Here is a 144,179-nt window from a genome sequence, read left to right as displayed (position 1 = left end):
ATACGCCTTCTGTTGAAGGCAATGAAATAATCTTTTCTCCAGTCACCACAGAGGCTGGAGAAAATGCTCAGATCCATGAAGTTTAAACAATGCTTTTGGGTCTGGGTATAGTTTGCCATGAAGTAGAGACCCCATTGTTACCAATTCTGAGCATTGCCACACTAGCAAGTTGAGTGGTCCCTGGAAGTTTAATTCCCAGACTGTTCAGTGTCACCTCCTGGGAGAGGCTTGTTCCCTGCCTAATAAAACCCTGTAGTCAGTCCCATTGCATGTCCCTGTCCTACTTTCTTCGCAGCGTAGGATCCTTGCTGAGGTTACCCTATTTGCCCTTTTCTTTTTTCTGTGCCTGTGGGGCTGGGGAAAGAACCCAGGGTCTTTGCACATGCTAGGCAAGGGCTCTACCACTGAGCCACATTCCAGCCAGGATTACCTTGTTGATTTGGGGACATGGCAGGTATCTCCCCACAGGAATGTGAGTTCCATGGTCTGTTTCATTCACTGACACTTCTCCAGCCCCTGAGACTCAGATGTTCAGCACTCTTTGTCACATACCATATCATGAATATATAGGTATAGTGGGTCTTTGTCCTGGACCTACTGAGCTACACCTGCGAGTTGGCTGCCCTATGCCTCAGCCATAGGAGTGGCAGCCTAACCTGAGCTCCTGGCCTGTCCATCCCTCCCTTTTGGGAGGCTGACCTGAGACACAGGGAAAGGCTGTTACGGATTACCTTGCAGGAGACCTGGATGAGCCAATTCCGGGGAGCATGAACTAGGAGCAGACAGAGGAACCTTGTTCCTGCCTGGGCTGAGAAGTGTCAGTGAATAAAACAGACCATGGAGCTCAGGGAGATAGATGCTCTTGAAGGGTCAGCTCTGGGCTGTTAGAAACACAGAAGGGCAACTGCTCTTTCCCTCTGGGGGCAGCCAGGGAAGGCTTTCAGAGGAGCGGATGCAGAACGCAAACTTAGGGTGAGTAGGAGTTTGCAAAGACAAGGGCACTCATGCAACGGGAACTGGGTTCCAGTTCCATCACTGATGCTGTATGAGATGCTCCCCGCCCCCAGCCTTGGATCCTTCTTCTATGGAAATGCCTTACACACTCCAGGCGTGTGCGATTCACATGGTGGAAGCTCATCACCTGCTCCTGGCCTTCTTTAGAGGAAGCACATGCTTCCCTCTCCCCCAGCTTCTCCACTCCCTTTCTTGCCTTTATCACCTGGATCTGAACCCCAGGGAACTTGCTGTGACCCCGCCTGAAGCTCTGTTCTTCCTGTGGCTGCCCTACCCTTTGTGGCTGCACACCCCAGCGCCTCACCAGGTGGGGCATAAGGAACAGGGTGGAGGGGCAGATAGAAGGGATCATTTGGATACTGGGCATTTGACAGGCATACTTGCTCCTGTCTCCAGGGGACAGTCTCTGCTGCACTGGCGAGGTCACCAGGCTCTGTACCTCCCCTCCCCCACCTCCCTTCTTCCCTATATTTCTCTCAGGGATCTGGAAGAAGGATTCATGAGCTCATGTCTCAGAAATGCTTTGAAGATGAGAATCACTGAGCATTTTCCCAACAGCCCTCAATTTACTTTTTCAGCATTCTCCCTGGGTTGTCAAGCCTTTGTAGTTATTTTTATAAATAGCAATTGCTGGCTGTTTCCATTTTTACCCAAGAGAACTCCACCTCTGGCTGGAATGGGCTATCACTCTACAGTAGACCAACCATGGGACTAGGTTTGCCCCTGTTTCTCCTGACCACCCCTTTTGGCACCTCCCTCCCTCTACTGCAGAACCTACCCTCACCATTACGGGGTGCTTCTAAAGTCACCTTGTCTCCCTGTTGCCAAGCCTCTGATCTGTCCAGTTGCTCCTTTCTTCACACAAAGCCAAGTTCTCTAACATGGCACACAAGACTCTCCATGATTCAGGGGGTACTTACCTGCTCAGTCACACATTCCTTGCCTTGTCACCTACCACACCTGGGCTTAGAAATCCTGAACTACTTACTAGTCCCCAAAGTGCCCAACTAGGTCATGCCTACAGGCCAGGAGGGAATCCAGATCATAGAAAATAGAGAGTCAGTCTAATGGGGGGGGGGGCTGCCCCAGTATGCATGGGAGAGCAAGTGCCTTGGCTGATTGATGCACATTTAAAAAAAATAAAATATTTAAAACATAAGAAAGTGTACAGGGAATAATATAATGACTATAGTATATGAACCACCTGGCTTAAGAAGTAGAATGTTACCTTAAAATCTATGGATCTCTCTTCTTTTTTTCCCCTCCAACTCTCCCAACCAGAGAAAAAACATTGTCTTAAATTTATTATCCAGTATTTCTAGGAAAGTCTTTGTACTTTGGTTAATGTGTCTATATACCTAAATAATATCTAATGCTGTTTTGTGAGTTTTTAGAATACATAAATGCTGACTCATTATGAGATCTACCCACTGGTGTTTCACCACATATTCTACAGACTAACCCTTGTTTTCTTGCTGATGCCTGCAGTAATCTTTTCTTTCCTGAGATGGGGGTCTCACTCTGTTGCCCAGGCTGTTCTGGAACTCCTAGGTTCAAGCCATCCTCCTGCTTCAGCTTCCTGAGTAGCTGGGTGACAGTGTGTACCATAATGTCCAGATAATACTCTCTGTTTTTTTTTTTTCTGTGCTGGGAATTGAACCCAGGACCTTGAACATGCAAAGCAGGTGCTCCCACCACTGAGCTATCCCTTCAGCTCCAAATGGTCTTACCCATAGTCATGTCAACAAGTGATGTAGCAAGAACGGGAGTGATGGGAGTGGTCTGGGCTGCAGAAAGTAGTACTTTATTACTGGGATTGTTTAAAATAACTGGAGGATGCTGATAATAAAAAGCACATCCATGCCTGTCTTAGCTTGGGCTGCTATGACAAAACAGCAAATACCGGATGACTTAGGCAATATATATTTATTTTTTACAGTTCTGGAGGCTGGGTGGTCCAAGATCAAGGTGTTGGCAAATTCGGTTTCTGGTAAGGGCAATCTTCCTGGCTTGCAGATGGCTGCCTTCTTGCTGTGTCCTCACATGGCAGAGATCATCTCACTTCTGTCTCTGTGTAAGGACTGTAATCCTCTCAGGTCAGGCTCTTGCTCTTCTAACCCCATCTACCTCCATAAAGCTCCTATCTCCAAATACAGTCCATTTGGAGGTTGGGTGACTCAACTTATGAATTTTGGAGGAACACAATTCAATCTGTGCCAAGTAATTTTATTATTATTATTTTTAAAATCTACAGACAATGCACCTCTTATGGCCTGCAGAGAGGTAAAGACCCCTTGGCCTACCACTGATGCAAACATACTCTTTTGAAAGAAGTATAGCAAAGATTCACTTACATGGCTGGAGGTGTAGCTCAGCGGCAGAGCATGGGTCTAACATGTGCAAGGCGTTGGGTCCCATCCCGAGCACTCAAAGAGAGAGAGAGAGAGAGAGAGAGAGAGAGAGAGAGAGAGAGAAAGAAAGAAAAGAGAAGAAAAAGATGGGCACATGCCTGTAATCCCAGGGGCTTGGGAGGCTGAGGCAGGAGGATCGCAAATTCAAAGCCAGCCTCAGCAATGGTGAGGCACTAAGCAACTCAGTGAGACCTTGTCTCTAAATAAAATACAAAATAGGGCTGGGAATGTGGCTCAGTGGTTGAGTACCCCTGGGTTCAATCCCTGGTGCACACCCCACCCCACCCCCCAAAAAAAAAGAGAAGAAAAGAAGACACTTGCACAGAAAATGCTCAGAGAACCTGCCACAGCCCTAGCTCTGCCCTCCCTTCCCGCCCCTGTGGGATTCCTTCCAGGTTCCCTCCTCTTTGAATGCCCTTCTGTTTTCCTCCTTCCTCCTCGGGACCTAATGAGTACCCATTTGTCTTTCAAGGCCTGGCTCCAGCTCCCCGTTCTGTGCAACACCTTTCAGGGTGTCTCATCACACTCTCGTTTTATCGTCTCCCAGCAGCGTGACCTGGATCCCATTTTCAGGAGGCAGCTTTGGAAGGAGTACAGCAGCCTCATTCCCAGAGTTGGCTGGCTTGGCTGCCAAACCCAGCTCTGCTGCTTCTTAGCAAATCATTTCTCTGATCCTCAGATTCCTCATCTGTAAAATGGAAGAATAATACCCATCTCATAGTGTAGCGGTGGGGGTTCAGTGAAATAAGCTGCAATGTTTTTCAGTACCAAAATGGAGAAGCAGGGAAAGAAAAAGGGAAAAGAGAATAAACACATCAAAGCCCTACTTGTAATTAATGTAGGTCCTAAGAATGTCAAGTTTGATAAAACTAGGCTATGAATTGGCTGGTAGATAGAAAGTAAAATTTACAAGAGTAAATTTACAAGAGACCAGTGAGGGAACAGACTCCTTCCAGGATTTAGGTCACACCCATGGCATAGATGACATTTTGATAACACTCAACTTTGATGGCTGTTAGCCAATTATTTATATTTGTTTGCAGAGACTCATTTGAAACAATTTACTTAATAGTTTGAACTCCATGGGGCACAAACGTGAAATTATTCTGTTTAGTCTATATGTATTTTGTAGATAGATATCAAATCTTGTTTTCATAATCTGTAGCAAAACCTTGGCTGGTCCCAAGCTCTTTGGTTGTTTCTAGGTATTAAAAAACAAAACAACAGCAACAAAAACCAAGCCCTCCAGTGCAGTCTAAGCTTCATGCTTTGAACCCGATGTAATGTCCACTTCTTTGGCATTCTGTGCACCAGTCTGCCTCTAAAGAGGCCTGGGATGAGGCAGAGTGTGGCTGTTCTTCATCTGTCTCACTCTTATTTATTTATTTATGGTACTGGGGATCAAACTCAGGGCTGTGTGCATGCTAGGCAAATACCCTGCCTCTGATCTACATCCCCAGCCCTGATACCTCTGAGCTATGCATATTTTTATTTGTTTATTTTTTAATATTTATTTTTTAGTTTTTGGTGGATACAACATCTTTGTTTGTATGTGGTGCTGAGGATCGAACCTGGGCCGCATGCATGCCAGGTGAGCGCACTACCGCTTGAGCCACATCCCCAGCCCCCTATGCATATTTTTAGATGGGGTCCTCCTGTGTTGCCCAGGCTGGGCTCCAAAGGAGATCCTCCCCTGCTCCTGCCTTGGTCTCCCTGGTATCTGGGATCATAGGCACACACCACCGTACCCAGCTTCTCTCACCTTTTGGCCCCTTTCTACTGGAGGATTTGGAGAAGGATGGGGGAGGGATGAGAATCTTTGTGCTTCACTGGGCTGTTTGATTGCAGCCTCTTCTGTGGGTTTTGTGGGTTCTTGATGGCTGTTCTCGGGATGGCAGGTGTCCAATGCCATCTCCCGAGGGGGCACCCGGGCCCCACCCTTTGCCTCCTCTCAGTTCCCACTGACAGCTGGAGTCCCTGTGCCTAGGGTTGGCTCTCCTGTGGGGAAGTGCTGGGAGGACAGCTCAGGACACATACTATCCCCCAAAACTTGGGGATACCTCTTAGGCATGTGGGCTGCTTGCTTGTCATCTTCATCCCGCCACAGCCTCTCCTCATCCCAGCAGCATGCCTCTGACAGGAGCCCATCATCTGGAAGGGCGATTCTCCCGCAGGGCTGTCCTTGACTAATACTCCCCTACATAGTGCTCCCCCAACTCTGTTGAACTTATGTAGTCTGAGATGGTGGCAAGGCTGGGTGTGCTGGGTTTAGCAGAGCCGAGTTGGGACACTGAAACTGGTTAAGCACAGGATATCTATTTTTATTGGGGTGAAATCCACATAACATAAAATTAACCATTTGAAAGTGAACAATCCAGTGTCATTTAGGAGGTTCCCAGTGTTGTGTAACCACCATCTCTGTCTGGTCCCCACACATCTGCATCACCCCCATTTCATCACGGTACCCATTCACCAGTGACTCCTCCTTACTCTGGCCCCCAGGCATGGCCACCACCAATCTGCTTTCTGTCAGGATGGTTTTAAAAGTGTAGTGCATTTTGACATTTTCTTGTTTTTCCTAAGAATATCTGGGTGACTCTATTAGTCAAAGGCTTATTTCCCCCCAAATTCAAAGGGATTGGAGTATAGAGTAGGATTTTTAGCCAGAAACCACCAATTGTCAGCTTTCAATAACTACCTCTGCACAGCCACAGTTGCCCAGGGCCGTATATAACTGTTAGGGACAGGCACTTACGCAGTTTTTACATCTGATAACACAGGACCAGGTGCCATGGGAAGATGGGAAGAGAGAGGGGCATGGTCCAAGGGGAAGCCCACCTGCCATGGTGCCTGCTGTGCACCCTTGATCAAATTGTTTTGCTTCTCTGGGCCTCTCTTCTCATCTGTACTATGGGCAGTGATATACCACTTATGCAAGTTGTAAAACCATAAAAAAGAAAAAGCAAAGTTTAGAGTAGACAATCTTTAAGGTCCTTTGAGATTGAGACTCGTTAAAAAGCTTCGTTCTTTTTTTCAAAACTTTTTTTAAGAATATTTTTTTAGTTGTAGTTGGACCCACTATTTTATTTATTTATTTTTATGTGGTGCTGAGGATTGAACCCAGCGCCTTACATGTGCTAGGTGAGCGCTCTACCACTAAGCCACAACCCCAGCCCCTTTTTAAAACATCTTTTAAATAACTTTATTTATTTATTTATTTTTATATGGTGCTGAAGATCAAACCTACTGACTCCCCCGCGCAAAGCTCTACCACTGAGCTACAGCCCCAGCCACACAGGCTTAATTCTTATCTCCATGTGGGTCCATAAAATATTAGGGAAAATCTAAACAAAGGTCGACAAAATAAAAGTTGGCACCAAGCTGTGGTGCAATGGCTTGGAGGTTTTTTGTTTTTATTTTTAATTTTTTTGGTACTAGGAATCGAACCTAGGGGCGCTTAACCACTGAATCACATCCCAGCACCCCCACCTTTTTTTTTTTTAAAGAGAGAGTGAGAGAGGAGAGAGAGAGAATTTTTAATATTTATTTTTTAGTTTTCGGCGGACACAACATCTTTGTTTGTATGTGGTGCTGAGGATCGAACCGGGGTCGCACGCATGCCAGGCGAGCGCGCTACCGCTGAGCCACATCCCCAGCCCCAACCCCCACCTTTTTTAAAACAACATCTTTAATTATTTTTATGTGGTGCTGAGGATGGAACCCAGTGCCTCACACTTACAAGGCAAGTGCTTCACCACTGAGCTATAGCCCCAGCCCAGTCTCAGCCCTTTTTAATATTTTATTTAGGGAAAGGGTCTTGCTGAGTTGCTTGGACCTCGCTAAGTTGCTGAGACTGGCTTTGACCTCACTGTCCTCTTGCCTCAGCCTTCAGAGCCACTGGGATTTCAGGCGTGCAGTAGCATCAGCTTCAAGTTTCCAGAGATCTGGAAAAGGGAGGGCTGGGTCTGTCCCCTGTGAGAGGGATGCTGTGGAAACATTTGTTTAAGGGACTCTGTGAGAAATAGTAGGAACAGGAGCAGCCCAAGTCTAGGATCCAGATCTCAGTGTGCCAGCAAAGCCATGCTCTGTGTGTGTGTGTGTGTGTGTGTGTGTGTGAGAGAGAGAGAGAGAGACACACACACACACACACACATACACACACACACACACACACACACACACACACACCTTCTAATGGGAGGACTGTTGGAAATTAAAAGATGCTCAAGATATGTATCTACCAGATGCAATGTGTGGACCTTGCTTAAATCCCCATTTAAACCATCCAACTGTAAAATAGACATCTCTGGGACATTTGGGAGCACTGGAATATGGATTTGGAATTAGATAGCTATACAGAACTTTAGATAATTTTGTTGGGGATGTTAATATGTAAACGCATGTGTGTGAACGATTTAATGTGCTTGTTATGTAAGAAACTGTCCCTATTTTTTAGAGACCCAGGATGAAATCATTCAGCAACATTGTGATGCCTGGGACTTTTTTTTTTCCCCACAAATGTAAAAATAGATGAAGCAAGTGTGGCAGAATGTAATCATTGTTAAAGCTAAGTGATGGGTGTTTGAGTGTTTATGGTGCTGTCTGTATGAGTCAGGATCTAACCAGGACTCCAAAACCGCTGGAGTGTATTTAAAGCAGAAGGGCGCTGAGGCGGAACTTGGTTACCCAGTAGATGGAGACTGAGGAGCCCAACAAAGAAGCCAGAGATCCATGTCAGTCACCACCAGCCCTGGGCTGCAGGGCCAGAGAAAAGGTGCTGTCCCTGGGGCCCAGGGTCGCCTGGCTAAGTTAAAACCACAGCAGATTTTTGGACAGGAGCTGGAGTCTCAATGGGGCTGTAGTGGGGACATGACCAAACAGAGAAAGGGGGAGAGAAACCCTGGATTCTCCCTTCCTCTCATTCCCAGTCTCCTGCCAGTGCTGTCCCTGGGCCAAGTGGGAGAGAGGCGTGGAGGGAAGGTGGACAGGTCCTGCCCCTGCACACCATCCTCTCTCTGTTTGCACACACTTTTTATGAAAGCTCTCTACCCTACAGCCTAGTTTGCAATTAACATCTCATTGCATCTGGCGTGGCTTGGAGATCCCTTGCCATCTACCAGAGAGCTCCGGAAGGAAAGGCCGATGGGCAGAGCTGCCGTCAGTTCCATTTTAGAGCAGCTAACTTTTTTAGATAACATCTTTCTGGAAAAATAGACCAAGAGCACTCTCGCATCGGCATAGCCTGTCAACGAGGACCCAGAAAGCATCAAATGCCATCACCGCAGAGCCATCAGCCTTCAGAGACCATGGAGATTTGGCCTGATTTTTCACAGTGGTCCTGCTGGTGACCTACCCCAAATCTACTCCCCCGTCTTCCTACTAATAGAAACTTGACTTTGTTCAGGCTGACGATGTGCCCAACTTTAAAAAAAAAAAATTGCTTCCCCAGTGTTCTTGGAGTTACTGGTGACCTTGTGATCAAGTTCTTGGCTAAATCTGATGTAGATGAAAGTCCATGGGGAGGGCAAAGGCAAGTCTCTTTGCTTTTCCTATTCTTCCTGTGTGAAATGTGGATGTAATGCCTGGTGAGGCAGCAGCAGTCTTGTGACCATGAGGACTAAAGTTAGGTGCCGGAGCAAGGAGGAGCTTGGAACAATGGCACCTCCCCTGCCCATGGCTGCCTACTCAGAAATTTCTTTTTAGGTGACTAAAATAAGTCATTTATACATTTAATCCACTGTTGGGTTCTATGTTGTTTGCTGTTGAGTACATACCCTGACTCAAAAACAACATTTTTCTTTTTTACTCAACAAAAAGGGGGGGGGGAAGAAGAAGTAAATCAGTGGGTAACCAAGGAAAAGATCCATAGCATTATCTGTATGGCACAGTGCTAAGCACCCAGCAGAGGAAAGACATACAATGAATGAATGAATGGACACGCCCAGCAAGTGGCCGGTTGAGTAGTGCATCTGAAGGGTGTGAAGGCTTCTAGTAGCGACACCACCTTCCACGCCTCCAAAGGAGACCAGCAAAAAACACTGTGAAGATACCTGATGTCATCAAATATCTGGGGTTAAGAAATGATTTCCTGAATGGAATGGTAAAAACTCAAATAGCTCCCTTTGGAGGAAAATATCTGTTTGTTCTTCATCCAGCAGATGGCAGGACTCCAAGGGGACAGGTGTGGAGGGCACACCCTAACGAGACCCCCACTGTGTTATGCCCTGTGGAGCTCCCACCCTCTGTACTTGGGTTGGGAGGAACCTGGGGCTTGCTTCTAACCAACAGGATATGGCAAAGGCGATGGACTGTCAACCCTGGGTTAGACTGTGTCGTATGGCAAAATTGATTTTACACACACACACACACACACACACACACACACGGCTCTAAGCCAACTTGAGTGAGCAAGAGACTCTTTTGTGCTGACTTTGAAGAAGCGGCTATGTTGAGAGAGGACTTTGTGGCAGGAAACCAGAGAGGAGCACCAGCTGACAGCCAGCAAGAAAGCATGGCTCTTGGTCCTGCACGTGCAAGGCCATGCATTCTTCCAACAACTTGAATCTGGGAGACTCTGGGGCCAAACGCAGGTGTGCGCTGAGGCACTGAGACACCCGGTCCAGCCTCTGCTGAGACTGCAGCCTGGTGGGTCCCCAACCAGAAAGGACCCAGGAGCTGGGAGGTAATTAATGTGTGCTATTGTAAGCTATCAAATCCACAGAAATTTCATACATCGTAGTAAAAAAAACGAACCAGAGGAGATAGAGAATAAAGATACTTTTGAGAAAGGGAAGAGGCTAAGAAGAGTCAGCTAGGTCCTGGCCTGGGCGGTAACTCTGGGCAGAAGATTCATTTGTTCATTCATGGATTTGTCTGCTGCTTGTGAAAGGCCACAGGTAAGCCAGCCCTGGGTCACCAGATGAAGCTTCTGTCTCACCCCCTCCTTTCTCCTTTGCCATGCAGCCAGAGCAGTGGTGTTCCCACCTGGATGTGGTAGAAGGGGCAGGAAGGGAGATTCACATTTCCTGGGTCCCCACGGTGACGTCTCTGTAGGGCTGGACGCTTCATGTACCCACTGATTTCCATCATGCTGCACAGCGACCCACGTATAACCATTTTACAGATTAGAAAACTGAGGCCATTCAGCGGGAGAGCAGGGATTCTGAGAAGTCAGCTCCTCCCACTCTGAGTTGGGTAGGAATTTGGCTTAGGGGAAAACCAGGTCATCTGAGCTCATGTGGCCTACTTTACCAAGCTGCCTGCCTCCCCCACCTGTCCCTCCACCACCACCTCCTCGTCCTCGTTTAATCAGAAGCACATTTATAAAAGGTGAAGGTATTATGAATTTTAAAAAGTACAACGCTGTAGTAACTTATGGTAATTTTTAAATTGAATAAATGTCTAGGGTGCCTTCTCCCTTGTCCTTTATCAGTATATTCTTTGCCTTCTACAGAGACATTATTAGACTATTCTTCAAACGCTTTCTAAATTTGAATCTGGTATCAACGTTGCTTTTGGCTGCATTTCTCTGCATTGCTGTGAGGGTTCAGTGGAATAATACAGATAAAGCATCAGGCCTTTTTTTCTGAAAAAAATGCTTCTGTATTCTTTTCTTTTTGCTTAACATGTGAGCTGGTCCGAGTCCTGGCAGGAGACAAGATTCATACTGATGTCCAAATGAAGAGCCATTTAGTGAAGCATGGTTTTCAGATACGTGGGCAAGTTTCAGAAGAGTAACCAAGGGTGCTGAGGCATCCAGGAGCTGGCAAGAGCAGGAAGCTGTCATCAGCCATAGGACCCAAGGAGTAAGGGCAAAAAAGGTGGCACCAGAATCCAGATGGGGCTGCCTAGTGGGAGCTCAGAGCTGGAGGCTCTGAGACAGGTAGAGACAGGAGCAGACATACCCCAGCCCAGCTCTCCCCCCACCCTTCCAGTTCCCACCAGTGTCTCCCATTGGCTGAGCCCAGTTTGCAATCACAGGGCCAAGTTAGGGTGATATAGACTACTGGGGTCAACCTCCAGGGCAGGGCAGAGCATAATTCTGGAAAGCCAAATGGAGAACTAGCACAAGTTCCCTTGTCATTACTATTCCTTGAAGACGGGGTTCTTCATGGCTAAATAACACTTCAGTATATGGCGGGTCTGCAATTTATTATTAGTAGTAGTAATATTAGATGACATTTGGATTGATCTCTGTTCAATTAATACAATAGTCATCTTTGCCTTTAATTATTTGTTGACATCTGCCATTTTATGTGACTGAGATATTGGAGATCTTCCCTTAGCTCACAGGCCTGGAAAGTTCCACAGGCTCAGAGGCCAGGCCCACTACCCAGTCATCCCAAGGTGCTCTGGAAACTGTGGCGGGCCATCAGCCCCTACCTGTCTGCCCAGTTACATGGGCAGAAGGCTTGGGAAGCACCTGGAAGAACTGTCTCGAGGCTGGACCCAGGGCGGAGGGATGGAGGGCGAACACCCAGGAGTTGGTCTAATGCTCACAAAGGTGCCCACTCCCTAGATGGCTAATAAATTCCAGCAGTCTCTCAGCCCTCTGGGCTTCCTTCTGCCTTTCATCCTGGGGCTCCAGCAAAGCCCACTGTACACTGGGCCATGGTGAGCTTCCTCCCCCTGCTGGCCAGACAGGGCATCTGCAGAAAACAACGTCCAGCCAGCTCCTGCAGGTGGCAAGGGAATTGCTACCTTGACACAGTTAATCCTCAGCATCCAGGCTCTGAGAAGCCCCCTGAGAAGTTTGCACAGGACTTTGAGTATCCAAGACATGTTTGGCTTCACCTCTCTGGCACAGAGATGTGTCTTAGAACAACAACATCTGACACTAGTGGAAATTTTAATTGGCATACATGCCAAGAACCGAGGTCACCTCCTCCAGGAAGCCTTTGTTAATCATATCCCCCAAATACCCAGTGCAATCTCTGTGACCCTTTTCCCTGCTTCCATACTATTTTTGTCTGTCTCTGACTCAGGTGAACAAGCAAAATAACTTTATTTGCTCTAATTTTTACATTTTTATCTGGAACTCCAATTCCACCAAGAAATTGCAAGCAACTTGATTTTAATCATTTCAGGGTCTTCCCCTGTCTTTCTTTAATTATTTTAAAATATATATGTTTATTTCAATTGCCACATAGTAATCGTACATATTTGTGAGTTACAGTGTGACATTTTAATACATGTATACGAAGTGTAATGATCAGATCAGGTAATTGGCGTATCCATCACCTCAAACAGTTGTCATTTCTTTGTGATGGGAACATTCCATTGTGTCTGAGAGGGAGGTAGAGGGGAAAGGAACTCCTACCCAGTGCCCAGACCCAGGCATGTACAGCTACCAGTCCTCCTTATCTGTGTTTGCCGCTGTCTGTGGAGCGGTTCCTGGGCAGCAGCCAGGGAGTCCCCAGGAGAGGCCCCATGTTCCCAATGGTGGAACCCTGGCACTTATAAGATTTGGATTCATGGGACTCTCTGTGGACTTACTTTACCCTGAATGATTTTGGAGTGAAGGAGAGCTCTATTCACCTTGGCCTACATCTGCCCCTCAACTTGGTGCCTCCCAGGGAAACATGACCAGGCTCCCTCTTCTCACATCCCATCACCCACTGGGATCTTGCCACATCCCAGGGGCTCAGTTTGGAAATAGAGTCCTGAGCTGACCTTTCACCTCTTCCTTCCATCAGCCTAAAGGACCTTAGCCTGGTTTCCTCCAGATCTCTCATCCAAGCCCAAGAGACTGTCTGTTCTCCTGAAGGTCTAAGAGGGCCTTGGAAAATAAAAACATTGAAGAAATTATTTTAAAATATATATGTTTATCTTAATTGTCCCATAATAATTGTACATATTTGGGAGGTACAGTGCGACATTTTAATACATGTATTCAAAGTGTAATGATCAGATCACAGTAATTAGCATATCCATCATCTGAAACAGTTGTCATTTCTTTGTGTTGGGAACATTCAAACTCCTCTCAACTTGCAATCTTGAAATATGTAATTAATTGCTGTCATCCATAGTTACCCGCTGTGCTAGAGTCCTCCTCTCCATTTGTACCCCTGCACCTGTTAACTGCTCATCCTCCTCGGCCCCCACCCTTCTAGGCCTCTGGTAAGGAGACCAGTCTACCACATTTAGGTGAGAAGGGGAGAAGAAAAGAGGAAGAAAGGGAAAAAAGTGGGGGGGAGTGTGTATGTGTGTGGGGAGGAATCACCTCATTTTCTGAATAAGCCGCCACACAGTCCTGCCTGCATCTCTGTCCTGGCCCCTGCTGTCCCTGGGAGCCACTCAGGTATGTGGTTGCTGTTAGAGACCACAAAGAGGCCTTGAGCCCCTCAGGGGCAGGGTCCTCCCTGTAACCCCGGCCTCTAGCACAGGCCTGGCCTGGAGAACTGTAAAGGTGTGGACTTTAGTAAAGATCTTGAAACAACCAGGAAGAGCAAAAGCTCAAGAAAGGGAGCTGCAAGGACCAGTAGAAGAACCCACAAGCAAAGGCACACAGGCTCCTGGGAGAGAAATCTGCTAGGAGGAACAGCCTGTAGTGAAATGAGCATCCAACCAGAAGCCAAGAACTCAAAAGTAAACTAGAGGCCAAAAGTAAACTTTTTTTTTTTTTTTTTTTTTTTTAATGTGGGCCAGGTCTTATCAAGTGTGGAAGGCAGAAGTAGAAGAGATGGTCTTTGCAGTTGATGCTGCTCTGTCCAGCAGTGGGTGTGACTGTGGGCAAGGACTTGACCTTCGTTTTTCATTTTTCTCCTCTGTAAAGTGAGAATAAGAATCTCCCTTTTGTTGGGCTGCGGGTGTAGCTCGGTGGCAGAGCGCTTCACATGCTTTAGGCCCTGCATTTGATTCCCAGCACCAAAACCCAAGAAAAACCAAAACAGAATCTTCCCATGATAGTATTGTTATGAGAACTGAATGACCATAGGTGTAAAAAGACCCAACTGAGGACCAGAGATGTGTCATTCTCCCTAAGTGGAGGAACCACACTTCAACCATCAGGAATGTCAAGGACGAAGCAGTGGCAGCTCTCAGGCTCCCAATTAAACAGCAAGACAGTGAGGTTGGCTTCACCTTGCAAGTCACTGGCCTGTGGACTCCTGCAGTGCCAGCTTCCAGCTTGTTCCCTCTGAGTGCCCACCTCCTGCCCTCATCTCCTGTTCCACTTCCCTCCGCGGTTCCTCTCTGCCCTTAAATTTGATCCTAGAATCAGTGAACCAGCAACCTGCCTCCTTTCCTCCAGATGTTCAACCAAATGTTCAATGATGCCAGACGCTTGTGTGCAAAGGAAGGAAATAGACCCCTGCTCTTGGGAGGTTGCTATCCTTGAGAGGAGGGAGCCAGAGACAGGGAATCGCTGATAAGGAAGCAGAGGGAGCCGCAGGGCACAGACAGGGCAGGAGGGACAGATGAGGAATGGGTCCCTTTTGCCTTGTCTCCCAGGGAAGGGAAGCAGACAGTTCTTCTGGCAGAGGGAACAGCATGTGCAAAAATATGGAGGTGACAGAGTAGCCTGTAGATCGATAGAGCTGGATTCCTAAAGTGAGGCATGTGGGAAGAGACAGGCAGAGACAGAGGCCATCTTGGACCCCTCAATCCCATTAAGAAGTTTGGTTCTATATTTTGTTGTAGAGTCATTCAAAGACAAGCTGGGTGTGACCTCACCTCTGGGAGCTGTGTCTTTGGGTTTTTCCAGAGAAACCAATGCATGAACTGTCAGCACCAGCCTAGTGAGGTCTGGGTTTGGCTAAAGGCAACCATGAGCTGTCTCCTTCAAGGTGGCTTCTCCTGGAAACAGGAGAATTTCCAAACAGAATTTCCAAAACAGAGTGATGTGACTCCTCCACTTCTCCATTCCCTTTCCTTCCCCCTTTTCCTTTCACCTGGGCCTTTTGCCCTTAAGTGCTCTTTCCCTGAATTTCCACTTGGCCCACTCCATCTTTGCTCCAATGTCATCTCCTCAATATCAGCCATCTTTTATCACCCTATTTAGGTGCTTCCTATCCCTTGTCTCAAAGCAGCCCTGCTTTTCATCCTATGTGCTCTTTAATAATTTATTCCTTGTTAATTGTCTGTGTCCTTCACTAGAACACAAATATAAAGGCAGGGATTTCTATCCAATGCGGTTTCTCCAGAGCTTAGAATGGAGCCTGGTGCATAGTAGGTATTCAATGAATGTGTGCTGTTGACTGAAGACAGGGCAGGTTTGTGTCAAGTGCCCTCTTGTCCTGTGGTTACTGTGAGGTCAGGGACAGAGTGAAAACACCAGCGATAGATATTCTTCTCAGGCCAAGTCCTACAGTGCTCTCAGTAACGATCTTAGCTGCTGTCCACACAGCTATCCCCTTTCCGTGGCTCAGACTTAATCCTTAAGCACTGACCTCAGCCCACAGGCTCTTGAGCACTTGGGATTTCTGGACACTGGGCTCATGCAGGCTGCCCATCCTTTGCTCCTGAATGTACCTACTGCATGTCTTTGAGGTGGGCCTGGAGGACATCCTCTGTGGACACAGATGAGGCAGCCCTGGTCTCTGCACTGTTCCCTGGTCCAGCTTATCCCCCAGGCCTGAGACTGCCCTCAGACCTGGGGCAGCTGCTCACCTCTTATTGAGTGAATGAAGCAGCCCAGGAGAGGACACTGCCATAATTGTGCAGTTACAGAGCGGCCCCCTCCTTTTATAAAGCAGGATGCTGAGGCTTCCAAAGCCTGCACAGCTGGCTGGGGGAAGAGCCAGGACTCCGAGCAGTTCAAGGCCGCTGCCGTTTTTACCACCTCACATAAACTTTGTACATCCACTCTCAAAACAGGATAATTTCCGTACAGTTGACTTACACCCGGGTACTGAGTAGTTTCCAAAACAACGTATATCAAGGTGTTTGTAAACTGGTAAGTACATTTTGTGAGTCTAGACTTTCCCCCAGAGCTTCGATTGTGACTTGTATATAGTGGGTGTTGAGAAATGCTTTCCTATGGTGTCACTCTCAAGCCCCCAGGTTTCTCCTCCCAGGCGCCCTCCCCACCTCTCTGCTCTGGCTCTGTCTTTCCACACATGCACCTGCCCACCCACCAGCCACTGAGCACCTACAGGCGGGCCAGGTGCTGAGCCAGGTGCCCAGGATGCAAGAAGGAAGGGCGGGGGGCCTGCCGGTGAGCCATTCACGGCCCAGTTGGGAGAGCCAGACAAGGAGCCAGACAGAGCGCAGCGCGAAGAGTGCGCGCCGAGTGCGCCGGCTGCCATGGGAACAGAGGGGCGGGGCTGTAACCACGCGGAGGAAAACAGCTCCTTACATCTGTGCGTTGCTTTCAGCTTTTCAAAGAGATGGGTGTGAAAAGTGGAGGGAGGGCTAAAAATCAAGAAATGGAGTGTTCTCAGTCCCAGTCCCATTTGTTCACGTTTGGGAGCGATCACCTTCACTGAGCCTGTGCTCCTTCCAAGGGGGGGTGGGGGGGTGGGGAGTAGGGAGCAGGGAGAAAGATACAAAGGCACTCCTGTCACTCACAAGCGAAGCATTTTTACAGCTCGATGTTGTGTTGTTTTTTGATATTTGTTTTTCAGCAAGGCTTTGCAGCATCAGTGGGCACTGGGCTGAAAGGATTCTCAGAAGCAGCAGAATCCTCACCTCTTACTAAAGAGCCTCTCCACCCCCCGCCCCCCCCCCCAAATTACACGACTTGTCAAGGCACAGAGAATTTAACCTTTGCGGTGGTTTGGCTTTTAGGTGTAGTATAGCAGCGGGATAGGGTAGATAATGCTGTGGTGACAAATGACCCCCAAATCTGTGCCTGGAAACCTCCAAGGTTTATTTTTGGCTCCCCCCCCCCAGGGGTTCACCCGGTGTGGGCTTTGCTCATGCCTTCCTCATTCAGGGATCTGATTTCTGGATTCCTGTTAGGGGTTGCGAGGTGGCGAATGATGCTTCGCATAGACGTGGCCCTTCACTTACTAAATTCAGGGGTGGAGTCACTTTCGCTGCCTACCTTCCAAGGGAAGTGGGTGGCACCATCAGTGGCCAGACAGGAGAGTTACAAGGGCAGAGGAGCAGGCTCTGAAGGCCCCTCACCTTTTTCAGACCCTGCTGAGACCTGACCAGCTCTCCCTGCTGCTCTGCTTAAGCACCTCAGAATGTGATGGGGCCAGTGAATTAAGAGCACCCCTATTTGGGCTGGACTTACTCATGTAATCTGGGGGTGTGTGTGTAGGATATGTGTGGACGGGTGGTAGGATGTGTGTAGTATGACGTGAATGTGTTTGTGGGTGTATGTGTGATGTGTGTGTGGTGTGTGTGTTGTGTGAGTGGGGTGTGTGTGCATTGTGTGGTTTGCATGTAGTATGTAAACACGGTAGTGTGTGTGTGGTGTTTGAGTTGTGTTGTTGGTGTGTGAAGGGGTGGTATGTATGGGGTGTGTGTGTGTGTGGTTGTAGATGTGGTGCGAGTGTCTTCTGTGGCTCCAGCTTGTGGGCAGGGGCCATGTGAGCAGGCCTCCTGGTGCCTGCAGGAGACTCTGCCTCTGGTGTGGTGAAGCTCTTCTCTTGGAAGGAGCTGATGGATTGACTCCTCGATCAGTTAAAGAACATTACCTTAGGGTCAGCTCATCTAAAAGCAGTGACCTCAACTTTGGGGTTCACATGAATCACCTCAGGGAGAAACTGGTGACAACAGCAGTTTCCTGGGTCTCAGGAGAGCCTGGGGATTGGCATCCCACAAGTGCCCCAGGTGCTTCAGAGTTTCCTTTGCCAAAGAGATCTCATTGTACTCTCCATCTTCCTCTCTTGCAGGAAGGTTTAGAAGTGAGATGTTGGACCAGCGTCATATGGGGACAAAGCTGTGACTGAAATGCCCATTTGGGGTTCCTGGGTGGCCCACATGTTCCATATGTACTTCCTAAGAGCACTCCAGGACACACGGGGTTTGCCACAGTCTCCAGGGGCTCTGCCTCTCTAAAAAAGGGTGCTGCCGTGATCCCTCCATCCCACTGAGGCCACAGCCTTGATGAAGACAGCAAACGATGCACTTGTCCCCACCCTGTGCCAAAGGTCCCCATCCTGGCCCCAACCCAGCAGCTTGGTGACCATGGAGAGTTACCCTCACTGGAGCTGCCACTTCCCATCTGGACCCAGGACTAATTCCTGCCTTGCTTTGAGGGGTTTTGGTGGCAATTAAATGAGATAATGTAAGGACGTAGCCTGACTCCTTACATGGGAGCTGTAGTATTGTCTCGAGGAAAAAGTTCCAGTGTGGGGCTGAGGGGAAGAGTCACCTCAATGGACCACCTCTGCCACCTCTGCTGAGGGCCACCCCAGCTTTGGTGTCATCAGGGAAGCGGGCCTGGTGCTCTCTCAGGCACTGCATCCTGGGGCCACAATACAACTCCTCCTCCTCAGGCCCAGGCCTGCTTGTCTCTAAGCCTTTCCCTGTTGCTTCCCCTGGGCTGTCAGGTCCGCCTTCCTCAGGTCAACTAACCTCTCAATAATTTAGCATATCTCCCCTTGCTCAACTGAAGATATTATCACGAGGCAAAACAACATCAATTCATATGTATGCAAGCATGTCCCCAGCAGCTGACACCAGCTCAGGCAGCAGATGGCTCCTGACACGCTTTTGGCTGGCAGGGAGAGCTCTGAGGGCCAGATTCAAGATGCCTGGAGTAGAAGTTGGGGGTGGGGGGAGCTGCGCTTCTCCTGTGTTAGGAGAGGAAGCCCCACAGGCTGGGGTCAGGCAGCTGGAGCCCAAATTCCTGGTGGGCTCTGTGCCCTTGAGCTCTCTGCTACCCAGGACGCCTGCACATGCTTCCTCTGTGGACCTCAATGCTGGGCAGACTTTGCTCCCCAGGAGTCAGTGCGGGTAATCAGTGTGCCAGGCACTGAGGAGCAATGACAGGGTGGCCTCTAGCAGTGGCTAGGAGCAAAGTTGAAAGGTGCTGGGGCCCTAGCGGTGCCTTATCCAGAAGGAACGAGTCAGGTTGAGAGGCTTGGCCACAGCAGCCTCTCTGATGGGAGGTTCTCTGAGAAAGGGACACTGAGCTGACCTTACAGCAAATACAGTCTTGTCTTCAGCAAACACTTCCCGAACACCAACTCCCGTCAGCTTCCAGGAATAGGAGGTGGTGTTGCCTGTTGCCCTTTTGGGGGTCCCAGGCTGGGGTGGAGTCAGACATAAACAAAACTCTGTTGCGGTTTGAGAAGGCTCTGCAGGGCCTGCTGCCAACTCTGACTCATACCACAGTCACCTGAGACGCTTCCAAAAGTGCCATGCTGGGCTCTGATTCAGTCCCTTCCTGACCACTGTGCCTTGGGCAATGAATGACTAGTAGATAAAAATTTTGCTCAACTTCCTCAAGCTTCAATTCTGGGCCAGGAACTGTTCCAGGTGCTTTGCAAACAATTCATTGGAACAAGTAGGTGGGCACTGTTACTATTCCAACTTGCAAATGGGGAAAACTAAGGCACAGAGAGGGAACGTAACAAGCCCAGAGTATAAAGTTGCAGAGTCAGGTTCTTAATCCAGGTGGTCTGACTCTGAGGCTAAAGGTGGCCTTCAGGTCCTGACCAAGGGCACCCTGGGGTTCCCAGTCTCTTAGGACCCAGATTCCAGTTTTTTCCTGCCTTGGCAATTTGACAAAGACAGGCACATTTCAGGCCCACAGGGCTGCTCACAAGCTGTGAAGGGGCCTCCCAGTTGGCTGAGTGTAGATCTGACCTGATTTGGACCAGATCAGGGAGCTTCGCTCAGGGGTCTGGAAAGTGAGGAAGTCCATGCTGCTGGGCAATAGGGCAAGGGTTGTGGTCTTTTCACATGCAGATGAATTTAGGAAAATTCAACACCCACAGTGACTTGAAGTCTTGGAAAACTGAGCCAGTGAGCAGAAAAAGAGTATGCTCCTGGCTGTTCCAGGTAAGAGTGAGCATAATTACAGCCATGCTGTGAACGGTTAGTGCTTAATTAGCCAGTCAGGGTCCTGCCCTGGCATCCATCTGGGGCTTTGCAGCAGTGAACTCTGGTGAGGCCCCTTCCCTAAAGACAGCTCCCCAGCATCTTTTCTGTGGCTTTATGTCAAGTTCCAACGCACTGCTTCATCTCCTGTGGATGGGTTCTCTATTATCTCAGAGGGTAAATTTCTAGCAAGTTCTGCTGGGGCCATACCTTGGCAACTTGTTTGCATCAGTGAGTGGTGGTCACAGTGAGATCTGGATCTCATCCCTGGCAGGACAGAAGGAGCTGCTCCTTATAGCTACTGTTCATAAACTCTTTAGAGTTCTCAAGAGAACACTTCTTAGAAGTTAGTCCCTCATCATGTCTTATTGAACAACAATTCTTTTTTTCTTTTTTTTGGTACCAGAGATTGAACCCACAGAAGCTGAACCACTAAGTCACATCCCCAGCCCTTTTTGTTTTTTATTTTGAGACAGGGTCTCACTAAGTTGCTTAGGGCCTTGCTAAGTTGCTGAGGCTGGTTTTGAATTTTCGAACCTCCTGCCTCAGCCTCCTAAGCCACTGAGGATTACAGGCCTGTGCCACTGCGCCTAGCAACAATAATTCTTTCTAGAGAACTCTTCCTGTTCAGATTGGCATGTGGTTTCAGTCTCCTGTTTGGACCCAAACTAACACCATGCATTCCTAGCATGCATGAGGAAAGTAGGGAGATCTTTTAGACCACAAGTGGGGAGGAAGGACCTCAGACTTTAGAGAGTTCTAAGAAAGGTTTTGTCCAGGCCAATAAGGAGTCCTTGAGTGGCAGCCACCTGTAGGAGACTGACAGGTTACCTGCAGTGGTACTGCCACCATGCTCAGTCACTGGCTGAAAATAGCCCACGGAGGCCTGGTCTCTGTGCTAACATGGTGGCAGATCTAGAGAAACAACAACTGGGGCTGTCGGTCAAATCTCCTCCTGCAGCAGGTCTGAGCAGCACATTTTCATGACTGCCATAGTTAATGACAGAAAATTGGCCACACCCCAAGAACACAGGCCAAGGCAGGGATGCCAGAATCTGTCACCTTGATGCAGAAATAAGGCATAGGTCCAGGCTCCTCTGAGTAGGACTTCACTTAACACACACACACACACACACACACACACACACACACACATACACACACGATGTAAATACACACACACATATATTTATACATTATATTGTATATATAATATATATACACATAAATACACATTTATTTGCCTCCTACTTTAGTGAATAAAACCATTCAAAATTCCACCTTAATAGGGCTAGAGAGGGATGTAGCTCAGGGATAAAGCACTAGCCTAGCATGCATGAGGCCCTGGGTTTGATCTCCAGCATGGAAAAAAATCCACCATAACAGGATTACTTTTAATTTTGTGAATTTCCTCCCAAGTTACAATGTTTACATTACTATAATCTTCATGCAGGTAATATTTTTTAAAATATTTTAAAAAATGATTTGCTATTTATAATTAACATTTCCCCATGTTCTTACCATAGGTTTTATAATTATCCTTTTCAGTGTCTGAACAATATTCACCATTTTCTAAATTACTGCTGTTCACATTTCCATTGTATCTATTTAAAAATATGGCTAATGCTCTTACGTACATCTTTGGGCATGTACTATTTAATGTCTGTTGGGTTTTTGCCCTAGGATAAATTTCTAGGTTTGACATTACAGGGCTAAAAGATATAGTCTTATGATTTTATCAAGTTTTGCCATACTGCTTTCTAAAAATATTTTATCCGCTAATAACATAATTAACTATTGCTGTATAACAAGTTGCCAAAAACAACATGCAATTGCTGCCTCGCTGTACTTGTGGGTCAGGGTCCAGGCACAACTTAGCTGTGTTCTCTGCCTCAGGGGCTCTTACAGGCTGCAATGTTGACTAGGGCTAGGGTCTCTTCTAAAAGCTGGACTTCAGAAGGATTCTCTTTCAAGCTCACATGGTTGCTGCCAGGTCTCAGTTCCTTGTGGACTGTTGGAATGAGGTCCATAATTCTTAGCTGGCTATTGGTCAAAGGCCACCCTACAATTGTTTCTTGGCATTTGGGTCTCTCCAACATGGCTGCTTGTTTCATTAAGACATGACAACCAAGACAGTAATCAGCTTGCAAGATGGAAGTTACAAACTTTTGTGAACTTAATCATAGCAATGATATATCCTTCCTATTAGTCGGCTACCCAAGATAATAAACTTATTAAGATATAAGTTCTCACAGGGCTCAGTTTGGGAGGTTTCAGTCCACAGTTGGTTGCCTTTTGCTGAGGTGGGCTTTGAACTTGTGATCCTCCTGCCCCAGCCTACTGCTGCATTTAGGCCTGTGGTAAGGTAGCACATCAGGGCCTAAGTGTATGGTAGAATAAAACCACTCACTACAGTAGCTGGGGGCAAAAGATAAAGTGGAAAGAGGCTGGGTCCCACTATCCCTTTGAGGGCACACCCTCTAGGCCCTACCTCCCACCATGGTGGGGATCAAGTAGCATCAAAGTGGGGACAAAGTCTTTAATACTTGGGTCTATGGGGAACATTCCAGACCCAAACTACAGGACCCTCAGTGTTGCTGCATTGCATTGTTTAGAACCAAAGGCAGCAAGACTGCCTGTAGCCAAGAACAGCAGGACCAGGGATCTCTGTGGCCATGGGCTGCGGACTACGAATGTCACCAAGAATGTCTGCTCATGTCATTCTTACCACAACCTAACAATGAACATTCTAGAGTTAAAATATGACTAGTATAGTATGTGTAAAAGACCACCTCCCACTTAAATGCCCTCTCTCCCAGCCTGGAATCTTCCCATAGGGCCACCTGAGTCCTTTGCTCTAAGCAACCATCTTTCAGAAATTACATGGGCAGCAACTTTGTAATTTCCCAAAGGAGCCAATTCATAGCAACCTAAGAAGTGCCCTGACTGGGTCTTTGAAAAGCTATGAAGTAGAGCTGTATTAGGCAGCAAAGTTTCCTGAAGTGGGATGGAGGGTGGGGAGGGATTCTGGTTTCAAGGAATTACTAGCCTTTGGGAAGTAATTTTAAGACCTGAACACCCTAGTACTTGTACCACTTAAAAGCACTAAAATGTAGGGAACCAATCTTATTTTATTTTTTAGTTTTTGGTAATGGGATCCAGGGTCACTTACCACTGACCCACATCCCTAGCCCTTTTTGTATTTTATTTAGAGACAGGGTCTCAATAAGTTGCTTAGTGCCCCACTTTTGCTGAGGTTGACTTTGAACTTACTTGTGATCCTCCTGCCCTAGCCTACTGAGCTGCTGGGATTACAGGGGTGTGCTACCATGTCTAGCTTCAATCTTTTCTTTTCCTTTTTTTGGTATTGTAGCTGGACAGGATGCCTTTACTTTATTTGTTTATTTTTATGCGGTGCTGAGGATCGAACCCTGTGCCTCATGCATGCTAGGCAAGCACTCTGCCACTGAGCTATAGCCCCAGCCCCAGCCCTTCCGGCTCCCATCTTATTGTTTTTTGCCATTCTGGGAACTGAAGTCAGGGCTCTTGCATGTTAGGCAGCGAGGCAGTTTCCCTACCACTGAGCTACATTCCCAGCTTGGGAACCAGTTTTCTACTATATACCCTTCTAGGCTTCATGTGCTGCAATGGCTTCCATGTGTGCTCAGCTTCAAGTTGGGCCCTGCACTGTGGACACCAGAAGGGACAGAGATAGTGGGACCAGCCAGGATCAGGAAGACTCTGGAACTCTGTTTTTTGTATTCTGGCTGTAGCTGGAGAAGTATGTGTGTGTGGCTGTGGGGTGAAAGGACAACATACCCACACACCCACACATGGTGAAGCCTCTGGGAGCCTAGGTTTTGGAAGTAAGTGGCACATTAAGCATGTGTGGGGACTAGGAAGAACAATGAGTGGGGACAAAGACTGACTTGGGAATGGAGGGAAAGAGTAAGCAACAGTTCTGGGGTTTACTCTCCCCCATACTGGGGCTACCTTCCTATATTAGTTTATCTTCTGTTGTTGTAACAAAATACTTGAAACTGGGTAATTTATAAAGAAAACAGGTTTATTTGGCTCATATCGTGGAAGTCCAAGAACATGGGACCAACTTCTCTTCATCTCTGGTGAGGAGCTCATGGCAGATGGCGTCATAATGGTGGGAGTGCACTCAAGAAGGAAAGATCCCATAACCAGACAGGAAGTGTGGGTGGAGTGGCCAGTTTTATTATTATTTTTAAACTACAGCTTGCTCTCATCAGAGTTCACTTCCAGAGATCAGTATTCATCCTTACTGAGGGCAATGCCCCCAGTGACCTAATTATCCCTTACTAGGTCCCACCTATTAAAGGTTCTACGTCTTAACACTGCTGCACAGGGCAACTTCTACCCTATCAACCATTGGTGGACAAATCATAGCACTTGGGCAGATCAGCATGAAGGCCTGATGCTGCCATCTGGGCTCATGCCAACATTAAAAGTAGATGGGTGGGGGCAGAGAGTGGCGAGAAGGTGGAGTCCATCAAATTCAGACTCCATATTTGACCCCCTTGGCATGATGGTCCTTGATGTACAGCAGTAGCTATGGCTAGGTGACATCCCAAGGAGCCCTGTGAAGTGCTATCTGCCAGGGTGGACTCTTATTCACCTAGTTGTACCTCATCTATCTGTCTATGTACTTATCAAGCCCATGCCTTATGTTGTCCTAGGTGCTAGGGATCTGTGAGATGAGCAGGCGTCCCCTGTTCTCAGCCAGCGCAGGTCTGGTGGAGGGACTTGCAGGTTGGCACAGCACACTGAGTTCTAGACCACACTGAAATCCTAGCAGGAAGGTGTACCATGACCACCCTGGCTTACTCTTCTCGCAAGGTCTCCTGCCAGGAACTGTCTGCCACCACCAGTGCCTTCCCTGGGTGTGACCTAATCCCTTTGTCCTGTTTTACTGGCACCATGTCTGAATTCTTCAAAAATCTTCCAGAAAAAACATTATTTCCAATGTAAGGATGACATGAATGGCCTAATTAGTCCTGGTTACAGCTCTCCTCACTTTGCCCTGTTGGATGGAGGTCTCTTGTCCAAAGATCAAAGCTGAGGGGCTGCTTTCTGTACCATCAGAGGGCTAATGGGGAACAAGGATACAGTCCCCATGGATCCTATGACACGTGCCTGGTTCACTGCCTACCTCCACCCTCTGTTGTCCCCAGTGTCCTCACCAAGCAAAGCTGCGCCACTTAACCCCCTCTGCTCTCCAAGCCCTGATCATGCTCTGTACCCCAGGAGGCTGACTGCTTTGGACTCCCCAGCAGAGCCTCAGATTTGCAATGGTTTGTTCTTTCCTCCATCTTTAGGCAGAGCTTCTGCTGTGTTCCAGGAACACCTCCCTTCCTCTTCTGGTCAGGTGCCTTTCCTGGTGCCCCATCACTTCCCTGGTTTCCCTTCTCTGGGTGTACCATTTGCATCCATAGGACTTTATTGGCACACCACTCTAAAAGCCCCACCAAATTCACATTTTAGCCTCTTAAATATTTTTTTAAAATATATATATATATATATATATATATACACATATATATATTAGTTCTTGATGGACCTTTATTTATTTATTTATTTATTTATATGTGGTGTTGAGAACCCAGTGCCTCAGACATGCGAGGCAAGCATTCTGCCACTGAGCCACAACTTCAGCCCCTAGCCTTCTAAATCTTTTAACCTCCACCTCAATGGAGAAAGACTAGAATTTGACCACTGGGCAGACAGAGGAGGGTTCTTCACTGTAGGAAAGGGTTGACTATTACCAGCACCTCTAGTTGGGAAGATGTGGCCTGACTCCTACAACCAATGGAATTCAAAGATAAAGGAGGAGCAATATCCTGTTTTTTCATGGTACTCTTTCTGCCAGGTCCTCTTATTCATGATTTCACATAACTCTATAATCCTGTGAGGTAGTTTATATCCTCTCCACATTATAGTTGAGAAAACCAAGGCTCAGATTCATAAAGGGGGCTTGCCCAAGGTCCCTGAGTTCATAAGTGGTAGGAGAAGATAGAATCTAGGATATTTAACTCCAAAGCCTATAATTTTTCTGACTGTGGTGTGTGGGTCCAGAGGTCCCAAGGGATTCCCCCAGACAATGCCAGAGTGGTATTTGCATGAACTGGAACTGTCCTGGTCATGAGCACCTCAGGAGCGGCCTGGGTTGGGTGCTACCCTCCATATCTGCAGTACAGAGTCCAGGCAGGTTGTGTAGGGTAAATGCTTGATGCGGAACCAGTGTCTGGGGACAATGTTCCCACTGGGTGTATACAGCTTCTCCCCGCGTCTGCCCAAGAGACTGCGCAGGGCCAGGTTGCCTGACAGAACCTTCTCATAGAATTCCACTCCACCTCGGGCATAGGCTGTAGACAGGGAGGCGGTGCGGCGGTCCAGCCAACCTTCCAGGGCATGAGTAAGAGAGTCTGTGGAGAAGGCATAGGCCACGAAGCCTGCCACTGCTGCCACCAAGTTGAAGGCAGCTCGTATGTTCATGGGGCCTCCATAGAGCCCTAGTGCATGCTTGGCACCCACACTCAGTGCCCAGGTTCCTGCCAGGCAAGCTGGGGCTGGCAGGGCCTGCAGGGCAGCTGCACTAGTCTCCAGGTATGCCACCTCTCTGGCCAAGGCAAACTTCTGGGCATCACGGGAGAGGGTCAGGGCATCTCTTAGACGGGTGCCTGCTGGGGTCTGCCAGTCTACTCTTTGCCCATGTACGACCACAGGATGATCAGTGTTGGTTACTGGGCCACCAAGGAAGCTGGCAGGGATGCCTATGACAGCCCCGGCAGGGAGTCTTGGGAAGCCGGCACTCACAGGCTGGAAGGTAAAGGTGGTGAAGGGCTTGTAGCAGTGGCCAGAAGGGACGCCCATATCCTGCAGGACCTCTTGGAAGAGGCTTTGTAGTTCTGAGGAGAGTGGGGCCGGTTGGCCCTGGGGCCAGTACTGGTAAAGCCACTGGACCACCGGATCCGGGAAGAGGTGGTATGAGATTTGAGCTCCAAACAGGCCTGTGCAGGAACCCACCAAAAGGGCTGTCCTGTGTCTCTGTATGAAGGCTGAGACCCGCCACAGGGGACCAGCCATGAGTGCTGCCACTGCTGACAACCTGGCTAAGAAAAAGAGAACAAGAGCAAAATCCTTCTTTAATGAGGCAATTCTGCATTGAGGTTTAAAGCATGGGCTGGCTCTACAGGCAGACCAAATGGGTTCAAAGAATCATTTCTCTACTTGCCAAATAGGCATGCGACAGTGGCCCACCTCAAAGGTGGTTGCAATGAATAAATAAATGAACATACATAAAACAATCAGTGTTTGGCTTAGTAGCAGACATCCCTTGTGAAAACAGCTATAATTCTTATTTTTATTCTTATGGCCATGTACAGTACTAAGTACCCAACTACCTCATTCCACCCACCATTCATTTCATTGTGAAGCCTTATTATCATTAATTTGTAAATGAATCATATGTTCAATTTATTGGGTACTTTATGCTAGGCACAGTTGTAACAGTTTACATATACAGCTGTCCCTAGGTTGATTCTAGGACCTCTGACCCACCCTGCAGATATAAAAATCCAAGGATGCTCAAGTTCTTTATATAAGTTGATATAGTATTTATGTATAACATATGCACATCCTTCTGAATATTTTAAATCATCTCTAGATTACTTATAATAACTAACACAATGTAATTGCTATGTGTATAGCTGTTATATTGTTTAGAGAATAATGGCAAGAAAAAAGTTTGCATGGTCAGTACAGATACAGTTAAAATATATTTTTGATTATTAGTTGAATTCATGGATGCAGAACACACAGATATGGAGGGCTGGCTATATTAGGAAAATATACCTGTACTACTAATAAACTTAAGAGATATTTAAACATATATACACAGAGAATTATTCCTCTGAAACCACAGGGGACTGGTTCCAGTACCCCCCGATACCAAAATTTCTGAATATTCTTCTCTGTATAAAATGGCTTAGTATTTGCATATAGCCTATGCACATCCTCTTACATATTTTAATAATCTCTAATTACTTTTAACACTGAATGTAATGCAAATATCATGTATATAGTTGTTATACTGTATTGCTTAGGGAATAAGCAATAATGTTCATACAGATGAAAAAATTTGTTTCCAAATATTTAAATCTGTGATTGGTTGAATCCCTAGAGGTGAACCCTCTGATAAAAAAGCTAACTGTATGGGCTGGGGTTGTGGCTCAAGTGGTAGTGCGCTTATCTAGCATGCGCAAGGCACTGGGTTGGATCCTTAGCACCACATAAAAATAAAACATTGTGTCCACCTAAAACTAAAAAAAAAAAAAAAAAAAAAAAAGTTGACTGTATGACATACAACTAACTGAATCTTCATAACCCCAAGACTTATGCTATGATTGTCCCTATTTTAAAGTTGTGAGAATTGATGCATGGCTAGGTTAAGAAGACTGGCCAAAATCCCAGGCTAGTGTAGGGTTATGGACTGAATCATGGCCTCTTAGTACACCAGAATATGACTGTATTTGAAGATAGGGTCATACAAAGGAAAGGAAAATGAGATTGTGATGGACTCTAATCCTATCAGACTGGTGTCTTCATAAAAGTGAGATTAGAAAAACACATGTATAGGGGCTGGGGATATGGCTCAAGCAGTAACGTGCTTGCCTGGCATGTGCAGGGTGCTGGGTTCCATCTTCAACACCACATAAAATTAAAAAATAAAAAAAATAAAGACATTGTGTCCACCTAAAACTAAAAAATAAATATTAAAAAAAAAGAAAAATACATGTACAGAGGGAATATCACAAAGACACAGGGAGATCATCTGCAAGTCAAGGCTAAACCAAACCTGATCAAACCTTGGTCTTGGACTTCTAGCCTCCAGAACTGTGAGAAAATAAATTTCTCCCAGTTAGGCCACCCAGTACTGTTATTAGCCCTAACAGTTAATTCAGGCACAATATTTGAGCATGGGCTGTCAGGCACCACAGCAATGTACTCATTTTAGAAAACCTGTTATGCTAAATCATAAACATAAACAAAGGTAGAGACAATAATATATCAAACTCAATCATTATCAACTCAGCCAATACTGTTTCATTTATTCCTACCCCACATCCCTGACTGGTTTATTTTGAAACATTCCAAACACCTTATCATTTCATCTGGGCATGTCACCTAATAATCACAATTATATAACTTTGGTTGAAGCTTATTATTTTCCTGTCTGTGAACAATGTTTAATTAGCAATGACGTTCAGCAAACGAGAACGCGGGGTACTGCTTAGCCTGTTTTAATAAGGAAATCATACTAACGTCATCTCATTTGGGCCTTTCTTTCCAAAGAGGAAACTTAGGCTCGGAAAGGAAGGATCCTGGACGAAGCTCTAACGCACCCAGGGCTGCCGGCGCCAAGGCAGGTTCTGGGGCCTCCCCCGCCGGCGGCTGGGCGAGGAGGGGCGGCAGGACCTTCGCACAGGGGCTCCGCTATGCCTCCACCCTAGGCCCCCGAACACCCTGCGGCAGGGAAGCTAGGGATGAAAGCTCGGCCCGCGAGTCCAGGTACCTTCCGCCTGGCTCGGCGCGCTCACCTGCTCTGCGGCTGCCCAGTACGCGACGACACGCGCGCGGAGCCCGGCGGGGGCGACCGCAAAGCACGCCGGTCCGGGCTTTGGGGGCGGAGTTTTCAGAGGGTGGGGCCCGGTGAGTTGCTCGTTGGTCCGGACTCCGGGGGCGGGGACTCCAGAGGGCGGGGCCGGGTGCGTCACTCGCAGGTCTGCGCTCTGGGGGCGGAGACTCCAGAGGGCGTGTCCAGGCTTTGGGGGCCGGGACTTGAGGGACCCAGTTTCGGCGTCCGGCTCTCTGGCTGGGATCTGAGGGAGAGGACCAGCCGAAGGGCTAGGAGAGGGACTCCTGGAGAAGGCGGCTGGAACTTTTTGGAGCGATCTGCTGGCTGCCGAAAGAGCGGTGCTGGTTCTTTGATCATCTGGTTGAATTCTGGACGGCGTGCGAGCCTCCTCTGCGGCCCATGCCTACCTGATGGTCAGCTCCGTCAGCCCCGGGCATTCCCATCCGGAAGCGCTCTCGAGCTCCTGGCTTTATTTTCATTACCGCGTTCGGTGCCTTCCAGCGGCTCCCACATTGTGTAGTCCGCAGAGAAACAGCATGTCAGTCGCTTCTTCCCAACAGCAGTGGGAGGTAGATCAGGGATCGGTTTGCCGATACGCCAAATCCAGCTCACCACCTGATTTTATAAATAGAGTTTTATGGGAACAAAGCCACGCCATTCCTTTATGCGTCGGTGGCTGCTTTCTTGGTAGAAGGGCAGAGTGGCTAGGACAGAGACAGCCAGGCTCATAGGATTTAACACGTGCCATCGGGTCCATTAAAGAAATAATTTGGGGCTGGGATTGGGGCTCAGTGGTAGGTAGAGCGCTTGCCTAGCACATGTGAGGCACTGGATTCGATCCTCAGCACCCCATAAAAAATAAATAAAATGAAAGGATTGTGTCCATTTAAAAATATTTTTTAAAAGGCTTTGAAAAATAATTTGTGGATCCCTAAAACAGATTACTCCTACTTTTCAGATGAAGAAACTGAGCACAGAACTTGAGCAGGGCACCCAGTTTATATGCAATTAGTATGCACTGGAGCAAGGTTGGGACCCCGATCAGACACTGATTTCTATGTATTTTACATTGCTTTCTTTGCCTTCATAAAAATTCTCTCCGATGGGGCTAGCCAATTCTCTTCCAATATGTCAAGCTTTCACTTCCATTCCAGCCTTCGGGGAAGAAGGGAAAGAGTGCTCACCTCCTGGGCAGAAAGGTAAAGATGTTAGGAGACCTGGAGGCTTATGAGCTTTGGGGTTGGACTTCGGAAGATTAGCAATTTATGGACTGTGAAACTCCAAACCACCAATGCAAACTCTCTCTGCAGTTTCCCTCCCACCAAAGGACAAGTGGTAGTGGTTAACCAAATCAGGCTACCAAGCAGACCATACCTGAGTCCCAGCTGACCCTATAACCCTGAGCATTCTGAAGTCATTATTTCCTGTTTCACAAGTGGCCCAGCAGCCTCTTAGGGAATCATAGGCTGGCCAGGCAGAGAGGATCCTGATGACTCTAGGGGAGACACTGGACTCCTTGTGACTGCCAGCCAGACCTGGTCCAGACTCTCAGCCCAGAATCAGTGCTTAGGGTCACTGTGGCCCAGGGGAAAAAAAACCTGTAAAGTTTGTCACCTTTCTGAACCTCAGTTTCCTCCTCTTTAAAGTGAAGATAATATCTGTCTCAAGGACCCTATTCCACCCTAATCCTAGAAAAATAGCTGCTAAGACACTGCCATTTTATATATCTAGGGGGAGGAGCATTTCAAGTCACTTGTCCTTGAAAAGGAAGATTTGACCTGGAATTGTTCCTTCTATCTTGACCTAGAAAAGCACCCTATCACAAAGTGCTTCAAGACTGGATGTAAATCTGGCAATGATGAAAAACCTGATGCTGAAGCCAATTAAAAATGGTTAAATCCCAACTCCATCCCTACTAGCCGTGTGAGACTTGGCAAATTCCCTCTCTGGGCCTAGTGTTCTCATCTGTAAAATGGGGATGAGAGTACTACCTACTTTCTATTGTCATTGAGAGGGATAAAATAAGTTAATGTTTGTATAATGCCCAGCATTGTTTGCATAATAGCTAACTATGTGCTATTCATGCTAGGCATGTGCTCTGCCCCTGAGCTACACCCCCAGCATATTTTGGTATTAATTTGTAGTGAGGATTGCACAACATTGTGAACATACTAAAATTTAAATTTGCATACTTTAAAATGGTTAAAATGATAAATTTTACATTATATGAATTTTATTTCAATAACCAATGCATATGTTAAAAAAGTAGGTTGGGCTGGGCCCCATAGCACAGGCCTATAATCCCAGCGGCTCAGGAGGCTGAGACAGGAAGATCTCGAGTTCAAAGCCAACCTCAGCAAAAGCCAGGCGCTAAGCAACTCAGTGAGACCCTGTCTCTCTATAAAATACAAAACAGGGCTGGGGAATGTGGCTCAGTGGTCAAGTGCCTCTGAGTTCCATCCCCCATAAAGAAAAGTAGGTTGGCTAACCATACTACAGATCAGAGAGAATACTTATCACTCATTCTTCTGAAGCACCTGGGAAAGTTACTTTTCAGGAAAGAGGAGCAGAGCCCCAGGGGACAGGTGAATGTTTTGCTTGAGGCTGGGCTTCTCAGTAAGAGTGTGTCCTCGTGTTCATCTTGTGCCTGGGACTCCAACTATCTCTGACAATGCCTCCGTGGCCTTTTTGTGGATTTCTCAGATTCTATTTCATTTATTCATTCAACTCCAATCCTGTGCCAAGTGATGGGAGTGAAAGACAGATAAAAATCAGACACAGCCCTTAGCCATTCCCTGGTCAATAAAGCAGAGAAGCAAATTCATGAGAGCAAAGAGCCCTTGTCCCTTTGCTCTGATAGGACCACAAAGGAGAGAGGGAATGAATGCTCCTCCTCAGGAAGGTACCATTGCACCTGAGATTGGGAAGGCTGTGGGAATTGCTGGTGGTCAAGGGGGCAGGGTGGGGTGCTTATCCTGTGGACACTGGGCCCCTTGTTCCAGGAGGGGAGAGGTGGTTTCCTCTCAGCCTGATCTTTTCCCGAGTATGGGAGAGAACAAGACATGAGGGAGGAGCAGTGACCTTGGGTTGAGGGGACAGATTCTCAGACAGACCTGAGGTTTGAAGAGAGCAGATGTAAAGATGTCAAATTTTCATTTGAAGAGGGAGAAAGAGGCCTGGGGATGTAACTCAGTGGCAGAGAGATTGCCTAGCATGCACAAGGCCCTGGGTTCCATCCCAACCCGGAAAAAGAGAAAAATTGTGCTTTAAGAAGAGGGAGAAGCCACCAGGAAAATGTAATGATTGTTGTACAGCCTTGAGTGCTCATTTGAGATCTGAGTCAAAAACACGTTGTGAGCCTATTTAGTGTTGTGTGATTTTCTGCAATAGTGTTTGGGTACTCAAGTACAGGGATGGATGATGGTTAGTAGAGTTTAATCAGAGCTAGGATTTGCCAGTCAATTACTAAGTGGAAAGAAAGGGGCAATGTTGGTGAGGGTATGTATTTGCAGAGAAGTGATTGCCTGAACCATGAACTTTAAGCTAATGAGGAACATAGTGAGGGCCCCGGGGTAGTTTATCTACTTAACACTTAAAAGTGGCATGCCCAGTAGTGTTTTTTAGCACTTTGCAGAAGGAAGATGTGGCAAGATCATAGACCCAGTGAGATGTAAGGATTGTTGGAACAGGGACACCCCAGGTAGAAGTGTAAAAAGGAGGTGATAAGAGGGTGGTATATGTGTGTCTGTGTACTGGGGATTAAACCCAGGGCTTCATACATGCTAGATAAGTGCTTTACCACTGAGTTACATCCCTAGCATGTTGGTGGTGACAGAGTCAAGGCTCTGACTGTGAAAGCAGATGGCCGAGGTGGGGAGGAGGAAGAGATTGCTAGGAGTTGAGGAGGCATGTTAATTATGTTTGCCCCTCTATTTAACATTTGGGGGACCTTGCTAATCCTGCCTCTCCCAGGACTAGATAATTACCAGAGACAGTGATGGCATGACTTCTCTGTGTTGTCACTCCATAATTTCAGGGACAATCAGAACAGCAGGCTCTGTAACAGGTGGCCAGGATGTTGGGTGGATTGTCTCTGAGGAAGTTGCGGTTGGCAAGAATGGTCAAAGGGGGAGTGGTAAAGAATATAGTGGCCCAGGTGCTAAAAAAAAACAAAAAACAAAAAAAACAAAAACAAAAAAACCTCAAGAATGAAAGGAAGTGACCAGGAGGTAGGCACATAATAGCAGCAAGAATGGGCCATGTATGGAAAAGTCTGATAGCATGCACTTCAAAGGAGCTGGGGTCTGTGAAGGAGAAAATGGCTGTGGCAAGAGGAGAGGACACTTATTCTACCTGATTTCCAAGGGAAGGGAAGGGAAAGGGAAGGGAGAGACTAGGGGCAAGTGGAGGAGGGGAGAGTGGAGGAGGGGACGGGGAGGGCATTTTCTGATGATGGACCAAGCATTTGAAAGTTCACAGGGAAGTGACCTTGTGGGGACTGCAAAGGTGTGAGTGATTGAGACCAGATTAGGGGGATGGATAGGAAATAAATGCAAAACAAGTTTCTAGGAAATGGTAGATGACAGTTTCCAAACAAATTTTGTTTTAAAAAAATTTTTTTAAGTTGTTGTTGGATTTTTAATTTATTTATATGCGCTGCTGGGAATCAAACCCAGTGCCTTGCACAGGCTAGGCAAGTGCTCTACCACTGAGCTACAACCCCAGCCCCGGGGGGTTTTGGGGGCCATGAAAGTAATAAGTATTACTAATGTTTTAATTACTATTCAATTGATTAGATTAGTAAGTTTGAATATCTTATGTCTCTTAAGCCTAAAAATCTTGATTTACAAAATATTATCTTATTAATAAGGCCAGAAAGTTTTGTATAAAAATAAAACTTTCTTTTCTTCTTTCATTAACTTTCAGTTAGCTCATTGACTTCACAGATTCCTTATTTAGATTACACAATTTCTCTATTTAATTAATCAGATTTCTGTAGACATTTCAAACCACACTTTCAAATTGAGTTCAGTTGATTTTCTTAAATCCAAGAAACCCTGCATTCATCAGAGTTCTCTAGAGAAAAAGAAACAATACAACAAGAGAGAGAGAGAGAGAGAGTGTGTGTGTGTGTGTGTGTGTGTGTGTGTGTGTGTGTGTGTGTTTAAAGAGAAAGGACCTGACTCATACAGTTATGGAGACTGAAAAGTCTCAAGATCTTCTATCAGCAAGATGAGGACCCAAGAGAGCCTATGATATATAGTTCTAGTCTAATCAGAAGCCCGGAGAAGCAGGAGAGCCTATTGGGTAGGTTTGGATCAAAGTCTGAGTCCAGAGACAAGAGTCAGATGTGCCAGGTTTTTCTGGTTACAGTGTTGGGGATGGCACAGACAAGTGCTCAACCACTGAATGCGTCTCCAGCCCCCTGTCCCCATTTTAAGATATGGAAGGAGGGAGGGAAAGTGAGAGAGAGAAATTCTTTCTTATGTTGCCATTTCTTCTATTTAAACCTTTGATGGATCAGATGAGGCACATCTACATTAGGAAGGGCCATGTGCTTGACTCAGTCTACTGAATCAAATTCCATAAAGACCACCCAGATCTCTTATAGCTTTCAAATCTATTGAGTAAAATCTTCCTAACCTTTTAGCAACTCTTATAAAAAAGTATGACAAGAAATACAACAGATTCTCTTAATTATTTAAAACATCTTAAAACTAAAGTACATATCAAACAGGGGAATGATCACAGAATTCTTATTATAGACAACCTGGCCAGCACCATAGTATGGATCAATACGGCAGAAGATTTCCCACTGGGTTACATGTTCTCTCAGCCCATCATGGTGACCACTTTACACTTCACTGCCATGGGTTGAGGGGGCTTATAATGCCTAGGGCAGGGATTAGGTGAGGATCCCAGGATGATTCATTATGAGTTGGTGTTGATTAGGCTGAGTCTCTGTGGGGGTGATTGAACATTCCAAGTCTCTTTTTTGTTGTTATAGTAAGACTTCCTATAATTTTTTTGTTGTTGCTTGAGTAGAGCTGATGAGATTTCTCACCCCCTACCAAGATTTCAATGAATTTTTTAGCAGCTTGATTTGCATTGATGAAATTGTGATGTGGACCAAAACTTGAATATAGTATGCACATAGTTAATACACTGTAAACATCATTAAAGACTTGTACGTGCCTTTTTTTTCTTTTTAGCATGCCTCATAGGTTCTGCAAAGAAATATTGCTTTTAAAAAAAAATGCCAAAATTGTCGCAATTTGCTCAGTGGGAGCCTCTTAAAACTGTCTTAAAACTGGCTCCCTTTTCCCTTAAGATTGATTGCCCTGGATAGTTTTGGAGGCATTCTTTCTGGCCAAAAATATTTGTTGTTCCAGGCTCATCTTAATTATCCTTGCTTTGAGCTATAAAAGCAGATACTTCTTAAGGACTCCTGCTTTCTTTTACTGGGGAACTGTATTTAAGACCAAAATCTTGGTGCTTTGGGCACATGTTAGATTACTCTACTTGATACTGTAAATGGGTGATATTACAGTGGGCCACATTAGAGGGCGATGCTAAAAAGATACATTTTAAAATGTCATGGGACCATATTGTCTGCAACTAAACTCAGTACTTAAACCTACTCAAATATTGTAGGTTTTCATTTTTTTCTTGTATTCTCTGAGATATTAGCTTCTCTTATTGCCACGAAATGCAATTTGCCAATTTTAACATACCACGTACATTGCACATTTTACTGTCATATATTGACACGAAGAGAACAAATCCAATCTTGGATCCCTGGCTTGGGCTGTGCTGTACTTCCCTTTTCTGTCCATGATCCTAATTTTTCCACTGACTATTATTCCTGGGTATCTTTTTGACATCAGAAGCTGGGATTTTTGGTAATGAATACAGTGTACCTCATTTGATTATTATCTGCTCATGGAGGGATAAATGACTGTGGTTTCCACTAATTGCTACCAACCATGCTCTTCAAACTGTCAGATTTCCTGCTTATTATTATTATATATTATTATGTACTATATTATTATTAATTCTTACCTTTGCTAATAATGCACAGTCTAAATCTGTAGCTTGTCAGTCAATACCAGTTTCTAAGACAGTCTCATTTTGGTTAAGACTAGTCTCATTATCCTTTAAAACTTCATCCCTGGATTTCATACAAAGCTGCCCCTGCCATGCCAGAACCTCACCACTCATGAGACTAGACCCTTTGCTCCAATGGCTCATAAGTGGAGAGGGCTGGTCTGTCCTCTGACCCACAGATCTATTCCTAGGGCTTGTTCTTCTGGTAACTAGGACAGAAAGAGAAACAAAGATGGTTCCTCACATGGGTGCTTGTGGGCGGTCCTCCCCTGTGTGGGTCATCATGTGAAAATCCATGCTGGTGCAGGCTAAGTCACCATGCTTTCTGTTAACCTCTCTACTAATCTGGTTTGATTGCTCCTGATGGTGGAGGTAAATAGGAGTGGGAGGCAAGATGAGGTTAGTCTTGGTAAGTATTTCAGACTTAGAACCCAGAGAAAAGTGGGTGAACAGTTTAGTTAAGTCCAGAGTGATTAAGGGAAGTAACAGGGTCTGGTGGGCATCTGGTCAGGCTTGTGGCTGGAGGTGGGTTATGAATCTGCAGCAGGGGTAAGGACTTCTGGAAGATAGGGGCAAGAGAAGGGATGCAGCAGAACCACTGAAGCCCAAGGTGGCAGCAATGGAGACTCTTATTTATGTATTAACGGGGACCCAAGAGAAGCCTGTACCAAGATTCAGCCTTAAGCCAGGTCCACCTCTACCATCAGGGAGAGGAAGTCCTTACAAAAGAGCCCCACATTTGGTAGGCCTCTAGTTGTTGAGATATTGGCAGCTGAACCTAGGATGGAGTGTGTGTGTGTGTGTGTGTGTGTGTGTGTGTGTATAAAACGTTGTTCATTACTGGGGGCAGTCAGCGTCCGTTGATTACCACCTATATCATTTCAACGTTTGCTTCTTCTAATGTATTCTCGCAGCTTTAACAAACTTCTTGCAAATATCTAAAATGAAACTTTTTGGAGAATATTTCTTCAGACTTCTGCATCCAAGCTTTGACCAATGTCCAAGATCTGTTCAGGCTTTTGGAGGTAAACAATAAACTCCCTTAAGGTTTGTCCAGAAACAAAGGAAATGGTGAGAAGTCCTGGCCCTGCTACCAGTGCTGGCCAGGCATGGGGCAGCTCAAGAATGGACATGCACAGGTTCCCTCCTGACCAGTCTTTTGGTGCAACTGCTGCCTTTTCTGTTTTCCAAACACCATAAATCCATTTCCTCATGGCCTCCTAATTTTGGTTGCTCAAGGCCCACTGTGGTTGCCTTACCCAACTTCCCCATTTCATCTAGCTTCTGTTCCTGTTGCTAACTTGATGTCTCTTTCTACCCGCTTCTCTTGGATTCTCAAGAGAATGATGGGTAGCTCAGCCTATCAGGAAGCCCCGTCTGCGTGCTGACCCGCACTCTTTGGGTAAGGTGCTTGCTCTGCTCTGATAGGATTCTCTGTGCTGAGGAAAGGGAGGGGACCAATGGACTTTGTGTTTTAGTAAGTGGATGCCCCTTTCCTTGGTGCTCCTGGACAGGGGACTTTCTCAGGATGTCCTCTAGGAGAGAATATGATGTCATCTGGAAGGCTGCAAGGGCTGAAGAGAGAGACCTGAGACCCACACCTCCATATCTTTGGGAGAGAACTGAGAGAGAATTGAGCCAATCAGACCATCTTCCTCCCTCTAGAGAGTCCACACTCCCACCATCCACCATCCTGGATCTTTGAACAACGACCCAAACCCATCTCTGGAGCCCTTCTTGAAGAGAGTCTTAGGGCAGTGTTTCATCCCCCTCACCACCTGGAAAGTCCTCTTTTGTACCCAGGCCCCAGTTCAGCTACTGAGAATGAGAGATGGACGGATGGAGGTGGGGAGGACAACAGTGGTTGGTAAGGACTGTTTTACTCCCTCAACAAATAAATACTGTGATCTCAGGAGTGGCTAATAGTTAATGTGTTCTCATTGTGCATCTCACTACCACCATAATCTATTTTTTTTATGGTTTTGCCATAAAGGTTTTATTTTATTAGCGCATATTAATTATACAGAAGAGTGGGTTTCATTGTGGCATATTCACATATGTATATAACTTGATAAATTTGGCTTCCCAGTACTGCCTCTTGCCCCATGCCCCATTCCCTTCTTTACTCCACTGGTGTATCTTCTATTTTCATGATCCTTTCCCTGAGTGCTTTTCCCTCTAGCTTCTGGATATGAGAGGAAATATATGACACTTATTGTTATGGTTTAATATTAGGTGTCCAAAAATCTCGTGTGTGAGACAATGAAAGAGAGTTTAGAAATGATTAGGTTGGGAGAGCTTTAACCTAATCAGTGCATTAATCCACGGATGGGATATGAACTGGGTGGTAACTGCAGGCAGGCAGGTGTGGCTGGAGGAGATGGGCCCCAGGGGCATGGTTTTGGGGTACGTATTTTGTCTTTGGTGAGTGAATTTTCTTGCTCTGCTTCCTGTTGCCACGTCCTGAGCTGCTTTCCTTTCACCTCGATGGACTGCCTCAGGTCAAGCCTCTGGAATGAAGTTGTCCTCTGAAACTGTGAGCCCCAAATAAGCTTTTCCTCCTCTAAGATTGTTCTTGTCATGTCTCTTGGTGATAGAGACAAAAAAGCTGACAGAACACTTTGGGTGTTATAATCCAAGTATGGCTTGTTTTGCTTAACGTGATGCTCTTTCGTTCCACCCATTTTCCTAAAACAACATAATTTCATTCTTCTTTATGGCTGCACAAAACTCAATTGTGAATACATACCAAAATTTATTTATTTATTCACAGTGATCTCAATTAACCTCACAACAAACCTCTGAATCAATGCTGTTATTTCAGCCTACTTGATAAAAGTCAGGGAAACTACTTGAACTTACTAGATTTACAGAGACTATATCTATATTTACCAGGAGAGGCTAGATGACATCCTTCCATCTGAGGTTCTGGTTTCTAAGTTCCTGTTACCATCAAGTTCTATGTTTTCTATAGGTGATATACTCTACAAATTACCTATCCCTGAGAATCTAAGTGGGTAAAAGACACACAGTTTCTATATTTATTTTATGCTCTTTAATTCAACAAAACACCTGATCTCATGTAATGGGTTTCAGTCAGAACACAAGTGCACTAAAACTATTATGAAAAGCTATGAAATTACCTTCAGCTCTGTGTATACAGAATGTAAATGAATTTATGTTTAGACTTGGGTACCATCTCCAAGATATCTCATTATATATATGCAACTATTCCAAAAGAAACAACAGAAAACTCCTGAAATCTAAAACACTTCTAGTCCCCCGTATTTTGGATAAGGGATACTCAACCTGCAGCTATCTTGTGTGTTTAAGAATGCTGGAGGATCACTGAGAAAATTCTTCCCAAACTGAAGATTTTTGAAAAGGTTAAAATTATAATAATTACTTCTAACAAAGAAGAAATTGAATTATCCTGAGGATCTTCGATAATATATTTTCTGAGCCTTAGGGGAAAAAATAATGTGATAATCTGAATGAATGCAAGAAAAAGGGAGCTGGCAGCCTTTAAGGACAGCTATTGAACCCCAAGATACTCATTCACTCAGCCAGCTCTTCATTATATCCACAATCCCTAAGAACCCTGGATATTCAATCCCACAAGAGCCTCCATGCTTCACATGGCCCATAGTTTCACTGAAGGCACTTCTTACATGGGATTGATTGCAGAAAAAAATAAAGCTAAGGTTTCCTTGCCTTTTTCCACTACAGGTGGTCTGAGAAAAGAAAGAACACCAGACACAATTCATATTTGGGAGTTGATTTGGTTCACAGAGGAACTGAGGTTACAATTTGGGAGTCAGGAGAAGCCTTTCCCGTGGCATCCACCAGGTGGCACCAGATTCTCAACACAGTCAACAAGTCCTTTCCAAGGGGCCACAGCCTTAGGATGGCCCTTGAAGATCAGGGAGAGAAATACGATACATTAGCTCTTGTTTATCAGTGGGGAAACTTAGATGGACAGGAATACATGTTTAGTAATACGTGAACAGATTCAAAACCATGAGCCAGAACGTCCACATAAATAATGCAATGCTGGGCACCCAGGAGAAAGGGGGATGGGATGGGTGAAATCGGTCAGGGCCTCAGTAACTGATGGCTGGGTGATGCTGAATAAGCAATATGGACAAAATGGTGTTAAATATGGATGTGGTGGCAGCCATTCCCTGGACAAGCATTGTCTGGGCCTCACCTCTGTGGTGACAGGGACTAGAGAGAGAGAAGTGCAGGGCCCAAGGTACAGAGGGCTGGGAAGCTGGGGCTGGGAATGCACTCAGATGAGAAGATGATGGAGTCTTGGGGAAAAGCATGTGCAAAGGCCCAGGGGTAAGAATGAGGGGCTATGCTTAGGAAATTGTTGGTAGGCTAGGTCTTTGAGAAGGCCAGAGACTGGTGTATATGGTGGTGAAATGCAGAAGGAGAGCATGAGTCTCAGTCCTTGGGAGACTTAAAAATTACCTGTGAAAAGGATAAACCAGAACCTATTCACAGGGGGTGAGTACAAATAGGATGTTAAGATGAGGGTGGGAATGAGGCAGCAAGAATGGCACTTCCCTGATTGTGTGTCTGTGTATGGTTCTGGTTCTTAGAATCAGAGTAATATTACCCTCCACAGCTCTCCTCCCCATCAATAAGCAAGTCACTAGGATGTGGGGGAGCTAAAGATAGAACCCAAACAGTAACAAGTAAACCTAATTAAATTTCAAATAAATAACTCAACCACACTGATGGGAGTGGAGGAAAAAAAAGAAAGAAATCTAAGAGACTTTGGAAAACTGTGTGCTTTAATTGAACCCTATAAAGCTCAAGTAAAAAAAGAACACGTAAATAGTAATTTAATGAGTAAACGTGTTTCTCACAGGGAGACGGGTTAGCAGTTAATGCACTAAGATTTAAGAAATAAGTTAATGTATTATAGATAATGAGAACAGGGTTTATCACTGTAGAAGAAGGAAGGGGGAAGGCCAAAATGAACCTCATGGTGTGGGATTAAGATCGGAAGTATTTACATGCACACATAAGCATAGACGTGTGTGTGTGTGTGTGTGTGTGTGTGTGTGTGTGTGTGTGTTGATTTTCTCAGGTGTTCTGTCACAGTGACAGCTGACTAAATATCCATGTATACATAAACATCTTTGTGTGTGTGTATTATGGTCTGGATGTGATGGGGATTAACTGAGTGGTAACTGATGACAAGAAGGTGTGGCTGGAGGAGGTGGCACTGGGGGTGTGTATCTGGTGAGTGGAGTCTCTCTCTGCTTTCTGGTCAGAAAGGGAGCCTCTTCTCTCTGCCACACTCTTTTGCCACCATGTTCTGCATCACCTCTGTCCCGAGGAATGGAGCCTGATGTCTGTGGGATGCGACCTCTGTCACAGTGAGCCCTCAAATAAACTTTTCCTTCTCTGAAATTGTTCTGGTCGGGTCTTTTAGTTGCAGCAGTAGAAAAGCTGACTCAAACAGTGGAGTGTATGTGGATACAGAATGAGAAAAAAAGTTCATGAGAACAGAAATCTGGGTATCTTAAAGTCTCTCGCCCAAGATTTTTATTAATTACTGTGCTAGGGTTTGGATCTTGAATGCCCTAAAGACTCATGTGCTGGAGCCTTGGTCCCTAGCAGAGGTACTGCTGGGAGGTGGTTGAATATTTAGGAGGTGGGGCCGAATGGAAGTGAAGTGGCGCCCCCTTTCTCGACAGAGGAGTCTTATCTGGGCCTCTCCAGAAATCTTCTCCATGGCTGATTTTAGGACTGTCAGCAAAAGAGTCTCTGCAAAAGAGTTCACTGTAGATAAACTTCCTATTTTCCTGTCACCCTGTTTTACTTGGCCACTGGCCGAGAAGATACCAGCACTCCAGGTGCTGGACACCCCTTACTAGTTTTTCACAAACATATCCAATATAATACTTTGAAGAAATGTGAAAACAAGGCCTCTGGCCTTGAGCTGGGCTTCACAGAGATGTCTACATTTTTAAGGTATGTCACCAACTGGGATCCATGGTAACAACTGGCCTGGGGAGGAAAAATTGAGAAAAGAAGCTCTCCCCTTCTCAGGTGTTGTCCTTGAAGGGTTAACTTGCCCAAAACAGTGAAAGAAAAAGCTGCTTTTATGTGAACTTCTGCAGACTGTGAACTTCTGAGCCCTTCCCCTAACATTCTGGGTATAAAAATCTGAAACTACCTGAACTCGGGGTTCACGGGATTGATTGATTACAGCAAAAGCTGTGTCCTCTGAGCCTGGCTGCAGCCAAAGAAAACTGTTTCCTGCTATCTTCAGTGCCTTGCCTCGTCTGCCCCTACCACAGAAGGAAAGTTAGGTCACTGGGGACAGGCTTGAAGGGGATATGGGCCCCCAGCCCTTTGCTTTTCTTTTTTGCTTCTTGGATGCCATGAGGTGAACAGCTCTGCTTTCCTCCATATTCCCCACCATGATGTTCTGCCTTGCCACAGGCCCAAAGCAATGAGGTCAGCCAACTGTAACCTCTGAGTCAAAATAAATATTTCCTCCTTTTAAGTTGGTTTTCTCAGGCATTTTATCACAGTTACAGAGAACTAACTAATAACCAAGGGACACTACTTTAACCAGGAGATTAAGGTAAACATCACCAGTAATGTCATATTGACATCTCATACCCTATGATAAAGTGCACCAAAAGGGACTTACCACTTCTGTGGAATTCTTTAAAAAATATACAACCTCAATGCAGTCATGAAAAAATTAGCTAAATCCACATGGTGAGGGACATTCTACAAAGCAACTGTCTAAAGTGTCAAGGTAAAGATCAAGGGGGGCTGGTGTGTGGCTCAGTCGTAGAGCATTTGCCTAGCACATGTGAGGCACTGGGTTTGATCCTCAGCACCACATAAAAATAAATAAATAAATAAAATAAAAGGTATTGTGTCTATCTACAACTAAAAAACCCCCCATAGTAATAAAATTAAAAAAATAAAAAAAGGAAAAGTTCAGGGACTGTCACACAATAGGAGAAACCAAGGAGACATAATGACTAAATGCAATGTGGATTTTGATTTCTGGAACAGACAAGGGACTTTAGTAAAAAACACTTTATTGATTTTAATTTCCTGATTTTGGAAAATGCATCATAGTTGCTATCAACATTATAGAAAGCTATAAGAAAATAGCTCTCTGTACCATTTTTGCAAGTTTTCCTTAAGTTTAACATTTTTCCAAAATAAAAGAATTTTGAAAATTAACAGTGCCTTGGTCCTGCCCTGTGAGTTAAGAAGAGCTCATATTTTTAAATCATTCTTTTATGCCAAGCATCTTCGCCCTTTTGCTATTGACCCCTCACAACCCTATGTGAAATGAACACTGAAGCTGGTCTTTGCATGTGGGAAAATTGAAGTTTGAATTAAGAGTGCCACATGATTAGTAAAGGCAGGATTGGGGTTCAATCAGCCAGCCTCCAAAATTGAAAGGCATCTGCCAGATGTGGAGGGGCTGAGGGTGGGGTGGGATTCTGATCAGTTGGCAGCCGGGGACTTGCTGATGCTTGGCTGTGATTGGCTGAAACTTGGCTGCTGTGATTGGCTGAAGTTTGGCTGCTGTGATTGGCTGAAGCTTGGCTGTGATTGGTGGAAGTTTGGCAGCTGTGATTGACTGAGATCCAGTTAGTTGCTAGAAGAACTTGTTCTTCCCTAAGTTGCTGTTTGTTTACATACTAGCTGTTTGCAATGTAGGGATTTGAATCATGGAGGCAACTTTTGACCAAATTGAACTTAACATGAGTGACAACAAGGAAGGAGTCCTTAAGAACCTTTGTCTGTTATGAAAAGCTGCCTGATATGCTACAGATGGCATCCTGTCCCTGGAGTTTAGGTTTCCTGGTGGAAAAACAAGTCCCAGAAAAATGTCAGAATGGATGAGTTAATGGTACGAGCTCTACCTAGCCTCCTGGCTTTGTGTGTAAAGCACCTGGTGGGCAGACTGACGCTGTTTCCTGGAGCATTTGGTGACTAGTGGTGCCAAAGAGTCGGGTCTCAGAGTCTAGTGAACACATGCAGATTTCCCCATGGAGCCTCGGGGTGAGGGCTGTTTTGTCCCTTAGTTCCTGTCACATGATTCTGGTATAAGGAGGTCTCCTCTGCTGTAGGTGGTAGGAGTTAGTTGCTTGGAACTCTGGGGCACACTTGTGAATGTTGGGGTGTGAATGTTCTACTGCAGGGTCTGGTAGGATGGGCGTTAGACAGGAGCCTTTTCCCCATGTTTTGAAAGGTCAGGTCATGGGGTTGCCATCTGGTCATTTCAGGCTACTTCTGGGGGCTGCAATGGGCTTGGAGGTGGGATGCAGTTGCCCTCTTGCCTGGTATTAATTACCAGGCAGCTGAAGGTGATGGAGACTAGGGTGTGTGTGTGTGTGTGTGTGTGTGTGTGTGTGTGTGTGGACTGGCGGGAGTGGAGTGGGAGGAGGTATTTGTAAGGAAGTGTGTTCTCTTGGCAAGAGGAGAGAGAGGTGGCTACTGGTTCTGGGTACAGAGGGTGACAAATGCTGAGGGAATCCACTATTATCAATGGGTTCCCCTGTTCGAGTCTGGTCTCCATCCCCTGAGCTTCAGTGAAAAGAGGAGTCTGGGCCTTTGTGGCTGACCTGGCCTTAGATGTCCTCAGCCCAGAGTCAGTATACCAAGAACTGGCACCATAAGTCTGCACTACTGCAGGCCAGGACCGAACACCAGGCCTTGAGGGCTCTCTGGAGCCTTTTGCTGTTGTAGGGACAAACAAGGCAAGGCACTGAAGATAGCAGGAAGCAGTTTTATTTGGCTGCAGCCAGGCTCAGAGGGCACAGCTTTTGCTGTAATCAGTTAATCCCCTGAACCCCGTGTTCAGGGAGTTTCAGAGCTTTATACCCAGCGTGTAAGGGGGTGGGGCTTGGAAGTTCACAGTCTGTAGAAGTTCACATAAAAGCAGCTTTTTCTTTCACTGTTCTGGGCAAGTTAACCTTTCAAGGACAACACCTGAGAAGGGGAGAGCTTCTTCTCCCCTTTCTTTCCTCCCCCTGCTGCTGTTACCAGGAGCCCAACTGGCAACTTCTCTTATCTTAAAAATGTAGACATCTCTGTGAAGCCCAGCTCAAGTCCAGAGGCCTTGTTTGCACATTTCTACAAACTACTATAGTAGATACACGTTTGTGAAAAACTAGCAAGGGGTGTCCAGCATCTGGAGCACTGGTATCTTCCGGGTCAGTGGCCAAGTAAAACAGGGCAACAGGAAAATAGGAAGTTTATCTACATTGAACTCTTTTGTAGAGACTCTTTTGCTGACAGTCCTAAAAAATTCATGGTGAAGAATTCTGGAGAGGCCCAGTTAAGACTTTTCTGTGGAGAAAGGGGGTGCTACTTCAGTGCTCAGATATGCAAAATGGGCATCTGCCCACTATGGAATCTGCTAGCCCCTCCATGCACCACCTGCTGGTACCAACAGAGTTCCTGACGAGTGGCCATACTCCTGGTGATGCCAGGCCCCAGTTCTCATCTTCTCACCTTTTCCTGCCACTTACACAGGTAACCAGAAGCCAGCCCCACGTCTGTGGGGCAATTCAAAAGGAAAAAGCAGCTCTGGGCATCTAGCACCAGTGTATACAGTAGAAGTTTTCAGTAGGTCCCCTAAGCAGGGTTTCCGAAATCCAGGTGGATCCAGCCACATTGGGCTTGTACAGGATTGTGAAGCCTTTAGCATCCACGTCCTGGGCAATTCCTGTTCTTTGGGAAGGCCCCTGTGGTCCTCAGTGAAGCCCAGTTAAGGGCTTGACTGTCCCACCAGCCCTTTATCCTACTCACACTACCCCTGCAGACAGCAATTCTTCCTTTGTGCAGAAAGACCCTGATGCAAGACAGGATGCAAACACACGTGTTTTTAAAAAGAAGACAACTAGCCTGGTGCAGTGGCACAGGCCTGTAATCCCAGGAGGACCACAAATTCAAGGCCAGCCTGGTCATCTTAAGGAGCCCCTGTTTTAAAATAAAAATAAAAAGGGCTGGGAATGTGGCTCAATGGCAGAGGGCCCTTGGGTTCAATCCCCAGTATGGCAAAAACAAAACCCAGAACAACTTTTTCTGATAACCAGGTTCAAGTGAACACTTCAACTCCCCCCCCATTCCCCGCCAGCCACCTGGTATTATGGTGCTTAGGCTGTACCTGGAAAACAGAGTTGCCCTGGGAATGGCTCTTGGCAGAAGGGATCCTGGACATGGCAGCCATCCATGTTCTCCCGAAAGGGCCAGGTGTGTGGTGGGTTTATAATTACATACACACACATACACATATATGTACTTACACACACATACACATATATGTACTTACACACACATACACATATATGTACGTACATATATATATATATATGTACTTACATATATATATATATATATATGTACTTACATATATATATATATATATATATATATATATATATATATATATATAGCTTATGCATAGAAAAATGAGTGCAAATAGCTGGGTCAAATAGTGGTTCTATTCCCAGTTTTCCAAGGAATCTCCATACTGCTTTCCATATTGGCTGTACCAATTTGGAAAGTCCCACCCACAATGTATGAGTTACCTTTTCCCCAAAGGACTTTAAAACAGCATTCTACAGGGACACAGCCACATCAATGTTTATAGCAGCACAATTCACAATAGCTAAACTGTGGAACCAACCTAGATGCCCCTCAGTAGATGAATGGATTAAAAAATGTGGCATATATACACAATGGAATATTACTCAGCAACAAAAGAGAGTAAAACCTTGGCATTTGCAGGTAAATGGATGGCACTGAGAAAATAATGCTAAGTGAAGTTAGCCAATCCCAAAAAACAAAGGCCGAATGTTTTCTTTGATATAAGTTGACTAACTCATAGTGGGATAGGGAGTGGGAACATGGGAGGAATATACTAACTCTAGATAGGGCAGAGGGTTGGGAGCAGGAGGGAAGGGGCAGGAGGTTAGCAATGATGGTGGAATGTGATGGACATCATTATCCAAAGTACATGTATAAAGACACAAATTGGTGTCAACATAACTTTATATACAACCAGAGATAAGAAAAATTGTGCTCTATATGTATAATGAAAATTGTAATGCATTCCACTGTCATTTATTTAAAAAATCAATAAAAATAAACAAATAAAGAAAGAAAATGAGTGGAAGTCATACACTCAAATATATTTGGATAATTATGTGTTATTACAACACGACTAAAATATTGCCAGCCTCACTGGTCATGTTTACAAACACTATTGAAAGGCCTGGCTCAAGGGCACAGTGCCTGCCTACTTATTTGGTGCCCTTTGCAACAACCTCTTGTCCCAGGGAGTCTCCTCTGGTGACTCCTGGTGATTTTTATTCTAGAATCAGGTATTTGTTGAGAGCTTTGATCTGCAGATTCTTCATCTCCTCAAGGACCTTTGTCTCAGGGGAGTCCCCAGAGGGATGTTTTCCCATTGTTCCCATACCAGTCTGTGAGCTCTAATCATCTCGCAGTGACCCCTCCAGGTCCATTCTCCCCTTGCTGTTGGGGAGCTAGCGTCCATGCCTCCTGGGACTGGCTCCCGAAGCCAAAGTCAGCAATGCTGAATCTGTGCAGAGGTGGGAGAGCAGCCTTCTCCCCAAATCTATCCTGTCTCTGGCTCCTGCCCCCTACCCCTCCAAAAGGCTCCCTCAAATGTTGTCAGCCCCTGGCTCTTGGTCCCTTGGCACCGGGGCTCACGTCTTGCTCAAGAAGGCTCTGTTCCAACATTCCAGCACTAAATCTTGCACCAAGAAGCTTTGAAATTGCCATGATACTAATAACATTTTATTTTTAGAAAGAAAAATTATAATTTAAACATATGTACATCTACATGTCATTTTTTTTTCTCTCTAGGAACTTCCCCAAATGGTCAGACCATAAGTGGACACAAAGGACCACAGTGATCTGCAGAGAGCAAACAAGAGGAACTGACCTCCTGGTGATTTTTATTCTAGAATCAGGTATGCGTTGAGAGCTTTGGCCTGCAGATTCTTCATCTCCTCAAGGACCTTTTCTCCTGCCTTCTCTGCTGCTTGTGCCTGGTCTTTCACCTCTCTGAATATCAGAAAGCACAATAAGGGCATGTTAGGCACTTTGTAAAACATGCAAATCATCTACCAATGCCAGTGAAGGTTGACGTTTTTGTTTTAACACATAAAGATTTTAAGTCATCATCAAAGCCATCCTCAGTAAGGCCCTAAGCAACTTAGTGAGACCCTGTCTCAAAATAAAAAAAAAATACTAAAAAGGGCTGGGGATGTGACTCAGTCAAGAAAGAAGAAAGGTGGATTATGCACCTGATGAGGTGGTTCAGGTGCTCAAGGTGTGCTAGAGGTTGATGGGGGTTTGGCCAAGGGTTGTTGGGTAGAACTTGAACCCAATGTGAGATAAGAAGAGGCTGTCAGTTAAGGGGTATCATAGGGTCTGAGACAAAGGGCTGAGAAATGGGGAGTATCTAGGTTTCCTAGGGGCCACCTTGCTTCTTAGGGGGGAGGCTGGGCCACAGGTGAAGGTGTAGCTGGACATGCAGTGGGAAGGCTGTTGTGGAGTGTCCCACCATTCAGATACCTGGGAGGAGATGCTGAGTGTATTGGTTGAAAGAACAGGTGTCCCTCTAAAGATTGTGAACTCAGCTATATGATCTGCCTAGGAAATGGGGGTACCCAATATAAAATTAAATGATTCTAAGACGCTGTCTAGAGAGAGCGATGTGTCATGCTCTGGCAAATGCCTTACACTTTTGGAGAACTAGAAATCTCTAAAACTGGAGAACTGAAATGTTCCCTAATGCACACAATTAAAGAAAAGAATTTGGCACCATTTTATGGAATCATGTCTAAAATGTAGAGATCATGACTCCTTTTAAAGATATTAATGATTGAGTAACATTGTGATGATCTTAGCAGTGTTGAATGATGTGTCAGCAACTAAAGTCACTTGCTCAGTTTCTGGGACAGTATACAATGATTCTCCTTAATGGGTCTTGAGGGGAAAAAAAGACCATTTTCCAGTGAGCAAAGAATCTGTTCAGGTAATTCCAGCCGTCAAGGGAGAACAGGTGATTCTTTACTTCCATGAAAATACATATGAAAGCAGCACATTGTTTATTCTGTTTTAGTTTTGCTTTTTTTTTGTTTTTGCAGTGCTGGGGATTGAACCTAGGGCCTGGTACATGTTAGACAAGTGCTCAGCCACTGAGCTGCACCCCTGATCCTGCAGAGCAGTTTTGATGGGAAAATGAAACATCATTTATGTGTTCATGTTGTTGTGTCCCATCTGTCTAAGCTCTGGTTGATTGAGGCTGGAGGAGGTGAGGGAGATGTATAGGATAAGATAGAGTAGACAAAATCAAGCACAAAATGATGTTTGATATGAGTTAAAAAGAATTTCGGGACCAAAAAATCTTTGGAAAATAGTCTATGAGATATCATCCTATTAGACTATTATACAGCCAATAAAATGACAACCATGTTGACAATTTTGACATGCACATAAATAATTTTAACTGCAAAAGAGGTGAATTCAAAGTACATTTGGGAATGTTTACTGCAAATGGGTGAAATGCACATATATAAATATTTTAATAAAAATTAAAAGTGAATTTGATGAACAAAAAAATGTTCAGAGTTTATTTTTAGGTTATTTTTTTTTGCAAAGTAGCCAAAATAAAAATAAAAGAAAAAAATGATGCAGTATTTTGGTTTAACAAATAAAGTAATAACTCCTACTTCATTTACTCATTTTATTATCAATTGATATTCAAGTATAAAGGGTGAAAAACCACATTAAAGAGCAATAGAAAAGTATTGACTATTACCTAGGTCATGGACAAAGTCATTCTACATCTATGGATACTTTTTGAAATAGAAGAAAAGTTTTTTATTAAAAACTTTTAGTTGGGCTGGGGTGGTGGCTCAGTGGTAGAATCTTTGCCTAGCATGAGTGACGCACTGGGTTCAATTCTCAGCACCTCATATAAATAAAAAAAAAATAGAGGTTCATTGAAAACTAAAAAAATGTTTAACAACAACAACAACAAAAAAACCCTTTAGTCACCTACTTGAAACAAAATGCAAAATGCCTCTCTTTGTTCAGGTACAAGAGTTTTTATTTTGTGTGTGTGTGTGTGCAGTGTAGTATATTATGATATTATTTTATTGAGTTAATTAACTGATCAAAATAGATGCTCACTGTTAGAAATTTTATTTCTTAAATTTTCTTTTACCACAAACTGCCCATCTATTTTCTGAGAAATGTTGGTTGTTGTGGTGCCTGAAACTATCACAAACAAGCCAGAGAAACCCCAGAGAATACTGCTCTGAGACATGTGAGCATGTCTTTTGGAAAACCCAGAGTCTCTAAAACTCTCTAAAGTTAGAAGACAAACTAAGGAAACAAAATTGCAGCCCATATAAGAAAGAGCAACTGTCCTTAATATGTGGGGGAGTGTTACAAAGAAACACAGGCAAAATAAGCTTGTCATAAACAAGAATAATTGATACAAAAAATAGTTGATAAGCATAAAAAACTTTAAAACAAAGAAATTAAAATTAAAACAATGAAATGGACTTTTTTTTTTGTGTGTGTGGTGCTGGGGATTGAAGAGATGGCCTTTTTAATTAAATTTAAAATTTAAGCCAGGCGTGGTGGTAGTGCATGCCTGTAATCCCAGTGGCTCATGAGGCTAAGGCAGGAGGATTGAAAATTCAAAGCCAGCCTCAGAAATAGTGAGGCTCTAAGCGACTCAGTGAGACACTGTTTCTAAATGAAATACAAAATAGGGCTCAGTGGTTGAGTGCCTCTGAGTCCAATCCTTAGTACTAGCCTTCCATCCCCCCAAAAAGAAAAAATAATTTAATTTTTTTTTTTTTTTTCAGAGTAGAAATTAGAAGTTTATTAAAGGACAGCAGAAAAGACTTCTCCCGGAGAAAGAAGGGGACCCAAGAGGTGGAATCCCATAATTTAAATTAAAAAAAAAATCTATCACATTGATAAAGATGAAAAATAAAAAAAACAAAACAAAAACCACTGCCATCATTAACAGAACCCCAAACAAACCAATCCCCCACCCTTCCCCAAAAGATCCTATTCCATGTTGTCCAGGGCTCTCCGATGTAGGCAGTCCTGACCTCTGCTGGTAGGAGGTATGGATGGCAACTAAGCAATCTATATTAAAACCTTAAAATGTACCTTGATCTAGCATTTATGTTTCTAGGAATTTATCTGAAGGAAAAAAAGTCTGATAAGTTTTCAAGGAATTATGACACCAGAGTATTTGATGCAGCTCTACTGACAACATCGAAACATTGAAAAGAGTTTTCATATTCATTAGTAGAGAGATAGTAAAATAAATTATAGTACATCTATACTCAATGAAATATAATACTGCCTATCTATATTTATAAATATTTTATATATATAGTTAAATAAAAGTACATAAGGTAAAATTATATATATAATATGATTTAATTTTATTAAAACTGTATATATAATTAATATTATAATATATTATTAATATATAATATATTTGGAAGTCCATAAATCAAATTATGCAAATCATTACTTCTGGGTGGTAGAATTATAGTTATTATATTTTTTGTATTATCTGGTTTGGGGATTATGTGGAACTTTAAAACATAAGAGAGTTTAAAAAAGGATATGTGGAATTTTAAACTTATAAACCCCTATGAATTCAAGGTGGTTATTTACAATTACAAAAATATTTTTCCAAACCAGTCTTTAAAAGGATGATTTTAGTTTACCTGGTCCCCTGATAGAGAAGTGAAAGAAAGAATGTTTTTCACATTTGGCATCTCAATCAATCCTCACAACTGCCCTGTGCAAGGGATTGTATTTTTTTTTTTTGCATGTTACAGATGAGGAAACTGAGGCCCAGATAAGTGGCTGGGCTCGAGATCTCCTATGTCATAAATGGTAGAGCTGTGATTCAGCTTCAGGTCTGGTCTGTCCTAAAGCACACTCCCTCATATTCAACGAAACTCCATCAGCTGTTAATAATGAACGCATGTGTCTCTGAAGCCAAATGACAAGCAAATGAAAACACTGGATTCAATTTCTAAAGTTTCACTTGCTTCACCAAATTCAAGAGGCTAATTGTGCATAAAATAAAATAGACATTCAAGTATAGGAAACAACAGAAATGTGTTTCTTTCAAAGCTTGAGATATTCAGAGTCAGATAACATGACAGTTTTGATCTCAGACTACCTCTTGGATCAAAAGGCCCCAGAACCACCACTTACTTCTCCTTCTTGGTGTCCTTAATGTCCAACAGAGGGAATTCCGCTTCAATCATTCTTGGAGTCAATGTAACTTCTATATTATGTTCAAAGAGCTTGCTGAAAAGCAATAAGATGTTTATGGGAACTGATTTTCCTTCCTAACATAAAATAGATGAACTGTTGTATTCACGGAGGAGTTCGGCATTCCTTGTTCTTTCAACATTAGTCCTAAACATCTACTTTTGATGAGTCTATGTTTGGCGAAGCATAAAGCTGCTAAATTGCTTTCTGCCAACAAACAATGGTAGGGAAGAGTTATTTATAACCAGAGAATAAAAAGCAATTTTTAGAAATGGGGTCACAGATTTCATATTCTTTTCAAGTGCACATGGACCATTTACCAAAATGGACTGTATCTTAGACCATAAAGAAAGCCTAAATAACTTCAAAGAGTTGATTCATTTAGGGCTGAGGTTGTAGCTCAGTGGTAGAGTGCTTGTCTAGCGTGTATGAGGCACTGAGTTCAATCATCAGTACTGCATATAAATAAGTGAATAAAAAATAAAGGCCCATTAACAACTAAAATAAATAAATAAATAAATAAAAACAAAACGAGTGAAATCATTCAGACTATTTTCTTTGACCACAATGGAATTAGAATAGAAATCAATTATAAAGGATAACTTTAAAATTCACAATTGCTTTAAAATTAAATAATATATTTCTTCTTTTTGTTCCTTTAAAAAATTCATTGGTGAATTATAATTATGCATTATATGGGATTCATTATGCCATGTTTGCATGCCCATGACATAATTTGATCAGCCTCTTTTCTCAGGACCTTCCCTTCCCCTCCCTTCTTTTCTCCACCTGATCCACTTGCTCTGCTCAACTGGTCTCTCTTCTGTTGTTGTTATTATTATTTCACTTACTGCATTATAATTATATATATAAGCAGGATTCTTTTTGGCATTTTCACCCACAGACATAACGTAATTTGGTAGATTTTAAATAGTCCACAGGGAAAGAAATTCAAGGAATCTAGTTTAATCTTCTAGAACCTTCCCTAGAGTGGCACATTTTTACTCTAAAGACTTTGCAGGTCACATTGTCTCAGTTATAACTACTTAACTCTGCTATTGCAACACAAAAGGAATCATAGATCGTAACTGAGTGGGTGTGGCTGTTTTGGTAAAACTTGATAAGCACAGGTGTCAGGCAGATTTGGCCATGGATTATCATTTGCCAAACTGTGGCCTAGAGCTATGAGGTTTGATGGTTAAAGCTGGATATTATTTGCCGTTTGAATTTCAGCTGGAAAAAGTGGAAAGGAAGAGTGTAGAGGAGACACACTTTGTCCAAGTTTCTCACCTCATCTGCCAATATCTCATCGGCAAAGACCTCATCAAATGTAGTGCTTAACTGCTGGGGAGGCCAAGGAACTTAGCCTCTAGATTCAACATCTCTTTGACTTCAGAAGAAAAAAGCAATGAATGGACAAAGAGCCTTTTCCACCACATTCAGTTAAAGTGAAATGCTTCCAAGATGAACAAAGACTTCAAAGTTCGGGGTTACAAACAGCACCCTTTACCAGCAGTGATACAGAAGCACAGGTGATCAGGGCGGTTTTCTATTAAGGAGAATACCCTAGAAAACTGCAAAAAAAAAAAAAAAAAAAAAAAAAAGTCCTAGTCTCACATGGCTGAAAGCTAATGTTTACTGAGCAGCTGCTATACGTGAATCACTATGTTTGTGCTTGGCAGGCATTATCTTCCCAGAGCAGTTTCCTCATCTCTAAGGTGGGCATAATAATAAGACCTCATCGTGGGGATTACATGGGACTGCTCTCCAAGCACTGCCTGCTACAGATTTTGTGCTCAGTAAATGCCAGTTATTTTAATTACTATTCTCCTCAACAGCATCAATTATCTCCTGTAATTCTGATAACTCCGTATGAAGTAGTATTATTAGGAAACTGAATCACAATAGTGTGCACATCGGAGCTGGATGGAGGAGAGGCTGCCCCTCCTTTAGCCTGCTGATGTCCCCCTAGCGGGCTGGACAGTCAGGATTGTTCTGAACCCGAACCAAGCACAGACCATCATCCTACCTTAGCTGTGGTGCTCTCTAGGAATGCCCCCATGTGGGGCTTTGTTTAGAAACCACTTCAACCTTCCTTTTTAGAGCAGGATTCCAGGCTTAGATGCTCAAGTACTGCCTGGAGCATGTGGGCAGGTCTTAGAAGAACGGGAAATATCGGCTATTTAGAATTTCACTAATTGATTATTTATGTGTAAAACTGAACTGAAACAGTATGCCACAAATAGTTATTTTTTGAGTACATACTGTGTGAAGGACACTGTTGCCTAGCAAGTACCAAACCATTTCCTGTGATCACAGAACAGGCTGGCAGTGGCTGGGACCCTAGTCTAACCACGACAGTGATGAATGGTTATCAATGCTTGAGTTATCAGGATTTCTTTGCTTCATCATAAGGGGTGGTATAGTTTAGAATATGAGAGTTTGAATTTATTAAGAATAAAACCATTTCTCATGAAAATAGAAGGGAGAGCAGTAGAGGAAAGAACCAGGGGGAGGCGGGTGGGAGAGAAAGGGGGAATAATGGGAATCCATGCTGACCACATTATATTGTTATTCTGGGGGCATGGACAAATATATAATGATGAACTCCATTATTATGTATTATTATAATGCACCAGTACAATATGGAAAAAAGACTGAAAACATTTAAAAAGATATTTTAGATTGACACAATAACTTTATTTTGTTTATTTATTTGGTGCTGAGGATTGAACCCAGTGCCTCGCACGTGCTGGGCAAGCGCTCTACCACTGAGCCAAAACCCCAGCCCTGAAAACATTTTTGAATAATGAAGCTAAGGAGTGAAAATCAAAAGGGTACTTATAGGAGGGTAGGTCCCCACAGCCTTGGATGACCCAGATCTTTCCTGTCCTGCTTGCAAGGTTTGGGCCAAAATCCCAGATGTTGAATTCCTAAAGGTCAAAATCCTCAAAGTCTAAAATCCCAAAGATCAAGATCTTAAAATTCTGTAAAAAAATTTAAATATTCTTTAAAAGAAACTTATATACATTCTAAGATGGTATTATTTGAAAAACATACAATATGACAAAACACTTCATAGGCCACTTTACAGTATAAAATGGGAAATAATGATAAACATATATTTTTTTAAACTTTTTTTTAAGGTGTAGATGGATACAACACAATGCCTTTATTTTTATGTGGTGCTGAGGATTGAACCCAGGTCCCACCCATGCTAGGTGAGCGCTCCACTGCTGAGCCACAATCCCAGCCCTGATAAACATATTTTTGCAAGCATACAATACTCAGGCATGCTAATGACAGTTGCTTGGGTTTAAGAGCCAGAAGTAGAAAAATTGTATTTTTAAGAACTAGGTCAAAAGGTGGAATGTATAAATGCACATCACTGTGATTGGTAATTGTGCTAACCTAATTTTAGGACTACAGTCATCTGAAATGCCCAAGTTTTTGGATAAGACTGATCAAAACCATCATGGGTCACTCTGCACATGCAGTTGCCCAAAGAGCCAACTTCTCAAGAAATTTTATCTTTCACAAATGCAGTTGTCCAATTATGGAGGAAGTGCGTACACAATGCATACACATGAAGCCGACACTATGAATAATGTACTTTCATGTCAAAAAATTTCAAATTTGTGGGGCTGGGGTTGTGGCTCAGTGGTGGAGTGCTGGCCTGGCATGTGTGAGGCACTGGGTTCAATTCTCAGCACCACATAAATGTGAAATAAAGATATGTGTCCACCTAAAACTAGAAAATAAATATTTTTTTAAAAAAGTTTCAAATTTGTAAAAAGAAAGAAATGAATCAAACCCTGAAAGCCTCTGCACAATTTATACCTCCATATTGGAAATGATGTGAAGATGAACTACATAGCATAGGGAAATGTAAAAAATAACATTTAATTTAAAATAGTGGGAGCAGCTGGGTGTGGTGGAGCACACCTGTAATCCCAGAGGCTCAGAAAGCTGAGGCAGAAGAATCACAACTTCAAAACCAGCCTCAGCAACTTAGCAAGGCTCTAAGCAACTTAGCGAGACCCTATTTCAAAATAAAAAATAAAAAGCCCTTTTTATTGTGGCTCAGTGGTTAAGCAGCTCTGGGTTCAATCCTTGGAACCATAAATGAATGAATGAATAAATAAAAATTGTGGCGTTAAAAGAGAAAAACTAAAAAAGAAAAGAAACGAACCCTCTCCCCAAAAGAACTAAAAAGGAACATTGACATGTGAAGAAGTGTGTGACTGGGCCAGATGATGGGCAGTTGCACAGAGATAGTGTGTGGCAGCTGACTTACCTTCACAATCATTAACCAGCTTTCGAAGCTTTGCCTCGCAATGAATAGCTGCTTTGTTTTTCTTTAGGTTATGCCTCTCCTCAGAGAATATGTTTACATTCATTTCCTACACGCCACTCTTTTTGAAATTCTTCTGTGATTCAATTCATACTGACATGAGCATCCCCTATTAAATCTTCCCATTGTTTGGCAACGTGGAAATCCATTCTGCATGCACTCATGTACAGACAACAAATTCAGCGGAAATAATACCAGCAATCAAACAGCAGCGCTGTTGTCTAACTTGCCTTCTTATCCCACCATGTACATCATTATTTTTGAACCAGTGAGTAACATCAATGAATTCTCCAGGCAATTGTGATTTTAATTTATTAGAAGCTTCTGGAATTTCACCAGTGGAAGGAATATCAATGCAGACCAATGATGCATTTTTAAACTCAAGTTTTTGTCGTTGCTTTATTGCATGACCAATCCCTTCTCCAGAATTTGGCTTTCTGTCCTTGTTACATAGCTTCTTTTTCATGGGAATTGTGGTTTTCGAGATGTCAGCTTTCAGAATTTTTTTAAACAATTTTTTTTTTGTATTTGTTGATGGACAGAATGCCTTTATTTTATTTGTTTATTTTTATGTGGTCCTGAGGATGGAACCCAGTGTCTCACACATGATAGGCAAGCGCTCTGCTGCTGAGCTACAGCCCCAGCCCCAGCTTTCAGGATTTTAACATTTGGGATTTTAATCTTTCAGGATCGTTTTTTTTTTCAGGAGTGTTGACTTTAGGGATTTTGATTGTTTGAGATTTCAACATTTGGGATAATGACATTTGGGACTGAACTTCTGGATTATGGTCTACACCACTGCTTGCAATTCTTGGACAGAAAATACCGAGGCTGCAACATCCTGAGACAGGAGGAAATGTCCAGAACTGGGCTGTGTCCTTGTTCCTCTCAGAACAGTATTCTCAGCAATGCTTGAGTGACCCATGTGACACTCAGGCATAACAGCAGAGTGGAGTGAGCATTCCCTATCACACTCTCAGGGTCCCTCAGCGGCAATGTATCAATGTGGGGGCATTTGTCCATGTGGCTACCTCCAGCCTGGGCAGCTTTCTACCTTGAGGAGTGGAAGTTATAGTTTGGGTCTGGAATCCACTACCCAGTCTCACATTGAAAGCATGGTCCCCAATGCAGTCAGGTTCAGAGGTGAGGCTTTCCAGAAGTGAGTGCTCTGATCTCATCAGTGAACTCACCCACAGGTAGCTGAATGGACTCCTGGGAGGTAGGACAAGTTGGAGGAAGCAGGTCACTGGGGTGTGTGTCTTGGAAGGGTCTATCTTTTTCCCAGACCCTTTTCTTTCTCTCTCTCTGCTCCTTGGCTGCCTGGCCATTTTCCTTGATGTTCTTTCTCACCTCTGGCCCACAGCGATGGCGTTGTCCAACCACAGACTGAATCTCCGAAACTGTGAGCCCAAAATAAATTTTTCCTCCTCTGAGTTGCTCTTGTTAGGTCTTTAGGTCACGGCGATGAGAAACTAACACAGCTGGCTCACCCTGAATCCTGAGTTTCTGTTTATTCTTGCTGCCTCTCTGTGAGTGAGACCTCCGCTTTGCCTGATTTGTACAAGTGTTCTGCCCCACTGGACTAGACCTAAGAACTTTTGCAGATGCCAAAGAAGCAGAAAAAATGGATTGATAAATGACTTTCTATAATATTTTGAAAAGTGACAGGTGTTAAATGATTTCATTTGTGAAATGAGCAATTCATATAAGGCCCAGAACAAATTTATTCATACATTTCAAACAAAAAATGAAGACATCTGTCTTATTGAAGGAATGAAGTCATACTTCAGAACACTTCCTCTTTCTCACTTCAAGGCACAGTGATCCCGGTGTGTTAGCCCTCCATCACTGCATCGAGACACCCGAGAGAGTCGGCTTCTAAGGAGAGAGGCTTATGGAAGCTCCCAGTCTCAGAGGTTTTGGTCCAGGGTCACTTGGCCCTGCTGCCATGGGACCTGTGGTGGCACAGGACATCCTGGTGGGGAGCGTGTGGCAGAAGAAGCCTATTCACTTCATGTCAGCCAGGAGGCAAAAGAGACAGGAGGGAGCAGACTCCCCAAGTCCCCTGCAGGGACACATGCCCAGTGACTTAACTTCTTTCCACTAAGCCCCAACTCTCAGAGGCTCTACCACCTTCCAGTAGGACCCAGAATTTGACAAGTGGACCCTTGGGGGGCGTGCAGAGCCCATGTGCCTGTCACTGACCCAGGAGCAGCAAACACAGGCACGTCATGTGGCCCAGGATGGACACTAGGCCTGGGCAGTGACCAGGGACCAGACTCCTCATGCTGACGCTTTGCTCTAGTTGAATGAGAGCCTGCAGGACCATACGCCTTGTCACAATGCCTAAGGTGGCAGCGTGTGTCTTCAGCTTTTGACCCCGTGTTTTCCTTGGTCTCTTCCTGGACTAGGTGTTCTCTAGTTCCGCCATCTCTCCTGCCCCTGTTCCTCAAGTCTGTACTTCAAAAAGGCTCTGAGGAACTTACGCGGACGTGCAGGTGAGACTCTCCAGGGCTCCCCGCCCCCCCCCCAGGGGTATCTGTGCTTTAATAGGGACAGAGCCAGAGAGTGGGTCTTCAGTAATATAAGGTCAGGAAATAGAGACCAAAGGAGGAGATTTGGGGCCCTGGGTCTTCCTAATGTGTCATGATCTTGTCATGTAAGGCTAGTGGTCTTCCTTGCGCCCTACCCTAATACTGCCATCACAGATACAGCCACACATCCAAGTGCTCCTTTCTGCCACCTGCAAGGGTATTAAAAACCAAAAGGAAAAAAAAAAAGACAAGGCTATTGAGGCACCGAGGTGAGGTCACCTGCAGTGGCAGAGCCCACAGCCTACACCTTTCTTCTTTTTTTTTTTTTTCCTTTTGTGGTGCTGGGGTTTGAACCCAGGGCCTTGTGCATGCGAGGCAAGCACTCTACCAACTGAGCTATATCCCCAGCTCCCATAGCCTATACCTTCACTGCTATGATATACAATGTCTCAAATGCTCTAGATTGTGATAGAATTTAATTTTAATAAAGATGTTCCTAAGGTTTGGATGTGGTTTGCACTCAAATGGCTTTCATGATGGAAGCTTGGTCCCCAGTGTGGTGACATGTGAGGAGGTGTCTCAGTTTTAGGTTGTGAATTTATTGAGGTATTCCCTTAGAAGGCAGTAAGATAGTTCTTCGGGGACTCTTGAGTTAGTTCTCATGAAAGTGAGTTATTGAAAGTGAGCCTGAGCCCCGAAATGCTCTCCCCTGTATTTCCACCACTGTGATGCCATCTTCCATGAGGTCCTCACCAGAGAGAGCTGGTGCCTTGCCTTTGAACTCCTAGAATTGGAAATTAAATAAAACCTCTTTTCTTTATAAAGTTAACTTGCCATGGGTATTTTGTTATAGTAACAGAAAATGAACTAATATAGATGAGTATGGCTAAAACTTTATGCTTTGTTGGTTAATTAAACTAGAAAACTTAAATGAATTTTATCCCTGCCTGGTAGAAAGTACTTGCTAAAACATGAAATTTCTTATTTTCTCCCTGAAGTTATGTAGCGATGTATCAAGAGCTAAGCATATTTTAAAAAGGAGAAAGCAATGACTGCAATCTAGAGGCATCTGCAAATGGGGCACTGGCAAGCGGTTCAGCTGGGGACATGTGTGCTCTGAGGTGTTCATGATGAGCAGCTGCTCTGAGACAAGCACACGTGCTCTGCTTGGTTCAGATTTGCCATTCTTGGGTCTGTTATCAGGAGACTCAAGGGCATATTTTCACTGGCTGCTGGCTGCTGATCAGTAAAATCAAGTGTAAGCATCTTGCTTCTGGGCTTATTCTTCATGCCTCTCCAAATCCTACCCGTATTTCACGTAGTAACCGAGTCCGCAGGACCACGGCAGCCTCCCCAGCCCATCAGCACCATCTCTGCTCTCCCTTCCCGGAGCTCCCAGATGGAGCAGCCAGCTACCAACATGTTTTACACCTTGTCTATCCTCCAGCGCAAGTTGGGATCTCATTTAGATGGTGGTATGGCTGGACATTGGCCTTATCTGCTCGTTTGAGTTGCAAGCTCAGGGGCTGTGTGCTCTTCTGAAATCCCTCACAGCACCTTGCATATTTTTTGGAAAACAGATCACATTAGAGATTAAATGCAGAAAAATAGAAAAAGAAAAAAAGAAAAAGAAAAAGAAAAATCAGTACCGTTCAATAGTTTCCAGTCTATCTTCTTCCGGTAAGTCCTCAAGAGGAGCAGGAGTGTTGATAGGAAGTATAACCGGATTGTAGGAGTCATAGCTGTAGAAGAAAAACACACACGCAGCCCAGGATAAATGATCACATTAGCAGTTTGGGGGTCTTTATGTGATTTCCTACAGCGTCTCAACTTTACCCCTGGTGAGTCCTCTGCTCCTCTGCTCTCCCTCCCTCTGGAACACCCCCCAATGCTTCTGGAAAAGGCAGAGGCCGCTGAGAGGCCCTGGTCACACCCTGGAGAAGGCTGCCTTCAGGTGTCTCCTGGAGTGTGAGGTCAGGCTCACAGAGGGGCTGGGGAGGGCTCAGTGGTGGAGCGCCTGCCCGGCATGGCATGTGCAAGGCTCATTGAGAGAATTTCCTGGGTGGGGCAGGGAAGGGAGTTAGAGGACCTACTTTTTGTTCTTGCCACTTTGCCCACCTTCATAGCCTTCCTTGGTCATTCTGCCCAATTTCAAACCTTCCTTACCACCCCATGACGTACTGTTTGGCATTATAACTATAGAGGTTTCTATAAAATTTCCTGAGTATTGAGGACATTAAAATAATTGAGATAGGGAGGGAAAATATGTCGTTGTTTAAATGTTGGCAGCAGATTTCTGATTCAAGATGGTGGAATGAGTACTCGCTTTTTGGGGGGTCTCAACTTCTTCCTTAAAACCCTTTTAAATAATGTTGAAGGAATAAAAATGGATCACACAACAGCAAAGAGAACAGGGGAAGGACAGGAGTGGATACAAGTTTTCAACAATTTAGGTGGGAGAAATTTCCAGAAGCCTGAAAGAGTTCTGTGTCATGAAAAAGAGCAAAGAGTGGTACGTGAACACACGTGGAAAGAAAGGGACCTCCTCCCAGCCTGGGAAGAGCTGCGGGCTGAAGATAAGGCAGAGGAGCAGGAGCAGGGTGAATCTGAGGCTCCTTTGTGAATGCACATGCCTTTGGGAGCAGACTCTCACCCTTGTTTTGCCCCTGTGTAAAAATGTACTGGCTGGGGATAGAGCTCAGCTGGTAGAGTGCTTGCCTTGTACGCACAAGGCCCTGGGTTCGATCCTCAGCACCAAAAAAAAAAAAAAAAAAAGGTTATTTATGGGCTGGGGTTGTGGCTCAGTGGTAGAGCACTTGCCTAGTACATGCGAGGATGTGGGCCACGTAAAAATAAATAAAAAAAATAAAGATACTGTGTCCAACTAGAGTTTTAAAAAACTATCTAGAAGTGTTTCTTAATATACATTAAATAAATCACATAAAACCAAAAAAAAAAAAAAATGCACCTGACTGTCAAGTAAGGAGAATGGCTGAAAACCATTATGGTGCTGTGGTTTTTATAGAGGGAAGGTGGGAAAGGTATCTGTGAACTGATATGCTGTGGTTTCTAGGAGTGAAGAAAGCAGCGAATGCAGAAGAGCCTAACTAGAGGGCCACGGTTCACATGAGAAGAGAAAATAAGAAAAATACATACACTTGGAAGGCTTAACACCACAGGGAGAAACAGGAAAGGGGAGGCAGAAGACCAAGTGGGTTCCCTCCCCTGGGCAGGGATGGGCTGGAGGGAGGAGGGAGGAAGGGACACTTCCCGGGATGCCTTTGTGTGCAGTTTTGAGTTTGGAAGACACGGTGATGTTCTACTTAATGAAAACATAAAATCAAGTCAACGAGAAAGGAAATTTTAAAAAACTGAAAGCAAACTGAAACAAGTAATTCATGATCACAACAGAGGGAAAGAAAGAAAAAGAAAAGGGTGAGAGAGAGGAAGAGAGAGAGGGAGGGAGCAGAGAGTGGGGAAGGGAGGGAAAAGAGAAAGAAAGGACTGATATAGTATAGAAAGAAGAGGTGACTTCTCTAGTGTGCGACCACACCCACATACCCCCAGTCCTGGGTGGGATAGGGTAGGGGAAGAACTGCCAATAAATCTGTGCTCTATTTATTATGCTTGTTTTTGAAAGTGTTCATGGAGGAGTCATTTCTGAAACTATTGGATATATTATGAAGTTGAGTAAGTAAATGTGCTAGGGCAGGGTTTTCACAGTGAAAGAAAATGGAAAGCAAGCAATAATGCTTGGATATTGACTGGAATTGTAGGGTTTGGTGTGCATTCATGATTTCTAAAATGTGTGTATGTATGTGTATTTGTATGTAGGTGTGTGTCCTTGTGTGTATGTAAAGTATGTGTCTGTATACCTCTCCTCTGGCTTTGCACACGAGGCCAAGATACAAGCATACTCTAGTAGCAATGTGCATAACTATCACTCAGATTTTTGTCTTTAATTTCATTCCCCTCTAAAAAGACCCTGGGCCCCACCACCTGAGATGAACCCTGTTTACTGACTTCATGACAAAGAATCCAGGTCCTCACTGAAAATTCCATCAAAACTTTTAAACACATGTGTAGTCAGAGGGGAGTCCTGCTGAGAAGAGGGACTGAAAAGAGGGAGCTGGACCACTTCTCAGAGACCAGATTGGTTTGGGGCAATGTAATGACAACAACCAAGAGATTTTCATGAAATAAAATGAGTCCAATTTGTAAATTCTCCAATCATTATGTCCTTTTTTTTTGGGGGGGGGGACTTCCAGGGATTGAGCTCAGGGGCACTCGCCCACTGAGGCACATCCCCTGCCCTATTTTGAATTTGAAATGGTTCAGTGCTTCTCATTTGTTTTGCCTTGTTCTACTTTAGTGTCCTTACTTGACGAAGTAAATCTCTGATAATGCTAACTCAGTTCCCCAAATTTTTCTGAACATTTTACTGCTCTATAAAATCTGAAAGTCTGGGACCTTCTGGATGAGAAAAATTCTTTGATTGCTGCTCACTTCTCAGAGTTTGAGGAAGTCCACAGAGACTTGACAAATTCTCTCTGAATTTACTAAAAAGTACAGAAATCAATGAGCTGCTCTGATTTATATGGATACAAAAATGACTTGGAATAAATAAATGTTAAGCAACTGTATTACCTGATTTAACAAGACGCAGTTAAATCTCAGAGTCAAAAGATACAAGGGAAGCATCATATTACTAGAAGGTAATTTATTCAAGAAAAATGTCCGCAAAAGTTAATTGGATGTCTATGGAGTGTAAACTGAATGTTTGTGTCCTCCCCCAAATCATCTGCTGAAACCTAACTCCTCATGCGAAGGTATTTTGAGATGGAGCTTCTGGGAGGTGGTCAGGTCGTGAGAGTGCACCCCTCATAAATGGGATTAGTGCCCTTGGAAGAGAAGTCCCGGAGGGCTGCCCTGCTCCTCTGTTCACGTGAGCACACAGCGAGAAAGCACCAACTACAAATGGGGAAACAAGCCCTCACCAGACACCATGTCTGCCATGCCAGATCCTCGACTTTCCAGCCTCCAGAACTGTGAGAAATAAATTTCTATTGTTTACAACCTACCCAGCCTATGGTATTTTGTTATAGCAACCTGAATGGATTAAAACAGAACTTAAAAAAAAAAATAAAAGGAATTACTATTACTGTTTTGTAACTACATTTAGAAATAAATCCAGTGGGAATCCATGATAAGGAAATATAGAATCTGCTCTTGATTTTGAACTGTTATTCAATTGCAGCTTATTTTAAAACAAACTGGCCCAACAGAGCATTTGGGCACAGGAGCTGGAAGTAACAAGTCATGGTGGAGAGTTTTCTTTGATTCATGTAGAATTCATGTTTAATTCATGGTTGCTCAAGTCCACGGCCACTGCACACTGACAGCCTCAGGATTTTTTCCAAGGACACTGCTTTGGAAATAATAATTTAAAAATAAATAAGAAGAAGGATGTTTTCTCTTAATTCTCGGGACACGTGTGTGTGAGTGTGGGTGGGAGTCAGGCAGTCCCCTTCCCATCACTCCTCATTTTGCTATTCAGTCTCATGACAGAATCCCAGACAGAGCTCTGTTTGCCTTACTGATTACATGGGTTAATCTTATTTATTTATTTATTTTGTGCCGCAGATTGAACCCAGGGCCTTAGCATGCTAGCCAAGTGCTCTACCCCTGACTTACACCCACCCCTCCCTCCTACAAGGGTCTATTTATTCATCTATGATTTTTCAGTACTAGGGATTGAACCCAGGGGCACCAGCCCTTTTATTTTTTATTTTGAGACAGGGTCTCACTAAGTTGCTTATGGCCTCAATAAGTTGCTGAGGCTGGTCTTGAACTTGAGATCCTTCTACCTCAGCATCCCAAATTGCTGGGAGGACAGACTTGTACTGTCACGCCCCACAATGTGGATCATTTTAATGCGTCCTGGTCCCCCAGCAAAATGTGTGTGCTGAGGTGTTGATGGCACCATCTGGTGGCCACGGAGTGATTGGACAATTTGGAAGATAGAAGAGAGAAGGGTGACCAAAGTGCCCTGGGCAGCATGCTGGATGGCTTCATAGGATCATCAAGATCATTTTATTTCAATCTTTGAAACAGCTCTGTGAGGACAAGACCAGCCTTTAATTTCCTCACTTGCCCCTGCCTCACAGGTGAGGAAATAAAGGACGTCAGTGAAGAGGTGACTCACCCAGCTACAGAGAGCTAGTGACATGGCCCGCAAGTAACAGAGGCTGGTCTCTCTGACACCAAGGCTTTCCTTCTTTCTACACGGCCACCGTTTCCCCTGATTCTGGAAGATCTAGATTTTTAAAAGTATGTTAAAATAAACAAGAAAGATGCTGGATTCACTTTGAGATGGCAACGGGTTGAATGAGGTGTGACAGGAAAGGAAGCGGCATGTTTGGGCTCCTGTCCTGAATCCCATGCCCCAGGCTTTTTGTTTATCTTGTGAAATAAGGCAGAGGAGAAGCCCCAGAGGAATGATCCAAAGCACAGCATATGGAGAAGCCCCTGGAAGTTCAGCTGCACTGCTTTAACTCAGGAAGACTCTGCTGCTGGCAAGGAAGGAAGAGGTCAAATTAAGTCCTAGGGGTACAACGATTCCAACAATCTTCTCCAATCCCTGGAGGGGGGCAGGTGGATGGACAGTGGACTTGGGTAGCTGCTTTTTGGGTGAGCACTTGCCCATTTTCTGTTGCTAACAACAAAATACCACAGACCGGATAAGTCATAAAGAAAAAAGTTCCGGTCCAAGGTCAAGGGGCTGCATCTGGTAGTGGTCTTCTTGCTGGCAGAATCCAGGAATGGGTCAGGCATCACATGGTGAGATCGGGAGTGCAGGCATATGATTGAATTTTGTCCTTTGACCTCTGTCCTCTTTTTATAAAACCCTCAGAATTCAATCATGAAGGCTTACCCCTTACCTAATCTTTTTTTTGGGGGGGCGGGATACTGGAGATTGAACTCAGGGGCTCTTGACCACTGAGCCACATCCCCAGCCCTATTTTGTATTTTATTTAGAGACAGGGTCTTACAGAGTTGCTTAGTGCCTCACTTTTGCTGAGGCTGGCTTTGAACTCACCATCCTCCTGCTTCAGCCTCCTGAGCTGCTGGGATTATAGGCGTGTGCCACCTCCCCTGCCCCTTATCTAATCTTAATTGCTTTCCAAAGGCTCCATCTCTAGGGGGAGGTTTCTAGCTTCTTAATACCTCAATAGGGATTAAATACCTTAATAGGGATTAAGGTATTTAATCTTAATATCTTAATAGGGATTAAACTCCAACACGAGTTTTGGAGGAGACAAACCATGTTCCAATCATAGCAGTGAGCATTCTTAGTCCTACTAAAAATATGATGCCAAGGTTGAGAAGGACCTGAGAAGGACCCTCACAAGTTCAGCCTCCTCTTTATCTTTCTGACAAGAGGACGAGGCTCAAGAAGGTGTCCAGCAGACATGTGAGGTCCCCCAGCTCCCAGAGGTCCTGTGGGGCTCTCCATGTTTCTGAGTCAGAGGAGCTGGACACACTGGTGGGAGCTGGATGGGGGGTTATAAAGAGCCTCTGTTGACCTTGGTCAGTGGCAGGGGTTAGCTTTCCTGGATACTCTTGGGCTTTGCCACCTTGGGTGGGCCTCTTTCTGGATCAGAAGATTTGAACAGAAGGTGACAGCTGATGATCATTGTGGGACACTAGGCACATTTGCTCACCAATAACTCATTTAGTTACATTTAGAAGGAAAGTGAACAGAAGACTCAAGTTCAAGGGCTCAGGAGTGAGCTGCTGACCAGATGAAGTCTAGAGAAAAGGTATCAGTCTATTTGATATCTTAGGGTTTTGAAGAGATATTAAATAAGCAAACTGGCAGAAATTTGACTACCTTGGTTTTCTTCTTTCATAGGCCAACAATATTCTCACCTACCAGTTCTGACTGTGGCCGAGCGCCAGGCTGTGCATGGAGCTGAGCTGTCTCTGTCTGAGGATAGTGTGGGACTCCCATGAGCACAGGCTGGGCAAGAAGTGAATTCTTTAGAATTGGATATGGAGGGTGCAGAAGGTGATCTTGACCAGTTAAAAACTTTAAAAATTGACCATGAGTATTTTATCAGAATTATCTAGATTGTTGGTCTTGCCAATGGGCCACCTAGGACATCACTTTTTAAAAAAGTGTGTCTCGGATAATTTCAAAATATGAAAATCAGTTACATGTGTTCATAGCTCTTGGATCAGCAAGCCCTCCCTCGAGCTTTAAAAGCACGACTTGACCTATTGTTGGTATTTAACTTCTGGGGGTCTCAGCCTCTGTGGTCTGTGGACAGATACCTTCCCAGGAGACAGATGAGCTGTGGCTTACCTCTGGGTGGTCTCCATCTTAGAGGTTTCGGGCAAGGATGAGAGCGTCAGGGACTGGAACCTCTTCCAGTGCATGACTCCGGGAATAATGTCCTGCAATGAAAGTTGGCTCAGGGGTAGAGCACGGAAGGGAACTGGTTGGTGGGGTGGAGTCTAGGAGGACTTCATTTCATTCAGCTATTTTCAATCTCAAATGTTAGCTGCAAATTTATCATTTCATTAAATATGATTGAATTTTGCCGAAGCTAAAAAAGACAATTGCTTTTGTGACTGTAAAAGCGAAAAGGGCAACACAGAAGTGCACCTGCTCCTGCTTCCTTAGCTATACAAGCAACATGTCCTTGTGATGGGGGCAGATGTGGCCTTACGATTGGCATTGAGGATTATGAATGCAATACTAATGCCCCATTCAAAGAGGTTGGGTCGTTCTCCAGATGGTAAGACAAACAGGGAAACTGTGTGTGCAAATGCGTTGGTGAAGCGCCAAGTGCTGTCAGGAGACCATCAGCTCAGCTGAGTGCAAGGCATGGGATGGGGAGGGGGCAAGGCACACCTGGAAAGGCCGGTGGTCACCATGGGCCTCGTGGGCCTAGCTAATGAGCGTGGAACTGCTCACACAGGCAGTAGAACCCTGACATTCAAGCCGGAACTGACATGATCAGATCTGTATCAAAAGATTTTTATGGAGGCCTGACCACAGCAGTGGTGAGCCATAGGGGAAACTAGGGGGAGAGTGGCAGTTTATGTAACTCTTATGTAAGAGGCAGGCTGGTTGGATAGGGGAATGAGCAAGAGGGAGGGATTAAGGATCACCTGAATTCTGTGCACAACCATAGAACAAAAAGGCAAGTGGGAAATGGGCATGGTGGTGTTCTCCTATAATCCCAGCCACTTGGAAGGCTGAGGCAGGAGGATCAGAATTTCGAGGCCAGTGAGACTTCACTATAGTGAGACCCTGTCTCAAAATAAAAAATGAAAAAGGACTGGGACGTAGCTCAGGGGTAAAGCTGCATGGGTTCAATCCCTGGTTACTCCACTCTACTCCCTCACCCCACACATGCAAGTGAGGGCTAAGGCACTTCAGAGTATGGTGGGTGGAAGTCAGAGATAATGACCCAAGTTAGGGATTTGTTGAGTTTGAGGGGCCTGAGGGTAATCCTGAAGAAGTGTCTCTGGATATTCAGCTCAGGTTGGTCACTGGGGTAGAAGGAACTCTTTGGAGCCCCTTCTTTACTGTGCCTTGTCTGTCCTGATGTTTCTACACTTGTAGGGGCAAAAGCAAGAAGAGGTCAGACCATGGGCTTATGCCAACCATGTGACCATTTCACAAGGTTGAAATTCAAGTGAGTGAACATGCATGGCCTTTAAGGGGGAAATGTGAGAATGTTGAAAAAAGGGGGAAGCAGGTAACCCAAGAAGTGAGTCTGGACGGGACCAGAGTGGGGCCGAGTCTCCCCCCCGTGTCCCTTTAGGGCTGGCCGCTGAGGGCCGTCGTTACCATTCTTGCTCTGCAGCTGTGGCTCTGAGCCTCATTTTTTCTAATTTCAGTGGTGTCCCTCCACCCTTGTGCCCTGCCCCTCCCCACAGCCCAAGGCCAGCTCTGCCAGGGGGCTGGGGGATGGCCTTACCGTGTGATGGAGAAACTGCTTTTGGGTGAGAGGAATGCTGGACCCCTTGTGGCACTCCTTGGTGAACATGTACTTGGGGTGGGGGCAGAGGTGGTAATCTATCAGCGTCTCTGCATAGGTCAGAGGGCGCTTGACGGCAAATAATCCTGGGTTGGGATTCTGCAGGAGAGAGAAGAGCTTTTGTTTATCTGTTCCCAAGCCAGGCACAGGACAGGCGTCTGCCCAGGCTCTTCGAGGCTCCTGCTGGCACTAACACTCCCAGTCCCATGGCGGCTCGTCTGGAGAGCAGAAGTGGGAGAGCACGTGCCTTCAAGTTGGCGGCATTTTAAAATATCACACCATCCATAAACGCCACTTCTCTGGTTTAAGAGCTTCACTGCATACCACTGGGACTTACCAACCTCACATGGAAACAAGTCTAATTGAAATCACAGCTTAAAATGGCTTAAAGTATTTGTTTCTAACTATGATGAATTAGGGGGAATTATTAAATAAGCAAAGTGGTTTTAAAAAGTAAAAAAAAAAGCTTCTTGTTCTGAAAACAAAAATAGCCTCTTAGAAATAACTTTAAAGAGAAGACAAAGAAGAGGGTGACATTTGATCGACCAGGAAATGTCAATATTTAACCTTGTTTTTGGTGGTATTTTTGATTCAGGAAGGCTGAATCATTGGGATACAGATTCTGGTTTTAAGGGAGATCTTTTTTTTTTAAATAACTTTAGTTTTTTTTTTTTTTAATGTAGTGCTGAGGATCAAATTGAACCCATGCGAGGCACGACTCTGCCAATGAGCCACAACCCCAGCCCTCGTGTATTGTTTTGCTACTTTTTTTTTAAAGAGAGAGAGAAGAGAGAATTTTTTTTTTACTCTGCACTAAAAAATGACAAAATCATGGAATTTGCAGGGAAATGGATGGCACTAGAGCACTTTTAGCCAATCCCTAAAAAACAAATGCCAAATGTCATCTTTGATATAAGGAGAGCAACTAAGAACAGACTAGGGAGGAAGAGCATGAGAAGAAGATCACCATTAAACAGGGTCGAGACGGGGGAGGGAAAGAGAGAGAGAAGGGAAATTGCATGGTAAAGGAAGGAGACCCTCATTGTTACACAAAATTACATATAAGAGGAAGTGAGGGGAAAGGGGAAAAAAACAAGAGAGAGAAATGAATTACAGTAGATGGGGTAGAGAGAGAAGATGGGAGGGGAGGAGAGGGGAGGAGAGGGGAGGGGGGGATAGTAGAGGATAGGAAGAGCAGCAGAATACAACAGACACTAGTATGGCAGTATGTAAAAAAGTGGATGTGGAACCGATGTGAATCTGCAATATGTATACGGGGTAAAAATGGGAGTTCATAATCTGCTTGAATCAAATGTATGAAATATGATATGTGAAGAGCTTTGTAATGTTTTGAACAACTAATAAAAAATAAATAAAAAAGTATTTATTTTTCAGTTTTCAGTGGACAACATCTTTATTTTATTTTATGTGGTGCTAAGGATCGAACCCAGCGCCCCTCGCACGCCAGGCAAGCGCGTTACCACTTGAGCCACATCCCCAGCCCTTGCTACTTTTTTTTAAGCACACCTAATGGATGCACAGAGCAATTCTATCAAAATACTAAAATACAGAGCCTTTCAATGTTCTTTCCAGAGCTTGAGCAGTAGATCCCCTGTCCTTGCCCCAAACAACAACACAGCTTCCCCCTCACAGTTGCTTCATCTCAGATGTTTAAGAACCACTGAGATTTTGTTCATTTTATTTGTATGATATTTTTTAACAATGAAAAAAATACAGGGCAGAGCGGGGAGCTCAGTGGTAGAGCACTTGCCTAGTGTGTGCGAGGCCCTGGGTTCCATCACAAAACAAACAAGGAATAACCTGCCCCCCAAAACAAAACAAAACAGAACACCAAACCAAACCCATGATTCCACTTGACTTATGGAAATTTGATCTCAGTGTCAAGAAACAGGTGTCCCTCCACGACTTAAATGGCATGTAGCTAGACTGGGAGGCACTCTGATGTAGTGTGCTGGTGAGGGAACAACACTGCAAAAATTGTGGGCTGTGGATGCAGAGAGGCTCACCTGCAGCCTGGGGGCAAGATGCAGAGAGGTCTCTCTGCTAAATGTCTGGTTGCAAAGGTTGGGGAGAGGGGAGGTGGGGAAGCCCACAGAGGGTGCCTGCAATGCCCACATAATGTAGAAATAAGCACACGCCTCTGTGAGCACTTGCAGTTGAGGCAAAGGGGCACAACACCAGAGGGGAAATTACCTCTGGGCCTTCAGGGTGTCTCTGCTGTGGTCAATGGAGGGCATGAGAAGCTGTACGTGGCCAGAACTCTTAGTCTGTCTTGGGCCAAGTGTGATGAATGTGATCTTTTTGCAAATGTCAACAGCACTGTCTGCAAGAGTCGTCAAATTTCAGATTCCCCTGGATGGCCTTGGTTACTGGAGTTAAGTGATCTGAGTGGTCATCCCGGGATGATTTTAATTGTCCTGAAGGTTATGTGTGCATATGGTAGCATCTCACCAGGCTTTAAGGATTTGCAACCATAAGCTGTGGATTCCTGTGGTCCCTTCCTGTCCTTAAGCCCCCACCCAGAGGCTACTTCTTTATTTCTGGGTTTTGTGCCTCTCATGGTCACGACCTTCACTCTAAACATTATACTTATTCTTCCATTTCTTTTTAAAAAAATTTTCTTAGTTGTATATGGACACAAAGCCTTTATTTATTTTATGTGGTGCTGAGGATGGAACCCGGTGCCTCACGCACACTAGGCAAACGCTCTACCACTGAGCTACAACCACAGCCTATTATTTTTCCATTTCTTGATTAACAAACTCAGATGTGCACCAAGCAGAAAGAAACGCGAGCAGTATGAAAAGACAAGGAAAGAAAGGACCACAAGCAATGCAGGTCAACTCAACTTTAGAAGAGGTAATAGCTGCAACAGATGGAATGTCAGATAAAGAGTTCAGGATATACATGCTTCAGATGATCTGGAGTCTCAAGGAAGACATGAGACAGCAAAATCAGACAATGAAGACAAAGTATTTCAACTGGAAAAGAACATAGACAGCTCAGCAAGTCTGCTAAGAAACCATGAGCAGAACATCCAAGAATTATGGGACAATATCAACAGACCAAATTTAAGAGTCATTGGGATACTGGAAGGCACAGAGCTCCATACCAAAGGAATAAACAGTCTATTCAGTGAAATAATACGAGAAAACTTCCCAGACTTGAAGAATGAGACAGAATCCCAAATCCTAGAAGTCTACAGGACGCCAAATGTGCAAAATTATAAGAGATCCACACCTAGACACATTATAATGAAGATGTCCAACATACAGAATAAGGAGAGAATTTTAAAAGCTGCAAGAGAAAGAAAGCAGATTACATTTAGGGGTAAACCAATCAGGATAACAGCTGATCTCTCAACACAGAGTCTGAAAGCTAGAAGATCCTGGAATAACATATTTCAAACACTGAAAGAAAATGGGTTCCAACCAAGAATCGTGCATCTGGCGAAATTAAGCTTCAGGATAGAAGATGAAATTAAAACCTTCCACGATAAACAAAAGTTAAAAGAATTCGCAGCTAGAAAACCATCTCTTCAAAAAATCCTTGGCAAAACATTACAGGAAGAGGAAATGGAAAATAACATTGAAAACCAACAATGGGAGGTAGGACAGTAAAGGGGGGAAAGTAGTCAAAGAGGATAACAAATCAGGTTTAGTAACATCAATAAACAAATATGGCTAGAAGAACAAACCATATCTCAATAATAACCCTAAATGTTAATGGCTTAAACTCACCAATCAAGAGACACAGGCTAGTAGAATGGATCACAAAACAAGACCCAACAATTTGCTGCCTACAGGAGACGCATCTGATAGGAAAAGATATTCATAGACTGAAGGTGAAAGGTTGGGAAAAATCATACCACTCATATGGACTGCGGAAACAAGCAGGAGTGGCCATACTCATATCTAATAAAATAGATTTCAAGCCAAAGTTAATCAAAAGGGATAAAGAAGGACACTTCATACTGCTCAAGGGAACCATACACCAACAAGACATAACAATCATAAATATATATGCCCCAAATAATGGTGCAGCTGTGTTCATCAAGCAAACTCTTCTCAAGTTCAAGAGTCTAATAGACCACCATACAATAATCATGGGAGACTTCAACACACCTCTCTCACCACTGGACAGATCTTCCAAACAAAAGTTAAATAAGGAAACTATAGAACTCAATAACACAATTAACAACCTAGACTTAATTGACATATATAGACTATACCACCCAACATCAAGTAGTTACACTTTTTTCTCAGCAGCACATGGAACCTTCTCAAAGATAGACCATATATTATGTCACAGGGCAACTCTTAGACAATATAAAGGGGTAGAGATAATACCATGCATCTTATCTGATCACAATGGAATGAAACTGATAATCAATGATAATAGAAGGAAGGAAAAATCAAGCATCACTTGGAGAATGAACAATAGGTTGCTGAATGATCAATGGGTTTTAGAAGACATCAAGGAGGAAATTAAAAACTTCCTAGAGTTAAATGAAAACACAGACACAACATATCGGAATCTATGGGACACATTGAAAGCAGTTCTAAGAGGAAAATTCATTGCTTGGAGTTCATTCCTCAAAAAAAGAAAAAACCAACAAATAAATGATCTCATACTTCATCTCAAAATCCTAGAAAAAGAAGAGCAAAACAACAGCAAAAGAAGTAGAAGGCAAGAAATAATTAAAATCAGAGCTGAAATTAATGAAATTGAAACAAAAGAAACAATTGAAAAAATTGACAAAACTAAAAGCTGGTTCTTTGAAAAAATAAATAAAATTGACAGACCCTTAGCCATGCTAACAAAGAGAAGAAGAGAGAGAACCCAAATTACTAGCCTACGGGATGAAAAAGGCAATATCACAACAGACACTTCAGAAATACAGAAGATAATCAGAAATTATTTTGAATCCTTATACTACAACAAAATAGAAGATAGTGAAGACATAGATAAATTCCTTAAGTCTTATGATCTGCCCAGATTGAGTCAGGAGGATATAGACAACCTAAACAGACCAATAACAATAGAGGAAATAGAAGAAACCATCAAAAGATTACCAACTAAGAAAAGCCCAGGACCAGATGGGTATACAGCAGAGTTTTACAAAACCTTTAAAGAGGAACTAACACCAATACTTTTCAAGCTATTTCAGGAAATAGAAAAAGAGGGAGAACTTCCAAATTCATTCTACGAGGCCAACATCACCCTGATTCCAAAACCAGACAAAGACACTTCAAAGAAGGAAAACTACAGACCAATATCTCTAATGAACCTTGACGCAAAAATCCTCAATAAAATTCTGGCGAATCGGATTCAAATACATATCAAAAAAATTATACACCATGATCAAGTAGGATTCATCCCTGGGATGCAAGGCTGGTTCAATATACGGAAATCAATAAATGTTATTCACCACATTAATAGACTTAAAAATAAGAACCATATGATCATCTCAATAGATGCAGAAAAAGCATTCGACAAAGTACAGCATCCCTTTATGTTCAAAACTCTAGAAAAATTAGGGATAACAGGATCATACCTCAACATTGTAAAAGCAATCTATGATAAGCCACAGGCCAGCATCATTCTGAATGGAGAAAAATTGAAGGCATTCCCTCTAAGATCGGGTACAAGACAGGGATGCCCTCTCTCACCACTTCTGGTCAACATAGTCCTCGAAACACTGGCCAGAGCAATTAGGCAGACAAAAGAAATTAAAGGCATAAAAATAGGAAAAGAAGAACTTAAATTATCACTATTTGCAGATGATATGATTCTATACCTAGCAGACCCAAAAAGGTCTACAAAGAAGCTATTAGAGCTAATAAATGAATTCAGCAAAGTGGCAGGATATAAGATCAACACGCATAAATCAAAGGCATTCCTGTATATCAGCGACAAATCCTCTGAAACGGAAATGAGGACAACTACTCCATTCACAATATCCCCCCCAAAAATAAAATACTTGGGAATCAACCTAACAAAAGAGGTGAAAGATTTATACAATGAAAATTACAGAACCCTAAAGAAAGATATAGAAGAAGACCTTAGAAGATGGAAAAATATACCCTGCTCATGGATAGGCAGAACTAACATCATCAAAATGGCGATAATACCAAAAGTTCTCTATAAGTTCAATGCAATGCCAATCAAAATCCCAACAGCATATCTTGTAGAAATAGATAAAAGAATCATGAAATTCATATGGAATAATAAAAGACCCAGAATAGCAAAAACAATGCTAAGCAGGAAGTGTGAATCAGGTGGTATAGTGATACCAGACTTCAAACTATACTACAGAGCAATAGTAACAAAAACAGCATGGTACTGGTACCAAAACAGGCAGGTGGACCAATGGTACAGAATAGAGGACACAGTAACCAATCCACAAAACTACAACTATCTTATATTTGATAAAGGGGCTAAAAGCATGCAATGGAGGAAGGATAGCATCTTCAACAAATGGTGCTGGGAAAACTGGAAATCCATTTGCATCAAAATGAATCTGAATCCCTATCTCTCGCCATGCACAAAAGTTAACTCAAAATGGATCAAGGAGCTTGATATTAAATCAGAGACACGGCATCTGATAGAAGAAAAAGTTGGTTATGATCTACATATTGTGGGGTCAGGCTCCAAATTCCTCAATAGGACACCCATAGCGCAAGAGTTAACAACTAGAATCAACAAATGGGACTTACTCAAACTAAAAAGTTTTTTCTCAGCAAAAGAAACAATAAGAGAGATAAACAGGGAGCCTACATCCTGGGAACAAATCTTTACTCCACACACTTCAGATAGAGCCCTAATAACCAGAATATACAAAGAACTCAAAAAATTAGACAATAAGATAACTAATAACCCAATCAATAAATGGGCCAAGGACCTGAACAGACACTTCTCAGAGGAGGACATACAATCAATCAATAAGTACATGAAAAAGTGCTCACCATCGCTAGCAGTCAGAGAAATGCAAATCAAAATTACCCTAAGATACCATCTTACTCCAGTAAGATTGGCAGCCATTAGGAAGTCAAACAACAATAAGTGCTGGAGAGGATGCGGGGAAAAGGGCACTCTTGTTCATTGCTGGTGGGACTGCAAATTGGTGCAGCCAATTTGGAAAGCAGTATGGAGATTTCTTGGAAAGCTGGGAATGGAACCACCATTTGACCCACCCTTCTCAGTCTATTCCCTAAAGACCTAATAAGAGCATGCTACAGGGACACTGCTACATCGATGTTCATAGCAGCTCAATTCACGATAGCAAGACTGTGGAATCAGCCTAGATGCCCTTCAATAGATGAATGGATAAAAAAATGTGGCATTTATACACTATGGAGTATTACTCTGCATTAAAAAATGACAAAATCATAGAATTTGGAGGGAAATGGATGGCATTAGAGCAGATTATGCTAAGTGAAGCTAGTCAATCTTTAAAAAACAAATACCAAATGACTCCTTTGATATAAGGGGAGTAAACAAGGATAGGGTAGGGACGAAGAGCTTGAGAAGAAGATTTACATTAAACAGGGATGAGAGGTGGGAGGGAAAGGGAGTGAGAAGGGAAATCGCATGGAAATGGAAGGCGATCCTCAGGGTTATACAAAATGACATATAAGAGGAAAGGAGGGGTAAGACAAGACAATACAAATGGAAGAAATGATTTACAGTAGAAGGGGTAGAGAGAGAAAAGGGGAGGGGAGGGGAGGGGAGGGGAGGGGGGATAGTAGAGAATGGGACAGACAGCAGAATACATCAGACACTAGAAAGGCAATATGTCAATCAATGGAAGGGTAACTGATGTGATACAGCAATCTGTATACGGGGTAAAAGTGGGAGTTCATAACCTACTTGAATCAAACCGTGTAATATGATGTATTAAGAACTATGTAATGTTTTGAACGACCAATAAAAAAAAACAATCTCAGATGATATCTACTGAATCACTGTTACACAAGGTAAGGATTTGGTGCATGTATATGAATGCCTCATAAAAGCTTCTTTCCAATTTTAAACAGCACATTGCTCTTTTTTTTTTTAAGAGAGAGAGAGAATTTTTTTTTTTTTTTTTTTTTAGTTTTTGGTGGACACAACATCTTTATTTTACTTTTATGTGGTGCTGAGGATCAAACCCAGCGCCCTGGGCATGCCTGGCGAGTGTGCTACCCCTTGAGCCACTTCCCCAGCCCAGCAGCACATTGCTCTTTTAGTAACTTACCTTTGTGACTTGACATGACATGCTTTGGTACTTTTTCTGCAGTGCTGGCTGGGAATCAAACCCAAGGCCTCCCATATGCTAGCCAGGTGCTCCTCCAATGACCTATCCTCCCAGTTTACCCCTATTTCTTCAGTATTTACCCCTATTTTCATGTGAGTGTTTCCACTAAAAATGAACACATTATCATTCCCATGCTTTCCTGTACCTTTTCTCTGCAAGGCCAAGTAGAGGCTCAGATTATAATTTTTTTTGTGTGTGTGTGTGTGTGTGTGAAGGTTTAATATCTTGCTAGAGTTAACAGCTTTTTCCTAGGATGTGCGATGTCCCTGGGTTTGACCTCCAGTACCACAAAAACAAAAAACAGTTCAATATCAATATCATGGCCTGTGGTTCACTGATGGAGAAGAGTTCTAGTATCCAGGGTAAATAGATTCTATTTTAAAAATTTCCATCAACTCTTAAAAAATCACATGAAATTTTAATTTGGTTTCCTAGTTCAAACATATGGATTTTTAGTTGTTTTTTTTTCCTGCCTGGAGTTTATAATTGCCTTTTGTTTTTCTTGAATAATATGCCTTTATAAAATCTGTGTGTGTTTCCATTCTCTTAACTGCACCAGTTGAGTGTGGAGTCTCCCTTTCCTAGATACCTCTTTACCAGAGCCTCCTCTAGGCTCCTTGCCTATGTGCATCACAAGTCTTTATATAATGCTTTACTGGTTGTTACCAGTATTTCTTTCTCTTTTTGTCTCTTTTCTTTCTTTTTTTTTTGGGGGGGGGGTTCTCATACTTTCTTTTGCTGCTGTATTGATGTATAATTTCCATATAATAAATCACACATATTTCAATATACAATTTGGTGTGTTTTGACTTAAATTACGCCTTCAAAACCCCATTCCACCATACAAATAATAAACATTTCTACTCTCCCAGATGTATCTCATGCCTTTTGTCATCTCTTCATCCCCATATCTTGTCCCTTTATACCTGTCCACCTAATCCATCATCAGGCAGCCAGTAATCTGCTCTCTGTTTCTATGAATTACTTTAGATGTTCTGGACTTTAATATAAATGGAACAATGCAGTATGTGCTCTTTTTATCTGACTTCTTTTACAAGCATGACCATTTTGAGAATCATATATGTTTTTACATTATCAAGAAGAGTTCATTCTTTTCCATTACTCAAATGTATTCCATTGTACGTTTATACCACAATTTGTTTATCCACTAACCTGCTGTTAGGCAACCCCCACCCCCATGCACATACTTTTGGCAACATATGAAGCTGCCATGAATATTCTTGCATAAGTCTCATGCCTCCATTTATCTTGGATAAATACTCAGGAGTAGAATGGCTAGATCATATGGTCCCTGCATGTTTGCTAACTTTGTAAGAAACTGTCAAACTGTTTCTACTATAGATGTACCCTTTAAACTCCCACCTGCAGTCTTTTTAATTTTAGATCATATTATAACAGAGGTATCTCATTGTAGGTTTAATTTGCACTTGGCTAATGATCCATTATCTTGTGCATCTTTTTAAGTGCATAATTTGTAAATCTTTTTTGGTGAAATGTCTGTTCAAGTCTTTGACCCATTTTAAACTTGGAATGTTTGTTTTCTTATTATTGAGTTCTGAGAGTTCTTTTAAAGATGTTTTATTTTATTTGGTGAGAGTACATAGCTCAAGATCTCCTCTCAACAAATTTTTAAACATTCATTATTGTTGACTGTAAGTATGACATTGTACAGCAGATGGCTAGACTTTAATAATCTTCCTTGACTAAAACTTGATGCCTGTTAATGTGTAACTTTCCATTTCCTCTCCCCTTCATATCTGACAAACATTCTACTCTTTAATTCTCAGTCTGATTACAGATGTTCCTTGATTTACTATGAGATTACATCCTGATAAACCCATTGTAAGCCCAAGGATAAGTATGGTAAGTAAAAAACACTGTATTGTACCTAACCTACTGAACAGCCTGGCTTAGCAACACAGTATGTTAGAGGGCATTGTTTCCCCTCCTGATCTCAGGGATGACTGGGAACAGTGACTCACTGCCACTGCCCAACGTCACAAATATACCACATATTGCTATACTGGAGAAAAAAATCACAATTCAAAATTCAAAGTGCAGTTCTTTCTGAATACATATCACTGTTGCACCAACTTAAAGTAAAAAATCATTACTGAACCATCATAAATTGGGGACCATCTATATTTTAGATTCCTCATCTAAGTAGAACCATGCAGGCTTTGTCTTTCTGTGACTGGCTCATTTCCCTTGGTAGCATGTCCTCCAGGTCTGTTGGTGCATCTTGCAGAATTCCCTCCTTTTTAAAGGCTGAATGGGCATTCCACTGCATAGTTTTATGGTACTTTCCTTATCCATTCATCTGTAGGTGGACATTCACCTCGGTTACTGTGAATAGTAGTGAACATAGGACTGTTAATATCGGTTTGATATCCTGATTTCAACTCTTTTGGACAAATATTCAGAAGTAGGTTGCTGGATCATTCGCAGTTCTAGATTTAATTTTTTGAAGGAACCACATTTTGTTTTCCACAGTGGTACACCAATTTTGAATTCCTACAAACAGTGTGGAAGGGCTCCATTTTCTCCATCTTCTCCAACACTTCTCTCTTGCTGTTTTGGAAAGCGCTTTCCTGACAAGAGGGAACTGATCTCTCATTGTGGCTTTGATCTATTTTCCTAATGATTAGTGACACTGAGTATTTTTTCATACACCTGTTGGCCATCTGTAAGTCTTTTCTGAAGAAGTGTTAATTCAAGTCTTTAACCCATTTTAAAATTGAGTTAGTTTCTATTGAGTTTTTGAAGTTCCTTATATATTTTGGAGAGTAACTGTTTATCAGATATTTTTGCCATTTCATAGGTCATCTTTTTGTTCTGTTGGTTATTTTCTTTGCGAATTTTGAGAGTTCCTAATATATCCTGGATATAAGTCCTTTATCACATATGTGATTTCTCCAAGTTTGTGATTTATAGTTTGTGATTCATATTTTCACTTTTTATTTTTACCTTCATTTTATTTATTTATTTTTACTTGGTGCTAAGGATTGAACCCAGTGCCTCACAGGTGCAAGGAAAGAGCTCTATCACTGAGCCACAGCCACAGCCCTATATTTTCACTTTCTTTCTTTTTTTTTAAACTCTTTTTAAAAAATATTTTTTTTTTAGGTGTAGGTGGACACAACACAATGCCTCTATTTTTATGTGGTGCTGAGAATCGAACCCAGGTCCCGCTGTGCTAGGCGAGCGCTCTACTGCTGAGCCACAAACCCAGCCCTATATTCTCACTTTCTAATAGTGTCTTTAGGAAGAAAAAGTTCTTAATATTGACAAAATTCAGTTAATCCATATTTTTAAAATACATGAATTGTGGTTTTGGTGTTTTTAGCTAATCGCAAAGATTTTCTCTTATGTGTCTTCTAGAACATAATTTTAGGTTTCAAATTTACTTCTAGGATCCATTTTGTGTTTATTTTATAAATTTATAAGTGAAGTTGTCTTATCTTTATTTTATTTTGTTAAATAGATAACCGAATACTCTCATACTGTTTAAGAAGATTAATTTTCTTTAATGAATTGTCTTTGACCTAAATCAGTTGGTCAAATATGTATAAATGAATATATTTCTGGATTCTCTATTCTCTTCCATTGATATATTTGCTTATTTTTAAGCTAATATTATTCTGTCTATTGTAGCTTTACAGTAAACTTTGAATTCACGTAGTATAAATTCTTCAGCTTTATTTTTCCAAAATCATTCCAAATATATCTGAATTTCCACTTAAATTTTAGAGTAAGCCTGTTAATTTATTTAAAAAAATAGGATTTCTGTTGCTTGGGATTGTGTTGCACTTTCAGATTTGTTTAGAAAGAATTGATATCTTAACAATATTAAATTTTCTCATCTACCAACATGGCATGTGTCTCTATTTATTTAGGTTTCCTTTGATTCCCTTAGCAATGTTGTACAATATTTAGCATATCAGTCTTAATATATTTTTGTCAGATTTAACCTGAAATGTTTTATATTTTTAATGCTATCTTTTAGTATTATAAATTTAAAATTTTAATTTTATATAGTTTATTTTTAATGTATAGAAACATACTTGATCTTCATATGGTGATCCTACATTCTACAATATTGCTAAATTTGCTTTTGGTTTTAGTAGATTTTTTTGATGAATTACATTGTATTTTCTAATAGCCAGTAATTTTGTTTATGCATAAAAAGAGTTTTACATCTTCCTTCCAAATCTGGGTGTATTTTATTTCTTTTTCTTGCCTGGTTATATTGGCACAGTTCTTAAACAGAATTCTTGAGAGCAGACACCTTTATCTTATTCCTGATCTTAGGGGGAAGACATTTAGTCATTTACTATTTGGTTTGATGTTAGCTCTTGGTGTTTTAGCAAATGTTCTTTATCAGGTTGAGAAAGTTCCCTTTATCCCTTACTCACTGAGATTATTTATCAGGAATTGATATATTGTTTTTCTGTATTTATTGAGATGACCGTGTCATTTTTGTCACAAACTTTTGATGTCTGTTCATGAAAGATATTGGTTTGTCCTTTTCTCTTTCTGTAATGTCTGTGACTAGCTTTGGTGTCAGAGTGATAGTGGTTTCTAGAATGAGTCCAGGAGTAATTGCTCCTCTTCTGTTTTCTGGAGGAGTGTATGAGTTTGGTATAATTTCTTCTTTAAACATCTAGCAGAATTCTCCTGAAGGCATCTGGTCCTGGAGTTTTCTTTGTGGGAAAGGTTTTTAGCCACAAATTCAGTTTTTTAGTATATACAGAGCTATTTGCACTATTTATATCCTCTTGAAGACTTCACAGCTTGTGCTTCTAAATAAATTTGCACATTTAATTTATTCTTTAAATTTACTGGAATGAAGTTTTTAATAATATTAACATATATATTTTTAAAATATTTACTTTTTGTAGTTGTAGTTGGACACAATAACTTATTTTATTTATTTATATGTGGTGCTGAGGATTGAATCCAGGGCCTTGCACGTGCAAGGTGAGCGTTTTACCACTGAGCCATAACCCCAGCCCCAACATATATTTTTACTATCTATAGTATCTGTAGTGATGTCATCTCATTCCTAATATTGGTATTTGTGTTTTTTTTTCTTTTTTCCTGGTCAGATATGTTAGTGATTTATGCATCTTATTTATCTTTTCAAAGAAACATTTTTCTATTTCATGATTTTTCAATCTGATCCTTATTATTTTTTTTTCCTGCTTAGTTGGGGTTCCTCCTGTTCTTCTTTTCCTAACTTCTTAAAGGGGCAGCTTAGGACATTAATTTGAGAACTTTCTTCTTCCTACTGTACTATATATTACTATAGATTTCCCACAACTTTTTGTTTGTTTTCATTTTAATTCAGTTAAAAATACTTTCTAGTTTCTCCTTTGGCCTATATATTTATATCTCATACAGAAGCAGAAAAGATCAGTAAGCTATTGTCATTAAAATAAATGCTGGACTTGTTAAGAGACAGAAACTCTGATATTCTCCAAATGATAAATAATGATAAACAAGCTCAGATATTGTTTAACACTTGATATTCCAAAGAGAAAAAAATATATATATACTTCCAATTATTCCCTCTGTTTTCTTATAGAGTAATTGCTAAAATAAAGGAATACAGGAAACAAGCCTTTTGCCAATGGTTACTTACAAAAATATAGATCGGATCATATTCTGGGGACATGGATAAGGCCTCAGGTGGTTTCATAGTCAAGATTGAGGACTTTCCAGTGACCTGAGGTGTGGAGTCCTCTTTTGGAAGGATAACGATGGTGGTGACTTCATCCTAAACACAGGAGGAACAAGAAGGGCCAGTTAGTCTTGCTGCTAAGACAAGAAGGAAGAGTGGGAGGAATTCTTGAAGGTGGGGACAGGTTACCTCAGCTCCTTGCTTCAGGGCTCGAGCGAGCTTTTGGGGCTTGTAACTTGTTGAAGACATGTGGACTGAGAATGGCTGATATCCCTTAATTTTGTACAGTTGAGGAACCTGAGGGTGAAAGAAGACAACTGACTGAATATCCTTAAAAGGACCATCTGGTCGGATCTGCTTCTCAACCGCAGCTGTCCGTGGTGAGGGTGAACCAGGCCACCCTGTGGCCGTCCATTATGACAACTGTCAGTTCGGACCAGCACTGGAGAGGTGTCAGGGCCCTGTTCTAGCTCACATCTGTGTCCACGGTTACTTTCTCATACCACAGGACTTAACTACAGAAACACATCAAAATATCTTCATTTTCAAAAACACAAGTGGTCATATGTCTCAAGAAAGGCTGCCTAATTTGTGTCCAGTTCATCTTGTGGTTCTTTTTTTATTTTGTTGGGGGGGACACTAGGGATTAAACTCAGGGGTACTCTACCACTGAGCTACATCCCCAGTGCTCCCCTTCCCTTTAAATTTTGAGACAGGGTCTTGCTGAGGCTGACCTCAAATTTTCAATTCTCCTGCCTCAGCCTCCTGAATCTCTGGGATTCCAGGTATGGGCCACCAGCTGCATCCTGTGTTTTGTCTTGAAGTTTTTAATAGATGTAGCTGAGGGAATTCATGGGAGAAGGTATAACCCCACAGAATAAACACCCTGGTTTCTGTAGCCACATCAGGGAAAAAAAAATCTCCAACATTCTATCAAATAAGAGCAGAAAAATACTCAGTATAATCTAAAATAGACCAGAACTAATAAAATAATACAATTCAAGTTCAAGAATATTTTGTTCACTCCGCATAAAACACCGAAATAATTATGTGACAGATCTGACCTGCAAGTTGAAGAAGGAATAGCTGTGCTTGATTTGAACATCTGAAGGCTTGATTGGGACTAGTCCAAGGCCGTCAGGAGCCTAAAATGGGAAAATAATGGGGGAAGAAAGGAAAGTCAACTCCAAGCAAAAGCAGGTAGGCTTCTATTTCCATCATAATTTGAGATATTAAGTGAAGAGATCTACTCTCAAAGCAGCCTTTCTCAGGACCACAGTTGCCACTTGATCTCTGGGACACAGGGCGGCCCTGCCATCCCCTCTTTGTGTATCTTAGAGTATGTGAATCCTCTTCTCCTCCTGAGTGTCATGGAGGCTGCGACGGATCACCTCGAGCCCCAGCTGTTAGAGTCCTGCTAAGAGTCAGGGCCGGCTCTCCTCATGTGTTGACTTGACTCTGGGTGACAGCACCTTCCCTGGCAGCCTGTCATTGGAGGCAGGGTCAAGGTCCTCTCACCCTAGGCCAGTTCCAGAGTTCCTCACGGCCTCAGCTGAGGCCTCTGCCAAAACCGATGGCAGCCCTACTTCTCCGTCCAGTCCTGTTCCCTGTGCTGGCCTTTCAGAGAGGCTGGCTCCCAGAGTACTTCCTGCCTGCTCATGTGCACAGACACTAGAGAACCTGGAACAGGGCCTGGCAGGCTACAGGAATTCCACAAATACCATCCTTTACCTAGGCTGAGGCACCACCATTCAATCAATATGATGCAATGTCAATATGACATCATTCGCAAGACATTTCCCAATTTCAAAGATGCTACAGGTACAAAAAAAGAATTGACGAGGGGCTGGGACTGTGGCTCAGTGGTAGGGTGCTTGCTTGGCACATGTGAGGCTCTGGGTTCAATTCTCAGTACCACATTAAAAAAATTAATAAATAAAGATATTATGTCTATCTATAACTAAAAAAAATCAATAAAATCCTGTATTTGTGGAATAAATGAATAAATTCTTGTATAGATAGAAATACTGAGCCCTCCATTTTAAAAAAATATTTATTTTTTAGTTGTAGTTGGACACAACACTTTTATTTCACTTGTTTATTTTTTTAATATGGTGCTGAGGATAGAACCCAGGGTCTCGCATGTGCGAGGGGAGCGCTCTACCACTGAGCCACAACCCTGGCCCCTCCATTTTTTTTTTAATCAACCTGAACAGGAGAGATGTCCTAGCAGCACTAACTAAATAACAAAGGAACTATGCAAGCTGTGACCTATTCAAAAAAATGAGGTGGGCTCCATGGCACCATGATGACACCCCAGCACCCTTTTGCTCCATTAGTCATTGAGTGTCAGATAATTTTTATGGTGGGAACATCACAGATTTCATTTTTAATGAATTAAGCAGTAGAATCTGTTAAATCATGTAATTATCAAACTCCGAAAACTTGGAATTTCTAAATTTCATCCAATAATTCTTGGGGAAATTAACCTGAAATATTTTGGGATATGTATACTGGGTTTATTCTTTAAAATTAAAAAGATCATTCTGCACAAGCACTTGCAATAAGGGTCTCAGCACATGCTCTGTTGATGTGAATCTGAGCGACATTTTATGGCTGGTTATGTGACCTTGTGCCTCGTTTCCCCATCTGTGAAACGATAAACCCACCACATAGATTCACTGAAGATCAAATGAGGTCACACCTGAAACACTTAGGTGCAATTTAAGAGTTGATTAATGATTATTTTCATTATAATGCATTATTGTTCCTGTAAAGGGAGGAGAATGGGCTGTCACACCCTGACAGAGGAGGGACAGAGAGAGGGGAAATTCTGAGTCTGATGTGTTAGCTTGACAGATTCTGGGACAAGAATCTTCTTGACCAGGTTGGGCCCAGACTAGGGGCTGCTGTTCTCTTAGCCTCTTATTTATTGTGCGTCAGAAGGTCCAGCTGAGCAGAGCCTGCCTCCCCGGGCCAGGTGGTCCTCTCTGTGCTTATCTGCCCATCTGCTCTTAGGCCTAATTCCAGGGCAGCTGGAATCAGTGTCCATGCCGGGGTCCAGCCTGGGTTACCAGGGAGCTCTGCACAGGCATGCCGGGTGTATCAGGTGTACCAGGAGTTCCAGTACAGGGCTGGTAGCTAGATGGCCTCCAGGGTTCCACTGGTCATAATTTCCTGGGCACAGGTCTCCCCTGGAGGCCTTCTGAGGAGGCAAAGGGGGTAAGGCTGAGATCATGCCTGCCCCCACCCAACAGCCTGATGGTACCCACCAGCTCCTTGTCACCCTGAGGAGGGCTGTAGGATGGGAAGGCAAAGGGCAGCACGTTGTTGGGTGACACCTTAAACCGGCAACTGTGATCGTCCTGAGTGGATCGTGGAAGAAGGTTTCTGGGATGCTTGTCTAGGGGGAAATCAAAACAGTACTTTACTATCCTCAAGGTGTTTTTTTTTTTTTTAGTGAAACTAGCATTTTTAGTTGCATATTTACCACATGCTATTTCAAAAAGGATATTTATGCTTCTATGTATGCATACATAACATCTATTTCCATTGTTAGTTCCCCTCTATTCTTTACTGCAACCCCTTCTTTAACTTTTAAAATTTTTATTTATTTTTTGCTTCAAAAAACTATAATTCTTTAAAAATATTTTATGAATAAACATTAATTATATATGCTAATGGGGTTCAGTGTGTTTTTTTAAAGAGAGAGAGAATTTTTTAAATATATTTTTCAGTTTTCAGTGGACACAACATCTTTATTTTTATGTGGTGCTGAGGATCAAACCCAGTGCCCTGCACATGCCAGGTGAGCGTACTATTGCTTGAGCCACATCCCCAGCCCCATGTGTGTGATAATTTTATCTACGCATATAGCATGCACTTATGAAACCTGGCCTTCCCTTTCTCTCTCTCTGCTCCCCACATATTCCCAATCCTGAGAAATCACTGTTCTACTTTCAGGTCTGCCCCCCAAAACTTTTGTTTTTGTTTTTGTTTGGTACCAGGAATTGAACTCAGGGGCACTCAACCACTGAGCCACATCCCCAGCCCTATTTTGTATTTTATTTAGAGACAGGGTCTCACTGAGTTGCTTAACAGCCTCACTTTTGCTGAGGCTGGCTTTGAACTCAAGATCCTCCTGCCTTGGCCTCCTGAGCTGCTAGGATTACAGGTGTGTGCTACTGTGCCCAGTAAAAAACTCTTAATACTTGATTAAAATATTTCTGATGAATTCAACAAAGAAAAAGATTAAAGAAAAACATTTTTATAGATGTCCATACATGATTTCTGGGTAAATTCCATTTTTTCTTCATTAAAAAAAGAGTTTATTAGAAACTTCAATATCAGAAATAAAAATAATGTAGGAAGCAGCAAAGAATTGATAAGATGCTACAAATGTTTTGGGAAACTAAATATACAACTATCTTGGTGGAGAGGCTGGAGTATGTGGGGCTCTGGCCAGGAAGGGAGGAAGGCTGAGGAGGGGCAGGGCCCGCCTGTGGACCTGCATATGAGCTGTTATGGTTTGGATGTGAGGTGTCCCCACCAAAGCTCCTGTGAATGCAGGAATATTCAGAAGCAAAAAAATTAGATAATGAGAACTGCGACCTGATCAGTCCATTCCAGTTTAAATGTACTGACTCGAAGGTGACTGTAGGTAGGTGGGGCATGGCTGGAGGACATGTGACAACTGAATCAAGACATCAGAGTGGCATGAGGAAGGGACCACCAGCCAGGGGACAGAGGCAGACTCCATGAAGCTTCCAGAAGGAACCAGCTTTTGACAACTGGATTTTAGATGTCTCCAGAACAAAACTGGATTTTAGATCTGTGTTGTTTGAAGCCATTACACTTGTAATGGTTTGTTACAGCAGCAATAGGAAACTAATACATGTGATTTATGAAAAAATATATCTTTGCCATAGCTAATTTCATGATAAAGCAGTCTTGAGCTTCAGGGGTCTTGGTCTCAGCATTGCTATCCTCCACACCATACCTTACCTTGTGCTATTGACTGTCTTGCTTGTATGAGCCTTTTCATTATACTTTCTCTGTCCATTTCACGAAAGGAAATTAGCATATTGAGTAACCGCCGCTCAAACATGATCTTGAATCGGAAAGAACAACAATCTCAGATTATTAATTGATAATACCATATCTGATAGTCAATGTCATTCACTTTTCCCAATCACAATTAAGGGCACAATTCACAGGGAGAGTGGCAAGCTTCCCCGGACTGAGGCCACGGGGACTTCATGGTCTAGTGAATAAGGACTAGCCTGGAAACTAAGAAAGGTATCAGGTTGTCATCTGGTCTTGTCCCACCCGTTTATGAGTCCTGAGTCTACCTTCTTTCTTCTGGATGTAGCTGAGGAGCAATGCTACCAAAGTGGTGTTTGCAGAGTCAGAGGACAAACTTACGTAGTTGATTCTGTAGCCACGGGGTTGGGGACATGGGCAGTGGTCTACACCTGCACCTACATGCCATGTCTACACCACCAAGCTTTGCATCCAGAGTGGTGCTGCTGCAGGGGAGTGTCCCCCGTGCACGGAGGGTTGGCAGAAGGGGTCATTCATTCCATGAGAAGTGCTCCTTTCTCTTCTCCCAAGAACTCTTTCATTTACCAAATAGAAAGTGGATGCTTTGTGCCTGGCTCTGTGCAAGTCCCTGCAGAGACGGGGGGGGAGCAGAGCCGTGGTCATCTCTAAGCTTTGAGGCTTTGCCTCTGGCTGTGTTGGGGAGACCTGTGCTGGTCCAGGTGAGAGGAGCTGGGCTGGGGCCAGCACTAAGGAGAGGGTAAGAAGTCATTCGACTGGAGGGCACCCTGGCTCAGGGACCTGAGAGCGAGCCAGCACTGCGAACACTCCAGCTGCGGGGCTCCCTGCAGAGGGGCTGAGGTTCAGGGGGCACCAGCCTCTTGCTGGTGTGTGGCACTGTCAACAGCTGTGCCTTCCTCCCCCTGAGCGCAGCCTCCACTTTCTCCCCTCCCCCGAGCCTCCTGTGGCCACCTCTGTGCATACACAGAACAGGAACAGCAGGGACTCAGGTTCTCGGGGCTTCGGAGGCTGGTGAGAAGGTGGCCAATGCAAGGAGCATGACCAGTCCAGGCTGAGTCCTGCCTGAAGGACCGCCCGCAGCGGAACTTCCGGAGCCCCTTAGACGTGTTCACTCATTTTCTTCACGGTAACCCAACGGGACAGGTCTTAGTGTCATTCTCAGATGAAGTTCAGATGAGTTCAGATGAGGAAACTAAGACACAGAGGTCATGTCGCTTATCCAAGATCAGAAAGCTCACAAAGTAGCACCAAGAATTAAGTGCAGGCCATCAGGCCCCCAGAGCCTGGGTGTGTGGTTTGGGTTTTGAATGACCCCCACCCCAAGGCCTGTTGCTAATGGCCTCAGCCTGGGGCACTGTGGGAGGTGGTGGAACTGTCAGGAGGTGGGGCCTCCTGTAAGGAAGTAGGTGATGGGGGTGGAGCATTCAGGGGGATATTGGGACTCTGGCCCCTTCTTTTCTCCCAGTTGTCCCAAGATAAGCAGCTCTGCCATGATGTTCTGCCTCAATACAGGCCCAAAGACCTCCATTGAGCCAATCCACCCTGGACTAAAATCTCTGAAATTCTAAGCCAAAATAAACCTTTCCTCTTTATAAGTTGATTATCTCAGGTGTTTTATCACAGCAACAGAAAGTCAACTTACACACCAATTTTTAATCGATGCTGTCCCTTGCTTGAGGTGTGAGTCTGTCCCATAGGGAAGCCACGCTTCAAGGGCAGGGACAAGACTCTCCAGGGAGCCTAAGAAGCAAAGGGCAGCAATGAGAGCTTTAAGTGTCGAAGCTTATAAAGATAGCTTCTTGGAAGACAGGTAGACCTGGGCTGGCCCAAAAGACAGGTGTGGACCTGAGGAGTGGAGATGGGGAGGCATAGAAACACGGGTTCCTAGCTGGGGATAAGCACGGTGTGTCTGGAAGAAGATGAGGACGGTGACAAGGGGAAAGACAGTGGGGAACTGAAGAGGGCCGGCTACAGTCAGATCAGTGGGTCACCCTACACCCTTTATGGGCATTAGGGGTCAGAAGACTTCATTTTATCCTCCAGCAGGAAACCACTAGAGGCCAGAGCTATGCTGGGGGGAAGACCAGCGTGAATAAGGGTTAAACAACAGTAAGATGACACCTTTGAAGGGGAAGCCATAGCCTGATGTCAGAGACAAGATCCTACTGGAATTTTCAGTTGTTCTCCCTGAATAGGACCAAAACCCCATTGTTTTAGTTATATTGACCCAGCAATTCCACTCCTAGGTATGTATAACCAAGAGAATTGAAAACGTGTGTCCACTAACTTCTGCACAAATATTTATAGCAGCATTGTTGGTGATACCCCAAAGGTGAGAACAACTGGATGCCTGTCAATGGATGAATAGGTAAAATCGGCCTATCCAAAAAATGGAATATTATACAGCTATAAAACGGAATGTAATACTGATACAAGCTACAACACCAGTGAACTTGAAAACAGGTAAGTGAAAGAAACCAGATTCAAAAGGTACATACTATATGATTCCAAATAAGTAAAATGTCCAGAAATGGCAAACCCATAGGAATGGAGAGTAGATTGGTGGTTGCTAGGGGCTGGAGGAAGAAGAGAATGGGGAACGACTGGTAATTAGTTCTGAATTCCTTTCTAGGAAATCAGACAGTGATGATGGCTTCCGGACTCTGAATATACTAAAAGCCAACTCAACTAGATATGTTACAAAGGTGATTTTTATAGTATGTGAATTGCATTTCAATTATATTATTATTTTAAAAAGCCCATTGTTTGCCTGGCACAGTGGTGCATGCCCGTAATCCCAGCGACTCAGGAGGCTGAAACAGGAGGATAGTGGGTTCAAAGCCAGCCTCAGCAAAAGCGAGGTGCTAAGTAACTGGGTGAGATGTGACTCAGTGGTTGAGTGCTCCTGAGTTCAATCCCTAGTACCAAAAGAAAATAAAAAAGCCCCTTGTTTGATTACTTTGTGCTGATGACTAAACAAATAAAAATTCCAATCTTGTTCTGGGACTCACCTTGCGTGCTGCTTGTTGAAATCGTTTTTGTGCCCTGAACCTGGTAAACCAATTATTATTATCGAGTGGATCAAAACGAGGCTTATATTCTGGAATATCCTGTAAATATAAAGCATAGGCTCATTTTACATTTAAATTCTAACTCCTGACCTAAGCATTTAATAAAAATGTTTTAGAGTTTGATCCTAAGTTATCATTTATTTGTTCTTTCATTTAGTGGGCATTTGTTAATCACTTGCAGTAGACATAACATTACAGGGAATACTTCTGGAATTGGAGGTCAAAAGAGGAAGACAAGGTTTGGGTTGTGGAATCTGGGAGTCTAGTTAGGGCAACCCAAGCAGACATGTGTGAGTGAGGAAGAAGAAGAAAGTTATACAGAAATCAGTCCTGTGGCAGGGGCTGGCCCTGCATCCAGATGAAGAATAGACCATGAGGTCCCTGGATGGCAAGGAGGACGCTCTGCTCAGCCCTGTGTGCCCAGCACCAACACGGTGCCTGCACGTCCTGGGCACAGTGTGCACAGGCCAGGGAGTGAACAAAGAGGCCCTGGAGTCGCAGGGACACCAGAGCTGCAGGTTCTTGTGTGTGTGTGTGGAGGGGAGGGGGATGGCAAGATGAAAACAGTCTCCAGAAGTGGATCAGCATGACCCTGGCCTGTGCAGTGGGCTGCAGAGGAGCGTCTGGGGGTCGGTGGGGGTGGGGACAGGTGTAGGACAACAGCCACCGGATCAGTCAAAGCGAGCCCTGGAGGTTGGACTTGGGTGGCCTTGTGGAAGAGCTCCTGGCAAGACTCTGGCTAGATTCAATGATGGGGAGAAAAAAAGAGGTAAAAATAATCCAGATGTGGCGACCCCAGTGAAGACAGTGAGGACAGAGAGAGATGGGGTGGTCAGGGAGAGCTGGTTTCCCTGCTGAAGTTGGAGTCTTAACGGAAACTGTCACGGGATGGAGTCAGGTGGCAGGGCTGCTGTCCCCCTTTAACACCTGAGGGCACTAAGGTATCGTAGCTCAGGGGCTTGTCCTGGGTCCCCTCTCTGTCCCAGAGAGAAACCACAACTCCAAGCTTCCACTTCTGGTCTTGCCATCTTCTCACCAAGGAGGGGAACACAGGGAACAGAGGTTAGGGACCCACCTGAGCACCTGCAGAGCCACCTGGAGAGCAAAGAGAAACAAAGAAAGAGAAAGGAAAAGTCGAGATGCGGGAGGAGGAGGAGGCGAGGACACTGTCAGATTCAAGGGACACACGCATCACAGGTCTCAATGCTTTACTTGCAAATGGATGGTTAAAAGCACTCTGAAAATGGAAGTGTCTGAGAAACTATTAGCTCCCTCTTGGTAAAGGAATTTCCATAAAATTTCCCAAGGTTTTCAAAAAATAAGCATTTAAAGAAGGACCAATAATGAGATTCCAAAGAAAGGAAAAATCACTCACCTCTTCTAGTTCGCGAATTAGCCGCTTATGGTTGACTTCTGTGTTGAGTCGCTGAAATTCCTCATTCAGAATAGGATCTCCTCTATTGCTCTGTTTTTTTTTTTAATCATAAAAAATAGCGAAGTTGAAGACAAGGCATAAAACTTTATTTCTCTTTAAAACTCATAGAAACCCATTGGGCAATTGGTGGAACCCACTTGTGGAACCCACTTGTGGAATTCTGTCTGGGTGTAGGGGAGATATCCATAGGTTAAAATGCCCATTATAATCCCAGTTACTGTTTAGACACAGTGAGCTTTTATAGAAGTACAGACCCAAGACCTTAAAAAATATACATATATATCTATATACATATACGTGCGTATATATTTGTGTGTGTGCATATATATATACACATACATACACACACATACATATATGTAAAATTAGGGGTCATGTCTCTGGAAATCATTTCTAAGGCACTTAAAATTCACAGGAAGGATTTTAACTATGAGACTACTGGAGAATGTATAGTATAGATTTCATTAAAAAGAAATGTCTCAGGTTTAAAGCTCCTCTGAATTGATTATTTAAGTGCCAGGTTTTTAACAAAGGCACACAGGGACTCCCCACTTTTGGGTGGTGGAGGCTGGTGGGTATTTCTGGGCTGGACGGGGACTAGTCCCTTCCCTGGAGTAGTGTCCCCAGGCCGCTCTCCTCCCCGACCTGCCTGCTTCCCCTAGGGCCTCTGGACTCTCTTTCCTAATCCCAGGAGCCACAGGTGACTCCAGGGGTGGGCTGGCCAAGCTGGACAGGGTCTGTCCACCCTGTCTCCGTGGAAAGGGGACTGTGCACACTGTGAGTCGTGTTCATTTTTGATTCTCTGTGGGTTCTATTATTTGCTGGTTGGGTAACCTGGCAAACCATATTGGCTCTTAGGTACACCGCTCATGGTTATTTTAAAGGCTTAACTGGAAGAAATTTATCCGTGACATTAACACTTTATTCAAAATTAAAATAGGAGTGCTATTGCCACCAGGGTGGGGAGCTGTCTCTGATTTGCACGTATCAGGAAGTTGAGTTTGAGACTGTGGACCTCAAGTTCAAAATCTAGAGTTCGTGGGGACACACTCAGATGCCTCCCATCACAAAAAATAAAATAAAATAGTCAATTTTAAGGAGGGATTGGTGTAAAGGTTGTTATTTCTCAATCTAGTTGAGATTCTATTTACTTATTGTGAACATTTCAGAATGTAACGTTGCCTGTGGTCTCCCCGAGCATCAGCTCGTCATCCTTGAGGCTTTGTGCCATCAGCTTGATGTCAACTCCCTTCTGCCTGCCACCATCTCTTTTTCTCAGCCTTCTGCCCTAAGCTCAGACCTCCCAGCATTCCTTGCTCTGGGGTCACCTGCCAGCGCTCAGCTATTAGGCGAAATCCCTTGAGCATACAACACAGGGTCCCTGCAACATTTGGTCTCCACAACTTCATCCTCCTGCCTGTCCTGGTGGCTGACTCTAAGGACTGGCTGCTCCTCTCCTAGACACACTGGCAATTGCAGTTTAAATGCTCATGTTGACCTGTTGTGGCATGTCTGTGTCACCTGCATCTTTAACAAAGTTAGAAAATAGCATTCCATGGTGGGGTTGACAGGAACTATCAATATTGTGTTTTTAAAACAGCTTGCAAAGAATCTGAACCACACAAGCAACTACATTTAAGTGGCAATCTCAATACATATCTTTCCTAAATGTGAAGATTCATCAATGTAGTAATTTTATTCTCTTTTGTTTGTCCTGTGAAAAATTAACATCTGGTCTGGACTCCATATCTAGGAAGATGAACGAGATATCTGACAAGACACGATTTCCCCTGGCAACTTAGAGGCCGGCTAGCTTCCCGGGAGCTCACATGGCTGAGCTCAGGTACTGTGATGAAGTGAAGTGGGTCTCCCACAATCCATGCATCAACACCCTGGTCTCCTGTACCCCAGCATGCGACTGTATCTGAACCTCAAAAACCTGACCAGGTGATGAGGTCGTTAGAGTGGGTCCTAATCCAACACGACTTGTGTCCTTATCAGCAGAAGAGACTAGAACACAGACACACACTGAGGGATGTCCACTTGAGGACACAGCAAGAAGACGGGTGTCCATGAGCCGAGAGAGAGAACCAATCCAAAAGCTGATCCAAAATAGGGGGATTAAAAAAAAGAAAAGAAGAGAAATCAGAGGAGTAGACACAGGGGAATGAAAGGAAGGGAGGAGGGATGGGATAGGGAGAGACAGTGGAGTGAATCTGACCTCACTTCCCTATGTACATCTATGAATATGCCACAGTGAATCTCACCATCACCTACATCCACAAGACACTAATTAAAAATAAATTAAGTAAATAGCAGAAAGATCAGTAGAGTTGAGGAACAGGAGGTGGGAGAAGGGAGGGGAAGGGGAAATACTGGGGACTGAATTAGAACAAATTATATTCCACGCTTTCATAACCGTGTCATAGTATGTTGTCATGTATAACAAAAAAAGAACCAATTAAAAAAAATAAAAAAAGAATAAACCAACTCTCTCAACATCCTGATCTCTAGAATAGAGATTAAGATTAAGATTGTAGATTAAGCTACTCAGCCTGTAGTACTTTGTTACAGCAGCCTGAGCAAACTCATACACTGTGTGATGATTCTGCAAGTCCCACTGGTTAAGTCCAAACCCCTCAAACAAGGAGCACTAGCTGAGTTCTACCTACTCTTGCCCATGTATGTCCTGGGTTTCAACCACTATGGACTTGTCCCCAGTGTTCTCTGTTCCTGTCCTCCGTGTAATAACTATCTCCATGCCACAGTAAGGCCGTGGGTGTTGCATAGCCCATAGTCCTGTTTCTGCCTTGCTATCCCACTCCCCTTAATCCTGCCCCCCCTCTCTGCTCAGTCCTTCTGAGAGTCTCTGACTTGGTACCGTCACTTAAGTCTGGCTCAGACGTGGCTCCCAAGCACCATCTCTGGGTCTCATCTTCATGTTCGTTAGATCACAGAGCAGGTTCATGCATACCCAGAAGTATAGCCTGAATGTGGGCCATTCCCCACATCTAAGTGCCCGAGTCCTCTATCCTAATTGTACTGTGTCTTTCCAAAGAGATGCATTTTCTCTTTTCTGGCTTCTGAATCCTCTAGGACCCTCAGTATAGGTCTCTTGTAGCATTTATAGCCACCCTTGGTTTATAGTTAACAATTTACTTGTCACCAGCCTCCTCCCCTCCCAACTCAAACCACATTTTCTTTCTCCTGATCTGGCATCTTGCATATAAAAGGAATTAAAAATATTTAGTGAAACAAATGATTTCAAACGAGCAGTAATTCTGACCTCGTATTTGGCGCTGGCTCTTTGTCGCTCCTCAGCAAGCTCTTTTCTAAGTTTAAAAGACATATGATCTTTACCATGGTGCACCTGCCTGTGGAGAAAAAAAGCCAACTTCCAGAAGCCACCAGAAAATGCCATCAGCTTTAGGAGGGATGCCTGTCTGGGTTGCACCCTGCAACTCAGAGGGATGCTGAGGTGCTGTTGGAAGCACGCTGCGGGAGAGAGGCTGTAGAGGCTAGGCCACATCTCTAAGATGGACAGCATGGCCTGCGAAATGACGGTTATCATCTAGTGACACATGTTAAAATGTTCCTGAATAAAAAGATCTGGATGCTCGACAGCATTAGGCACTAGGGGAATGCAAATCAAGGTCACATAGTACCTCACTGCCTGCCCGCTGCCTGCCCACTGCCATGACTAAGATAATAATAATGATTTAAAAAATAGCGGAAAACATTAAGCATTGCTGGGGCTGGGGTCCAACTGGAGCCCTTGTAGGTTGCTGGTGAGAATGGAAAATGGTGTAGCTGCTCCGGAAAACAGTTTGGTGGCTCCTCAAGAAGAGTTCCCAAGGACATGCAATTCCACTGCTAGGTATGTACCAAGAGAACTGAAAAGAGAGGCTCATACAGCATTACTCATAATAGCCAAAAAGTGGAAACCATGAAGTGTTCATTAACTGGTAAGTAGATAAACAAAATGTGATCTATCCACACAGTTATGTGAATAATAGAATGTATATTCATTATAATGTATTTATTATAATGCAAAGGATATGCAATCATAAGTAGGAATGAAGTACTAGTACATGCTGTGATAGACAAACCTTAAAAAGTGTTCAGTTATAGGAGCCAGTCACAAAAGACCACAGATTATATGATTTCATTTATATGAAGCATCCAAAATAGGCAATTCCTAGACATAAAAGTACATGAGTAGCTAGGCACAGTGGCCCACACCTGTAATCCTAGTGGCTCGGGAGGCTGAGGCAGGAGGATCACAAGTTTAAAGCCAGCCTCAGCAAAAAGTGAGGTGCTAAGCAACTCAGTGGGACCCCTTTCCTAAATAAAATACAAAATAGTGCTGGGAATGTGGCTCAGTGGTCGAATGCCCCTGAGTTCAATTCGATGTACCACCCCCCACCCCCATGAAAAAGTACATGAGTGGTTGCCAGGGCTCTGGGGAGTAGGGAATGAGCAGTGACTGCTAATGGGCTTGGGGTTTCTTTTTTGGAGTGATAAGAAAGTTCTGGATTTAGGTAGTGCGGAAGATTACACAACATTGTGAATATATTGAAAATCTCTACACTATACACTTTAATGGAGAATTTTATATTATGTGAATTTATCACAATAAAAAAATTCTAGTATGTAGTATGTCCAGCATGGAACCTGGAACATCTTCAAAATAAAAAAGTATCTATGATTTTAAACGTGGTGTGTGTGCATGCATGTGTGAGCGAGTGTGTGTGTCTGTATCTGGAGGACAGTTTTAGATTAAAAGAACCTAAAGAGTCACAAAGATGAAATATAAATTGTATGATCTTTGATAAGACCCTGGATGCCCTCTCTCCAAAATGAAAATATCCCAGGTATAGAGGCCACCATTAGGACATCTGGGTAAATTTGCCTATGGATGACTTGACCCTGCTATTCCACAGGTGTTAAGTTTCTCAGACGTGTCTATGGTGATGTCAGAGGCTACCCTTGTTCTTGGGAGTTACATGCTAATGTATTGGGGGTGAAGCTTTCCAGTGTCTGCAACTTACCTCCAAATGGCCCAGCAAAAAAAAAAAAAAAAAAAAAAAGCCCCTGTAGTTGTGTGTGCATGTTAGCAGGTGTGCTGTGTGTACAGAGTGCAAATGTGGCACAATGCTAACAATTCATGAACCACGGTCAAGGTTGTCATTGGTTATTTGCAGGTAAAAATCTTTCATCATGAAATGTTGGGAAAATAACATTAAGTGAACTGCACAGCATTTAAGGTGATTTACAATGGGATTTCAAGTATGTTATAAAGCAGCATAGAAGGAAGAAAAGACATGGCATTAATGGGGGGGGTCACTGCTGAGTGGTAGCATTAATGATTTTTTCCTTCTTTGTAGTTTTTTTTTTTTTTTTTTTGACTGGGGATTGAACTCAGGGGTATTTAATCACTGAGCCACATCCCCAGCCCTTTGTATTTTTTTTTTTAAATTTAGAGTCAGGGTCTCACTGAATTGCTTAGGGCCTCACTAAGTTGCTGAGGCTGGCTTTGAACTCAGAATCCTCCTGCCTCAGCCTCCCCACTTGGTGGGATTACAGGTGTGCACCACTCTGTTTGGCTTCTTTCTTTATCACAGTTTTAAAAAGACATTTTTTCAGGTTTCCTACAGTGACAGGGGATCTACTCTTCATAATAGGGAAAACATTTTTAAAAACAAAATCTTCAGTTACTTGGAGAGGGAAAATCGGGCCTCAGCATGGTACACAGCTTTGGAAGTCTTCAAGGTCAGGGCCGGTCTTCCCTGTGTGGGAAGTGTGGAGGCAGGATGTGGATTAGGCAGCCTGTCAAGTACACTTTCCAGGAGACTGTTTTATGGCTCAATTCAAGAGTTTCTAAAATTTTCTTTCGAACCAGGTGAGATGGCGCACACCTGTAGTTCAAGCTATTACTTGAAGAGGCTAAGGCTGAAGAATCCCTTTAGCTCCAGGAGTTCAGGGCCAGCCTGGGCAACGTGGCAAAACTAGGTCTCCCCCGTCCCCACCAAAATTGAAAAACAACAAAACAAGTTTACTTGAGCAGGATCTGGACAGGTGCACATGGACATGCCAGGTATGATCTGGTTTTAAAAATTCATTTTGATCACAGAAGAACAAGAACACTCAGCCTGTGTTTTAACCATCAGGGGACCCCTCCCTGATCCCCACAACTGCAGGACTGTTCAGGTCTCTGGGGCACACAGCACAGGGCACAGGAGCTCATGGTCAGGGAAGTTCAGATGGGGTGAAGTTTGGGGTACCCGAGCCACCCCAGATTTGTCTTGGAGTGTGCATGTGGTGGTGTTGCTGGTAGCAGTGGCTGGCAGGGAGAAGGTCCTGGCCTCTCCCACAATTCAGTCTGGTTTTGTGCTGTGACTACGCTTAGGAACCATCATGGTTTGGTAGCATTAATTTCTCCTAATGGAAATTCATTCTGAAAGAGAAAGACCAGTGGAGGGGAAAGACTAATCAAATTCTCCAAAGGGCATAAAAATGATTTCATGATATTTCATCTATAAAAGGCCATCCCCTAAAAACAATCACGGATTGCTTTGATATAAATAAATAATTGCTCTATATTTACCACTTCAGGTGATTTTCCATCTCTTCTTTAGCCATCTGTCTGATTTTCTGTTCAAAGAGCGCCTCCTTCATCTGTCTTGTTTTTGAAATACCAGTGCCTTGGTCCAGAACTGAAGGCAGGGGCAGACAATGATTAGATCAGTAATCAAATCAGAATCATTTGCCGAGAGCAAAACAATTTCTAATGGTGAAGCATAACAGGGATCTGAGTTTTGTTGTTCATAAATAATAAATGTGACATGAAATAATTCTTTCCTATTTGGCCCAGGGGCTGATTTATGGTGGATCAACTGGTTACCTTCTCTTAATTCTTTAATCTTCATTTTTCCTGGTTCTTGATTTAAAACAGTTGCCACAGCAAATGGATTTGATAGATCTACTGGAAATTTCAGGTTCTGGTACTTAATTTCCTGAGACACCGAATGGGCAGGAAAATTAGTTCTCTGGCTTCTCCCATCACTCTCCCTCCATCACATTGGGGAGGACGCCCCCCCTACCTTCAGTTTTGGAGGCCCTGTCTTTGCTGGTAGTCGACGGAAATTTATATGCGGCATTGTTTTTTCTGCAGGAATGCTGACTTTCTTAGAAAGAGTATTTAATCTTTTAAACTCTTCCAATCTATAGTTGAAAACAGATATTAAATTAGTATACAAGCCAATAACTCAATAACTTCTATTTTTATATTTCTTTTGATAATATCATGACTTGAAGTCCATCATTATATCTAAACTGAAAATAAATCTGTGTACCCAAACAGTGGTCTATTAAATTAAATGCAATGTCAGCATCTTAGCACATAATCATATCTATCAGAATAGTTCATGAATGGTTTTTTTTTTTTTGCATTCTTAGGGAATATAATGAGTGGAAAACATGACATGCTGAAAAATGCTCTTATGGTCTAGCGTAATTAATTTCTAGGCTGTTGGTTTTCAACAGCTAAATTGATTACATTTTTAAAATCATACTTTGAGGGGCTGGGGTTGTGGCTCAGCGGTTGGGCGCTTGCCTACCACATGCAGGGCGCTGGGTTTGTCCTTAGCATCACATAAAAATAAAATAAAGGTATAAGAAAAATTGTACTTTGATTTGTCTTCTTGGTAAAAGGAAGATTATTCCCATTTTTGGTAGCAAGATTGTTAAAAAAAAAAGAGATTCAGACTCATGTTTGGGATCTTTCCTGTAACTAAAAGTGGCCTTTTGACATTCAGGTAGAGACAGTGCAGACAGTAACCTGCAGAATCTATTTGGATGATTTATTGTGTGATATTATAGTCAGAAATTCTATTTCTTTAAGTAAGAATGTGTGAACCCTTGTTTTCCAGGATGAACACTTAGTTTCCAATGACATTTCAGGAATTAGGTGAGAATACATTAACATGCTCATAGTCAAGGTGCACCTACTGAATAGGCCTGGTGGCATTGTATGGAATGGTGCTAGCCATCTCAAATTCAACAGCCCCCTAGGCAAGAGTATCCTTAAGGACCACAGCATGGGAGCACCTGTCTGTTGGTGAGATGCACGTTGACTGACACACTCCCGTGTGCAAGGATCAGGGCTTAGCTGGAGAGTGAGCCATGGCTCAGTATCCTCATCTCCACACAGCTTTAACATCATCCATGCTGTAAATACTGGGAACCTTTTGGGGGTGTCAAGAAAACCATCTCCTAAAGAACCCTAATTGCTACTATTGGTGATGGAAATGAAAGAGACTAAGAACATGATGAACCAGAGTTATGAACTGCATTTGACAGTGCCAAACAGAGGACATGAGTGACTCAATCATCATATTCCATACTGAAACAAAGGAAGCAATCTAGAAAAATTTCAGAGAACACTACTGTCAATATAACTTTTTTCCCGTTGTGGTGGAATTTATGTTACAGTACTATTTGCAGTTTGGAAAGACATACAGGGCTTGAGTCACACTCCTTGAAAACATCAGCAGTGTACTAAAAAAGACGTAACCCCTGGCTGGGCAAGCAAAGCAGAATTATTCAGAAATAGTGTATATGCCTGCATTTGGGTAGTGCCTCGTCAGACAATGCTCTCCTGTATTTAAGAGCACACCTGGGCTGGGGGTGCAGTGAGTTCTTGGCATATCAAAAACTCAAATAGCAAACAACAGAAACCAAAGAAGCATTCCTCACAAGTCCCCCTTTCTCTCTCTTTTTTTTATTATTATTTCTTACATACATCACAATAGAGGAGTGCATTACATTCATAATATTTTTGCATTACAATTTCTCGGTCATTTCTTTTCCTCTCAGCAGAAGCAACTCTGCTACCAGTAGAGGTACTCTATGCATCACCGTTATGTTTTAAGGTGTATTTTATGTAGGCCCATCATTTAAAATAAGTTTTGTTGGTTCATTTATTTTTGTGGTGCTGGGGCTTGAACTCAGGGCTCTGTGCATGCAAGGCAAGCGCTCTACCCCTAAACTACACCCCAGCCCCTAACATAAGTTTTTGATGGTGTTCTGATACAAGGGAAAAAAAAAGAATAAAAGGAAGAAGGACTTGGAGTTTAGGGAAAGTGTTAAGAATAAACAAAAACATTCCAAAACAGCCCTACGGTAAGGCCATGTTGGGATAGCACGTTCCGGTGAAGACGCATTCATAAGGCTGGGAGTTGAACTGTGAAATCCACAACTGCATCTTTATTTGTGCAGTCCCGTACTCAAAGGGTGTGAAGGTAATAGTCACATCCATCTTGCCATTAGCTGGAATTATTCCTGAGAGCAAAGAAAGGAGAAGATGTGTTGATAATCAAGTGCAAAGAGATGGACACATGCGTGAATACATTCTTCCTGGGATAAGCACGAGTATTTCAATAATCTTTGTATAATTTTTTCATTAAACACCCATGAATCCAACTTCTGTGTGTTTACATGGATCTTATTTACCAATTTCTACATTAATCCTTTATAATTATTATTTGATTATGTCAGTTATGTAAATATATACATATCAATCTGCATTAGTGATTCAAACACGAATTCCCAGAAGTCTAATCTTCAGGGGAATTTACCAGAAATCAAAGTTAATGTTGCAAGTAACAAGGAAAAGCTAGGAACACACATAAAAGTTTGTGTTCAGACAATGCAGCTCCTTAGGTTTGTGTGTGATTTGATTCTCTCCTTTCAGATCTTTTTTTTTTTTTTTTTTTTTTTTTTTTTTTTTTTTGGTGATGCTGGGGATCAAAACTAGGACCTTGCAAATGCTAGGCAAGCACTCTACCGCTGAGCCATGCCCCCAGCCCTCTCCCTTCAGATCTTGAGAATGGACTGCTATTCCTTCCAAAAGCAACGCCTGTTCTTCCTTCGTATCTCTGGTACCAGTGGGGCTTGAAACAGCAAATTTCAACAGTGAGGGAAGGAAAACAGAAGGGAAGACCCATGGACTCAGTGCAGTGAGGGCTAATGCTCTCTGACCCCCACTGAGGGCTCCTTGGTTTGCTTCCTAGATGAGACCTTCTGGTCTTTCCATTATCCCTGCAGAGGCTTGCTAGGCTAACCACCTTCTCTGCCCTCACCCTCCTCTGGATCTTGTACCACTCTCTCCCTTCTCTCTGTGGGCCATTCCTGCAGCCACTCAGGCTGCATGAGTGAGAAGACACACTGTGTGCCTGCTACTGTCTCAGGGACTCGAATGCACCAATCAACAAAACGAAGTCCCAAGTCTTGTGGCGTTGACCTTCTAGTTGGGGACAGTAAACAAAAAGAAATGAATGTAAAGTACAAAGTCAAGTCACAAATACCACCACCACCACCACCAAAAATCGATAAAGTGGGGTGTGGGGCAGAAAGGCCCTGGTGAGGAGGTGTGGAGCAGAGCCTGTGTGGGCAGGGCCTTGGCTCCAATCCCCCGACTCTGGCTTCTGCTGCTGCAGGGTCTCTGTACTAGCTTTCTACTGTGTGTTGAGCTGCTTCTCCTACTTCCCAGAATCATCTCGTTGCTAGTCTGTCTTCCCCTAGACTAGCATGTCAGTTTTAGGAAAATAGGTACCTGCTAGGTACTCAAGAAATTCTTGCTGAATGAGTGAATGAAGCAAACTCGAAAGCCTCCCTCCACCTACATGTCCCAGGAAGCCCCTCCTGCCTCTCCAGCTGCCAAGCTTCACTACCCTAAGCTTCCATCTGCACCCCATGGAACTCCTGTACTGCTGGACCTGTTACCTTGCAGACTTTGTACTCCCAGCATAATGCGTGAGCCCCAAAGGCGGACACCAGCCCCATACCCTTTTGTCTTCCTGAGTCCCTGGCAAGGAATCAAAAACAGGTAAAAGTGCTTCAGAAACAGGTATTGGTCAATTCCTCAAGCACTGAAGGCAAATTTGTTAAACGACACCCACTAATGACCCTTGAGCCCTGGACAGGGCAGAATGATCCAGTAGAGTAACTGGGGTCTGTCAGCCAGTTGAAGACCAGCAGAGCAGAATCCCTGGTTCTTCATGATGTGTGGAACTTCAGCACCTTGACCAGCCATTCCGTCAGAGACTACAGGTGACCCACAATTCACGGGGGCTTTAAACCAAGAACATTTTGTTGCTTCTGCTCTAGCTCATTGATTAACCAAAAAAAAAAAAAAAAAAAAAAAAAAAAAAAAAAAAGAAGAAGAAGAAGAAGCAGCAGCAGCTCTGGATCAGGAATTAATGTTTGCCTTGCCCAGGCTGATTTATTTTTAAGTGCTCCCAGCCTGGACCTAAAACACAAAGCACACTATGGAGATGTAGTCTAGGCAACCAAAGTCAACCACTTTTTCCATTAGCAGGAATACCAGCTCTGTTACCAGAACACGGTGGCAGCTGACTGTCAAATGTTAAAAGCTGTAAAAGGTGTGCCAAGTAATTATAGCTTCCTGCTCGGCAAAAACTAATGGTGAGATAAAGGAGAAAAAATATCATGTGTTTTTTTATTGTTGGTTGTTCAAAATGTTACATAGTTCTTGATATATCATATTTCACACTTTGATTCAAATGGGTTATGAACTCCCATTTTTACCCCTTATACAGATTGCAGAATCACATCAGTTACACTTCCATTGATTTACATATTGCCATACTCATGTCTGTTGTATTCTGCTGCCTTTCCTATCCTCTACTATCCCCCCTCCCCTCCCCTCCCCTCCCCTCTTCTCTCTCTACCCCCTCTACTGTAATTCATTTCTCCCCCTTGTATTATTTTTCCCTTTCCCCTCACTTCCTCTTGTATGTAATTTTGTATAACCCTGAGGGTCTCCTTCCATTTCCATGCAATTTCCCTTCTCTCTCCCTTTCCCTCCCACCTCTCATCCCTGTTTAATGTTAATCTTCTTATCATGCTCTTCGTCCCTACTCTGTTCTTAGTTATTTTCCTTATATCAAAGAAGACATTTGGCATTTGTTTTTTAGGGATTGGCTAGCTTCACTTAGCATAATCTGTTCTAATGCCATCCATTTCCCTGCAAATTTTATGATTTTGTCATTTTTTAATGCAGAGTAATACTCCATTGTGTATAAATGCCACATTTTTTTTTTATCCATTCGTCTATTGAAGGGCATCTAGGTTGGTTCCACAGTCTTGCTATTGTGAATTGTGCTGCTATGAACATTGATGTAGCAGTGTCCCTGTAGCATGCTCTTTTTAGGTCTTTAGGGATACACTCTACTTCTATGAGATCAACTTTTTGAGATTTTACACATAAGTGACATCATGAATATTGTTAAAATTTTTAAACAGTTTTCTCTCTGAACATCTGCGCACATATTATTCTTCCTGAATTGTCACAGGGTCTTCCAACCCACATGCTAGAAGTGTTAGTAAGGGTAAGAATTGGTTTTAACCTTCTAGGATTTATGGTCCCACTAATTATGGTTGGGGTAAATTACTTCATCTCTCTAAGCCTCATTTGGGAAATGAATAGCTACGTCATTTAAAAATCATCCATGAAGGGCTGGGGTATTGGTTCAGTGGTAGAGTGCTTGCCTCTCATGCATGAGGCACTGGGTTGGATCCCCATTACCACATAAAAGAAAAAGCTAAATAAACAAAATAAAGTTATTAAAAAAATCATCCATGAACAGATGTTGACAGCAATGCCTTTGATTCACTGGATTACAGAGGGAGGTCTTTGGGGGTGGGAAGCTACTCTCTGGCTCCCAGTTCTGTGAACCATAGGCCACCTTTACTGCCCGAGGTATGGGAGCAAGAAGATAGTCCCAGAGGCCACTTAGAACCTGCTTCACCCCCTTGTTTAGCTCTGTGATTGGCTTGGACACCTTATCTGAGGCTGTTTTCTCATCTGTTAAAATACAGTGTGTGAGATAATGCTTGGTATGTAGTGCACATTCTGTAAACATCTCCTTCACAGCGTTTATGTGATGTAAAACGAGTAATAATTTATTGTAGGTTAAATTACCATTAAAAAGGCCAGGTGTGATAGTATACACCTGTAATCCCAGCAATTTGGGAGGCCAAGGCAGGAGGATCTCAAGTTCAAGGTTAACCTCAGTAACTTAGTGAGAACCTATCTCAAAATAAAAAGTAAAAAGGATTGGGGATGTATAATAGTGGTAAAGTGCCCCTGAATTTAATCTCCAGGACTGAAAATTTTAAAAAATCATTAAAACATCAGAAAGAGGAAATATTTCTTTGCAAATTTTATACTTAAGCTATTTGAGTTCTTAAAAAGGAAGAGACAATTGCTTCCCGAGGTCAAGCCACCAGGTGAGTTTCTCAAAGCTCAGATCTTTCCTTTTCTTTCACAAAAGTGCAAGGCCAGCAGGTGTGCCACAGAGCATGCTTATAATTGGAGGCTGAGGCAGGAGGATCATGAGTTCAAAGCCAGCCTCAGCAACTCAGTGAGGCCCTAAGCAACTCAGTGAGATCCTGTCTCTAAATAAAATATATTTAAAAAGACCAGGGATGTGGCTCAGTGGTTAAGTACCTCTGGGTTCAATTCCCTGTACCAAACAAACAAACAAACAAACACAAAACAAAATTTAAAAAGTGCAAGGCCAGGGCTGACTCTAGAATGCCCCATTTTAAAAGTTAGGCTTAGCTGGGGCTGGGGCTGGGGCTCATTGGTACAGCAATTTCTAGCATGTGTGAGGCACTGGGTTCAATTCTTAGCACCATATATTATGAATAAAATAAAGGTCCATCTATTACGCAGCACTAAAAAATGACAAAATCATGGAATTTGCAGGGAAATGGATGGCACTAGAGCAGATTATGCTTAGTGAAGCTAGTCAATCCCTAAAAAACAAATACCAAATGTCTTCTTTGATATAATGAGAGCAACTATGAACAGAGCATGGAGGAAGAGCAGGAAGAAAAGATTAACATTAAACAGAGATATGAGATGGGAGGGAAAGGGAGAGAAAAGGGAAATTGCATGGAAATGAAGGGAGACCCTCATTGCTATACAAAATTACATACAAGAGGAAGTGAGGGGAATGGGAAAATAAACAAGGAGAGAAATGAATTACAGTAGATGGGGTAGAGAGAGAAGATGGGAGGGGAGGGGAGGGGGATAGTAGGGGATAGGAAAGGTAGCAGAATACAACAGTTACTAATAGGGCAATATGTAAAATTGTGGATGTGTAACCCACGTGATTCTGCAATCTGCATTTGGGGTAAAATTGGGAGTTCATAACCCACTTGAATCTAATGTATGAATTATGATATGTCAAGAGCTTTGTAATGTTGTGAACAACCAATAAAAAAAATAAAAAATAAATAAAGGTCCATCAATGTACAAAAAACAACAACAACAAAGTTAGTCCTAGAGATTAACTGTGAGGAGGTGAAAGATAAGCCCTGCAGCTTTTGGGTACACATTCATGTCTGAATTTCCCTGGAAGGATCAACTCCTGCTCAGGTTCAGAGGATGAAGTGTCACAGACACTTGGGCAGCTAATAATCCCCAGTACTGCTTTTAAACTTTAATTTCCTTCTTCCTCTGGCAAGCTTTTTTATTGGAACTAGTAATGGGTGGTAACTAAAGATTTTTGGAACCTACAAGTTTCCTCTTCATCCCTATGCATCAAATATCCCAAATGCAGGCATTAGGAGCAAGCCCGGGGCAGTCTGGGGCTCTGCCTGTGCCGAGTGGGAAGCTGAGGGGTCTGGGTAGACGATGCTGGGGAAATTCAGCCAAGCCAACAATCATTTTCTGTCAAGCACATAACCTTCTGGCTGCTAACAACACACACAGCACACAGGAGATTGGCAGGGGCCCTGAAGGCCAGAGGAAGATACAGCACCTTGGTTGAGATGGATTGTTAATTTATTCAACCTTTCTTTTGCAAAATAGAATTTCCCTAAACTCTTTATGACATGATTCTATTTGTCTTCCTCTTCCAATTCAAGGCATCTTGGTGTCATGACTCTTCCAACTTAGTGTAATTGTCAAGAGTTCGAGTCTGGAATCAGACAGACCCTGTCACCCTGGGCAAGTCACCTGGCCTCCCTGAGTCTCACTGTCCTCAGCCGTAGGGAGGTGATGACTGTCCTCAGTTGTAAGAAGGACTGTAGGATGAAACCACACAATGAATGTGATGTGCTTGCCCAGTGCCTGACATGTGGCTGACAATTAGTACATCAGAGCAATTATGAAACTGTGCAAGTCATGCTGTGTGTCACCATGGCCACCATCAAGGATATTTTGAGGGCTGAGTGACAGAGCTTTGCTATCAATGTGACAGAGCTTCTTAGGATCTGTGCACAGAGTGGCTACCTGCTTGTCCAGCTTTTCCTTCTTTCTTAAGGATGTGGTTAATAATTAATTACCTACACTCCTCAGAAGTTAGGGAGCTCATTTGCATCTAACATATTAGCTATCCCTAACTGTTCTCACTTTCTCACTATTAAGTGTGGTACTTCAGAAAATCAACTCCTGTTTTTTGCAATGTAAGTATATTTTAAAATTTCAAAATGACTCCTAGTCCTATAGAAAATAATCAACATTGTGTGAGGTTTTGGTTCAACCCCCAGTACAGGGGAAAAAAAGGGAAATAAAAAGAATCTATATGCATGTCATGATTTAGAATTAATACAAAATTTCTGCCTTAAACACTTATATATTAGACAAAATATGCACTTGTAATGATGAAAGAGGTGTGAACAGTGAATATATAGACTTAAAAAAATGAACTATTTTGGCACTTATAGAACACCACTGTGAACAAATACTTAAATCCCAAACCTAAATATCAAGAGACAGAAACTGGGAAGCAGAAATCATTTCTGGTAAAATCTTACTTTCAAATGGAAGAGATGCCACTTTCAAAGGGTAGGGATTTATGTCCTTTGGGGAACATAAAGACAGATAGTTCATATCACACATGAGACAAAAGCATGAGACCCTTTATTAAGATTCTGAAATCTTGGGAAGGAATAATATCACCACTTATTTATTTATTTAGGTACCAGGGATTGAACCCAGGGTTGCTTAACCACTAAGCTACAATCCCAGTCCTTTAAACAATTTTTTTTAAAAAAATTTTGAGACAGGGTCTCATTAAATTTGAACTTGCAATCCTCCTGCCTATTCTCTCCAGTTGTTGGGATTACAGACGTGCACCACCACACCCCACAATATTGTCATTTTATTTAAAAATTAATTTAAAGGTGAATAAAAACCCAATGAAGTACCAAGAGCCAAAAGTAGAATTAGACTCGATTAATTTCTGATTTCAAGTTTTGAACTTAGAAGAAACTCACCTGGACATTATTACAAATTATCTGAATGATACAAATTATCCCAAAGTGTCTTTATTCTCAAGTGTCCAATTTCAATTTACATTATGTCAGATGTGTAAAATTTGTTACATGTTAAAAAATATGATTAAATATTCAAATATGGTATATTCTGTTTTTCTTGGAGACCTACTTTCCCAATCCTGACTTGGATCTGAAAATTCTAAGGAAATTAGAAGCTTGAAATCCTGACTGTCCTTACCTGACGTTGGCTCAATAGAAAAGGCTCGATGAGACTGAGTCAAAGTGATGTGGAACTCGAAATCCACAGGACAGCTGCACTGTAAAGGGATAACATAGGTTTTGCTGAAAAAAAAATGGGGGTGGGGGAAAGAAAGAATATTGAATATTATTTTCTAGCTCTTTTGGTGGCCAGGAATAGAGACTGAAGTTGCATGATAAACACCAACAATGGCAACAGCCAACACTGATCTAGCATGTCTGTGCGCCAGGAGCAGTCCTGGGCATCTCCCACATGGACTGCCATGAGGTGTGTGATGATTATCCCCTCTTCCAAGAGGAAACTGAGGCACAAGACAGACCAAGAGTTCCAGACAAGGCAGCATGGCTGTTAGTGGCATGTGAGGCAGGTCCTCATCCTTGGCATTCAGACTCCTAAGACCACTGTGTTTGCTGCCTGGGGTGCTATTGGGTTTTCCCTAGAGACTCGGTGGTGGGGAAGAGGAAGTTTCTACCGAGTAACTAGGCTCAGGGAACTTCGGGAACAGACAGGACTAACAGAAAGCCAGGGAGGCCCTGGGCCTTCGCAGGGCTGAACCCTACAGTGCTGAAGAAGCCATGCTTTGGGCTGCTCTTGAATGAACCCTGAACAGGCTCTATTTGGTCAGCAGTCCAGCAGCCATGAGAGGGCCCAGAGAGGGTGTGTGTGCCCAGGAATGCTCTGTCACCCCAAGACAGGAGATTCCCAAGCAAGCTTGGACCTGTCACTTGCAGCACCACAGGAGCTGTGGCAGAGGTGGCCTTTCTTAGAGATCCCTGTGTTTCACATTCTGTGCCCCTTCCACAAGGCAAGCCCAAGTCAGCTGGAGTTTGCAGGATGTGGGAGGGGAAACCCAGCTCTCCCATGGCCACTTGGTGTCCACGCAGCCCTTGGGGCAGATTATCTGGTCCCCTTTCAGCAGCAGGCAGTGAAGTCCTTCCTTTCCAATCCCCGTTTTTCTTTCACCTCTTCCCTTTTCCTCCAGCCACCACTGGGCTTCTGTATCCTCAACTCTGTTCATCTCTCTCTGTCCTGTACCTCCTGGGCCTCGGGGCTCTTTATGACCTTCCTGCCTCACGGCTGGTCCCTACCTTGTCACCTGTCGGATGGTGGCCTCCTGCCCACTGGCCATCCCCTCACTTCTCCCGTTCATGCTCCTGGGTGACCACTGTTGCAATACAGTCCAAGCAATGTTGGTGGGCCAGCTGGCACCTGCCTTCTTGGTAGGTAACGGCCCAACCTTATCTGCCCGTGGGCTTCATGATGGCAGCTTGCTTCCCCTCCTGCCCAGGCCTGTCTTCCCTGGAGACGGCGTCCTGTGAAGGCAGAGTCTGACTCCACTCCGGTCTCTAGAGTAACCTGAGCACTTTCCCAGAATCCCTCACAGTGCCTAGCAAATATTTGTTGGAGCAAAGTGAAATCACCCCTTTCTGAAATTTGGGGATTGCAAATGTGGTTTTAAAAACTATGCCCAAAGCATTTTTATTTGGCTTTGAAATTCAATGCCTTTCAAAAATCTGTGAAATATTTCAAATGTAAAAGGAAGTATTGGGCTGGGGATGTTGATCAGTGACTGAGTGCTTGCCTGGTAAGTGTGAGGCCCTGGGTTCCATCTTCAAAGCCACAAAATAGAACAAATAAACAACACCAACAAAATAAAGAGTATTTTATTCATTACTGAACTTCATTGAATCTTTCTCTTGGGGTACATTGATATCATATTTTCAAAGACGAGGATGGGGACCCTTGGCATTCAGACTCCTAAGACCAGCTGCGTGCAGGTGGCATCCCCAAGGCTCTGTCAGGAGCAGTTGATGTTTAGGAATTTTCTGCTAAAAGCTACATGGTTGCATTTCCCTGAACTGAAACAAACCAAAAATCCCTCTTGGGACTTTCCCACTGGTCATAAATACTGTTTTCAATTAACTTCACAACTCTGATAATTCCTCTAGAAAAAAGTGTCAAGGTTTTGGTTTCATGATGATTACATGAAGCCAAGTTCCTGATGCGTTAACCAGTCTGGAAAAATAAACAACTCCTTAAGGGCACAGAATTCCCAGTGCCATGGTTCAGAAGGAGATCTAGTCTAATTCCGAATTTCAATGGGATTGCTGGGTGTTGCTCTCATGGCTGCTGATCCTAACATGGATATCAGATTAGTGAGGATGGCCCCTCACCATAAGTAAAGGGCAGTCTAGATGAATTTAGATCAACAGGAGGTTTAGGTAACACAGAGTTTAGTTTATTTAGAAGTTTCTCATATTTGAAGAAACAGAATCTCACTAGGAACTGGATGGAAATAAAAAAACTAAAGTGAATTCTCCTCATCACATACTATTAAAAATGATCTACAATAAACACTAATATACATAGCATTCCTCAGAAGCAAATAGGAACTTACATTAGAGTTCTTCTGTAACTTATAGGAATTAAAATGTGAAAGCAAGTGCAAGTCAGTGCTTTCAGAGGTAACCACAACTTTTATCCCTGTTACTTCATTACTTAAATATTTTATCAATTGTGTTAGGGCTGGGTATAAAGCACATTAGTTACTTTTAAAGAATTATTCCTTATCTTTGAAAAAAATCCAGCTGAAACCTCTTAAATACTAAACTTTAAAATTATAATCATGTACAAAGTGTATGCCTACAAGAAGACAGCGCAAATCAGGCTGGGGATGTGGCTCAAGGGCGCGCTCACTTGGCATGCGCGGGGCGCTGGGTTCGATCCTCAGTACCACATAAAAGTAAAATAAAGATGTTGTGTCCACCGAAAACTAAAAAATAAATATTAAAAAATTCTCTCTCTCTCTCAAAAAAAAAAAAGAGCGCAAATGTGCCTTACACAAAGTAAATGCAAAAAATAAAATAAATTCCAATTTCTTTCTTGTCCCTTCTGACTTTCTGAGAGAATGAACGCTCTGTGAACTTATTGGAGATAACATAATGTCAACTATACTTCCCATTTTGAAACTCTCGCTCTCTGGAGAGTGTGGTGAACAGGTCACTTACCATCCTAGCATTTGGCTCCTTTTCTGGAGAAGGAAGGGTTAGGGACAAAAGCTAGCCATTTCCAAGATGGTTGGACTCGGGAGCCACAGTACATTCACCATTAGTCACTATGTGTAGGTTTTGAAGGAAAGGCCATCAAGGTAAAGGGAATCCTTGACACAGGGGTACAGATATAAGGTGCGCAATAACACAGACCATAGCACCTGGTGAGCTAAGATGCCCAATGATGTCATTTTGGGGTTAAGTCAACTTAGTAGGACTTTTCCTTTTTATTTAAACTGCTCATTGATGCGGAAATCATTCACAGAGCAAAGGAAGTGGACCAAGGTGATGTGTCTGTGTATCATCTTTTCCCTTCTGAATGTACCAAAGGCTACTGAAACATCCCAGAATCTGGGCAAGTTGTGGGGTCACATGCTGTGACAGTTTTCAACAAGTTTACAAACTCTGACATTCTCTCACTGAGAGGTAGAGTCCAAGCCTCCTTCCTTTGACTTATGGGCTCCATTGCTACTTAACCAACAGAGCACCGTGGAAATGATGCTGTGCCCTTCTTTCCTTCCCTCCCTCCCTTCCTCCCTCCCTTCCTCCTGTCCTTCCTTCATCCTTCCTTCTTTCCGTTCACAGTGCTGGGGAATGAACTCTGGGGTGCTCTGCCACTGAGTTACACTCAGCCCTTTTTAATTTAATTTTAAGACAGACTCTCGCTAAGTTGCTGAGACTGGCCTCAAGCTTGTTATCCTTCTGGCTCAGCCTCCCCAAGTCACTGGGATTACAGGTATGAGTCACTGAACCCAGCTCTACCTGTTTCTTAAGGTCAAGGCCTAAGAAACTGGTACCCTCCTCTTCTCTTGGGATACCCACTCTGATCCCCAAGGAAGGCAGCTCGAGCAGCCTCTGAGAGACCTACAAGGTGAGAACCACCATCTGAGCTCCCAGATAACAGCCAACAGCTGTGTGGACATCTTGGCAGTGTATCTTTCAGCCTCCAGGAGAGCTGCTGACTCTGCTTGGAGCAGAGGAAGCCGTCCCTGTTAAACCAAGCCCAAGTTGAAGATTCATAACAAAATCAATGATTGATGTTCTTTTAAGCACTACTTTTGGGGTGGTTTATTACATAGAAAAAATGGAAGCCAACGACATTCTCTCTTTACCACATCATTTATCCTTCAGAGAATGACTATTTTATTCCATTCTGGTTACTGTCTTAATCTGGATTTTGAAGTCTTTTTTTTTTTCCTTGTACCAGCCCTTGGGGTTCACCACCCATCTCTGTACCTCTTAACCATCTGTGGAAAGCCATGCTGTTATCCCCATCTTATGGATACATACACTGAACTCTGGGGAAGTCCAAGGTCACACAGTAAGTGAATGGTGAAGTGGAACTTAAAGTCAGGTCTCCAGATACTGAGCTCTTAACTGCTGTACTGCATTAGCCCTCTAATGTTAAGGGACAGCTAATGACCATTCCCTTCTCTATTGACATTCCCTGAAATTGATTCCTCTGTGTTGTTTTTGTTGTTAAACTTTTCAGAAGTCATCTCCTTTCATAAGCAATTGTTAAGAAAGGCCTCTTATAATAGACTAGACTATGCACAGGCGATCGCGCCGATTTCCATGACTGAGCTGGGGCTTTTGTGAGGTAATTCAATAAGGTCATGAGAGAAGATTGCCCCCAATGGGATTAGAGTCCTTTTAAGAGGAAGAAGGGGCCAGAGCTTTCCACCACCACCACTCTGCCCTGCCCTTCGAGGAAAACTGGATAAGGGACCTCACCAGAACCTGCCCATGTTGGTACCACCATCTTGGACTCCCAGAACTGTGAGAAATGTTTGGTGTTTAAGCTGCCCAGTCTCTGGTAATTTCTAACAGCAGCTTCAGCAATGACAAATTCCAAGAATTTTTCCTAAATGTTACCAATCTCCTCTCAAGTTGGCATGCATACAGGGAGAAAGAAGGAACTCTGGGAACTGGCTAGTTATTTTCACTTACGCTTAAGATACAAATTGCTGAGCTCTTAACTGCTGAGAATATATCCAACAAAACAGATGAATATGAGACACATTGTTAGTTGTCTGAGAAGTTGAACTCCCAACCTCCAAATAGGCAACGATTTAAAAAGATAGAAAGAACTGAGGGCAAGTTACATTTCAAATTTCAAAAAATGCTCTTTTATCTCAGATACTTTAAGTTCTTTTGAACTTTTAAAAGTTGCTTATCTTTCTTTTTGAAGACACAATTAATGTCCCTGGGATTTGGGCCGCAAACCATGATCCTCAATGATACAGTCACACAAAGACCAAAACCAATTTATATGGAGATATGCTCAAGTATTAGGCCTTTAATTATTTTTTACACTACAGAATAAACACCACCTGCATCTTAGACTAAGTTTAGGACAACATCAGAGGTGAGGGAATGGAAGTGTCTGGGAGGCTGGCCGTCAGCTACCTCCATGGCCCTGGTTTCAGTTCTTTCTCCACCCTTACTTGGTCCTTCCTGTAGGTAAAGCTGTGCCCAGTCTCACCCTGTGCCCAGTAGTTTAGGAAAATCAGGAGCCTGGTGAAAACATGAGGGAACCAGAATGCAATGAGGTCACCTCTCCATCCTTGATAAAAGAAGTGAAAGCATTTCTCCTGGGGCTGGAAAGGAACTAACTTCAGAAAAAGATAGACAGGAGAGATGACACATCTGTCATCTGTAGAGATAATAGGGAAGCAGTTCATATTTGAAAAGCCCCCTTTTAGGGTAGGAGGTGTAGTCAGAAGGTGCTTAGCATGTGTGAGGCAAGGGTTCCAGCCCCAGCACCAAAAACAAAACAGAAAACACCTTTCACAAATTGTAACAAAAGGTACTACCACTGAGATAATTTTAAGCGCGTAGCTCAGTGGCATTAAGTCCATCCACACTGGTGTGTAATCATCACCCCCACCGTACGCAGAGATCTCTTTTCATCTTGCAAAACGGAAACCTCATCCCCACTGACCACTATCTCCCTTGACCCCACCCGGCCCCAGCCCTTCGCAGCTGCCATTTGCTTTTTGTCTCTCTGAGTTTGCTGACTCTAGGTACCTCATATCCCTGGGATTATACAGTATAAAATTCCCTTAAAATTAAATATTAGCATGAAAGGACTAATAAAAACAATAAACTTGAGAGGAAATAGCTCCTTACACTTCCCCAGGGTGGCAGAGTGAACTAGTGGGGGTAAGGAGTGAAATTCAGGGGTGGCTCCCTGGAGGGGCGAACAGGGCCTGTGGCTGGAGCCCAGAGAACAGGATGAGCTGGCAGCAGAATGGAACTGATTCCAGGGCAAACAGCTAAATTGATGTGAAGAGAGAAAAACCTCCTGCAGACCGACTGCTTTTGTTTGTTGAGAAAAATACAGCATTTATTGGGGGAAGATAAGAGGACACATAAAAGCTACCAAGAGCCTCATATTCTTTTAGAATAGGGGGTAGAAGAAACCGCATACTGACTGGATTCAAACCGCACTTCCTCCCAGCTACATGGCCTGAATACGGTTTGGCCTGACGCAGCCAGCAGGACCCCCGGCCTTATGGCATCCCCACCAGCAATTATTAAAACAAAAAACTCACTTTGGGGTGAAATAAGAAATGAATTTTGTAAGCAAATCAACTTAAATTCAAATACTTTTGGTTTTGAGATTGCAATATCTAAGAATTTGGGGTGAGAAACTAAGGACCTATTTAGTGGAAAACAGCTGTTTAAGAAGTTATAGTTACAATTCTGTGGACTGGTTGTTAGTTACTCTATGCTGACTATTTCGACAAGCATTAGGTGATCATATTCTAGAAAGTACACTGAAGCCAGGCAGAGTGGCAAACACCTGTAATCCTAGCAACTCTCTGAGGCAGGAGGATTGCAAGGTCAAAGCCAGCCTCAGCAACTTAGCAAGGACCTAAGCAACTCAGTGAGACCCTATCTCACAATAAAAAACAGAAAGGGCTGGGTATGTGGCTCAGTGTTTGATGGCCCTTAAGTTCAATCCCCAGTACGAAAAAAAAGCACATTGACCATCTGAATGTGCACCTGAGTTGTGTGTGTGTGTGTGTGTGTAGAGGTACCACAACCTGTCATGCTGCAATAGCAGTGGTGACCACACGTAGCTTTTTGTGGCGTTAGGAGTGGGATTCGACAGCTGTGTAAACCAAGCAAGGCAAAGGAGCCCCCAGAGAGCATTTTCAATTTAGGGGTGGTGCCTCTCCAGGACCAGAAACTATCCACAATTTTTGCCTTTACTCTTACCAGGAACTCGCAGGATATTGAAATTCCTTATCTTAGAGCCTTAAGTATTAGAATTGGGAATTCATGCATGAATATTTTTCCTAACAATAATTTTGAATTTCTTACTGCTTAGTACATGCTACTAGCTTGGTGTTTTCATATAAGCCACAATATGCATATGCTGCTGAATGCAATGAATCATTCCAAGAATTTCTAAATAGAAGACCCTAAACAAGAATGTTCTACCTTTAACTATCAACACATACATTAATTTTCTCCTGATGCCAATCATAAATCAGATCAATTGTACACTTTGTTCCAAGTCCAAGGAAGAAAAGTAGAGTATTACAATGCTCACGCCAGGCTTTCACGAGGTCAAGAATGGCTTTTCCCACTTTAGGTTTTCAGCCTTCCCATGGCTTCCTCCAAGTCAGAAGTCTAGAATTTTATGAGGAAGCCAGAACAAAAACTAACCCAGATCTCCCACGGAACTCCCTCTGATGACTATCTCAAGTTGGAGCCCACTTTTGCTAAAGGAAAGGGAGAAGCATTTATGCCCCTTCATTATTATCAATATAGATCCCTATAGTTTAGAAATGGGATAATCTCCTTTTCCTGATAAAATTCACAAAAAGAGACACGGTGGAGATGCCTGGCTGGATGGATACCTGGTGTAATGGTTAATCTGAATTATGAAGTTGATTGGATTGAGATACCGAAGATGAGGAGGCTTCTGGGTGTCTCAGTGAGGCTGTGTCTAGGAATGATTGGCATGTGGGACAGCAAACTGAAACAGAGATCCTCCCTGAGTGAGTGAAGCACAGTCCAAGTGGTTGGAGGTTTGGATGGAACAAAAATGTTGCAAGAACAAGGAAGCAGCTGCAGACACAAGCTCACACCGCCATTCTTCTCCAATGGGTTCTTGATTAACTGCTGTAATGGCCGGAGGACATCAGACTCCAGCTCCCTCACTCTTCCAAAGAGAACTCTGACTAGTGACTGCCCAGGGAGTTTCCAGGCCTGTCATCCTAGATTGAGGTGCCATCGTAGGCCTATCTAGCTTCTGGCTACATAAGCCAATCTGACAAGTACCCTTTTCAGAATTGTGTGCGTGTGTGTGTGTATCTCCTGTTGTTCTGATCCTCTAGAGAACCCTGACTAAAACACTTGGTCAGCAAAAGGATATTAAATCAAAGAAATGTTAACTATAAAGCGAGGGACAGTTTTTCATTTAGAGAAAACTCGGGCTGATGTTCAGTGGCAGTGATGGTTCTAAGTACCAGTTTTGGAAGACAAGCTCCTGACTGTCCCACAGATCCAGGAAAGGGTTGAAGTGAAGCCCAGTCACTCTGGTCAGCATGCTTTCATAAAATGCTGCTACTCTTCCAATCAAGTTGAGTTTGGAACACAGGAAAAGAGCAAAAGGCACGCTTCCCTTGACCAGCTGGAAAATGTCAACTACTTCTCCTCAAGTAAGGAGGCCTTGAAAAACTCCCTCTGCAGATCAATATTGTAGTCTTCTCCTGAGGCCTTCACTGTACTGTAGTTACAGCTGGCTCTCGGTCTGCTCCCATGAAGGCTCCCAGTCGGCACAGTGCAAGACGGGGCTGGGCTGTCATCTTGTGCTGGTGTCTGCACACCCTCTCATCACTCTTCCCTCTTGGTGTGACTGAAGAGTGCACATTTCCACGTGGCCCATATGTTTACAATCAGGGGCAGGGAGAGAACTCGGTGGAATTCCAGCATTGTATTCTGACCTTGGTTATTTCCATGCTTTCTAAAATGAGCCACAAGGTTCACTGCTCAAAAAAAACATCTTTTGGTAAATTTCTAAGTGTATGATCTAAAAGTTCCAGGAATCAAAATACCCTGGCTTTGGAATTGAGTAGCCAGAGACCTTCTCTGTGAGTGTTGTTAATATGGCCCTGGGGCCTAAGCAGCCACTGCTGCCCTGAGATGGTGCATGGTCTGCTTGCTGTGGGGGCGCACGGACCAGGTTCAGAATAGGGCCTCTCCTGGACTCCTGGACTGCCCATCCCCTCCCTGGGTGGCTTTCTGGTACACTTATCTATATCACACTAAGCAGCTGGTTACCAAAGTCACTTGGGGAGCTCAGCTGATGGAAGAACAACTGGTCACCTGACTGTGTTTGCTGAAGATTCCAGCTAGTTATTTAGTACTGAGAAATACAGTCACAGAAATCAGAGAGCAAGATGGGCAAACACAAATCTTTCCAGAACTGTGGTAATGGAGTGATATAACCTTTCCATATCTCACATAAGCATGCTCTACCTATAGGAAAGGTAGATTGTGTTTCACCTATGATTCACAAAGTATTGAGGGGTTAGTGCATTCTCCGGGCCTCCATGGTGAGGCCTTACCCACTTACAAAGCCGCTGCGAGAACTGCAAGTCTTCTGCCCCCCACGATGTGGCGTTTGACTCAGAGCTGCTGGACAGAAAGTGGAATGGAACGTTCTGTTATTTATAGAGGCTGTCAAAGTACATTTTACCAGATCTGAAGCCTCCAAGTTGTTTATAGGTAGTTGGCAAGTGTCCACGTGACATTTTATCTCAGTAAGAAAAAAAATACAGCCATCAGATCCAACCACAGAAATCACAGTTGATGAATGTAAACTAGTCCACTCAGGCCCTCATAGAAAATGGACCCACGTGCCGTCCTTCCCCACAGAGGCTCTGCCAGCAGCTAGCTTCAAAGTAGGACAGCAAAATTAGCGGTATGACGCACAAATCCTATAACCTCTGATGATTTTGTCCAAATCAATTCTATGTGCAGAGGGGAAACCTTTCAGTGATGGCTCAGGGTTAAATCTGCATTTCCCAGAAAAGCCTAGGAGGCCTTCTCCTTCCACCTTTCCCTACCTCCATGCCGTGGATCTGGCCACATGTGCCTCATCATAGAATGTTCTGGATGAGCCCAGGCATGCTGTGCCATTTCACACCTGTGCCGTAACCCGTAACCCCTGGCACTGCTCTGCCCGGAGCAGCTGTGCTTCACTCCTCCGCTGCCCCCCTTGGCTGGCTCCTGTCTGATTATCCAGCAAAGGTCGGCTCAGACCTCTTTTCCTCCTGGAGATCTTGTCTGAGTGCCCCCAACGCCCTGCCCCCACTTTACCCCACGCAGGCCGGCTAAGCACCTTTCTCAGAAGACACTAAGTCAGACATGGGAATTGCCCATTTAAACACGGTTCAGGTCTTAATTTTCTCTGCGTCCTTGCTACCTTCTGGGGCTGGAATACAGTTTGTCCCCTCCAAAACTCATGCTGAAAGTTGATTGTGGCAGTACTGGGAGTGTGGCCTCAAGAAGCGAATAGATTGTTAAGAGAGATTAATGTCTTTCTTGTGGGACTGGGTTAATTCTCACCAAATCAAGTTCTTGGTTTTGCCCCACTGGGCTACTTCCCATGAGAGTGAGTTGTTATAAAGCAAGGGGACCCCTTCTGTTTTGTCTGGCCCACATACAGCCTCTTTCCCATTTACTACTGACCAACTGTCACTACAAATAATTTCAGAATGGGCTGAGCAGATACTGGTACCATGTTTTGGACTTTGCAGCCTCTCTTTGTCTGAGTCAGAGTAAACTTCCATTCTTTATAACTCACCGAGTCTCAGGTATTCTGTTATAGTAAGAGAAAATGAATGAAGTCAGTACCTAACACTGTGCCTGATGAAAGAATGAAGCATTTGATGAAAGAATGAATAAAATGAATGCTGAATAAAGATCTACCCAGACAATACCTTCAATTCCCAAGGATCAATAGATAATATTTTAGGTGAAAGTTATTTCAAATAATCCCCATCCTGTCCCCACACATTTTGGATGGAACATAGCATGGTGAAGAGTCACTAAGAAAAGGGTGTAAAGTCTGTGTTTAGCTGCCTTCTGCCAGAATGTCTGGAGGAAAAATGTAGTGTTTTTATCTTTTGAAAGATTTTTTGAAAAATATTACACCATTATAAACAATAACTTAGTCAAATAAACTGTTTAGCTGAAATTTTCATTCCAATTATAAATGAAGAATATTACACACAAAACAGCTGGAGGAAGGACCCAAGGAAGTGGGCAGTTTTATTTTAAGAGCCCGAGACTGATGATGCCTGCATTCTAAGTGATATTATTTTTAACAATTTAATAAACTATTTTTTCCAGCTTATAAGCCTGCCTTATGACCCAAACAAAAAGTAGTTTTTGGAGAGGAAGAAAAGGAAGAAAGAATTATTAATAGACTAGGAAGTTAGTTGTTTCCTGAAACTTTAATTTTAATAAAAAATTGCTGTATTTGTTCACTTAAAGGAAATAGCTATTTGGTCTCACATGGGTCCTGTGAGGAGAGATCCACCTTTTTAGGTTCTTGGGATCCCTAGAGAGGAGCTTAACCTGAAAAGGAGGTGGGGAGTCAGGAAGGGCTGCCGAGAGGGGTGGAGGAAGTGCTGGCATGGAGTGCTTCCAGAATGCTTTTGGGAAAATAAATACAGAATGGAAGACTATGGGGCCAGGAAAGTATGCCACCAAGGCTGTGACAGCCTGCTCATACCCACTGTTGGCAACTGTTATGGTGTGGATCAGGAATGTCCCCCCACCCCAAAGGCTCATGCATTAAAGGCTTGGTCCAGTGCATCAGTGCTCAGAGGGCAGCTACTGGGAAGCGACTGGATTATGAGAGCTCTGACCTCATGAACAGACTGATCTGTTGATGGGTTGTAGCTGATGGCCTTATTGGGAGGTGGTCTAAAGTGTAGGAAGTGGGACCTATTTTAAGGAAGTAGGTCGTGTGCAGTATGCCCTGAAGGCGTTTCATGTCCCAGTCCCTTCTTCACTCTTGCCCTCTCTGCTTCCTGGCTGTCATGAGCTGGGCAGCCTCCTCTGCCACACCCTTCCACCATGATGTGCTTCAGCTAGGCCCAAAGCAATGGAGCTGACCAACCACGGACCGAATCCTCTGAAACTGAGCCCAAATAAAGCTCTCCTCCTTTAAGTTGCTTTTCTTAGGTATTTTATTTTGTGACAAAAATCTGACTAACAAGAGTAATTAGGTAGGAGACATGAGGATTCTCATGCACTGAGTTGGTGTGTCAATGCACGTAACCATTTTGGAAAACGGTGGCATTGCACATCAACAATGAACCTGTGCTGTGACCTGCAATTCCACTTCTAGGTATGTGACCTGGAGAAGAAACTCCAGAACATGTGCCCCATGAGCCATGTGCAAAAATGCACAAGATCAGTGTCCAATACAGAAAAAAACAATAGTGAGAATAACCCATAATCCATAAGCAGTAGAGTGGATAAAAAATGTGGTAGGGAACCTGGCACCACAGTGAAGTATAGCTAGCGCATTTATGTAGCTAAACCACCAAAACACAATGGAGGAAAGCAGCAAGTTACCAAAGAATTTATGCGTAGCACAATTCCATCTATAGAAAGATCAAAAATGGGCAAAACTACAGAATGCATTATTGGGGGCATATGTGTCAAAACTGTTAAAGTAAATTTCAGGGAACAAAATTTTGAATCACAAGATTCAAAATAGTGACTACACAGCTACCGGCCATGTTTTATGCCTAATAATAAGTATTCGTTATTTTTATTCTTTAAAGTGTACAGATTATCATCCTCTTTTATATGTATTATTCACTTAACAATTTTTAAGGAGTTGTTTTAAAACAAAAGTAAACAGAGATGTTGAGTCAGAAACTCACCAGGAAGGTGCAAGGTACGGGAAGAGAAGAGAGTCACACAGGAGCTAAATTCTGGAGTTCCGCTCAGTACAACAGGTGGTACTAAAAAGAAGAACTCTACAGCTCATGTGCGTTGGTTTCCGCGCCACTCCAAGGATTCCTGTTGCTCCTCACGCTAATGGAGGTCCCAGGCCTTCAGTGCTAGGCACCCCTGCTCCACACTGCCTGCGGCTCACTTGTCTCTGCTCCTGTCCCCTAGGCCTGCTGAAGCCCACAGACTTTGGCCACCTCTGGGCCTGTGACCAACTACAGGATGAGGCCTAACCCTTCAGGACCCCTCATCACTGACAAGATGCAGTCCCTACCCTGCTGCACCATGGCTTCGTAGATGCTCTCTTCCTGCTTGGAGTGCCATCCTCGGATAACCCAGATGTCGCTTCTTGTGCCACTAAGGACTTTCTGCATCTCCCCAGTCAGAGCCGAGTGCTCCCTCTCTGGCCCACCCAGCTCCCTGTGTGTGTGTCTCTACCACTGCACTTAGAATGGTGTCATTATCTGAGGACAGGTCCCACTCCCGTTGGACTCGGACACCTGCAGAACCATGGATGATGTTCGAATATCACCCACTCAGCACTCACAGGCAGCCATCGGTCAGAGTGGACCCATGGAGCCCAGGGCTGCAGGTGCCTCCCAGCCCCCAAGTCGCTGGGTGTGAATTCCTTAGTAGCTGAATCCCCGGGAGGTAGCGGGCAGGGGAGAAGCTGCCAGCTGGGTGAAGAGATGGGACGCAGGACAGCATTATTTCCCAACAATCTTAAGAAAATGTTTTCTTGATCTAAAATATCTGCAGTGTCTTGGGCCTAAAATTCTTTCTCTCCCCCATGGGAAATCATCTCCAATATGAGGACGTGAGCCAGTGAGGTAACGCCATCAATTTATAAAAATTAAGTTGGCGAACTTTTATTCTGTCTTCAACAAGGAAAACCAAAGATAAGTCACCTTTTGGTACAGATAGTAACCAACTAGTATTATCAGAAGCATTTTGATATTTTAGCAACTGGCATGACCATTATATACCAATATCCAGTAGCTCAATATCCAACTTCTTTATATCCTTAGAGCACAAGGGCTGGTAATAGGCATTTAATAAGTATTTACCAAAAAAAAAAATAAGACATAATTAAATTTCAAAAAATGGAATCATTAACTATTTTTTCCAACAAGAAGGAGAGAATCTGAGATCTGGCTCCTGCGGTGAATGACTGTTGTCTGCCCTCCCTTCATCTAAAAGCAGGCTGGTTAACAGATGAGCATATGATCGGAGTTGGTCCAGTAAGACGCAATCCTGAGTTTCTGCTTGACAACCCCAATTCCTCTAGCCCCTCAATCTCTCCTGTTGCCAGGCAAGGATCAGTAGCTGTCTTTCCCCAATGAGTGAGGACCTGTTGAGAAGGAAGCAGAGGACAGCAGAACCAGGACATGGGGAGAAAAAGGTTCCCACAAGGGAATTTAAACCCCCTACCTCCAGCCATGCCTGAAGACCTCCCCTGCACCTTTCAATCAAATAACCCAGTGCATTCCCTTTCTTTGTTACAATAATTTGACTTTTTGTCTGTTTTTTTTTGTTGTTGTTGTTGTTTGTTTGTTGGTTTTTGCTTTTTGCAGATAAAAGCCCAGTCTAATTCAGGTAGAAAGATGAACTTTCACTAGAAGGACACAAGTCTAAGTTTTCCTTTGTGTAAGCATCTCTTAACTTTTCAATCCTATGACCTTTTTCTGGTTCCTTTTTGTAACTCACCTTTTACCAAGGAGGACATTTGATAGATTTATAAACTTGGGAAAGTCCAGTGTGTTCATGACAGGATAAGCATGGATAGGGACAAGCAAAGTGTCATCCCCCTAAAATTAATGAGAAGAAAGTCAAGTTTGACATTCTGAAAACTATAACCTTTAAAGACCAATTTGAAGATGCCTTATTTTCTATCTTATTTTTTAATCATCTAAAAAAATTCCTTAAGAAACTTCAGTGTGTAAGTGCGACATTACAAATATTGAGGGGTTTTTTTAGCCATAAAAAAGTGAAGGAAATTCACTGAAATGATGTTCATTATTACCAAGAAAGCTAATCATGTCCCACATAGATATAATGATGATAACCTGTCTGCTTCTAGCTCAAAAGATCATCACTGATGACCTGAGGGAAAGAGAAACCAGCACAGAATCTCTGATCTAAACATCACAGAATAGTAAAAAAAATTACTGGCAAGAGAGCCCAGAAACTTGCTTCCAGTTCTGCATAATGTTTGACCTTGAGCAAGACCTTTATTCTCTCTGGATCTATTTCTTCCTGTGTAAAATGGAGACAATCATGCCTTTCCTAAAAGGTGTTTTTAAGAATTAAAGTGGATGAAAATCTTAAAAACTTAGAAGTACTGCATAAATATGAGGTGTTATTATTAGCACTATTATATGTGGGTGGCTGGAAATGTACCCTAGTACTCTGTACAATGCCCATTCTAGGAATTTTTCTTCTACTGAGTACAGAATATTCTTTCTGAAAACAATATTCTGGTTTCATTTTTATGCTTCTTTTTTTTAAATGGAATCTCCAAATAACAACAAATGGTTTGTCACAATCGTAAGGAAACGTGTTTCTTGATCTAAAATATTTGCGGTGTCTTGGGCCTAAGGTTCTTGCTGTCTCCCATGGGAAATCATCTCTGATATGATGACATGAGCCAGTGAGGTAATGCCATAAAAATTAAGGTGGCAAATTTTTATTCTGTCTTCAACAAGGAAAACCAAAGACAAGTCACCTTTTGGTACAGATAGTAAATAATAAGAGTATTGCTTAAAAAGGAAAAACAAAAAAGAAACTGAACACTACTCTTCCATTTTACTTTTTTTTTAAAGATTTTTAAAATATTTTTGTTAGTGGTAGATGGACACAATACCTTTATTGTATTTATTTATTTTTATGTGGTGCTAAGGATCGAACCCAGTGCCTCACACATGCTAGGCAAGTGCTCTACCACTGAGCTGCAACCCTGGTCCCTCCATTTTACTTTTGAAACATAAAGAATGCTCTTGACTTTGAGGCTTCTCAAGCTCCTAGATTCTCTGCAGTATGGAGAAAGGGTGGGTGGAGGTGGCAGTTTTAAGAAAATGGACAACATGTGGAGCTGGCTCTGGCTAGAGGCAGAAGGGTGAATGAGGAGACCTAGAACAGATGCATACGGACAAACCGAACCGTGCAGCCATCTGGGGGTCAGGCCACCAGGCTCCAACTCCCCACAGGCCCTGAAGGCTGCCCCTGTTTTTATGATCACAACTTGGGTGTGTGTTGATTTTTCAGCCGAGCACTTTAAGGAGAGTGTTCAAGTCTTTACCACCTCCCAGTCCCACACAATAAAGGAGGTTTCTATCAGGACATGGCAGCACACAGTGTCTCCTGAACCTACCAGGTTCCTAGCAGCCTAACAACCTCCCACCTTGGGTGTCCATCACTGGGCCACTCCTTCCCGGCCAGTTGGACTGCCCAGCCAAGGCTAAGAGAGCTCTGACCGGTCATTGCATTTCTTTCTTCCTCCCCACCCCAACAAAAATGCAATTTTAAGAAACTTACCTTACAGTGAATGCGGATGCAGTCATAATAGTATCGCCACTCATCAGGAGAAAAGGTAATGGTGACCATGAGGGACAAGCCAGGGACCAGGTGGTGTTCCTGGAAAGCAGGTAGGCTCTTGTTGGGACAAACACCAGGCTCACAGACAGCAGCACTGTGGTGACAACATGCTATGCTCCCACCCCAGCAGGTTGGAGACACAGGAAACCACAACCCAGCAGAGAAGAGTGTGGGAGGGCAGGTGACCCATGAGGACAGGTGATCCCGCGATGCCTACCTTTTTCACATAGCTGATCTGGAAGAATTTGGTTTGTGGAGGTAAAATATGAACATGTGTGTCTTCATCAGAAATATTGACCAGGTGCTGGTGAGAAAAAGATGCAGTTAGGACAGTATTTCATCTATTGCAAATTCATCTCTATGATTAGTGATGTCTCATCTTGTTTAAGGGAATTTCAGGGTTTATACTTTTTAAAATATTTTTTAGTCATAGATGGGCAGAATACTCTTATTTATTTATTTTTAAAAACATTTATTTACTTATGTATCTTTAGTTGTTTTTTTTTTTAAATGTGTATACATTAGTTTGTTTTTATGTGGTGCCGAGGATTGAACCCAGTGCCTCAAGCATGCTAGGCGAGCACTCTACCACTGAGCCACTACCCCGGCCCCACTCTTATTTATTTTTATGTGGTGCTCAGGATTGAACTCAGCGCCTCACACCTGCAAGGCAAGTGCTCTACCACTGAGCCACAACCCCAGCCCCCTATTTTTTTAACTTTTAAAAAGACTTAGCTGGGCATGGTGGTACAGCCCTGTAATCCCAGTGGCTGGGGGGCTGAGGCAGGAGGATTGCAAATTCAAAGCCAACCTCAGAATCCAGTGAAATCCTGCGGGTCCTGGGGTTGTGGCTCAGTGGCAGAGTGCTTGCCTAGCATGTGTGAGGCACTGGGTTTGATCCTCAACAGGACCACGTACAAATAAATAAATAAATAAGGTCCTACCGACTTGAGTGGGACTTAGGCTCACAGTAGGCCCAAGTCCATCCACCCACCGGCAGCTACTCTCTGGACTGCCTCTTCCAACCAGCAGACTATTGTGGGAGCTCAGGCAGGGCCCAGATCTGCCCACACCAACATATGTGGGACCCAGGCCCAGGGTAGGTCTGAGTTTGCCACCTGGGAGCCTAAGCCTAACCCACTTCCACCTTGAGACACTGCAGACATCACCATAGCCATCCCCACACAGTAATCCCTACGTTTTGACAACAGACATGGCCTAGAAGCTGCTGCATCTCAGAGCAGGCATCCCAAAGAGAATGGGAGGCCCCATCTCTGTAAGACATTGCATCCATCTTGGGGGCACCTCCACCATTATCTTGAGTTACCTTGGCTATTGCTCCCACCACTTTTCGTTGAGTAGCATACATTAAGGGACACCAGCAGGATCTGGAAGCCCAACATCAAGGTGAGGTACAGACAATCTGCATGGGTACTACAAGAATATAGGGAAGCAACTGTAATATCTCAGATCTACACTGCAAGAAAGGAAGACACATAGACAACATGAAAAAACAAGGGAGCAAGTGCCCCAAACAAACCAGGACACTATAATAATAGAACCCATGGACAGTGAAGTTGATGAAATGTCAGAGAAGGAGATCAGAAGGTTCATAGTTAAAATGATCTGTGATTAAAGAATGACCTAAAAGAGCAAATACAGGCAAAAATGGATCACTCCAACAAAGAGATAAGAGAGCAAATACAGGTAGCAAAAGATTACTTCAAGAAAGAGGGACTCTGAAAAAAAAATCAGTCAGAAATCCTTGAAATGAAGGAAACAATAAACCAAATAAAAAACTCAATAGAAGGCATAAGCAACAGACTAGATCACTTGGAAGACAGAACATCAGAAGACAAAGTATACAATCTGTAAAACAAGTTGACCACACAGTGAAGATAATAAAAACTATGAATAGAATATCCAAGAATTATGGGACGGCATCAAAAGACCAAATCTAAGAGTTACTGGGATAGAGGAAGACACAGAGATTCAAACCAAAGGAATGTACAATCTCTTCAAGGAGATAATATCAGAAAATTTCCCAAGCATGAAGAATGAATTGGAAAACCAAATACAAGAGGCTTACAGGACACCAAATATACAAAATTACAATAGATCTACACCAAGGCAGATTATAGTGAAAATGCCTAGCATACAGAATAAAGATAGAATCTTAAAAGCTGCAAGAGATCACATATAGGGGGAGACCAATTCATATCTTGGCAGACTTTTCAACCCAGACCCTCAAAGCCAGGAGATCCTGGAACAACACATACCAAGCTCTAAAAGAAAATGGAAGTCAATCAAGAATCTTATATCCAGCAAATTTAAGCTTTAGATTTGATGATGAAATAAAAACTTTCTGTGATAAACAAAAGTTAAAAGAATTTACAACTAGAAATCCTGCACTACAGAACATCCTTGGCAAAATATTCCACAAAGAGGAAATGAAAAACAATGAAGAAAATCAGCAGAGAGAGGGATTACACTAAAGGAAAATCTAATCAGAGGAGAAACCAAGTCACATTAAATACCAAAAATAAACAAAAATGGCTGGAAATCATTTCTCAATAATAACCCTGGATGCTAATGGCCTAAACTCACCAATCAAAAGACATAGACTAGTAGATTGGATCAAAAAAATAGACCCAACAATATGCTGCCTCCAAGAGACTCATCTCATAGAAAAAGACATTCACAGACTGAAGGTGAAGAGTTGGGAAAAATCATACCACTCACATGGACTGCAGAAGCAAGCAGGGGTTTCCATCCTCATCAAATAAAGTAGACTTCAAGCTAAAGTCAATCAAAAAGGATAAAGAAGGACATTTCATATTGCTCAAGGGAGCCACACACAAACAAGACTTAACAATGATAAATATGTATGCCCCAAACAATGGAGCATCTACGTTCATCAAACAAACTCTTCTTAAGTTCAAGAGTCAAATAGACCACAACATGATAATTTTGGATGACATATAGAGAATATTTCATCCTTCAACGAGTGAATACACTTTCTTCTCCGCAGCTCATTGATCCTTCTCTAAAGTAGGCCATATATTATGCCACCAAGCAACTCTTAGCAAATTCAAAAAAGTAGAGATACTATCCTGCATTCTATTAGATAATAATGGAATGAAATTTGAAATCAATGAATAAGGATCTTAGAAATAAGAAATAAAATCCATTCCAATATCTGGAGACTAAATAATATGCTACTGAATGAACAATGGGTTGCAGAAGACATCAGGGAGGAGATTTTAAAAATTCTTAGAGGTGAATAAGAACACAGACACAACAAATTAAAATCTCTGGGACACTATGAAGGCAGTTCTAAGAGGAAAGTTCACTGCATGGAGTTCATTCCTTAAAAGAAGAAAAAGTCAACAAATAAATGACTTAACATTACATCTCAAAGCCCTAGAAAAATAAAATCAAATCTACACCAAAAGCAGAAGATAGGAAATAATTAAAATCAGAGCTGAAATCAATAAAATTTAAACAAATAATTGAAAAAATTGACAGAAGAAAAGTTGGTTCTTTGAAAAATTAAATAAAATTGACAGACCCTTTAGCCATGCTAAGGAGAGAGAAAACTCAAATTACTAACATATGTGATAAAAAAGGAAATATCACAACAGACACTGCAGAAATACAGAAGATAATTAGAAATTATTTTGAAAACTTGTATTCCAATAAAATAGAAAATATCAAAGGCATCAACAAATTTCTAGAACCATATGATTTGCCCAAATTGATTTAGGATGATATACACAATTTAAACAGATCAATTTCAAGCAACAAAATAGAAGAAGCCATCAAAAGCCTATCAACCAAGAAAAGCCCAGGACTGGATGGATACACAGTTGACTTCTACAAGACCTTTAAATAAGAACTAGTACCAATACTCTTCAATTTATTTCAAGAAACAAAAAAATAAGGAGCACTTTCAAATTCATTCTATGAGGCCAATATCATCCTGATTCCAAAACCAGGCAAAGCCACATCAAAAAAAGAAAACATCAGGCCAATAGCTCTAATGAATATAGATGCAAAAATTCTCAATACAATTCTTACAAATTGCATACAAAAACATAACAAAAAGATAGTACACCATGATCATGTGGGGTTCATTCCAAGGAGGCAAGGTTGGTTCAACATATGGAAATCAATAAATGTAATTCATCACATCAATAGACTTAAAAATAAGAACCTTATGATCATCTCAATTGATGCAGAAAAAGCGTTCAATGAAATACAGCACCACTTCATGTTCAAAACACTAGAAAAACTAGGGATAATAGGAACATATCTCAATATCATAAAAGCTATCTATGCTAACTAAGCCCCAGGCCAACACCATTCTAAATGGAGAGGGTCTCACATGTGCCAGGCAAGCACTCTACTGCTGAGCCACATCTCCAGCCCTCATGTTTTTTAATTTTAATAACACTTTATTTTAATAACATTTAACAACTCAATACCTCCTTATTATTACCATTTCAGTATATAATCAATGTAAAATTATTAATATTTTATATTCTTTAGTTTGTACTAAGTTTTTAAAACCCAGTGACTATTTAATACTTACAGCATATCAATTCTTTTTAAAAAATATATTTTTAGTTGTAGATAGACACAATAGCTTTATTTTATTTTATTTTTTTATGTGGTGCTGAGGATTGAACCCAGTGCTTTCTACATGTGAGGCAAGCACTCTACCACTGAGCCACAACCCCAGCCTCTAGAGCATATCAATTCTAACAAAGCACAGTTCAGGCGCTCAATAGTAGTACTGCATCGATTAGCTAGATCTATCATATAAATATATAAAATATATATCTATTATATAGATCTACTTTTATAAGCAAACAATTGAAAGCAAACAACAATAATTTGGTGCCATTTATAGGGGAGATGAAAAGTTAGAGAAATACAAATTAGAACAATGAGATACTATTTTTCATCTGTCATATTATCAGGGTTTAAGAGAAAGAGAAAAGAGTATGGAATTTTTTTTCAAGTTCTTTTTTTTTTCCAGTTGTTTATTGGTGCATTATAGTTGTATATAATGGTGGGATTTGTTGTGCCATATTTATATGTGCACAAAATAGTAATATAATTTGGCCAATATAATTCCCCAATATTTCCCATTTTCTTCTCCTATACTCTGGTTCCCTTCCTGTACTCTACTGACCTTTCTTCAATTTTAATGAGATCTCCCTACACCTTTTTATCCCCCCTTCTCTTCCACATACAAGAGGAAACATATGACATTTGAGTTTGGCATATTTCATTTAACACAACATTCTCAAGTTCCATCCACTGTCCTGCAAATGCCATAATTTCATTCTTTTTCATGGCTGAATAAAACTTGTGTATATATACCATATTTTTTTATCCATTTATCCACTGATGGACACCTATAGTTTGGCTACCATGAATTGTGCTGCTATAAACACAGGCATACATATACCACTGTAGTAAGATGACTTTAATTCTTTAGAATAAATACGGAGGAGTGGCATAGCTGGGTCATATGGTGGTTCCATGCCTAGACTTTTAAGGAATCTCCATACAGATTTCCGCAGTCATTGTACTAATTTACAACACCAAAAGTGTAAAAATGTTCCTTTTTCTCCATACTCTCTCCAGCATTGATTACTGTTTGAATTTTATACAATATTTTAAATAATTTTATGCAGGAAGCAAAGTTTCACGGCGTAGAATTTTCCGTCCGTGGTGTCATGTCAGTGCTCAGAAAGTCTCACACAGTAGAGCATTTCAGATTTTGGATCTTCAGATTAGGGATGCTGCACCTGTGCTTGTTTTCACTGCAGCACACTACCAGGTAGCCAGGCTGCTGCGACCTATGGCCCCACCTCCCCTCAGTGTCACTACCAATATCCACCCAACAATTACAAGTAACCTTGCTAGCTTAGGTCAATTTGCAACAAGTGACATCACAGGTAAAAGACAGAGATCTGTCTTGGAGCTGCTGGGCTGGCTCAGTTACTCCAGTATTCCTGAAATGTCCCAAGGAGGACAGGAACCAGAGCCCCTGAGCCTGCGGATAATCCAGCACTGATAGGCAAGAGATGACCCAGGTTTGGAATTAGAAAAATAAAAATGCCTGACCCTTCCTCCAGCCTGAGTGTGGCAGAGCAAATCCAAATACACCCACTAACCCTTTGAACATGAAGGTGGGACATTAGGAGTCTGAGATGATGATATCTGTATTATTAAGCAAATTCAAAAAATAGCAGTAAGAAAACACTAGATGATTTTCTCAACAATAAAATAATATAGATCCTATCCATGATGGTAAAAGACACATTATTGGACGACACTTTCCCATATTCACCTTTGAGTGATTCTTGATCTGGAATTATCCACTTAAATCAATAGAGAAAGAAACAACAAACTCAGAAGTTAGATACTTAGGTGAGAGGAGTTCAGGAAGAGGAAGAAAGACCTCAGCTTCTTCTGGAGATGCAAAGTGAAATGGAAATCAGTTGAGACGGAAGGGCTGGGTCCGTGGTTTCCCTGGTAGATGGAAGCCTGCAGTGGTGGAAGGGGAAGAGACCCTTCTTCGGCCCACAGGGGCTCAGCGCTGTCCTCACTCCCTTCTGCCTCCCATGGGTGAGTGTGTTCCTCCCAGGGCAGTGAACCTGCCCTCCAGGAAAGTCTTGCCCTGGGGTGGGTGGAGGCTCACCTCCAACCCTAAGCACCTCTGGTAGTAGGTTTCCAAACACAACCTCTCAGTCTCCAAGTTAGGGTCATTGGATAGATGCATCCTCTGTGGCAAAGCTTCTCAGAGAAGGTTACTTCTTCATCCCGAGGATCTGGGGCCAATTTTAAGCAGCGCTGTGAGTTCCTTAAGGTGTTTTATCTTAAAATGCATGCTGCTTTGTATTGTACTTCTCTAAACTGTGATAGTAAAATTAATGCTCTAGAAAGGACCGTGTTTTTCTGTGGCTCCCATACTTCCTATCCCCATAAAATGAGGGGAAGCCATTGGGATTCATGGCTCTAATTTTGAGAAGCAAGATCCTGCTGGAGGGTCTCTAAAGACTGTGTAATAGGAAATTGAAAACTAATATTACTCTAGAAAGAATGGTTCACTTATTTAAGCCAACAATTTTGTTTGTGGCTGTCAACAGAAACACTAGTAGTCTCCTAGGAAAATTGATGGATTATTTACTCCATATATATATAATTTTCCAGGCAAAAATCTCTCCATAGAGAGGAAAAGGAATAAAAAAAAAGCCATGGTTTTAAGAAAACTGGGGACCATTATTTCAAATTTCAAAATAAACTGAAGCACTCATTTTAATATGAAAGCAAGTGAAAATGTTTCAAATCCTTTAACCAGGTCTGCATGGAAATCAAACATTAATAAACAATTCATTGTGGTGTTAAACACACATTCAATCATTCTATTCTAGGGCAATTTGCATAGTTTCCTTTAGAAAACCAAGATGAAAGCAGAGTTGGATTTTCCCCCTTGCTGGGCAAGACTCCTGAGGTAACTGCCTTCGGCTTCCTCTTGACTTTGCTGGTGGCAGTCCCAATATCTCCCAGAATGTTATTATGCTGAGATCATTTTGCACTTGTATCTATTATCTATTTCTGTTTGTTTTAATGTCTGATAGATGTAGTATGATTATTTAGACTTTACACTGGATTTGCTTGGAGTTAGTGAGTCTTTGCCAAGTCAATCTGAGGGAGATGTAGCAGGCTTGGGCAGCCAGGCCAGATGGCCAGTGGGGAGGTTGAGGGCGGGGCCAGAGCAAAGGAGTGTGGAGAGGGTCTTCTCACGAGGTCAACTTCCTGGCTGACAAAAGTGCTTGTGGATAAGCCGGGAACCCAATCAGACTGACACTTCTATACTTGTGCTCCTAAGCAGGGGATCCATAGAAAAACTAAAACAGACACATGACAGGGGGACCAATCAATAACAGTGAGGAGCGCATGGACAGGGAGGAGATAAACGAAGGAGGAAATTCCATAAAAAGAATAGGCCAAAACTCCCCCACTGGATTCCCAGCTCTGGGGCCCTTTGTCTTTGGAAAAGTTTGTTTCTGTCGCTTTTGCAACAAACCTGCTGCTTTTCTATCTCTGTGTCCTGTTCTTCAATTCTTTGCTGAGCAGAGACAATGAACCCAGCACCCCTAGAAGGTAATAAATCTCTTCCAAGAAAATGAGTTCAATATCATTCCTTCACAAGTGTTATTGCCTTCTGTGTTAGGCACTGTGCTGGGTACAGGGGAAGTAGCAATATAGAAGAGGGACATGGCCTCTGTTCAGCAGAGTGGAGCAGAGTTGAGATATCACCTTGTTCAACAATTAAATCATACTCTCTAGGTTCCCAGGCATGCTCAGTGGGAGTAAGATCACCCACAAGAGGAGAAAAGATTTGATTCTCGGGAAGTAAATATTGCAATGGTTTGGGACATTCCAAAGCTCAACCCTACCTAACAAAATCTTATTCCTTAATATTTTATTTCTCTCAATAATGTTTCCTTAAGGATAATAATGAAAGAAAAGGTTGAGAACCACATCCATCTCTAATAGTCCATGGAATGGACTTCCATTTTCTCAAGTGCAACATTTTTCTGCTAAAAAACACTTATCCTCCCCTGCTATAAAAATTATATTCATGCTCTTTATTTCTATTTTCATCTGAATCCACATTCCCTACCTTATCCATCATTACTTCCCTCCACAAGTCCTACAACCCAGGTTAACCAGATTGCATACTGGCCTCCAAATATGCCACACCACAGCTCACCCTAAGCTTCTTGCCATGTCTTTCTCCACGCCTTGAATGTCTTCTCCCCACTCCCATTTTGCTTCTTAGCTATCACACACAGCATCTCCTTCCTAAGCCTTGTAAACCCTCCTGATTGGGTGACGTGCTGCCTTATAGCCACAGAGGATTTTCTTTTTGTTTCCTATACTATACCACCTTGCTTGTCTAGTATCATGTTCAAGTTGTTTGGTTGTTTTCTTAATATCTTCAACTACTTGGAAACCTTGATTTTGTGCACCTTAACCTTCCTTATAATGCTTCAACACTTTGCTTAGCATATAATAGATGCTTTATTATGTGTAGAATTAAACATAAGAAAATTTTCAATTCTATTAAAAACATAATAATATACTTCATCGGAGACAGAGTAATAGACAAAAAAGATCAATCAGAGAAACAAAAAAGTCAATCAGAGAAATGAATAGAAAAGTATATAATTAATATGATTAAAATTATGAAGAGGGCAAAACAATTTTAAATTTAGTGACATTATTAGAATCATTGACATTATTCTAAGCATGCACACACATGCACACACAAAGGCAGTTTTAAAATGCTATTACTCAAAAGAATCGTGTTATTGGTAATATTTTGGCATAATAACTTTTTTTAAATTACCAGGTAATTATTAACTCTAATAATGTCATCCAGTAAAGAATATCAGTATTTCTTAAAACCAAGGGAATCTTAGCAAACAGGCCCTTATGTGATTCTATGTTATGGAAGGTGAGTCCTTCTGCCCTACATCATCCTTTAGGTGGAAAATACCCTAAAGCTAGTGACAAAAGTTATGAAACATCTATCATAAGAAAGAATTGTGATTTCACATTAAGATTGCAATATTCCCCAAATTGATTCAATGTGACTCATATCAAAATCTGAGTTATGCTTTTTTTTCTCCAGAAATTGACAAGGTGGTCCCAACATTAATATGAGATTGTGGAACTCAGAATACTTAAAACGATCTTAAAAAAAGAACAGGAGCATTGATACTTCCTGGTTTAAAAACTTACTATGAACTCTAGTTATCAAGTGTTGTAACACCATTATCATAAGGTATACAGATTGGCAGAGTGGAACAGAGTCCAGTTGATTTTCAATAGTCAATTGATTTTTCAACAAAAGTGTTAAGTCCACTCAATGGGGGAAAGTATTCTTTTTTTTTTTTAACAAAAATACTAGAACATGAACAAGATTGAAGTTGAATCCCCACCCATACAATACACACAAATTAGAGTGATCTACATACCTAAATTTAAGAGCTAAACCTATAAAACTCTTAGAGGAAAACAGGTGTAAAGCCTTATGACCTTGGATTTGTCAATGTGTCCTTAGATATGACACCAAAAGCAGAAGTAACAAGAGAAAAATCAGATAGATTGGACTTCATCCAAATTAAAAACTTGTGCTACAAAGGACATCATCAAGAGAGTTAGAAAACAACCCATAGAATGGGATAAAATAATTGCAAGTCAAATATCTGATAAATAATTTTTATCTAGAATAAAGAACTCTTAAAACCCAATGATAAAAAATAAACAATTATAAAATGGACAAAAGATTTGAATAGGTATGTCTCTAAGGAAAGTACAAATGGCCAGTAAGCTCATAAAGAGGCACTCAACATTATTAGTCATGAGAAAATTGCAAATAAAAAAGATACCCAGATTATAATCCCTAGAGACTGTGAATGTGACATTATAGGAAAAAAGGTCTTTACAGACGTAAAGTTAAGGATCTTAGACAGGATCATCCTGGATTACCCGAGTGGGCACTAAATTCAATGACAATTAACTTTTTCCAAGAAGAAGAGGACACAGGGAGGCAGAGGAAAAGGCCATGTGAGGATGGAGACCGAGATTGGAGGATTGTAGGCACAATTCAAGGAAAATCTGGAGCTACTGGAACCTGAAAGAGTCTCTCCTAAGGCTGGGGAGGGAGTGCAACCTTCCCCACACCTTAAGGTTGGACTCCGGCTTCCAGAACTGAGAGAGAATAAATTTCGATTTTTACATACCCTAAAATTGTGGTGATTTGTTATGGAAGCTATCTAAAGTTTATGTACCATAGATTCCAACAATACCACTGACAGGTGTATGTTCATAAAAACTGAAACTTTCACACAACAACATGTACACAAACAGCCCTTGGGTGGAAACAACCTGAATGCCCATCACTGATGAATGGATGATCAAAATATGGTCTATCCAAACAAAGGAATATTGTCCAGTCTTAGAAAGGGATGAGGTACAGATTCATGTATATACATGGGTGTATATATGAATCTGTACCCCATATACATTTACATATACTATAAATGGGTAAATTTTCAGCATGTGAATTTTATTTCAATGAAGCTATAAAAAAATAATAGTAGCTAGGCACGGAGGTGCATGCCTGTAATCCCAGGGGCTCAGGAGGCTGAGGCAGGAGGATCATGAGTTCAAAGCCAGCCTCAGCAAAAGCAAGGCACTAAGCAACTCAGTGAGATTCTGTCTCTAAATACAATACAAAATAGGGCTGGGGATGTAGCTCAGTGCCCCTGAGTTCAACCCCAGTACCCCGCTGACAACGTGCTGCAACCAAAAAAAAAAAAGAGAGAGAGAATAATAAGGAGCAAGTAATAGCATCCTATTTTAGCTTTTGGCATGATTTAGTTAATGAACAATAATTCTTTTTTAAAATATATATATATTTATTTATTTATTTATATGTGGCGCTGAGGATCAAACCCAGGGCCTCGTACATAACTCCAGCCCCATTGAACAGTAATTCTGAATAATAATTATCTCAGTACTGCCCTACAATAACCTAGAATAGCAAACTTCAACAAGGAAAAGTAGTCCCCAAAATCAATAATCAACTTTGGTCTTTGATACCATGTTCTAAGAAAGGTCTCCTTGGAGGTTGCTGGGTGGAGTTCCTAATCATATTAAATCCTAGCCCTCTTCCTAAGAGGAAATACTTGTCCCCTAACAGGTTCCTTTCCAAACCTGTTCTCTCTCTACCCACTTCGTTGATGAAGGATTCACAGAAATTGCATTCTCCCCTCTTCACTGGGAACTGCCTGATAGAACTCTAATTTTACTTCCTGACAGCTTTACCATTTGTCAATTTCCTCCAGTGATTCAACCTCACTCTGAACAATCTAACACAATAATCGAACCCTTTTTTAAAATGATCTACTTTATGGCGTGACTTCTAAGAACACATTGCATCTAAAAGTACAGTTATGTGGTAGCTGGGGCCAGGACCAGATGGAGAATATCACATGGAGAGGCAGGGTCTCAGAAGGTCCACAGGAAGAGAACATACATTTGCCCCCACCCCATCACAGCTCAGAGGACTCAGTGTGGAGCAGTTCTGGGATGCTATGTCCATTGTGACTTTAGGGGATAGTGGTGAGGACACTGAGGTTGGAATGCTGATTTAAATACATTTCACATTGGTTAGTACAGGTAGGACTCTGAAGTCACACAAAGCCCACTCTGGTCAACATCCAGGTCAATGAAGGGGACCCAGAAAGACTGAGCTTCCATGTGGCTCTCTAGTTAATGTCCATCACTGTGGGCTCTGGCTACTTTGCAGTCCAGTCTCTGTCTCTTGTGGAACCTGTACAGCAGAACTGCCTCTGCCTTCCTAGATGTCAACAAATCTTCTCTGGCCAGAATGACTTAGGTAGGCACAAGGTTAAATGGATTCTGGGACCTCCTGGGAAAGGCAGACCCCTCTCCTGGAACTGGAACCAGAGTAGTTTGGAGGAAAGCAGCCTAGGAGTCAAGTCCTGCTCCCATCACTCAGTAGCTCTGTGCTTGAACAAATAATTTAAACTTTTGCAATCTCAGTTTCCTCATCTATATGATGAGAGCTATAACACAACCTTCAAAGAGCTGAGGACTAAATGCAATACTGTAAAGAAGAAGCTCAGTGTCTGCCCTAAGAGTGGCTGAGCAGAGACATACATTTGGAAAGAGTGCTGGAGGAGCCTTTGGCAGAGTGGAAGTTGATGCAACTTTAACATTTTTTTCCATCATGAAACTACACTTCTGGCCAGGCACTTCAGTGAATTATGCTGCTCTTCAGGTAAATGAGAAATATAAGTGCAGAACACTCATGTCATTTTACTATTTATTATGGTTAATTATCCCTCTTAAAAAGTACCTACCAGAATCTGTTGGTGCTGTTTTTCTATTTGATAGCCTCCAAAATGCACTATTCCGGGTCTGGCCTGGATGATTTTATTATCTAGAAGCTTGGCATAAACCTCTGTAAAAACAAGGTAAGAACATTATGAGACTTCAAAGGAAATATTAAGTTAAACAAGATCCTATTAAACAGGGGCTCTCTTTAATTTAGGGCATTTTCAGCATATGAAAGTTTTAGACACTGGATTCAGCTATCAACAAGACTATCTGTCTTTTCTGAAGAAACTGGGTGGCTTCTCCTCTCTGTACTCAAGCATTACTTGGGAGATGCTCCTGTCACAACAAATTCACATTGCACTTATTACCTATTAAAATAATTTGCTCTTCCCAGACGTTGAATATGTCTTTCTCATAAAACACCAACTGGTAAAGCCTATGTACCTTGTCTTTGTGTTAATACTGAGCTTACTTACTAAATGATGAATATCTAGTTCAAAGTATTCAAACACCAAGGATTTGATTTTATTACTGTGTATTTAACTTTTATTACTTGATTTCCTCTGGACAGCATTATAACATGACATTGAATAATCTTGAAGCTCTTGAATTGCTTTTGTTGTAATGTGAAGATCTTTTTTCCTCTTTAAGTTTTGAGAACAAAGTTAAAACAGCTGAGCTCCTAAAAACATCCAGCTCTATAGAATTTTACTTTCTATTTATGCTGGAATGCAGGCATGTGGAAAAGGGGCTGAGACCCCAGTGCATGATTCTTTCCACGCCTGGGTGCTTTGTGTCAGGCAGTGTACTGCATACATTTGCTTATAACATTCTTTCCCACCCTGTGAGGTATTATTTCCACTTTGCAGAGGAGGAAGCTGAGACTCAACAAGATTAAGCAATTTACCCCTGACTGGTAGTCAAAAATCAAGCCCAGGTCTAATTCCAACCACTCACCTGCTTCCCTCAGAATGCATGCACCATCTTATTTCTCACAAAAGACAACCTTTTTTTTTTTACTTTGGCCACATGCAAATCCTGTGAGCCACAGACACCTGCATCCCATCCTTTGCCCATTGTGGTTCTGGGTACATCTGAAGTGGGTGTGAGACCTTGGTTTTCTTCTCACCAGGTGAGTTGTCAATGTTGAGGCCAAATTGAAGGGCTGGAACAGGGTGAGGATGGTGTGTCAGGGGACTGGTGATCTCTGCAGGTTATTATTTGGTCATTTCTCAAATATTCAAATTACCATATTCAATACATATATTTTTAATGCTGAAAGATTTTTGTTTTGGGGCCACAAAGTAGATGTGAAACTAGGATTTTTATGCCCAGAAATGGTGAAGGTATACCAATTTGCAATTGACACATGCATTCTACAGTGACAAAAGAGTGAAACCAAAATATTACATTACTAACATTTAAGACAGGGATTGGAGGATGTGGGGGGCAACCAAGCATGATGGTGGAGAGCTGGACCCGGGGCTCTACCAGCTCTCAGCTTATGGGTTGTGCCAGTTTAGGAAATCATGGGATCTCTGAGTCTCAGTTTCTCCAACAGTAAAATGGAAATCGAATGTACCCATGAAGTTGTTGTGTGTAGATTAAATGAAAATAATGCAGGTAAAATGATTACCCTTTTTTATAACAACTATAGGATTTTTTTTTTTTTTTAGGCTTTCCAGACTGTGCGTGAGAAGAGACAAGAAGGTAAAAAATGCCCCTCCTCTGAAGAAGTGGGATAGCCAGGTAGGAACTGGAGCTTGGGCCCAGCAGGGAAATGGCAGTGGGTGGTCAAGTTCAGATCAGACAGTAAAGGGGGCCAAGTGCCAAGCGAAGATATTGTGACTTTATTCTGTATGCAGGGGGAACTGTGGAAAGTGTTCAAACAGGATAGAGACAAGAGTCAGCCAGGATTCTAAAACAGAAAGTGATAGGAGGAGAGTGTGGCCAGGAGGAAAGTGCTGTAATAGTCCTGAGACTGCTGAGGGTGACAAACAGGCAGCCAGGACAGGCAGCAGAGACATTAGAGGACGTGGAAATGACAGAAGTTGGTGACTGATTGATATCCCAAAAATCTACTGGTGAAACAGTTAGATCTGAATAGAACTACTGTTCTTATAGTAAAAACTATTCTGAGCCTATAAAACAATACAGGTAAATCCTCACCAATAATTCCATTATGCTGTCTGGACTTTGACTCCCCTGAGAAGGTGTGAGTTGGAAAGCAAATCTGTATTCTAACTGCTTACTTGATTCAAGTAGGTGATTGGGTACTTCTGCTCTTTTCTTGGGCTCCTCCACTAGGCTCTTCAGAAGCAGGGGTGATATGTTGCTAAAGGGTTCTTCTGCATTCTTCTGCTCTTGTCTGGGGGCTTTCACCACTGCCATTTTTTGGTGAGAAATGGATTCTTCCTTCTAGAGCCAAAAGTCATTTCCTGAGGAGAAAACAGCATGAGTATAATCATCCTTGAGAAACCAGGCACATTTTTTTCCCTCAGTTCTTGACAATTGTACCTCTTATCATTGCATGGTTTACTGTGGTTCAGGCCCTCCCTGTCTCTAGTGTACGCTGACCACTCCATTCCCACATGAGCTGTCCCATTAATGTTCCATTAAGAACATCACCCATCATAACTCAATAATAGTGCCCTGGTTCCAAACCCTTCTGTGAACCTCAAGAGCTTTTTCCCAAAATGTTCTCCTGAGATGCTTCTTGGATACGTGAAGGGAAAAGTAAAGGCCTTCATAATCAAATAAACCTGGAAAACGTCGGATAGTTAAAGAATTTTCTTGTTTCTGAAATTTCACCAAATCAGCTTCTCAGAGGCATGTGACCATGAATTTCTTCAACATTTGGATTATCTATTTGCAGGTGTGGCATTTATGAGTCACCTTTCTGGGTCCCTCTGCTAACAGGGGGCAATGAGGAGATGGTGAAGGCTATAGTCTGCCAGGTGTAGAGACCTGGGGATATTCTTCTGTGGGTCTCAGTTTAGGTTGCACATTTTGTCAGCCTTGCCTTCCCTTAACATGCTCATTTGAAATTCTACTTTCTTCATGAAATCCACGTTGACCCCAAAACCCTTTAACATTTTTTTTAAGCAATTACTGCCTCTATTGCTCATTTGGCATAAATACTTTATTCCCTTGTAATGTTTATGTTCCTCAAATTCTTTAACCCAAACTAAATTTAAATCATAATAAATTTATCAGTGCAAAAAAACCCCAATAATTTATTGTCTTGTTAGAGCACTTTACAAATTGCACTTTGTCTTCCACAACTTAGCTTCTAAACTTGGGGTTAGGGGGTTGCTTTGTGAAGCCCTTGAAATTGGTTGTAAAATCCTGTGTGTATCTTTGTGGGTTCCCCCCAACCCCAGAAGGCCTATAACTTTAGAGTCTAGAGTCTAGAGTGTCAAGTAAAATACGTGCATATTCTGAAGGATGTGCTTAATAACCACTTTCCCATACAAGTTTCTGCTTTCACCTCCCATTGCACTCCCTTTCCCTAGCATGATCACGGGAGGCTGCTCGGGGCTCAGCACCACCTCTACCTCAGGCAGGTCCAGAAGTAAACAGTTTTCTTGCCAGCTTGCCCACCGCATGGGGCATGGAGCTCTCTCTAGGGTCGCACCCCCACGGCCTCATCTCCTCCTCCAGCAGTCAGGCCAAGCACTTCCTCGCTCAGGGACCTTTCACTCCATCCCTCCGCCCCCACGCGCCACCCATCCTCATTCAGCCCTCGGGTCCCGACCTCTCCTACAACCCTGGCCGATGGACAGGGCTGGACACCTGCCCGGGACTCAGGCCTCCTTCGCAGCTCGGCGGACCCTGGGTCACTCACAGCCTCAGGCCCGAGGCCACTCACCTAAGAGATGGTTCCCGGGCGGGATTCGGCCGGCGCCGGCACCTGCTCGCAGTGTTGCCAGGACGACGCGGACGCGCTCCCCGGGGCGGGGCAGGGGGC

The 144,179-nt window shown here is 43.0% G+C and overlaps 2 protein-coding genes across 5 annotated transcripts; both read right to left on the bottom strand.

The window, feature by feature from the left end:
• Window positions 1-24,419: 24,419 nt before the first annotated feature.
• On the bottom strand, window positions 24,420-30,567 carry LOC144254713 (transmembrane protein 177-like). 3 transcript variants are annotated; one of them, XM_077798204.1, is made up of 3 exons: window positions 30,438-30,567; window positions 29,993-30,274; window positions 24,420-27,505 (listed from the first exon to the last, which is right to left on the bottom strand). In XM_077798204.1, exon 3 carries the CDS (start codon window positions 27,477-27,479, stop codon window positions 26,544-26,546), a length of 936 nt encoding a protein of 311 aa, XP_077654330.1. In that variant the 5' UTR covers window positions 27,480-27,505; window positions 29,993-30,274; window positions 30,438-30,567; the 3' UTR covers window positions 24,420-26,543. The 3 variants fall into 3 exon arrangements, with proteins under 3 accessions (XP_077654330.1, XP_077654329.1, XP_077654331.1); XM_077798203.1 differs by having other exon boundaries at window positions 29,993-30,567; XM_077798205.1 differs by having other exon boundaries at window positions 24,420-27,501; window positions 29,993-30,567.
• Window positions 30,568-49,127: 18,560 nt separating this feature from the next.
• On the bottom strand, window positions 49,128-142,600 carry LOC144254712 (cilia- and flagella-associated protein 221-like). Of its 2 annotated transcripts, none has more exons than XM_077798201.1 (23): window positions 142,462-142,600; window positions 140,233-140,333; window positions 127,467-127,553; window positions 127,190-127,288; window positions 125,363-125,463; window positions 110,589-110,692; window positions 103,219-103,378; window positions 101,140-101,260; window positions 100,941-101,052; window positions 100,644-100,752; window positions 97,323-97,410; window positions 93,977-94,066; window positions 92,542-92,640; window positions 89,462-89,579; window positions 87,742-87,872; window positions 85,534-85,614; window positions 84,659-84,766; window positions 84,431-84,565; window positions 70,386-70,544; window positions 68,759-68,850; window positions 62,040-62,132; window positions 53,443-53,538; window positions 49,128-49,236 (listed from the first exon to the last, which is right to left on the bottom strand). In XM_077798201.1, the coding sequence occupies exons 1-23, from the start codon at window positions 142,598-142,600 to the stop codon at window positions 49,128-49,130; spliced, it is 2,532 nt and encodes an 843-aa protein (XP_077654327.1). The 2 variants fall into 2 exon arrangements, with proteins under 2 accessions (XP_077654327.1, XP_077654328.1); XM_077798202.1 differs by having other exon boundaries at window positions 87,742-87,867; window positions 89,469-89,579.
• Window positions 142,601-144,179: the final 1,579 nt, after the last annotated feature.

This window comes from Urocitellus parryii, chromosome 1 (assembly GCF_045843805.1).
Source record: "Urocitellus parryii isolate mUroPar1 chromosome 1, mUroPar1.hap1, whole genome shotgun sequence".
Lineage (NCBI taxonomy): Eukaryota > Metazoa > Chordata > Mammalia > Rodentia > Sciuridae > Urocitellus > Urocitellus parryii.
The sequence above is the reverse complement of the archived record's forward strand: the minus strand, read 5'-3'. Positions and strand labels throughout refer to the sequence as shown.

Coding starts and splice junctions, on each gene's coding strand:
- LOC144254713 (XM_077798203.1), bottom strand. CDS start 27,479: ATGGCTGGTCCCCTGTGGCGGGTCTCAGCCTTCATACAGAGACACAGG.
- LOC144254712 (XM_077798201.1), bottom strand. CDS start 142,600: ATGGCAGTGGTGAAAGCCCCCAGACAAGAGCAGAAGAATGCAGAAGAA. Junction 85,615..87,741: donor CTCAGGGTGACAAGGAGCTG/GTGGGTACCATC, acceptor TTCCCATTTTAG/GCTCCTGACGGCCTTGGACT. Junction 53,539..62,039: donor AGACTGGAAACTATTGAACG/GTACTGATTTTT, acceptor ATTGCTTTTCAG/CAAGCTCTTTGAACATAATA.